This window comes from Bactrocera dorsalis, chromosome 5 (assembly GCF_023373825.1).
Source record: "Bactrocera dorsalis isolate Fly_Bdor chromosome 5, ASM2337382v1, whole genome shotgun sequence".
Taxonomy (NCBI): Eukaryota; Metazoa; Arthropoda; class Insecta; order Diptera; family Tephritidae; genus Bactrocera; species Bactrocera dorsalis.
The window spans coordinates 43285261-43426312 of NC_064307.1; the positions used below are offsets into that span (position 1 = coordinate 43285261).

The following is a 141052-nucleotide window of genomic DNA, read 5'->3' on the forward strand; positions in this document are numbered from 1 at the left end:
CCATTCAAGGTTTGTCGCTGGGTCCCAAGTATTTTGTGTCGCATTTTGGGTAAAGGTGGCCACACTCGCCGAGGAAGTAGACCACTGTTTCTGTATTTCTTACTTGCTGGTAGTTGCGGAAACTACTATTACAAAGCAGGCACAATTGCAGCGCAAAAGGCCAATGCCCTATAGCTGTAAGTACATATATGCTATTTCTAGACCTACTTACATAGCAGGTCTTTTATGCTATTCATATTTCGGTCATATTTGCTTTGTTAACGTGCAGATTGTTATTTCGTTCCATTAGCTCTGTGCGATTTGTTCAAAATGCTTATAAAGCTTTCTTTTTATCGTTCCTAGCGGTCATAGTATTGGCTCCGATACGGACTCGTTTAAAGAGGCTTCTAGCTTTGTCAACTCGGCTGCCTTTTTGATTTTTTTTATTTTTGGCCGGGAAGCCAAATTATAGACAAGTAGAGTTGACCTGCCAGTGAGCTTAAATCCTTCCTGCATTTGTTGACTACGTTGGAATTAATCTGTAATGTCGACAAAGCCATCAAAGCCGCATTTTGATTTGATTGATTGAATCCTCCCGCAGTTATTCAATAGAACTTCGCAGGCCTTCTCTACATATACCTTGTTGGCTATGTTTGGTAGGCGAAAAAAAGTAGAGGTTTCGATATCTTCGGAATATACTCCACCGTCTATTTGAGACCCATCAGTGTAGATAGATATCCTCCTGTCCTATTATACCTTTTTTCCATTCACGAAATAGAGGAAATTTTTTCCTGAAAGTGTCCACAGAAATCTACCCTTGGGATGTTATAGTCTGATTTACTGATTTAGAGACCCACATATACCCCCACGCCGCTTAATTTCGTGGTGCTGTTCTCCATACCAACAACAGCAAGAACCACACCTACGAACAGTACCGTCTTTATAATCATTTTTAACTGTCTTCTTTTCTATATTTGCATTATATTTCAGTTTTTAGTATGTAGATATATATATATATGTACATGCATACATAAGTACATAAATTTTATAAACCAAAGTTTATCTGTCGGTGCCCCGTACGTAAGCGCTTTCAACATCAGCAAACATTTTATGACGTTTTCTTAGGCTTCTGCTTATATGCAAAGATATATATGTACATACTACTTAACTTCGTGTGTTTTTCACGAATTCTGGCTATTCAGCAAATTCAATTGAGGATAAAATCGAATCTAAGAAAGCTCTGATGGCCATTACAACAGAGGATTTCGCCAAGTGCTATAATGACTGGAAAATTCGTTGGTATAAGTGTATTGCAGCGGCAGGGGATTACTTTGAAGGAAATGAAATGACCAAAATTCACCTTTCAATTTGATCACATGCATACATACAACTCAAGATGTGATCTATATAGTTATGAATTTACCAAATAAAATAAAAACCATATGTACCTACATACTATATATACTATATTTGTTTAACTATATTTTTTTACTCACATTTAAATTACTCATGTGGAGAAATTTTTGGCAACTTAATCTAATCTCACTTGAGTCTGTATGTCAATATAAAAATTTTCTAGACACTCTCAGTACGTGGGTAATGTTTAACTCTTCTGACATGCATCCGAATTATAGCTATATACATATATGTATATATGTATGTATGTATATAGTAATAATAAATACCATAGCTCAAATCTTAATACCAGCAACCAGTGGAAAATAATTTTTTTTTTTAAATTTTTGAATGAAAAAGGCTTACAGTGATTCTAAAACACCAAAACCATGCCGACTACTAAAATTAAAAAATGGCATATGTGAGAACTCTGGTAAGACTGCTAACTGGAACTCAAGTGGTGACTATGAAACATCTTCTATGCAATCGCAATTGTCAGTAGTGGATTTCTTCACGATGTTTCGTAGATTCCACAGATACAACTTTTTTTACTAGCGAACTTAAACAACATCATGAGTTTTACAAAGATAGACTAAAGAGTGGTGGATATTAGTACTGGTGGTTTCCCAATGGGCCTCCTAAAGACCTATGTGTGTTGTCAGACGGTCACTCTACCTATTCTACCTTTGAATAGTAATGGTATATTCGAAGTAAATTTGTGCGATTAGACGATTTCGTAATACTAAAAGAATGATTTAAGAATTTGTTATGTTCTGAGATTAACTCACGTTGTTATAACATGGAGTGACAGGCGCAGTTTGAAACACAAATTTTCTATCTGTTTTATCTACTAAGAATTTGCAATTCTATTTATACTAATATTTGGCATTTATTCATACGCCCTCGTACACTCAGTCGCTAGCAATTAGTAATTACACGAGCAGTTTAGTTGTGTGTCTAGAAGAGAGTAATTCGAACCATTTAGCATTCTGCGAAAAATCACAGTAATTAGCAATGATATTGCAGCAACAGTTTTGTGATGATAATAAAATGCAACCCTGTGTATAACATGCGAAAAAAACTATTACTCGGTAATTAGTTCATTATAAATTTTTATACTATTGTTACATGCTACTACAGAATATTTGTATACTCGTAAAAAAAATTACTTAGATGAGTGTAATCGAACCACTGCCACGCCCACAAAACGCCATTAACCGATAACCTATAAAGTGTCGTAACTAAGCACTAGATTAAGATATGAAACTGTAATTTGGCACAGGTTACTGTTGTAGCTAGGGGCACGTGTGGGCAAAAAAATTTTAAAAAGTGGGCGTGGCCCCGTCATCTAAAGCTTAAAAACCAAATTTGCCCAGCACAAATATTATAAGTTCTCCTACCGATAGTGTAATACTGGGGGAAGATAAACCCGCTCACTCTCCATATAACGGTACTAATAAAAACCACTAAAGCGCAATAAATCAAGAAATAAATACGCCAGAGACATTAAATTTTACCTCCGAGATCATATATGAGGATTTTATGGGAGCCGATGTGAAAATTGCACTAAGGGCGTGGCACCGCAAATCACACGCGTGGTAACTGCAAATGACACGCGTGATTTTTTGCTCCAAGGCTTAAATCGCAGCGGGATTTCCCGCATAGACTTTGGACTTTATCCTTACAGAAAAAAGTCTAGCGTTGTGGTATCACACGATCTTGGTGGCCAATCGACTGGCCCAAAATGTGAAATTATCTGTTCAACGAAGTGTTCTCTCAATAAATCCATTGATTGATGCGATGTGTAGGAAGTGGCACCGTCTTGTTGAAACCAAATGTCGCCGAAATCACGAGCTTCAATTTCAGGCATCAAATAGTCGGTTATCATGGCGCAATAACGGTCATTATTGACGGCTTCGTTCTCACCGGCACTATTTTTGAAGAAATGTAGACCGATAACACCAAACCGTTGTTTTTTTCCTGGATGAAGTGACAACTCTTGAATGTCTTCAGGTTGGTCTTCGTCTTAACTGCGACAATTTTGCTAGCTTACATAGACATTGAGCCAGAACTGAGCTTCATCGCTGAACAAAATTTGGCATGGCATTGACAGAGCGAGTTTTTCTTTTAACGGTGAGTATGGATTTAATCCTTGCAGGTTCCAAGAGTATAAAATGTTCGATTATACCCGAACTTAGCTTTTCCTTATTTATTTTTATTTATTAATATTTTTTTGGTTTCTGGTAAAATTTTAACGCATAATATTCCTCAAAATTCTTCAATTGTTAATCCGAAATTTTCAGTAATGTATTACTAAGTATGTATGTATATGTATATATTTCTCAGAACTTAAAATACGTTAATAATATGTTTGTATTTGTATTTATATTGCGAAAATAATCACGAACTCGGCGCACAATTTTCACATCACCCAAAGTGCGATCTGTCGCGATTCGGCAGCCACGCAAAGCACACAAACATACATACAGATGCATAGCTATGTGACTACATGCAAATAAACCGAGCGTGCGCGCAAATTTATGTCTGTTTTTTGATTAAAAGCGCAGAAATATTTATAAATTGACAAAATGGACCGACCCTAATACAGTTGTCAGTGCAAATTCACGAAAATTGCACCTTCGAAATATAACCACAAACGCACAAACATACAAATAAGTGCATTTTCATGCCACTACAGATGTATGCGGCGCTGATGTCAGTATGTATGACTGTTTATTGTGCTCATGAGTGATGCAAATTACAAAAGTACAAGTACAAAAGCTGTCAAAAGCATATGTACGTATGTACGCGTGTATATGTATGTATGTATGTACATCCACACAAACAAAACTACATACCGCAATACGCGCCGAGCACAAATATGAAATGTACACACGAGTATCAGCGCATATACGCACGAACAGGTGTGTGTATATAAGTATGTATGTTATGATTTCTTTCGTGTGTGTGTATGTGTGTTTGTGTCTGTGCGCGCACTTAACTACCCACTAAACCAAAGTAAAAGCGCAATGTAGCGCGTTGCGCCGTTGTGCGCCGATTCTTTGCGGCAGTTTTCAAGTCGTCACTTAAAACGCGGTGGCTCAATGTGAATTGGATTTAGTCGTTAACGAACGGCCAACAAGATCAGATCAAATTCGGAGATTCAGTTTTGGTTAACGCATACACACAACCACAAATACCGAACTAGGCATATATCAAAGCAACAATACTAACTAACAGTGTTTATATACATACAAGTGCAGGCGATCTACGCACACACATATATGTATGTGTTTATGTGCATATCTAAATAGTTAAAAAAAATTAATTTGAGCAGTTGAGATCAGTGTGTGATAATAACTAGAACAACCAAGTCACAGTAAAGCAAACAAAAAAATCAACAACAACAACAAAATACTGTTAATTTATAGAAAAAATTTGAGTTGAAAACGCGTGTGTTGAAAAACAAAGAAAAGTGTAAAAAAGTGAAAATTCGCAAAAACAACACGAAAATTTTTCCGCAAAAAGCAACAACAACAAAAACGCTATTTGTTAACAATTCGAAAGGTAATTGAATATATTTGAGCTTATAACGACTCGCGCAAAATATTTAGCGCTTTGATCGGAAAATGCATAAACTTGCGCTTACACACACAAAGCCATCTATACATACTATATACTATACTTTATATAAAGTACATTTAAGCACAAAGTAATTGGTAGAAATAGAAAAACTGCTGCAATCGCTGCAATAAAAATTCAAAGCTGCAACGCAAAACATCAGCTAATTATTGACTGCAATTAAAATTGGCATTTCAGCGCATTAATTCCGCGCCAATGCACAGCCCAGCTGCTGGCAACTCTAAGCATTGTTACCATACCCGCAGCAAGTAGTGCTTGCAGTCGCGTACTTTGTGAAGGCCTTCGAAGGTATTTCGGCACACTTGTTACTAGTGAGGTGTAAAGTTTACGATTGGAAGCGAGGCGAAGAAAGAATTTGCGGAATCTTATTGTTTTTATGTATGGCGTTAGCGAAACTTTTAAAACAGTGGATCTTTTTAAAGATTTTCTGCAGAATTTTTTCTTCGAATTTTTTTATTTTTTTGTTTTTTTTTTTTAATTTTTCTTGTAACATTTTAATTTGAATTTTTATTTGTAATTAGTTTTTTTATAATTTTTTTTTTTTTGAATATTTGAATTTTGGAGCTAGACAAAATTTTTAAAAGAAGTGAATTTTTATATACATATATACATATGTACATACATATATAGTTTTTTTTAATTTTTTGATTTTGCAATTTTAATATCTGTTTTTTTTATTTTTCTAAGAATTTTATTGTGATTTTAGTTAGAAAAAAGTTAGAAAAATTTTTAAATAGTTGATTTTTTAAATTTATTTTCATTTTTTTTTTACCTTTTAAGAATTGTATTGTTACTTTAGTTAGAAAATTTTTTAATTAATATTTCTTTAAGAATTCTATTTTAATTGTACTTTGTTAGTTAAACAAAATTTTAAAAGAAGTGGATTTTATGAATTTATTTTTATTTAAGAATTTTTTAATTCAGTTAGAAAAGTTATTTACAAAAATTTTAAAAGCAGTTAATTATTTAAATATACTAATTTTTATTTCTTTTTAATAATTTTTTCGTTTCAGTTATAAAAGCTTTTTACAAAAATTTAAATATAGTGAACCTTAAAATATATAAATTTTCTCAGTTATTTAAGAGTTTAAGAATAGTTTTGGTTAGAAAAATAATTTTAAAAATTTTAGAACAGCGGATTGCTTAAATCTACTTTTTTAAGAATGTCTTTTTTTATTTTAAAAGCAGTGGATTTTTCAAATATATGTATATATTTTTTTTGATTTTTTTTAAAGAATTTTATTTTATATTTAGTTAGAAAAGTTAGTTAAACAAAAATTGAAAACAGTCAATTTCATAAATATATACATCTGCACATACGTATATATGTACATACGTATATATTTTTTTTGATTTTTTTTAAGAATTTTATTTAAATTTTTATTTTTAATTTTAGTTATTTTTCTTAATTTTTTATGAATTATTATTTATATTTAATAGTTTATGAATAATTTTTAGCAATTTTTTTAAACACTGGAATTTTTTATTTTTGTTTTGTGACTTTTCATTTTTAGTTATAGTCAAATTTATAAATTTTGTATAAATATTTTATAAAATAAATTATTAATTTTTTTTAATTATTGGTTACTACTTTATCTTACAAAATTATTATTTATTATTAATTTATTTATAAAATTATTTTCCATTTTAGGTGTTTGATACTATTTTGTTTTAATTAATTTTTTTTTTTTGAAAATTTAAGTTAAGCTTTTTTTATTTTTTATTAATTTTTTGGTTTAGTTTTTTATTTTCATTTCTTCTTTTTTTAGAGTTTTCCTTAGTTATTCATTTATTTATTATTGGTTTCATTTTTTAATTTTTTATTAATGTTTTATTTTAGTTTTAGTTTTTTTTATTTCAAGGATTATTTTAAATTTATAGATTTTTTAAAATTTTATTTTTTTAGTTTTCTATTTAATAGATTTAACTTTTTAATTTAGCATTTATCTAATTTGATATTTTTTTCTAATGTACATTTTTTTATAAATTTTAATTATTTATTTAGTTTTTTTAATTAAATAATTTTTAAAATTTTTAATTGTACATTTTTTCCATTTTTATTCTGCCCATTTCGATTATCACACACAGCTCACAGCTTAGTTATACTGTGCAAAAACAAAAAAAAAACAATAACAACAAGTATGCCAGCATATTAAATTTGTATTAAATTTTAATGTTGTTCATTGCTGTAACTGTTAAATTTAACCGCATACAAAGCGTTGAGCACAAGTATGTATCTGTGTGTGCACGGGCCCGTCTGCAACGTGAATTGTAAGTTTTAGGTCAGAGCACGCGTGTTTATGTGCCAAATAAAGTGTAGTTTACATACATATATAAATCATAGTTGACACTAGTTGAAACTGCTGTGATTAACGGCCACAAATGTGGCGGTGGAAAGTAGTGCTAAGGGCAGAGACAGTGATCAGTTACACCGACCATAGATATTTTAAAAATTAAAAAAATGCTGGTTGTTCGAAATTTCTCCTTTCTACACAAAAAATACGCTGCTATACATTTTCATAGCATATATGTATGTAGATATGTCTTCTAATTTTTTTCAGTGAATTTAACTGTTCCGAACATCGGTTTTCATCGGTGATCCGGTTATTAAACACTACTCTCCGGGGTCAAATGACTAAAATACACATGAAATTCCTCTGACAGTCGCATTTTGGCCGAAGATGCCATTTGGCCGACTATTTCATAAATAACCCTATCCTTTAAATAAAATAAAAACGGTTTGGGATATCAATGAAATTCTTTATTCCTGTAAAAGTACATTCGATGTCATTATGTATGGAATGCGATTTCTTTTGCCTGGCCACCACGGGCACACTTACAGAAGGCCAGATTTCGACAGTTTTCAAACATAAATTGGCCGATACTGCTGCAATTTCAAGCTCGATATTGATTTTCAATGAATGGATTGTGACATTCGCTGTGTGGTTTGTGGAGCCGTCCAAGTCCATATCAATTCGGGCCAAAAATATTCGGTTATCATTGAGCGATAGCGATTCCCATTTACAGTAACGTACCGGTCTTGATCATCACAGAAGAGGAAGTGATTGGCTGCTTATTGACGAAGCCATTCAGTCAGAAATGAGCTGAAGATGATTTTCCGATCAAAATCGGGATACTTTTCAAGTTATTGCTCAGCCCAACTCACGAACATACGACGATTCTGGTGGTCAAGCGGCTTCAGTTCTTGTGTCAATATGAACTTGTAAGGTTGTAGGCCAAGATCTATTCGCGAAATTCGCCACGTAACAGAGTTGACCAACGCTTGAGAATGATGCGGTAGCGACAGCAATATTCTCGACACTACAGGCACTTCTTTGTCTCACTGGCACGAGAACATTTTGTGATGTGATTGTGGATTCAAATTTTTCCACTAGACACTGTTGAGCTGACAGGATGATTGTGACAACCATAAATTTTAATAATTTTCGTTGTTAGATCGTATATCTTTCTAAGATGTCGCAGACCTCAGTGATATGATTGCATGAAACATATTGCGAATTTATGAACAATTTCATGAATTTGGGACCACAGACCCTAATGATTTTGTTTTTTTATTTTTTGTTTTGTTGTAGAAACCTAACAATAATGCATTAGAGCAATTTTAGTGGGACAATTTTGTTATAACAACTTTTATCAAAAATTAAATTAAAAAATTCTCATATCTAGAAAGAAATAATATGTATCGTCACCTAAAATGCAAAACAACGTATCATCAAAAACATCGAAATTGAGTTTTTTATTGCTTACGATCATCATATTATATATGTAGCATCGTAAAATTTCAAGCTCCCGCACTCATGTAACCAATATATAACCATTTTATAATCAAAACTTCAATTTTGTTTCAATATGAATACTTTCTATTATATACATAGTTTTTCTTTCGCCTGTAAACTTATGAAAAGTATTTTACGTTATTTTGCATTTTAAGTGGCGATATATATCTTTGCTCCAATTTATTTATAAGTGAATAGATCAATAACATTGCCTCATTGAGCCACCGCTGCGTATACGCGACATTCCTGTTTCAATACATTTTCATTATATATAGTATTTATTTATTTATGTACATCCATATAATATATGGCTATATGTATTATAAATATATATGCGTCACGCTAGTTAGTCTAAGATTTATTAAGAATAATTGCAAATAAAGTTATCAACATATATGTATGTATGTATATATGTATATATAGTGCAAATATATAAACTCAACGCTTTTATTGCAAAGCCCATCGAACACAAAGTAAAAATATATTGCTCTTTGTTTTTCCTGGCTGCGAAGTGTGCGAATAACGACGGAAACGGAAATTGTGCGTAAATCATAAATGTAACAACAACAACAATTGCAATAAAAGCCACTGACTAAATATAGCTGTCAGATTTCGCGCTTCAAACAGCGATTTTTATCAATGTGCACATTAGTGACGCCATTAAATTAACCGCAATTCGAGATGAGCCGAGCTGATCGCCGGCATTAAGCTGCGCTCATAACATGGTTGACAACATGTAATACACATATGGTATATAATTACGAATGTGCTATACAATACCTATATACATACATATTTGCAGATGTTCTCATATCTCTCGCTCGCTTTTGTGTGGGTGGCGGTCAGTAACTCATACATACAAATACATATGTACATGCTTCGAGATATGTTTGCTCGTGCCATTTTAAAGCGCTAAATGTGACTTAATAGCACAAAATATAAACGCTTTGATTAGTAGCTGCGCGAAAAACGGGTTGTTTTGCTTAAATTCACGTTTTTACCCGTTCTTCGTTTGTAATTATGCAACAAGAAGAAAGAAGAAAAAGTGCAAACGCATGCAGAAACGATGATAAGCAAATAGACAAATACTTTCTTATATATGTATATGGAAACATACATATGTATATATGAGTATATAACACATTCTATCGACACTTTAATGTAGTTACTCGTTTATGGCTGCTATGCGCAGCTTACAACGTCCTAAACTTATAAGAACACTTCGCGTCTGTTTGTCTAAATCTTATCACTTTGTCAGAAAACGCCGTGTTATTCAAGTATTAACTTTTATCACTTTCGAAAACGCTAATCCGTTCACTTAAGTGCGGTGGTTAAGATTCACAAACGCAAAATTCTTTCAATGCTGCTGAGTAATGACTGCTGACGGTGCGGCCTTCCCCTTGACATTGCTATTTTCTTTTGTGTTTTTTTATTTTGTTTTTTTTTTTTAACTTGAAGGCACATTAAAAAACGCTAAATAAAGAAATTCCGAACATTTTATCTACAATTAAGCAAATTGTACTTTATATTCTTAAATATTATCTTTGCAAATAAACTACTTAAATAATTTATTCGTTATTCTTTTAACTGGCGAAAGTTAGGAAAGTGGGATTTGGAAAAATTTACAGTGAAAACAGTTTGAGAATATAATAGAGCAAAAGCATATCTCTAGTGCTGTCTTCGATCCGTCATTTCTCTACGCGCTATCTCTTGTCAAATATTTTACAAGTGAAAGCAACAACAAAGTTTTATTATACGGACCTTAGACAAGTTTTGCTAATGTATGTAGGTACTGGAATTATTTTTATTGTTTTTAGAAACTAATTCAATTATTATTATTTGGCGCGAAAACAGACATTCCAGTCGCAAAGAGAGAAGCGTAATATAATTGGGCAAATAACACTGAAGATCACTTGCTAATCAGAACAAAAATTAACACATGTTTCTTTGCTTGAAAATATTGAAAAAATCAGTTAACAAGCTCGCCTACTTCCAAAAATAATTTTTGGGATTATTGACGCTTATTTGGAAAAACTAAGAACATTTTATCTTCGGTTGTACCGAAGCTCAACATTCATAGAACTAATCCCGCTTGTTCAGTTTGTATGGAAGCATAATTGCCATCGATTTTCCAGGCATTTTCAGTACCAATGGTAGTGTGAAATGAACACACTAATCACCTACGAGACCTCCGGTCAGATCTCTTAGCCGAAACTACTACCAGTTGTTGGACCCCATACGCACATTACACGCACATACCATTCACACAAGAAACTAACCCTAATTCTCAGTTAAACGCCTTCGCCACCTAAACAATTCACGCGCAAACGGCCTTAACTTTTAAGCATTCCGACTAGTGGAGATCACACCGCTAACATTTAAACGTCCATCAGTCAGCTAAGCCCCATACCACCTAGATCCTTAATGTCCGAGTACATCGGGTATTCTGCCATTATATACACCCAGTCCTCTACTCCCAAACGGTCAGACAGAAGGAGATAGCTAAAACGACTCAGATCAACAATTCTGTTCTGTGTGTTCAATAGCCAATTTTTTGACAGATCACGCGTGAGTTATGTGAAGCTGTCATGTTATTTTTGTTCAGTATTGTTTGGTATTTCATCATGGAAAGACTTACGCCTGAACAACGTTTACAAATCGTTGAACTTTATTACGAAAATTCACATTCTGTAAAGAATATGTTTTGCGCGCTTCGTACAACGTATGGTCAACACAATCGGTCTACTGAGCGTTCTATACGCAACACCGTCACCCATCTTGAGACCCTGCATTCATTATTGGATAATATTCGGCTGAATATACCACGTCCACCACGCAGTGAAGAAAATATAGCAGCCATCGCTGAGAGTGTACAATATGGCAGCGCCGTCCGCGACACCTCGAGCTGGCATATGGAACGACTTGACGCACACCCAACTTGTGCAAGAACTGAAGCCAAGTGACATTGCTTCGCTTTCTGGGCTCTTGAAAAGTTCCAAGAAGATCTGACGTTTTCGAGCAAAAATTTTGTTCAGCGATGAGGCTCGATTCCGGCTCAATGGGTATGTAAACAAGCAAAATTGCCGCATTTGGGACAAAGAAACCTAAAGAGATTCAAGAGCTGCTATTTCATTCAGAACCGGTGGAATCATTTTCAATTCAAAATTAGACTCAACGGATGGACCAACATAAGTATTCCCCATTAAATTTGAAGTTTCTGTGATTTTTCTGTAAAAAAAGTAGGGAACCTCGAAATGAATCACCCTTTTTATAGTTCTTTGAGCTAGGCGGCTTAATCGAAACAGGTTATGGTCAGAATTATAATGTAAGGCGTTCAAATGGGTATACTACTAATCTAATCACTTTCCACTAAATGTTTCCGCCTTTTTAACGACTGGACTTTGGCTTGATTCACTGAATTCAACGGGGACTTAATTAAAAAAAGTATCAGAAATTATTTCTTTAAATAGCTTCATCATCATCCCACTTCTTTACCTACTTCTCTTCCTCTTCATTTCATTTGAGTGAAAATGTCGACAAGCACCAAGTGCTAAAAGCGGTTACGTCTGGAATGCGCCACTATGACATAGTCTCAAATATCTACATCAGATCTTTATAAATAGTATTTATAATATTCACAGTATTTATTCATATTCACAGTTCAAATATTTTATGCTATTTATAATTATAGAAAGGTAAAAAAACGTAGTAAAAATGTATATAAGCTCAGCGTAATCCACTTTAAACTACATACATATACCTTCACCCTAATGTATGTTTAATGATTCGAATCGTTCTTAACACCACACTTCCTTCTCTTCTTCTTTGTTTCCCAAATAGCTGGCTATTAATTATCGTTAAACTGGTAATATTTAAACATTTTTCTAACACATACATACATATGGTCTATATTGCTTTTCAATGCCATAATCACTAATTCGATTCTCCTTTGACCCAATTCATTAGCTTAAACCAATGTTACTTAATTGCTTGGCTTGAACAGGTTTTCAAACGCTTTTTCATTAGGTTTTCAGCTTGTTGCATTCACTTCCGTGTACAACACGCACGCGCTCACGTCATTACATATGGAAATGTGGGCATAAGAAATATATATATTCAATTACATACATACAAATGTACGCATATAATAAGGCTCTGACAATGAATTTTGTATTTTTATTTCTAGTTTAATTGTTCGATTGTAAAATTTAATTACTTTTTTGTGTTCTTACATATGGTTGCTTCTATTTTACTTAGTGTATTTTTAGTGGGCCTTTGTTTCTTCTTCCTATATAGTATTCACAAATTATTTTATTATAGTCCAACATTTAAATTAATTTTACAAGAAATTTCATGTGTTCTCAAATAAATACCACTGATATGATTTCGACAGAAAAGAAAATTACTCATAAACTTAGAGCTCATAAATTTCTTTGACACACTCGTTGATTAGTTCAGATTGTATCTAAAATTAAAAAACAGTTAATAAGTCTTAGTCGTAAGGGAACCGCATTTCAAATACAATTTCTTTTGAATAACACTGTCCCCGATGCGCTTATGGATGACTTGTCAATCTAATTAATTATAATTGAAAAAATATCATGACTAAGCGAAAACTTCTTTTATATGTTTTCATGAGCAAAAAATAATAAGAGATTGTTCATAATTCCATAATTTTTTAAATTCTTAATTTGTTCTTCAACCTCCATGTCGTCCCCCTCAAAGTAATATCCATTGGCCGCAGTACATACACTTATGCCAACGTTTTTGCCAATCCGCGACACAGTTGTTAAAGTTAATTTCCGGAGTAATCTTCAAAGCGTATTCACTCACGTTTAGTGTCTTCAATTGACTCAAAACGGTTTTCCCGAAGCAGTCGTTTGAGTTTGCTGAATAGACACCGAGCTAAATCAAGCGAATACGGTAAATAAGGCATGAATTTGGTATAAAATTCTGCGAACAACTCACGAAGAATCAATGCCATACGCGACAGCGCATTATCGTGGCCAAGAGTTGTTCAACCATAATTCCAGCATCTTTGTACGATTAGCTTCGCGCTACATAGCCTTGATTTTTGATCTGGTTTGACGTGGTTTTTTCGGCTTCGGCTCACCTCTGCCAAGATATTCGGCCGATTGGTCGTCTGTTTCCGGGCCGTGAGCATAGATCCAAGACTCATCGCCATTAATAATACATGTCATGACATCCTAATAGTCGAAAAACATTTTTTCAGCGATGTTAAGTTGACGCTGTTTTTCGCGAAAAAATTGATTTTGGAACAAATCGTGCTTTCACTTTTCTTAGTATAGGCCCAAATGATCTTTCAAAATTGTTTTCAGTGCTTTTTTTGATATTCGGGTAAGGTCTCTGACTGTTAATCGTCGCTCCCAGTAGTACTTTACAAAATTAGTTGAACAAAAACAGAAATATTCTAGAACCAAACCCTTTTCTGTCAAAGTCAAGGCATGTAGAGATAATTCGAAACATGTTGTCAGGAGATAGAGCCCATAACATACAAGTTATATAAGATTTTATATGATCCTATGTCTAACGAGTTATCAAAAAATTTTTTATATCATTTTCTATTAAATAGTTGAAAATAATTTATGTGAAATTATTGTTTTTTTTTTTCAATTTTCGTTTAAGTATTACTCAACAATGAGTCTGGCTTTGAGGGAATAAACAAATATTAATTAGTTCATACAATAGGTATGTCTAACAACTTCCCTGTTTTAATGGATATTTTATTAATTATTGTGAATATATTAAACCGGTTGCGATCATTCTCAGAACGTGAGCTTCAATTTACCAATTAATTGACGCTTTCGCTTTCTTTTATAATCGTGATATAAACTTTAATGCTGGCGGATTGATCAACGCATATTTATTTTACTTGTATAAAAATTGTTAGAGATGAAACGCAACTTGTTTGCAGCTGAGAGTAAAATTGATATTTATAACACCTCTACATACTCGATGATCATAAAATAATCACCAGACCAAAACGATATGAACCTTATTGTACTACCGGACTAACTTAACCTAACCTTTTAATTACTTCCGAACATTGAATACACGAGAGTCTTAAAACCTTACCTAATTAAAGCAATAATTTACCACTATTTATTATATTATGCCAGTTTATGTGGTTTGTTCGAGCTGCTCGTTCGATTCGATCCTCTTTGGTGCTTGGAAAATCAACATCATCGTATCCATTTTTAACTTGTTACGGTTTAAGACAAAATAGTCTGACAATTGATTTGAGTAAACCTGATTAATCCAAATACGAAAAGGTATAAGTATAAAAGTTTGGTGTTTGCTTATAAAAGGGTGATCCATTTCGTGGTTAGAGAAAAAACACAGAAAATTAAAATTAATGGGGAACATTCTTTGGCATTTATTTTTTGAAATTATCACTTTCAAATGATAACCGCTTTTACGTCCCAGATGGTGCACTGGTTGAGTCTAATTTGCGATGCCTCGTTCGAGTATTTCGGCTGGTAACTGGCGAATTACATGCGTATTGTATTGCTCTAAGGCTGGAATCGAAGTGAGATTGGAAAAAGTCTAATGGTGTGATATCACATATCTTGGCAACCAATCGGCCGGGCCAAAACGTGACATTATCTGCTCACCAAATGTCGCGGTTGCAACATGACGGCGCCACTTCCCACACAACGCATCAGTCAATGGGATCACTAGCTTATACTTTAGGCATCAAATAGTCGGTTATCTTGGCCGAAAACGCCCGCCATTGAGGGTTACGTTCTCACCGGCATCATTTTTGAAAAAAATGGACCGACGATTCCGCTGGCCCATAAACCACTCCAAACCTTTGTTTTTTCGAAATGAAGTGGCAGCTCTTGAATCTCTTCCCTTTGCTCTTCGTCCCAAATGCTGAAATTTTGCTTGTTTACATACCCATTGAGACAGAAAGCGATGAGGCCGTTGAACAAAATTTGGCTCGAAAACGTTGGATCTTCTAGAAACTTTTCAAGAGCCCATAGAATGAAGCGTTTTTGCTGGGAAGGTCGAGCGGATTTTGTTCACCTACAAGCTATATTTTGTACGCTTTCAATTTATGATTTCGACGTAAAATGCATCAAGGTGTTCCACACGTCAGTCTGAGTTTCTGAAAACGGCGCCGAATCGACTCCCCATGGTTTTCGTGTACATTTTCAGCGACGGCTGCTATATTTTCCTCACTGCGTTCTGGACGTGGTCTATTCGGTTGAATATTATCCAATAATGAATGCTGGGTCTCAAGCTAAGTGATGGTGTTTCGAGTAATATGCTCAGTAGGTTAACCATAAGTTGAGCGGAGCGCATGGAACACATTTTTTACAGAACGTGAATTTTCGTAATAAAACTGAAGCATTTGTAAACATCGTTCTGGCGTAAGGCTTTTCTTGATGAAATGCTAAACAGTACTAAACAAAAATAACATACCAGCGTGACACGACTCACACGTGATCTGTCAAAATAAGGCTATTGAAAAAAATACCCCTATTTGAATCACCCGTTATAAACATTCAATGGAATGCAAAAATGTGTGAATAATTCATATTACTAAATCTTATTATTAATATGCTATTAAAAATAAATGTTCTAGTACATCTAAAAACACACTTTATTATTATTATAAGTTTTTATGTCAATGTTTTTACTAGAAATTTGCAACAACTAATTTCAGTTTCAGTTTTTAATATTGACTAAAATACTGATTGCGCAAAAGGGTGACATTTTACAAAAACATTTGAGTCAACTTTTTGTTCCAGCAAAAGATGAATATTTTAGTGGTTATACAAACTAAACACATACATATGCATATATGTACATATGCAAACAGAAAAACGTAAAGTGTCAACAGCGGAAAAGTTTATAAGTTTACACGTAAATATTTTTCGCAATACGGAAATTAGCTAATAACGGAAAATTCAGAGGGCGTTTAAATTGAATGAGTAGGCCATAATGTTCGGTGCGAACATAATTTACACCTATTTACCTTATTTACATAATAAACAAAGCAATAAATGCGGCTAGTAAATATTCACATGTTTCTGAGTATTTAATTTATTCATTCGTACTACACTAAGTAATACCACACTAGGTGATAGAGCAATAAACGTGAATGACCCAGTCTACAAAAACTACAAAAAAAATGTGTAAGACGCAAATTAATTCGATAAAAAATAATATAAACAAACTATCAACGACTATTTAAACAGGTGATAAATAGTATTCATATATGTCTGTTTGTATGTATGACTGTATTTATGTATGTACATATGTATGTAACATATTAGAGTTATCAGCCAAGTGAAGCTTGACTCACTGAATTCCAACGAAAGTGTTGTCAAAAAAATCGAAAAGTCAAACAAAAAAAGTAAACAACCAAAAAAAGCAACAAAAAATTCGCAAAAAACATCAAACAACAACAACAACTTGAACTTATAGCAAAGCCGACAACATAACTCGCCAAACTAATGGTCACTTTGGCAATGAATTTGGTATTTACATACATACAAACATACAAGCATAAGCACGCTTGCGCATAAACTAAATGCTAGACTATTTTGACAAGATTAATGCCAACAAATGTATGCAAAAATTTAACCGGTTTTCACCGGTTTGTTTTTATTCTCTGTTTCTTACTTTGTATGTCTTTTTTTTGGCGCGACGAATGTTTATATAATATTTTCTAAGCACATGCACATATGGTCATACGTACGTATATTTGTAGATCCGCCTCAACTAGTCACAACCAACACCGCAATTAAAATTTTAATTTATACGAAATTAGCTACTTTGTGTCAAAATAGTTTGGAAAATCATTTATCAAAGTGCTAAGTGCGATCACCCTGATGTGTCTTCGCTAATCTACCGTGCAATTTAATGCAGTGATAACCTCAAACTTTGGGATGGCCAAGATATTTCGAATTTGTTGTTGCTTTCAGGGCCGTAACTAAATATTTAATTGTAGAAATACTAACATGGCATATTAGATACACCATTCGAGTAGGAATAATCTTCAATATTTGTACCTACAAGCCTGTCATGGATCTATATGGATCCACTTCATCGATCTTTGCGTACTCTGTTCCATTTCGACGCTCCCTACTTTTTTAAAGAAAAAACACACAAGCTTCAAATTTCATGAGGAATGTTTATTATCATTCGAAAGAAGATTATTTGAGAATTATTTTTTGAAGATTATCTCTTTTAAATATTGGCCGCAGTTGCGTCTCAGAAGATGCATCCGTTGAGTCCAATTTTCGATGCCTCGTTCAAGCATTTTGACTCTATTTCGACTCTTAACAGGCAAAAAACACGCGTGATATTTTACTCGAAGCCCTGAGTCTCCATAGGAAGAAGTCTTACAGTGTGATATCACACGGTGGCCAATCAACCAAAGTAAAATTATCTGCTCATCGAAGTGTTCTCTCAATAAATCCAATGATTGATGCGATGTGTACGAAGTGACGCCGTCTCGTTGAAACCAAATGTCGGCTATATCACGAGGGTCACTTTCAGGCATCAAATAGTCGGCTATCATGGCACGACAGCGATCGCCATTGAGGGTTTCGTTCTCAGCCTCATTATTTTATAAGAAAGAAAGATCGCTGATTCCACCGGCCCATCATCTGCTGGATGAAATAGCAGCTGTGGAATCTCTCCAAGCTAATATTCGTCCGATATGTGGCAATTTTTTTTGTTTACATACTCATTGAGCTGAACAATTTTTGACTCGAGATCATCAGATCTTCTTGGAACTTTTCAAGAGCTCATAGAGCAAAGTGATGTCGCTTGGGAAGGTCGGGCGGTTTCAGTTCTTGCACAAGCTATATTTTTACGCTTTCATTTTAAAATCTCGACGTATAGCAAACTGCGTCTAGTCGTTTCATGCGTCAGTCCAAGTTGCCGCGAACGGAGCCCAACGACTCACCACGGTCTTCGAGTACACTCTCAGCTACAGATGCTATAGTTTTGTCAATGCGTGCTGGACGTAGTGTTTTCGGTCGAATATTATCCAATAATGAATGCTATGTCTCAAGATGGGTAATGGTTGTTGCAAATAGTACGCTCAGTGAGCCGATTATGTTGGCCATAAGTTGATCGGAGCGCGCGAAAGGCATTCCTTACAGAACGTGAATTTTAGCAATAAAGTTGAAAGGTTTATAAACGTTGTTCAGGCGTATGTCTTTCTATGATGAAATCCTAAGCAAAGCTGAACAAAAATAACAAGACGCTTGTCACTACTCACGCGTCATCTGTCAAAAAAATGCTATTGAGAAAGGTACCGTCATTTGGATCACCCGTTATAATCTTTAAACTCAGTTAACGGATGTCATTTGTGCTTCAAAATGAATTCAGAAACCGTAATCAAGTAGCACAGAAAGCAACCTAACCTTGAAAAAAAAAATAAAATTTCAAAACCTTCTCAATGTTGTATATTGCAGTATATCTTTTTCCACTATGACTCGATTCAAGTGCACTATGACACCAGATAAGACTAAAATCAGCTTATAAATCGTACCATGACTCTAAAACCGCAAAAAACGCTACTGTCGCTGCAATAAATATTTGTTTGGGTATAAAAGTAATCATAGTTGACATTTATCGCCGCTACAACTGCCGTGCGCTTGAGCGTAAATACCAAAGTAATTACACATGCATGCGAGCATGTAACTCTGCTAGCTAATAGGCGGGTTCAAAAAACTAGTAAGCCGCTTTAGAGCGCCGCTTTTTCATTCATGAAATATGAGTTATTATAACTGAGCACAGATTTGCGGCCTTTGTACTTGTGTGTTTTGATCGGATTCAATTAATTCGAATTGATTAGACATCAACGAAGGTTGGCCAAGAACATTGAACTCTCTGTTGGCTGTGGGCTTGCCGCAAAGATTGTTTATTCGAGTGGATATTTAATGTATGAGTACATAAACTATTTGCAATATTCAAAGAGTTTATCTAACACACACATTAAAATAACTTTTTCGAAAAAAATTAATAATAATATGCAATTGCTAGTGGGTAGTAGATTTCAGACAATGTATTTAATAGAAACTTAATGCGACGCTAAAAACAGGCGTTGCAATCCAACAACGTGATTTTTGTGGTTTTTGGCGAATAAAATATTAGAATAAATAAAGCGATAAGACAATATATTTATTAAATTGGTTATATTGGAATATATATATATACATATTGGAAAGAGGAACTTCTGGACAAAAAATACAGATAAATAGATTTCCTTTTGGTAATATTCATAATCATCTTCGTATACAACTTGGAAACAAAAAAAACTGTATCTAGCGCCCGAAGGCTATAAAAGCTGACGAACGATGATGGGAACGGTTCAATGCTCCGCTGACTTCATGCGTTCAGCTACTACTTTTGCGCTGTCACAAGATCCTTTTGGTCCAAAGTGGATCGCAAGAAATTTTGCTGTCAGTTAGGAAGTATTTTCTTAGTTGTATGGGTTCTAATTACTCATTACGCTATCAGAGTTCACCAGGTTCCTGTTAATTAGCTTAGTATTTGATCGGACATTATTTCATCGGACGATTATTTATGCCAAATTTCGTTAAGGCGCCTGTGCCATAAAAAAGTTTTTCATACAAGAAACTCATTTCATTTTTTAACTTAAGATCGTTTTTCATGTGTTAAAATATGAATATGAGAAAGACATATTTTCGACTATAAGCAAAAATAGCTTTACTTTGAGATCAATAACTTAAAACCGATTGGAAGAAATGTCACGAAACTGAGACATTATTTTAGATAAGGTTGATAATGTAAGTCAAGGATAGCTTATGCAATATTTAATATCTCAGATAGAGGTTAAGAAGATATTGATGAGAAATTGAGGTATCGAGAAAAACTAATAAGGAGATGGTGTACATTCGTGATTGGAAAAAACCGTTTTTTCATATTTCCAATGTAGACATAACTAGTAAGATTACCTGTAAAAGATTTATTCGAAAACATGTTGTTTTATGATAATTTTTTTTTTTCTTTTCAAGGTACTCAAGCTGAATTTCATAACTAAGATATCAACTACGTCGCACAGAGAGTGGTGCATTCAAGAACGTGTCAATGGCTTAGTTTTGAATTTCTGTATTTATTCAATTTATTCTTGAAAAGTACGTGAATAGTTATCGTGAATGGTTATTGATTAATTGATTGAAAAATGTTGTTAAATAAAAAAGTAATTAACGTTTTTTTTTGTTTTTTAATTATTCCCATGTTTTTTTACATAAATTTTGCCACAACATTGTCAATAAATTAAATATAAAAAATATAGGAACGTTAGCCAGGCGTTCTGTAAACATTAAAAAAAATTAAGCAAGTCGGTTGAGTAGTTCGACCGGAATCATGCCCGGCAATTTAAAAAAGTGTATTTTGAGAAAAACGTGTTTAAAGTTTAATTATACACTCTAAGCGCTCCGAGCGTCAAGCGGTATTATTATTTTTGGGCCTTTTTCGAAACCTTCCAATGGTAAAGTGGGTTTCTACAATTCTAAGGGTAGAAGAGAACAGAAACTGCAAAAAAAAAAATAAATTTGTAAACCGATTACTCTACTCGCCCCTAAGTGGCCTATTATAGTAACACATATTTTTTGGCAAAATTCGTTTTTTTTTATTCAACATAGCTCCCTTCAAACGTGATACACTGTTTATAGTGACCCTTCAACTTTGATTTATGATTTGTCTTTCCCTACAAAATAGGCCTCATTTCCGGCGATCACCTGAGCATTCTTTTCAAATCTAAAACAGGAAAAAGTCGTTGGGAGCCAGATATAGAAAAACGGTAGATGCAGAAGCAATTCGGAGCCCAATTAATGGATTTGATCATCGTTTTCAATGACTTGTAACACGATGCATGTCTTGTCTTTGTGAAACAGCGCTTCCTTTTTTTTATGCGACCGTTTTTCGGCGATTTCATACTTAAAAAGGTCCAATAAAGCTAAGTTATAGTCGCTGTTGATGGCCCTTCCTTTTTCAAAGTGATCAATGAAAATAATTCCATGCCCAACCCCCATCGACGTTTGTGTTTCCACGGTTTGGAGCTGACTCTGGATGCTTTCTCATACCCAAGTATTCGTGAATGATAAGATGTGCACGTTCAGTTGATATCTTTAGAGTGTCTGCTATTTCGAACATACCAAAAGTTGGTTCACTCAAAATGATATAACTCACCAACTAATGTTCCGTCAGCTGTCAAATATATACACGCCCCTTTTGAAGATTAGGACTAACGAAAAGTCATATGGATTTAATTCTAGTGGCGCCATGTAGGTTTTACGCCGATGACTTCTTGATTTAGCTGTAATATACATCATAGCTGTTTTTATAGCATATACGTACGTAGTTATAGGTATATGTATGTTAGCATATATACAATTTCAACGAATTGAATATTTGCATTCCTTGCGCTTATGCCACACAACAACTGTTTGATCGATTTTCGAACTTATTGCCAATTTCCTTACGTTGATTAAGTTATTTCTCAAACATACATACATATGATAGATGTATGTATCTACAAATATCTTTTATAAAGCAGCTGCAGCAACAACAACTAAATTCAAAACAGTGGAAATTTTTAGAAAAATCCTATTCCTCAACATATCGGCAAAGCAATGTCTTGCAACTTGCACATTGCATTCCACTCTTAGCCAAGCACAAAATTTCCATTTTCATCAGTTCTTTTTGCTTTCGAAATAAATAAGCGACAAAGTCACGAAAATTTATTTCCATTGATTGGCGATGATAGATCACTTGGCGAACGCAAGCACGTTTCACAATTTTCGAGTCGAAGCAATGCATTAAAGGTGCAACAAATGTCATTAAATATGTACTACACGTACGTATGTATGTTTGCCTGCAAAGCTATATGGACGCTAAACAATTTCTGGCACTCGCTATTAGTCAAAAAAGAAACTGCTTTGGAGTTGAAGACCAAGTGATGTCGTGCTTTGGAACATTTTTTGGAACAAAGCAAATATTTCTAGTTTGATGTTTATATACATACATATGTACATACATACATATTTACCTAAAACATACATATACATATGTATATACCTATGTAAATGCATAATAGAGCCAAATGCCATTCCTTGCAAAATTTTTGCATGCCTCACAAACCGCGTCTGCACATACACACATGCACACCCACCCACACGCATGCATTTGTAGATAGATACTTTCTTATTTGAGGCAAATTATTGAACTTGACATTATTGTTGGCATTTATAAAAATACATGCTGGCATGCAAGACTACCCGAGTGCTATGCGAATGCACTATTTTTAACACAACAAGTAGCTTTACACATGCATAACGGTATACTATATATATATGTATATAAAACTCATGCCTTCTTAGGCATGCATAGACCTAACTGCATATACTACATCCGTACTTGTATGTATGTATGTATGTATGTATGTAAGTGCACAGATTTTGATCAGTGCTTCCTGTCTGCGACTAGCCATCGACGTCATCATGTCGAAATGTTTGTCTGATTGAATTTGAAATTAAATTTTATTATTTGTATTTCTAAATGCATTTTTGCAATATTACAAGCAGATGCCTATACTTGTGTGCATGCGTGCCAAGAATTAAGCAATCCTGCGTCTGTTGCCAGCTGATTAGTCGATTTGACCAAATTTATAATAATTTTAGTCACATTAGGTTGGTAATTAAAATTATTAGCAATATTAGGGTGTTAATTAAATAAACCAAATTAATCATTTTTGCAATTTTACTTTCTAAAACGGCAATGCTATGTTCAAGGATGTCACACAACAATTGTGGTATGAGAGAATTTCACCATACTTTGCACTTTTTGAAAAATCGTCCGCCAAAATACAATCTTTACTTTTTTTCTTCGTCCAATACCTAGTTTATGGTCTTAATTAAAACACATATGGTTTCTCCTGTTAGAAATTCTGCTGTCGACGTGGATGCACCTTTTTTACAAAGGCCAGCCGGAAATGATGTCGGAGTGACTGAGTTTTAAAAATTTTCACAAAATCTTTGCAATATGTCATTTTCCAAATTGGCTACAATTGTAACTCGAAAACAAGTAAGGAAGAGCTATGTTCGGGTGTCACCGAACATTTTATACTCTCGCATGATAAAGTGATAATCGACATTTCATTATTCGTCATTTACCTATCATCATTTGTTCCTAATGTATATATTATACAGAGAAGGCATCAGATGGAATTCAAAATAGCGTTATATTGGAAGAAGGCGTGGTTGTGAACCGATTTCGTACATGTCATCAGGGTGTTGGGAAAATATTATATACCGAATTTCATTGAAATCGGTCGAGTAGTTCCTGAGATATGGTTTTTGGTCCATAAGTGGGCGACGCCACGCCCATTTTCAATTTTTTTTAGTGATATGGAAATGCCTAAAGGAAACGACTCTATAGGGTTTGGTTGACATGGCTATAGTAGTTTCCGAGATATGTACAAAAAACTTAGTAGGGGGCGGGGCCACGCCCACTTTTCCAAAAAAAATTCCATCTTCGAACTTAACCTTCTTATGGAGCCAAGAAATACGTGTACCAAGTTTCATTATGATATCTCAATTTTTACTCAAGTTACAGCTTGCGCCTCTTTTAGTTTTAGGACTTACAAACAACCGTTATGTGAAGAAAACTATAATACTCTCCTTAGCAACTTTGCTGTCGCAGATGGGCGTAACTGGACCACTGCCACGGCCACAAAATGAACCTAATCAAAAACGGCACTGTAATGTGGCATAGGAAATCGCAGTTGCAAGAGGTATTCGTGGCAAAAATGTGAGCATGACTCCACTCTCTATTTGGCTTAATATATATATCTCCTAAACCACTTCAACTACATCAACCAAATTCGCTCAAGAGAAATGCCTTTAGCACCCCTATCGACATTGTAAAAATAGATGAAACCGAAACCGATAAACCCGTTCACTAGTCCCATAAATCCATTACTAAATATAGTATAGACATAAAATTTTGCACCCAAGATGGTATGAGAGTACTTTGTGGCAGCCGAGGTTTAAAATTGATGACGGGCGTAGCACCGCTAACCTTTAGGTGAAATTACATATCTCGGTACCCGCCCGACCGATTTCGAGTAAATTTAGTCCCTGGAATTCTTTTCACAATCGGACTACAACCAAGCCTACTTTCCATATAGCACAATTTTAAATCCCTTAAAGTATGCCAACTTATGACCAAAAATAGCCCAAATCCCCAAAAAAAATGTTCAAGCTCCTAAGTACCGAATATGTGGCTCCAGTATCTACAGTAGATTTTTGGCAAGAATATCGGTCAATGTATGGGATGTGCAATTGAAATTCAGAGATAATGTTTTCCTGATAATAATTTCTCCTTGTATTAAAATTGTTTTGAATCGTGTCAATACTGACACCCCTATACTTAATATCAAGATTTTCGAACTTCCGAGTTACTTTGTAACACATATATCGGCAGAGAAATCGTATTTTACTCATAGCTGAGTATTGTGCCTAAAATGAGTGAAATTGAGAGAAAACTGAACCTCACCCCCATATAACTAATATCAGGATTTTCGAACATGCAACTGACTTTACTTCATGTTATTGATGAGTGTATGTGAGGTACTTTATGAAAACATTTTTTTAGTGATATTATAAAATAGATAAAATCTGGTCGATACTACCCCCAACTCCCACAAACAGCATATGTATGGGATAATTATTTTAATTTTTCTAACAAATCTTATTTCGAATGTGTCGGTCTATACTTAAGAATAGATATTTTTGACTATATATTTTTTCAAGTGTCTTCATTCCTTAATATCAGTTATTAAATGTAAAATATTGTCCGACAGTTAATTTGAACATATTTGTAGTCTTAACTCGGTCTCCGAATCAGTCAGCAAACAAACTTAAATCTCAATGCAAAGATAATATTCAAAAAATCAATATTTGAAGTCATCTTAGTATAAAAGCCATTACCACAGTTATGTCTATATGACCGAGACCGGTTCAGTCATTTGAATTTGTTTTTTTCTGATTTGTTGTAAAAACAAGTTATATGGCAGGCTTGAGATTATTAGCAAGATCAAAGGTAAAGGTACTTCAAGGTATTTCGAAACAGTCGACCAGAGGTCTATCAAAAACCCCGATTAAATGATGGTAAACATACCAGAGGCATTTATTTGATTACATACAAATATTAGGCATGCCGCCGAGTTGACTTTATTTGGCCAGATAAATCATGCCTTGAATAACAAACATGTTTATTTGAGATCTTTACCAAATTTAGCATAGATCCAGATAGTCCAAGGCAAGGGTGCATTCTCCGAACAAATTGTTTAGATCGGACCTTGACTGAAAAGCTTTTATTTGACGAGATATCTTCATTAAATTCGGGACGGATTATTTTCTCGAAGACAATAAATATTAACTCCGAAAAAATTTTTCTTTATCGAATGTTTATAACATATGGCTGCCATACAAATTGGCCAATCAAAATCAAGATGTTGAAAGGGAAGTTTTTTTTGGTTTTTTTTATTTTTGAAGGTAATACCGTATTGCACTATTGATGCAACTGAAACGTTAACGTTTTAGCTTGTTTATTTATCTATTGTTATAAGACAGATTTTTGATCGAAAATCTTCTTTCTGTTATATACATGTACATATCTGTTGGGATGGGCTTTATACATGTACATACATATAATTAATAATCAGCAGATTTCCATTTGAAATAATGAAAAAAATAAACCTCAAAAATAATTAAGGAACCCGCCATCATTAAAAACTTTAAACTATTTGAATTGAGCTAAGATATTAATTTTTACATATGTAAATAGGTGTATAATTATTATCATTATCTTTTGATGTATTTTATGGCGTTTCTCCAACAATGAAAAAGTATTTTAATATTTTCCACTTTTAAAAATAAATTAATTCATATTTTCATACACTTTAGTATGGACTTTGTATCTGACGCCAGTTGCACACATACATAAGCGTCTACATATATACTTTTGCACATATGTACACACAAAATGGTTAAATGTTACTCATACCCAGCGTCGGACTTCGCTTTTATACTTGAGCGATCACTAAATTTCTTCATTCATTCTTCATTACATTTGTACATGCATCTACATATATACATATATATTTATAAAATACATATGTAAAAACACTCGTGCGAATTCGCAGATTTAATATAAGTATGTTCAGTTTAATTGCGATTATTTACATAAATATAAACACTAACAAATACAAACACAAAGAATACACGTCTCTTCAATGCTCTTCAACGCCACGCGTGTGTGACTATTTCATTTTTATACTCCCGCAACATATTGATCAGAGTATAGCAGTATAAATCGTATTAGATATAGAGTTATGTAAAGTATATTAGAAGAATCAGGATGTTCTTGGCTCTCAAAAGAGGTGGTTATTGAAGATGGGCGAAATCACATCATTGCCATGCTCACAAAATGCGATCAATAGAAAAACCAAATAAAGACACAAACATTAAATTGGGTATAAATAATTCCAGTAGAGGGTCATTTGTACTTCACAATATTTTTAAAGTGATGATGGATGATCCTGACCCTAAAAAGTTATATGTAAATTTCTTAATCTCATACCTCAACTACTGGACAAATATTAACCACATACTAGGTAGATAGGTAGAGTGACTATTAGAGACGTACCTGGGTATTTAGGAGGTCCATAGTAATACCACTGGCACCAAAATCCCGTCATTGTATCTGAGCCGCCGCCCCGTGTTCCTGATGAAATTCATTAAAAACAGTTTTATCTGTGGAACCTTCATCGAGAAATCCTCGACCGATAAGGGCGATTATTTTCCTATACCAAGCCAAGTAGGAGTACTCTTTTCAATAGCCATTTTATGACAGATCACGCATGAGTGCTGTCAAGCTGTCCATTCGAGTCCATTAGGCGTCGTTCGCAGCAACTCGGACTGACGTATGGAATGACTTAGTGCATTTTACGTCGAGATCTTGAATTGAAATTTTGTATGCTTTCAATTTCGAATTGACTCGAATGGACAGCCAAGTCGTTCCATATGTCAGTCCGAGTAACAGCTTGTGCAAGAACTGGAGCCGGTCGACATTTCCAAACGGCATCATTTCACTCTATGGGCTCTGGAAAAGTTCCAAGAAGATTCGACGAGTTCGAGCCAAAATTTGTTCAGCGATGAGGCCCATTTCTGACCCAACGGGTTTGTAAACAAGTAAAATTGCCGCAATTGGCATGAAGAGCAACCTGAGGAGAGCTACCATTCATCAATGGATTATTAGAGAAAACCTTCGGCGAGTAGATAATTTCTCGTTTTGGGCACGTTTAGCCACAATACACCCGATATATAAAGCTTTTACCATACCTGAAAATATTTCCCAATTTAAGTTCCAGCAAATTGCGCTAAAATGTACGGTCGCACACGAACTATGCTCTTCCTTTCCTTTCCTTAATAATTTTTTGTTTTCAACGTCTGCCTACACATACTATACTCGTATAAACACACACACATACACATCTATGTGAGTGCGAATATAATTGTCTGGTATATTTTAAGCTTTCACGACAGCAATTAAAAGAGTCACCGACGGGCAGACGTAAAATTTAAACAAAGTGTCTAAAGTCTCTTTTAAAGAGCAAGTAATAGTATTATTTTAGTTTATATTACACACGATTCGTAGTCAACATGCTCACACTTGATACATTTCTTTACTTGACTATTTTTAGCAACTAAACTGAGCTGAACTGGCGAAGGAAGTGTGCGTCTAGATTGATTCAGTAAACTGTGCTCGAGCATTGAACCAGCCGGCAATTTTAGAATGAGCAAAAATGGGCACAGCAATCCGACATTCATTGGCGACAGTGTTGTCAGCGACAAAGCGACCAAACGGTACTCACTAGAGTTAGCTGAAAAAGGTGGCACGACGGTGGGCGTAGCCTCGAAGGATGCCGGTTACGATTACAATCCCTATGAAAATCGCGAGGTGGAACATCCTACGACGTGAGTATTAAATTATAATATATTTTCGTCTCTTAGGCGAATATTTAGTTAACTCAGTATGTGTGTTTAGACATATGGAACAGTTGCTCGGCATGGGTATTGAGCAGAATTTCCAGCTCTTACAAACTGCATCAGAATTATTCCTTATAAAATGTTAAAACGTAAGACGTGGTCAATCGAGATTCTGACAATCTGAAGCTCTTCTTAAACCTAATTCAATGTTGTCAATCAATTGGAGGATTTGTTGGTACCGAAAAACTACGAGTATGATCCGTTCGCTTGAAGGAAATTTCTTCATATACATATAAGTGTGTAAAAAATCCGTCTCTACTATACAGGCAAAGTTTAGCTTCTTCACCTTTCATGTTAGCCTCCAAAAAAAAAGGAACAGGAAAAAGGAACGAATTTGACTCCGAATGGCTTATGGTCTTCATGAAACTCGTTTTTAATGACATAAGTACTTTCCAAGGTTTTCCACTGTCAACTGACTGCTATTAAAATAATTATCCAGGGAGTTGAGCCCAAGTCATAGTAACCACCTCGAAACCTTCTACCACGACTTCCGTCGGATTCCTACCAGTTCACAACTTTCTGCTTTCGCTTTATTCGGAGCAGGTTCACCACTAAAGCTTACGGTTTCGACTGTCCCTTGACCTCTGTTGTATATCGGTGGTTCCATGTTTCGTCGACAGTTTTGTAATCTCGTAGAAACTCCTTCGCATAACGCGTCAAGCACCGCTAAGAATAGGTCTCACGGTAGCGCTGGTTGACCAGAGTGAGCAAACGCGGCCCAAATCGTAAAGACTGCTGTCTCTGTTTAAGATTTCTTGCAGTGCAGGATCGAGATGGTATTTTCAGTTAGCTACCATCTCATCTATCGCAAGCACCTTTGAATCGGCAGTCTCTTCATACGAGATCGTTTGCTGTTGTCATGTTATCTTCTATTGTAACGCTGTTTTGTTACACCTGGGACTGGATCAGTAAACCGACCTGAGATCACAACTCGTTAAACAAATTTTGGATGGTTGCTGCCGAAAGAGTAGAGTCGCCAATAAGATCCTCCAAGCCTTCCTACTAAACTTATAAGGCTTTATCTGAGCGTATTTCTAGCATGAATGTGTTTGTCTTAAGAACCTCTCGATTCTGTCTCTAAAGAAAATCACGCCAATTAATGTAAAATACCTACGTTTAGTCTAAGGTTTACACAACATATCGGTATACGAGTACATACTTATATATAATACAATCAGAAATTCTGACCAATTAAAAGGAAGTACTAACCCAAAACTTTTCTTTTTTCACTTTAGCAATTCGGAGACACTCTTCCATTTGTTGAAGGGTTCTTTGGGCACAGGCATACTTGCTATGCCAAATGCCTTCCGGAATGCCGGCTATGTAACTGGCACCATAGGTACCGTTATCATTGGTTTCATCTGCACCTATTGCATACATCAGCTCGTGAAAGCCGAATATGAGCTATGTCGGCGGAAAAAGGTTCGTAACTAACTGAAATACCGTTATAAGAATATTATTGAAATTGTATAACCATTTCACTATCTATTTTCTAGGTGCCAAGCATGAATTATCCCAATGTGGCGGAAAATGCTTTGCTAGAAGGACCGCCATTCTTTCGCAAATTTGCACCCTATATAGGTCATGTAGTAAACACTTTTCTGCTGATCTATCAACTGGGCTGTTGTTGTGTTTATGTCGTATTCGTAGCCTCAAATATTAAATCCATAGCCGATTTTTACTTAGATGAACCCGTCGATGTGCGCCTGTGCATGGTAATAATACTGTTACCACTGATCTTCATCAATTGGGTGAGTGTGCGGCAAAGACTCAATATCAAGTCAAGTAGTTTTCACTTTCATTATTAATTCACAGGTTCGCAATCTAAAATACCTGGCGCCATTCTCCACAATTGCCAATGGCATCACAATGGTTTCGTTCGGCATTATCTGCTACTATATCTTCCGGGAACCCTTCACCACCGAGGACAAGGTAGCCGTAGCGCCTTTTGCCGGCTTTCCACTTTTCTTTGGCACAGTGCTTTTTGCCCTAGAAGCTATCGGCATCATACTGCCGTTGGAGAATGAAATGAAGACGCCGAAGAAGTTCGGTGGCAGCTGTGGTGTACTCAACGTTGCGATGGTACTCATTGTATTCCTGTACTCTGGCATGGGTCTGTTTGGCTATCTGAACTATGGTGGTGAAGTTGAGGGTTCCATCACATTGAATTTGCCTTCGAAAGACATGTAAGTGTAGTGGAAATAACTGTGAAATAACTTTTAAATTATTTGTATCGTTAACAGTTTGGCTCAGTGTGTGAAGGGCATGTTGGCCTTTGCCATTTATATTACACATGGCCTGGCATGCTATGTAGCCATAGACATTACGTGGAGCGATTATGTAGCAGAGAAATTGAGTCCGCAGCGAAGCAAACTTTTCTGGGAATACGTGGTGCGCACATCTATGGTGCTGGTGACATGTAAGTTACAGCTAGGTCAATTATTTATGATACCCAAAACTTTCAAGTTCACTGTAGTTTGTCTTAGACTTCAAAATTATTTTATTTCATGATTAAAATGTTTGCGGTTGTTTGAAGAAGCTTTCAAAGTTCGACTGTAATATCTCCAAAACTAGGACAAAAATCCAATCAGGGTTAGGCTACGTAAAACTAACAAAAAAATGAGAGAATTCGTGCGTAATTGCAGATGAAACACTTCCTTTTCCGAGCTTGGCCCCAGCATACTCAGCACTTACATGCGAACTCAAGCCTACTCACCTAAACCCCTTTTCCTATGGTTCAACCATGAACCACGTTGCTGTTACAGTAGCGAATACCTATGTAATGCCTGTTGAAGAAAATGATTTATTAACTGTTGTCGAAGTTACTTAACTTTAGATCCAGGAACGGGCTATAGCAAGGAAGGGTGTTAGATGAGTAGGTTTGAGGTAGTCAGTACCATGTGGGGTCTTTATAAGTTCATGGATAATTATTTCACCGATCCAAAAAGGGTTCGAACTTCACATGGCCGGATAAAGAACTGGTTGTAGTGGGAATTATCATAGAACATTTCAAAAAAGCTCGTTTCCTGAGCTGCCAGTTTGTGACTTTGATGACAATTAGCCTAACTTTCTTCCAAACAGGTTTGAGAAAACCGTTACAACAACAACTAATGCTCAAGGTCAGAAATACAAAATTTTAGTTCTATAACCTGTCGATGTATGTGATTGAAAATCAAGGATCCTACAACCATACGATTTTTTTTCTATTTTGTTCTGACCATTTCACTTATTTCTTTGTTTATAATTCTTTTTATTAATATTATCCAAGTAACTAAAGTAATTTCTTTTTACAGTCTTCCTAGCCGTGGCCATACCTAATTTGGAACTTTTCATTTCGCTCTTCGGTGCGCTCTGCCTTTCGGCGCTCGGCTTGGCTTTCCCAGCATTAATTCAGATCTGTACGCATTGGTATCAGAGAAAAGGTGTTGCTAAAGTTTGGCTACTAGCCAGCAATTTTGTGCTTATCATAGTCGGCATACTCGGTCTGATAATCGGCACATCTACATCGCTATCGGAAATCATCGCCACATTCTCCAAGTGAGCAGTGCCACTGCTACACTAATATTATTACATAAACATTCTAAATGAATTCGTGATATTTTAAGTTACTGCTCTAACAATAATTAATAAAAAAATAATTTATTGCAAAGACAAGTATTATTTAACAAAATTACCTATAAATACATACATATATTTGGCTTAATGTTAAATAAAATCCACTTATAGTAATGTATTTAGCCAATATACGAAATTTAGTTTTTGAAATTTAAATGGCGACTTTTTAACAGATCGCTAGAATATGATTTCCTGTTCTTGTTATTTTTCATTGTAACCGTTAGCAAATATGGATATATTTTAAGCAAAATTGTTGCCATTTTATATGAAAATAGCGTGTAAATAATTTAACATATTTTTATATACATTTGTAAGTAGGTAACTTGCAAAAAATTTAATATTTTAGTAGTACCGAAAATATTTCAAAACCACCATGTTTCCAATGAGCGTGCCTTCGACAGTCGTAATCATTATTTCATTATATAGAAAGTATTCTAGTTATATGTATATATACATACATATATGTATGTATAGTATATGTATTTATATATACGAGTAATTTTAATGTACAAACTAAAGTAAAAAGAAATCAAATTATAATTCAATACAAACACAAAATCATATTTACCTATTTTTGTTTTGAATGGGAGAAATATAGATTTTCTAATACAATTGGTCAACTGTGACCATAACGCCCATAACATGCTATTCGCAGAGAATAAGAACAATTTGATGGAAAGTTCTGGCCAGATCAAAAAGTATGTGAGTACGTACGTAAGTTCATATTAGACAGATGCAACTTTCGAACACTCTATTTATTGAGGAGTTGGGGGAAGGTTTTAGTCCTGCGCTGATATGACGGTGAATTTTGGAAATCACGTAGGTACTCCTTTAAATTACATTATCATTGATCTTGTCAACCCAATTTAAAATGCACTAAGTTTTCATTCATGTTGGCCCCGGAGCGACCGTTATCTGAAAACCATTTGTTTGATGTGGACAGAAATCGGTCACCAACAACCTGTGCAGTGGTAACGTATAACTTTAACAACAACAACACGATGAAAAGGTTTTTTCCGCAAATCGATTCATCAAAAATCACTACTCTTTGAAATTAACCACTATATAATTAAAGAATTTAAATTTTATTCACTTTGATATTTATTTGGCGGAAACTGTCACTGTTTGGCAAGTGCGAGCTTTGTTTCATAGGATACAATTCCAGCTGTGTTTCATAGGATACCACATAAATGCTTCAAATGTTAACTGACATCGTCACTAACTCATGCCGTGTTCAAGACTACGGACTAGTCGGTTTCAGGTAAAAAGGAACTAAAAAGGATAAAATTCACACGTTTGGAAACAATTGTTTGACCTATTGTCTGGCATAATGGTGCAAATTTTAATTCATTATCCGCAATTAAAAGTTATCGGCATTTCATAGCGCCCTGGCAGCCCTTGAAACAATTATTTTTATTACGTCGAAATCTAAACGCAGCCGTGTTTTTGTTAATTTGCACAATTAGAAAATATAAGTAATTCTTCACTACGAAAATAAAATAAAACTTATTATTTGAAATGGAATTTTTGCGAACAGACGCTATTTTTATGGAAATTCTACAAGAACGTAAAACCATTACGGGTTTCTTAGATGCAGTATTTGGATTCCTTCGAAGAAAGTTTGTGTTTTATAATCTCATATTAAAATAGTATGTTTAACAGTTAATTTTCCTTTAGTACCGACTTTTATCACGTTAAAAAACATCCGAATGAGAATGTTGGCTTTGCTAAAGGCGTGCGCGAACAGATTCTATTCGGAGCAATGCAACGTTACGATCCTGATTGCAAGTTGAATAATCTAGCTGCCGATAGCAACGAAAACGATGGTCTATATGCGCCTCCGGCTATAGAAGAAGTTGAAATAGAGACTGAGGAAGTAGATATGGAACAGAAAGCGGTAACAAACCTTTCAGAAACAACAAAAAGTTGTGAAATTATTACACCAAAAAATAATACTAGAAAAGTTGATTTCGCTGCCAATGACTACAAAAATGGTGCATGCTTCGCAGAATACTGTTGGTCGCAAACCTTGACCGAAGTGGAATTACATGTTAAATTACCCGCTGATTTGCAAACTGCCAAATCCATTTGTATAGATATTAAACCTGATAGAATTTCGGTACACAGTCGAAACGACCCAAAAAATACTGTCATCCATGGGCAAATTAGTACTCGATACAAACACAACGACGCGGTGTGGACAATTACGGAAGGAAAGCTGACAATAAGCATGGGTAATTATTCTAAAGATTGTTTATGGACTTTTTAAGCAATTAATATTTAATTTTATGATAAATCCACGACTACAGATAAAGGTAAAGAAATGTGGTGGGAAAGATTTTTCACTTCAGAAGATCCCATTGATACGAAAAAAATAGATTGTGAGCGGTATATTGATGATCTACCAGAAGATTCTCAGGCGGCTATACAAAAACTTCGTGTGCAACAAATGGAGCAAGACATTGTAAATAATGGGCAAGAGATAAATGACAGCGAAAAAAATACTATGGAACGATTACGAATGGCATGGGATGCAGAAGGCTCACCATTCAAAGGTCAACCATTTGATCCTTCTGTCGTTAAATTTAGCTAATGATGTATTAGTATAAAAATATTTATTAATTTTAAGAAAACGTTAAGATATAAATTATTGTTAATGAAATGATGTATATAAACCTTTGATTTTATACTAAGATTCGGTATTCAGAAAAGCTTTGAGCTTTTTATAACTAATTACTGATTTCTAAGTTCCTGCACTTTACGTTGTAATTGGTTACGTTGGTAAGCTACATCACTGCGATCTGTTGACCAAGCAAGATACATATACGATGTCATTAATGAAGCCAGCAAAAATCGATCAATCGTCATAAGATTTGTAACCCAAAAGATCGCACTTAAACCGACAAAAGATGGATGTCGTACATGAGTATAGAGATGCCGCAATCTAAACGATTTGTAAGCAATTGGCTGGGCGTAATCCTTCATATCATAATAAGCCTGGAAAGCAAAGAGCAAACATAATAACAATAAATAAATCTAGAATTGCATTAGTACCTGTTTCACTCCTAATATTTCGGGCAAATCCATAATTAGACTACCTCCATAGATTATCATCCAAGCAAATGCATGTACGAGTGCAAACGTCCACCATAAAACGTTACTAGAAGACACATCCACCTGCCAAAGCACTATAGACTGTGCTGGTAGCCAATTTCGTATGAGATACTGTATTACAAAAGTATAAACAAATGTATCTTAGCAACCAACAACAAAACAGTACATTAGCATTTGTATACATGTAAACTTAACGATGACGTAAGGCAATATATTGAACGTTCTGCTGCTGCCAATCCCAACTTTTCCAATAGCCCTTTAACAAGTGCGGATTTCATACAGCTATGTTGCAATATAAATCCAATAATGTATAGAGTATCATACACAATTGGACCAAAACTTGTCTCCAAACGGGACTTATTGTCCAACAAATTAAACACCCAAACATATATTTTGGGTACATTTCGCGGACGCGACATAAATAACATAAATGTTCCCACCACATAAAATGTATACACAAAAACGCCTATTGATAGTAGAAAGACCAGTATTTGTTTTAAAGATACCATGATCTTGAATTTATTTGAACTTTTTGCTTTTGTAATAAGAAATTAAGCAAGTACCAACTTTTCAAATACCTCAAAAAATGTAAACAATGTCAAGAAATACTATAGCTATTTTAAAATAGGGTTGCCAGGAGTTGGGGAAAGAATCCACTAACGTTTGTTATCGAAAAAAGATTAAGAAAATCGATAATTGTTGTACAGCGTACAGTTGGCAATCAAATATTTTCAAACAGGAAATTTATTGGCGGAAATGAAGTTCGAAGGGTAGGAAACTCTGTTTATTGGAAATCAATTATTTTTTTGCTTTTGCGAAGTATTTAATTTAAAAAACATACAACAGAGTTTTGGAAACCCTATTTTTTGGCTAAAATTAAGTTCGAAGGGAAGGAAACTCTGTGAATGGCGGAAATGAATTTCAAAGTGTAGTCAAATTAAAAGCTGATTACCAGCGATAGCAAAATTACAAATTTAAAATTGTCTCCATATACATATGTAAGTTAACGTAACGTGTAGCAGCGTGCTATAGAAGGTGCTGTTCCTCTTCCACCGACGCAATCGGTGCATCCATACCTGCATACATACATACATACCATATGGTACATACATTAGAAGATGAGCGCAAGCAAGAGTGAGGTCTTAGCAACAGCTTTCCATGCTCTCCGATGTTTTCTATTGCCAATTGCCGTTCTTCTAAAAATGCGCGGGAAAACGCATCTTTCGCATCCAAAGGAGTGGAATGCTCTCCAACAACAATCGATGCACCTAATTCATTTTACGTCAGCTTGAGATCAGAGTGAAGTGGCAGTAAGAATCAATAAAAAGGTGGACGTGGAATCGATTAATGAGGAATAAAAAATACTTAAACTAAAAAAGACTAAAACACTTAATTTGTATATTAACATATATTCTACCACCTAAGTTGCGGAGAACATTAGGCGTAGAGAAGACTCATTGTGTGCTAATTGGTAAATATTAAATGCCGTCTAGGTGAAATCATCGGCGATCAATTCCAGCAACTTCGAACCGGCTGCCCTATTATCTCTACAAGTCGTTCATAACAGGACGTCATACTATTTAAAAGGCTCATTTATCATATATGTATGTATGTATGCATTGTAAATTGTTTTGATCATTAAAGTAACGACTTTTTATAGCTTCTACACCCCAAGTGCGTTGAAATAAAAACAAAACAAAAAAACGAAAAATAAGTTAATGCCAAATTCTTTACAAATATTTATCTTTGCTTATATTTATAATTAAACTAAAAACGCTGGAATTTACATAATCAAATCTTCGTTTTATATAAACAACAAAAAAATGGCCGAAGTCGATGAACTAAATAAGGATTTCGAATGTGCAATGAAACAGTTCGAAATAGCTCATCAGCATTTGAATTACCGCGAGAAATCCATTGCTACCGAATGGATAAAAAAATTGAAGAAAGCCAACAACTCGATAGAAGATTTAAAACTACGTTTAGATTTCATCGATTATTTCATCAATTGTTCCAAATGCAGCATTTTCAGTACAGAACCATTCAATAAAGTGCCGCATCCAAATGCTCCTTTGCAGAAGTTACGCAATATGCTGGTAATTATATCATGAATAGAGTTTCAAACTTAATATATTGCATGTCCGTCTGTCTGTAAAAGCGCAAAATAGTCCCTCAGTTTTAGATATTACAAACTGAAATTTTGCACACCATTAGCTAATGGTTTTTCTTGTTTTTAAAATGAATGGAAACAATCGGTGTAAGACGGTCCAAGCTAAAACTGTATTCGGAAATTTCGATAATTAAAGGTAATTATATTCTCGCCTGCGTCTGCGTGTCGGGTGCCATGCGCACATGTCCGACGGTAGCACTTGAAGCCTTGCAGGAACTGATCCCGCTACACCTAGTAATCGGTCAAGTCGCCAAACACAATCTGCTCCAAATGACAGCAGCAAGATTTGGCAGAAGTAAGATAATCTCTTCTCAACGCATGAAGGACCTAAGTGGCGAAATACCACTGGTTCTTCTCTCTAGAGATAGCTTTACCAAAAAGGTTAACTTCACTGGGAAGTTTAAGGTTACCCTCAGCAGTAAGGACAAATGGAGCAATTTCGCTCTCTACCTACTGCTTGGGGAGAGTACAATCAAGCGGTACACCGATGGCTCGAGAACGTCGGAAGGACCACACACAAAACTCCCCATACCTTTAGGTAATTTCCGCGCATATTCCAAGCAGAGGTCTTTGGTGTATACAGTTAAGCCTCCAACGCAGCTGTCGCAATAAACGTATATCTATACTAAGCGATAGTCAAGCGGCACTCAAAACGATTTCTGCATACAAAATCCAATCGCTATTGGTGTAGGAGTGTATAGAACGATTGAATAGTCTATCAAAACGTTACCAAGTGCACCTTATTTGGGTGCCAGTTCACAAAGGTATAGCAGGGAATGAACTAGCTTATGAGCTCGCCCGCTCCGCAGCATCCACCTATATGACAGAGCCAGAGCCTTTCATTGCGGTTGGTCCTCATAGCAAAAAAGAGCTGCTTCGCAATGATAAAGCAGTGGGTAGGGACTGCAGTCTGTAGGCGTTTGATAAAGACCCTTGGATCCATATTTTTAAATAGAGATCACTTCGCCTCAAAACACCCAGTAGTATATTGGAATTCATCAATTTCCTGCAGCTCCTCCTCACTTACTTATATAATCTAGCATACAATTTTCTATTGATACATGCCTATATTGTACTCCTCAGCCAACCAGTCATAAAATTCGTAGTGTTGACGCAACTTCCGATGAACAGCGTAAACTTTATGTTGAGGAAATGTTCGATAATATGGCGGATAGAGGTGCCTTTCTCTCCGATCAGCCAGTGCCATTGGACGGTACATTCTTCTTGGTGATTATAAATCAAAAATAAATATTCCAAATCATATATGTTTTATGTTTTATTTATTTACAAATTTATTTCCGATTAAAATATATTGCATATGTATGTAAAATTTATAGTTGTAACATATAATATATACATCTTATGATTATAAAATCTCTGTTGAACATTTGAAAGAAATACAACTGACTATAGATTGCATTGTTGAAATAATTATAATTCCGTTTACTCTATTCTTAATTTAATTTAATATTATTTAATTTAATAATCTTAATTTTATCTAATAAAATGCTTACAACCATCAAAGTCTCTAAGACGTAGATATTTATACACGTTTTCACTTATGCCTAATAAAGTCTATATTTACAATTTAATAAAGTTAAAATTTTTCAATACAATAAATATATATATACACAATTATTTTGGATGCAATTAATAGTAAATGCCTTTTCAAGTTTTTTAAGCGCAAAGCAAATAAAATTTGAATAAAATCTTATAAATCAGCTATCCAAACAAAAACGAGTGGATCTTTAATTGAGCATTAAAATTATACTTACTCGTAAGTGTCTTGAGCTGAACACGATTTAATTAATTTTTAGTATTAAATAATTAAATAAATCAATGATATCTCAATCAAGCATTGTACCTGATGAAATGTTTAGAAACTAAAATATTTCAAAAATTTATTTAAAAAATATACGAAATAATATAAAACCAAATATAAAAGAAACTAGAAAAATAAATAAAAAATAATATTAAATTAAAAAAATTAAAAAAAAAAAATAAAAAATAAAAAGTGAAAGAAAAATAAAAAAATATAAATACAAAGAAAATGTTTTAAAAATAAAAATAAAATATTTCAAAAACTCAAACATATATGTACATATGTATATACAAAATAAAATACATCAAAATATGAAAGAAATAAGAAAACAATTTAAAATAAATAAAAAAAAATTAATAAAGAATACTACTCTCTAGCAACTGGTTGCAAGAGTGTAATAATAAAAAAAAAACATAAATAAAAAAATATAAAAAAAAAACATAAATAAAAAATATAAAAAAATAATAAAAAAGTTAAAAAAAACAAAGAAATATTTAAAAAACCAAAATAAAATTTAGAAAAATAAAAGAAAGTTCAAAAAAATATATAAAACTAAATAAAAAAATTTAAGAAGAAATAAAAAATTGAAAGAGATTGAAAAAACAAATTTAATTCTTAAAAAAAAAAATAATTAAATAATTAAAAGATATTAAATTTATTAATTTAATTAAAAAAAATAATACAAATAAAATTAATAAAATAAAACAAAATTCAACAAAATTTTAAAAATTATTTTAAAAAATATAAAATATTAAAAAATTTAAAAATATTAAAAAAGGAAAGCAATTTCAAATCTAAAAAAAACATACAAAATTAATTCAATAATTAAAAAAATATAAATTTTAAATATTAAATATTAATTTTATTAATTAAATATTTTTTTCAACACATTTTAATTTTTTATATTTTCTTAAATTTTTTTATATAATTTTTAAAATTAAAAAAAAAAACCCAAAATAAAATAAAAATAAAGTTAAAAAAGAATTGTAAAAACTATATAAACAAATTTATGAAAATATTTAAAAATTTAAAGAGATTAAAAAAACAATTTAAGAGCTAAAAAACAACAATAAAGAATTAATTCAATAATAAAAAATATTAAATATTAGTTGCTCAGTGATAAAATATTAATTTTGTTCTTAAGCTACATATATAAATTAACTTGATAAGCTTAAGCTATATAAACTAATTCTTAATATTGGACTCGTACGTATGTGTGTAGATAATTATAATGTTGGCTTAATGCCAAAGCGTAGTTTAAATGGTATTTTACAATAATAAAGCGTTCGTAATATTTACGAGTAAGAAATCAATTTGCGCGTTCAACCGATCATAATGAGTGTTCTGCTCCCGTAGAGAATTTATATGGACACTAGTTTCAAACTCGCTGTTATAAAAATAATGGCAGTAAAATGTCATAAAGTATTGTAACTGTTGGTAAAACACGAGAAAAATACTATAACAACCTAACAGAACCTTTCGGGACAATTGTTTTTATAATTTTGTTTTCTTTTCAAATAAAACATATGGTGTATAGAGCACAGTTATGCTCAAAGTATAATATTACTCGCCATATGCCATCATATGTTGATTTATTCTGTATTTTTTGTTGTCGTAACGGTGGAATAATTTTGAAGAATGTTGTGAGTTGAGAGTTCTTAATCGAGTAAAAATTCGGGTCCATTTCAGTTACATAGACCCGACTGCTTAGGTTAGTTACACTAAAGTGATATACTCTGCACCTAATTGGAGAATTCTTGCAATTAAGATGGTGGAAAATGTTAGCAGTAGTGTATACATAGTAGCGAAAAGGGATTGGGCTTATGAGTTATCGTTCACAATGATTGGCTGTCTTTTAATTTACTTGCAGAAAAATAAGATAGTTAGTTGCCTATAAAAAGAAGCTAGCAATTCTACATTTTAATCGGCGTTGCAACAAAAACTTCTAAAATCTATAAACAGCTTCAAATCGAAGTCAAAGAAGCTACTAAGGATAAAAAGGTTAACTTTGGTTGAACCAAAGCTGCAGTACCCCTTACAAATATAATATAAAAAACTTGATACAAGAATTTCTTTTTAAACGGTCATTTTCTATGACACTTATGTACATATGCATATACATATGAATATACATATATATAAACGGTAGTAATCCGATTTGAACAATATACATATATGTATAACCGGAGATTGTAGTGTTGTCCAAGTAAAATTTCGTAAAGATATCTTGACAAATAAAAAATTGTTCAGACAAGGACTTGCTGTTGGTCGATAATTTTGTATGGCCACCAATAGTGCTTCGATATAATTGACTCTGATAAATGAGTAACTGCTTGGGGAGAAAAGGATATGTGCACAATTTCAGATGGATATCTCAAACAGTGAGGGACTAATTCGCTTATATACGGAGAGACAGACGGACATTGTTAAATTAACCCAGCTCGACACGCTGATCATTTATATACTTATATGTATGTACATATGTATATATACTTTATAGGGATTCCGTCGTTTTCTTTTGGGTGTAACAAACTTCATGGACACCTAGGGTATATCAGGGTATGAATACAATATAATAGTACTAACTACTATGTACATAACCCTGAAAATATGTCTTTGTCTGCGGCTACTTATGTGAAAAATATTTTTGTGAGCTGAGTTCTGATAACTTTTATATAAATATTTTGTACATTTCGTGTTTACGCTCAATCTTTCTTTTCAATTTCTTGGTTTACTCATCGAAGCATTTACTTGGGACAAAAACAGCAACTTATGCATTTGAAAACCATTCTTATTTGATCTACGATTTCTTTGTTTTACTGAGGAGTTCAATTAATTCATGACCGGTTGGCATTTTGGGCTCCCAAGCCGTTGATGCCGTTAATGGAACGGAACATTTCGCTTCCGTATCTTCCGTTACCTTTTCTTTTTCGACTAATTTTTCGATTTCGCCAAATTTATTAACATATTGTGATTGCTGTTTAGATCTTTGCTGGCGATGACCATCACCATCACTTCTCTTATTACCGTTACTGCTATTCGTGGCATCTGGCTTTTCTCTATGCTCTGAGGATATCCTGCAACGCGCCTGATTCGATTCGGTTTGGAGTTTGCGTTTCAGACGTTGAGTGTTGCGTAATTGTTTGGCTTTGCGACGAATTGCACGCTCTGCATACTCCAAGCGCAATATTTCCGAATACAAATTTACTAAGCGTTGATTTTCTTTATGTGCGCCATAAGTTTTCGCTGGCGGTAAATTGGTGCGGTATTCCGTCAGTTTACGCGCTATATCCGCCTCCTCTTCGGCTGTTAGCTTAGCCGATGCTGGGTCGGTAATTATTGGTGGCGTACCGTAGGAGGACTGATACCTTGGTGAGGAGAGTCGTGGTTGCATTAATGATGATCGTGTTGTTGCATTGCGTTGCGGCGTAGTCTTATCAGCTGATTTGACAGTTTCCCTCTTTTTGTGTGAGTTATTTTCGGGTGTTGATAGCAGACTGTCTCGACGTTGTCGTTCAGGCGTCAGTTTACTTTTATGAGTGCTTCCCACATTTGGCGCTGTTTGAGAGTTATGATATGGATGAAAACGGTTCGCATTTTGAGGAAGTAATGTTGGTGCTACAGCTAACATTGGTTTGGGTGGTATTCGAGAGCGTGGTGATTTGGTGGGTGTTTGGCTTAGAGAATCCTTTTTAGTTTCACTTTTGCTTATTGCGTCTGCTATCGGAAGATCCTTTAAGTTGTTGCTGAGGTTTGATTTGACGGACAGCGTGTGGTGTTCGTCTTCTCCTTCCGTTCTCTCTGTCTGGCTGCTTGCTTTTGTATTCTCATTTGTTTTGTTGAAGTCCACCGTGGCATTGCTTTTCGCACTTGGCGGCGATTCATGCGCTAAGGCTGGGCTTGTAATACTGCCTTTGCGTTTTTTACTTTGCACTATACTGGTGCGGGCACAGGTGCTATGCTCATCGCTACTTGGTGTGACTGACATAGGACTGTTTTCGCATTTAGCCGTAGGCATTGTGGGCGAGGATGTACTTTTGGGTAGTTCAGTATTTGTGCCCAACTGCTGGCCATCATTTGACTGATTCGGTTGGAAAAGTAAATCTTTTGTCTCTTCTAATGTTTTTGGTACAATATTTTCCGCCTTGCAGTCTTCTATGAGTTGTCTTGCTGATATTTTCCGTCTTTTAGCTGATGGTTTTGTATCTTCAGCACCGCTGTCAGACGAGCTTTCCGCCGAAAGTGAATGAAAGTCTTCCATCATTGTAATCGGTGACCATACGCGCCCTCCTTCGTATTTAGGCGTAGGGATTGTGGGGGAGTGTATACTTTTGGGTCGCTCAGTTTTTGTGCCCAACTGCTGGCTGTCATTTGACTGATTCGGGTGGGAGAGTAAATCTTTTGAATTTTCTAATGCTTCTGGTACAATATTTTCTGCTTTGCAGTCTTCTATGAGTTGTCTTGCTGATATTTTCCGTTTTTTAGCTGGTGATTTTGTATCTGTATATGTTTCAGTACACCTTTCAGGCGTACTTTCTGCCGAAAGTGATCGAAAGTCCTCCATCATTGTAATCGGTGTCCATACGGTGCTTTCGTATTTACTCGTAGGAGTTGTGTTGGAGGATATACTTTTGGGTACAGTTTTAGTGCACAACTGCTGGCCATCATGTGACTGATTCGGTTGGGAGAATAACTCTTTTGGCTTTACTAATGTTTTTGGTACACCCTTTTCAACCACGCATTCTTCTGTGAGGTTTCTTGGTGATATTTTCCGTTTTTCAGCTGATGATTTTGCATCGATACATGTTTCAGTACACCTTTCAGGCGTGCTTCCCGCCGAAAGTGATTGAAAGTCTTCCATCATTACAATCGGTGACCATATGATGCTGTCGTATTTAGTCATAGACGTTGTGGTGGAGGATCTACTTTTGGGTAATTCAGTTTTAGTGGACAACTGCTGGACATCGTTTGACTGATTCGATTGGGAGAGCAAAATTTTTGACTTTTCAATTTTTTTTGGTACACTCTTTTCTACCTTACAGTCTTCTAAAAGTTGTCTTGGTGATATTCTCAGTTTTTCAGCTGATGATTTTGTATCTGTATATGTTTCAGCACACCTTTCAGGCGTGCTTCCCGGCGAAAGTGATTGAAAGTCTTCCATCATTCCAAGTGGTGAAAGCGGTTGAAACTCGTCAAACATTGTAATCGGTGCCCAATATCTGGCGGCACTTTCAAGTTTCTTCAACGCAATTAATGTCTCTTTACAGATTAGAATCGGTTCCTCACTGCTAGAAAATTTGTCATCCTTTTGCTTAGTTGGTTGTACTTCCAAAGATTTCTGTTTTTGTTTACTTGTAGGACTTTCTTCAGCTTTCTTTTCATTCTGACTGTCTGCGTTTTGTGTGTAATTCTCTGATGTCGTGTGTACATGTGCATTGTCCGAAACCGTCGTTGTAGTTAATTCAGTTTTCGTTGACTTCGGTACCGAATCAACGGTTGTAGAGCTAGTCAAATCCTTTGGCGTCGTGATGTTCGTTTGGTTAGTAGGTTGAACTTCCAAAGGTTTCTGTTGTTGTTGTTTACTGTGTTTGTAGTTCTCTGATGTCGTGTGTACATGTGCATTGTCCGAAATCGTCGTTGTCGTTATTTCAGTTTCTATTGGCTTTGTTACCGAACCAACGGTTTTAAAACTAGGCGAATCGGTTGTTTTTGAAACATTTTGCTTGCACTGCTCTTTCTTCTGCTGCTTTTCTTCCCTCTTCAACATGTCGAAATTTTCATTTGTTGTTCTTATTTTATTAACATTTTCCACAGACAAACGTTTAACCGGTGGTTCTCCAAGCGGCGCAGTTGTGTCCTGAGCTAAGAGCAAATTGTTCGATGAACTTAATTCGTATTCATCTTTGAAGAGTTCATCGAGTGTGGGCGTGGAATTACGTTCTGGACGACTGATATCATTTACTTCAATTTTACTAATATCCAGCGTATCAATTAAATTCGGCAGACTTTCCGGTATTGTAAACGGGAAAGCTTGCTGTGAAGTACTTGGCGAGGGGTCTATGCGCTCTAAACGGTTGGTTTGACTTTGTATACGTATTATCGGTTGTACAATTATGGGTGCGAGTATGGCATTCACTTCGGCTGTTTCATTGGGTGTTGAGACGCTTTTCGGTGGTTGTGGAACAGAGGTTAACTTCTGTGGCGTAACTTTTTCTAAAGCAGCTGCGTCCACAGTTGCTGCGGTAAGCGGTTTAGTTTCCGGACTGACGTCATCGACGGTTTTTGATATGTTTTCATTCTGATTTGTTAATATTTCCGTTGTCGTAGAGTCGACAATTGCTTCGGGTTCTACGTTATTAGACGACGCAGCAGTAATTTGTTCATCAGACATAGTCGGCTCAAAAACCCATTCGAGATCCGGCATGCTTAATACAGGTGGCTTCTGCTTCTCAGCATTTTTAACAGTAGTTGATGAGGATGTTATTGTAGGTTTCTCTGCCGGGACCGCTGGAGGTATTGTAGGCATGCTTAATAGGGGTTGCTTTTGCTTCTCGTCTTTTTTAACAGCAGTTGATGAGGATGTTATTGTAGGTTTCTCTGCAGTGACCGCTGGAGGTATTGTAGGCATGCTTAATACGGGTTGTTCTTGCTTCTTGTCATTTTTAACAGCAGTTGATGAGGATGTTATTGTAGGTTTCTCTGCCGGGACCGCTGGAGGTTTTGTAGGCATGCTTAATACGGGTTGCTTCTGCTTCTCAGCATTTTTAACAGCAGTTGATGAGGATGTTATTGTAGGTTTCTCTGCCGGGACCGCTGGAGGTATTGTAGGCATGCTTAATACGGGTTGTTCTTGCTTCTTGTCATTTTTAACAGCAGTTGATGAGGATGTTATTGTAGGTTTCTCTGCCGGGACCGCTGGAGGTATTGTAGGCATGCTTAATACGGGTTGCTTTTGCTTCTCGTCCTTTTTAACAGAATTTAATGAGGATGTGATTGTAGGTTTTTCTGCCGTGACCACTGGAGGTATTGTATGCATGCTTAATACGGGTTGCTCTTGCTTCTTGTCTTTTTTAACAGCAGTTGATGAGGATGTTATTGTTAGTTTCTCTGCAGTGACCGCTGGAGGTATTGTAGGCATGCTTAATACGGGTTGCTTTTGCTTCTCGTCATTTTTAACAGCAGTTGATGAGGATGTTATTTTAAGTTTCTCCGCAGTGACTGCTGAAGGTATTGTAGGTTGCTTCTGCTTCTCGACATTTTTAACAGAAATTGATGAGGATGTTATTGTAGGCTTCGCTTTAGGCATGCTTAATACGAGTTTCTTCAGCTTCTCGACATTTTTAACAGAAGTTGATGAGGTTGTTATTACAAGTTTCACTTTAGGCATGGTTAATACGTGTTTCTTCTGCTTCCCGGCATTTTTAAAAGTAGTTGAAGAGGATGCCATTGCAGGTTTCACTGTAGGCATGCTTAATACGGATTGCTTCTGCTCCTCGGCATTTTTAACAGAAGTTGATGAAGATGCTATTGCAGGTTTCTCTGCAGTGACTGCTGGAGGTATTGTAGGCATGCTTAATACGGATTCCTTCTGTTCCTCGGCATTTTTAACAGAAGTTGATGAAGATGTTATTGAAGGTTTCTCTGCAGTGACTGCTGTAGGTATTGTAGGCATGCTTAATACGGGTTGCTTCTGCTTCTCGGCATTTTTAACAGTAGTTGTTGAGGATGTTATTGAAGGTTTCTCTGCAGTGACTGCTGGAAGCATTGTAGGCATGCTTAATACGGTTTTTTTCTGTTCCTCGGCATTTTTAACAGAAGTTGATGAAGATGTTATTGAAGGTTTCTCTGCAGTGACTGCTGGAAGCATTGTAGGCATGCTTAACACGGGTTGTTTCTGCTCCTCGGCATTTTTAACAGCAGTTGATGAAGATATTATTGAAGGTTTCTCTGCAGTGACTGCTGTAGGTATTGTAGGCATGCTTAATACGGGTTGCTTCTGCTTCTCGGCATTTTTAACAGAAGTTGTTGAGGATGTTATTGAAGGTTTCTCTGCAGTGACTGCTGGAAGCATTGTAGGCATGCTTAATGCGGGTTGCTTCTGCTTCTCGGCATTTTTAACAGTAGTTGTTGAGGATGTTATTGAAGGTTTCTCTGCAGTGACTGCTGGAAGCATTGTAGGCATGCTTAATGCGGGTTGTTTCTGCTCTTCGGCATTTTTAACAGAAGTTGATGAGGATGTTATTGCAGGTTTCTCTGCATTGACTGCTGGAGGCATTGTAGGCTTGCTTAATGCGGATTGCTTCTGCTCTTCGGCATTTTTAACAGAAGTTGATGAGGATGTTATTGCAGGTTTCTCTGCAGTGACTGCTGGAGGTATTGTAGGCATGCTTAATACGAGTTGCTTCTGTTTCTCGGCATTTTTAACAGTAGTTGTTGAGGATGTTATTGCAGGTTTCTCTGCTGTGACTGGTGGCGGTATTGTAGGCATGCTTAATACGAGTTGCTTCTGCTCCTCGGCATTTTTAACAGAAGTTGATAAGGTAGTTATTGCAGGTTTCTCTACTGTGACTGGTGGAGGTATTGTAGGCATGCTTAATGCGGATTGCTTCTGCTCTTCGGCATTTTTAACAGAAGTTGATGAGGATGTTATTGCAGGTTTCTCTGCATTGACTGCTGGAGGTATTGTAGGCTTGCTTAATGCGGATTGCTTCTGCTCTTCGGCATTTTTAACAGAAGTTGATGAGGATGTTATTGCAGGTTTCTCTGCAGTGACTGCTAGAGGTATTGTGGGCATGCTTAATACGAGTTGCTTCTGTTTCTCGGCATTTTTAACAGTAGTTGTTGAGGATGTTATTGTAGGTTTCATTTTAGGCTTGCTCAATGCAGATCGCTTCTTCTCCTCGGCATTTTTAACAGAAGTTGATGAAGATGTTATTGCAGGTTTCTCTGCTGTGACTGGCGGAGGTATTGTAGGCATGCTTAATACGGGTTGCTTTTCCTCCTCGGCATTGTTAACAGAAGTTGATGAGGATGTTATTGCGGGTTTCACCTTAGGCATGTTTAATACGGGTTGCTTCTCGGCATTTTTAACAGCAGGTGATGAGAATGTTTTTGCAGGTTTCTCTGCTGCGACCGCTGTAGGTACTTGAGTATTTTGGCTATTTTTTGTGCGTCTTTCCCTTCTCCTTGTTGAAGTTTGTTGGAATATCTTTCTTCCTCGCTTTCAAAAATAATATTATACAAAACTACGTTTTAATATTCATAGCTACATTTATTCTTACATTTTATTCTATTCAATTGCATCATTCGAGCGTGGCTTTGTGTTGCAAGAGCACAATAATAAAGAAATTAAAAATCAAATTATAATGTTGTTATTGTTTAGAAATTTTAGTTAAATATTAAAGGTGTGTTTTTTAATAGTATACGCCTTCACCAACAGTAGAAGTAAAATTGTAACAATTAATAGTTATTGTTTAAGCATTTAAAAGGTAAAGCGAAATATTATTATTATATTATTTCTGCGGCGAAAAACACGATACAAGGAAATTTCGTAAAATAACACCACAAATTTTTAAAAATAAATTAAGCACAAGTATTTCAAAAATCTATACGTACATATATACATATGTATATACATAAATGAAACCCGTTTTCCGTTGTCACGGCATCACGCGTGAATGGCTGGACCGATTTCACTAATTCTTTTTTCGTTGTATTTGTTATTAGGAGAACGTTCTTATGTAAAAAACAAGAAAAAACGTTAACTTCGGTTGCACCGAAGCTAAATACCCTTCACAGGTGCATTTCTGTTAGTAACTATGTGTTCAGTTTGGAAGCTATATGCTATAGTAATCCGTTCTGAACAATTCCTTCGGAGATTACATTGTTGCTTTAGAAAATAATATATACCAAATTTCGTGAATATATCATGTCAAATGTGAAAGTTGTCCATACAAGAACTTGATTCCGATCGTTCAGTTTGTATGGCAGCTATATGCTATAGTAATCCGTTCTGAAAAATTCCTTCGGAGATTACATTGTTGCTTTAGAAAATAATATATACCAAATTTCGTGAATATATCTTGTCAAATGGGAAAGTTTTCCATACAAGAACTTGATTCCGATCGTTCAGTTTGTATGGCAGCTATATGCTATAGTTAACCGATCTGAAAAATTTCTTAGGCGATTACATTGTTGCCTTAGAAAATCATATATACCAAATTTCGTGAATATATCTTGTCAAATGTGAAAGTTTTCCATACAAGCATTTGATTCCGATCGTTCAGTTTGTATGGCAGCTATATGTTATAGTGGTCCGATATCGGCCGTTCCGACAAATGAGCAACTTCTTGAAGAGAAAATGACGTTTGCAAAATTTCAAAACGTTATCTTAAAAACTGAGGGACTAGTTCGTATATATACAGACAGACAGACGGACAGACGGACATGGCTAAATCGACTCATCTCGACGTACTGATCATTTATATATATACTTTATAGGGTCTCCGACGATTCCTTCTGGGTGTTACAAACTTCGTGACAAACTTAATATACCCTGTTCAGGGTATAAAAATTACGAAAGTTGTTGGAAAACGCCTAAGAACAGTCCTTTTCTTTTTCCCATACAAGCGTTTTATTTTGTATACATACATATGTATATAAGTACATATGTAAGTAAAAATGAATGTTTATTTGTTAGTAACGCTAAGGCTCGAGAACGGCGAAATCAATCTTCATGAAATTTTCAGAAGTTGTTCGCTGTGGACCTGGAAAGGTTCAGAAATAAAAAAAAATTTCATAAGAAAAAGTCGAAAAATTGGAAATTTCCAAAAATTGACCTTTTTCATACAATTATTTTTTCTTTTGTTTTTCAATATTTTGATTTGTAAATTATTTGAATCGTTCAATTTCGGTAGCTTGCTCTTTTATTCTGGCTATTTAAAAAAAAAAAAAAATTGAAAATTATTCAGTGAAAACTTTATGTGTGTTTCAAAAGAAGTGACCAATTACAGATTGAAATTTGTTACGAAGCCACGAAGAGGTCCCGCTAATATCGGTTGGCCATCAATGCCAAGGCACATGAACGAGTACTCCCAGGATGCGATGACATACTTGTGGAATTATGGATCGGGGTCAATCAGCAAGCGATCGTCACGTTGTCACAGCAGTACTTTTCAAACAGTTACGATGTTCTTCCTTGGATGCTGGATAGTGGTTCCACCAGATCAAATTGATGAAATCATTTCTGCGGAAATTCCTGATGCAGAAAAAGATCCAGTATTAAATGAAGTGATGAAAACCAATATGGTTCATGGACCTTGCGGACACCACAATCCCACTTCGGTTTGTATGTCTAACAATAAATACACGAAACACTATCCACTTGCTTTTCTTTCGGAATCGCAAACTGGAAATGATGGATATCTACTCTATCGTCGTAGCTCATCAGACGACCATACAACTTAGAGTAGTGAATATCGAAGTTGACAACATATGGATCGTACTATATTCTCCACTGTTGTCTAATTCACATTCAAAACTCATATCAATGTTTAGTATTGCAGTTTGGTGTAATCTATAAAATACGTTTGTAAGTACGTCATCAAAGGAACCAATATGGCGGTTATTGGTCTTGAACGATACGGTCGATACGTGAACTGCAATAAAGCGCTTTGTAGGGTATTTACTTTTGCAATTCATGAACGTTTTTCGACTGTTGTGCGTCTCGCAGTTCATTTGAAGAATGGCTAAAGAGTGTTTTTCAACCCATTTTTTCCTCAAAAATAATACAATTGCTAAGTATTTGGAATAGAAGAAAAGAACTGCAACCAAATACGCAGTGAAATAGATTATAAATGGTTCAGTAATCAGTCGTTGAGTATGTATTATACCACGTGCATCCCTAAAGACTGATGTCACAACCTTTCCAGCCGCCTTTTTCGTTTTTCCATGCCTGAGAACCAGTTCATCATGTGCAGTTCACTAGAATGACTGTCGATTGGACTCCAGTGGGAAATGATGGAGCTATGTATATTTCTATCTTCTTCTTAATTGGCGTAGACACCGCTTATGCGATTATAGCCGAGTCAACAACAGCGCGCCAGTCGTTTCTTCTTTTCGCTACGTGGCGCCAATTGGATATTCCAAGCGAGGCCAGGTCCTTCTCCACTTGGTCCTTCCAACGGAGTGGAGGTCTTCCTCTTCCTCTGCTTCCCGCGGCGGGTACTGCGTCGAATACTTTCAGAGCTGGAGTGTTTTCGTCCATTCGGACAACATGACCTAGCCAGCGTAGCCGCTGTCTTTTAATTCGCTGAACTATGTCAATGTCGTCATATATCTCATCGTTCCATCGAATGCGATATTCGCCGTGGCCAACGCGCAAAGGACATAAATCTTTCGCAGAACTTTTCTCTCGAAAACTCGCAACGTCGACTCATCTGTTGTTGACATCGTCCAGGCCTCTGCACCATATAGCAGGACGGGAATTATGAGTGACTTATAGAGTTTGTTTTTTGTTTGTCGAGAGAGGACTTTGCTTCTCAATTGCCTACTCAGTCCGAAGTAGCGTATATTGGAGGATGGAGTCATGTGTAGAAGTTCACGCAAGTGAGGAAAGTTCTCTGATTGCCATTCACTTGGGAGTGGCCAGAAACGATTCTTTTACATGTGACTCAAGCAGCTCACGACTTCCGGTCTTTGATCAAGTATCCTCTGGGTAGCCTAAGAACATCCGTTTGAAGGCGAGCTAACGTGAGAAGGCGAAACATCCCCTGCATATGGTTGTGCGCTGGGTTTGGGACCCGCCACGTAAAAAAACACCCCCAGTGAATAGTATATTTCTATCACTGACGCAAAAATTCGGCTTTATTGCATTAGAGAGTACTTAAACACTTCTCAGAATTAGTTGTTTTTGTTGGATTATGAACTTGCGAAACCCCTACTTAGCAACTCAACGGTGGATTTCCCTGAGCCTAAATTCAACAGTATTTTCTCCAAAAAAAGCAATGCTTTATTGACACACGAAATGCTTTATGATCCATTTTTTTTAAACTAACACAAGTTGCTTCACAAAAATGCTATATCTCATTAACTAATTGTTATAATCCAACTAATAGAAATCATATAAATGGTAGTAGTAGTATTATCTATGTATCAGCCACAATGAAGCGTGGACTGGTCCTCTAGTAATTAAAGTAAAAATAATAATAATAAAGTGTCATCATTATGAAAAAATAGGTCATATATAAATAGAAGGGTGTAGCAAAACGTATAAAATTTACAAAATTTGATTACTCTAGAAAATGTTTTGTCTTGCCTTGATATTCCGGAAAACTTGTTCTCTCCTAGAAAAATGCAAAATCTGGAATGACAATTGTATTTCATACGGAAGGTGTCAAAGTCTCTAAACATGGCGAAGTAGTACAAGGAAACAAAAGTAAATATAGCACACCATATATTGACTTAGAAGAATGGAGTCATGTGTAGAAGTTCACGCAACTGAGAAAAATTCTCTGAGAGCCATTTACTTGGGAGTGGCCAGCAACGATTCATTTACATATGGCTCCATCAGCTCATTTCGACTTCCGGTCTTAGATGAAGTATCCTCTGGGTAGCCAAAGAATATCCGTTTGAAGGCGAGCTAAAGTGAGAATGCCATTCCTCCTAAAGGTTGTACGCGGTGGTTGGGGCCCGTCACGAAAAAAACGATCGCTATGAAAAATTACCTATGTATAACCTAGGAAGAGAAACCCCCTTTTGATGACGAACACGGCAAACGTAGTAAGTATAACGATTTAAGGGTATGCACTTGGAATGTCCGATCCCTTAATTGGAAAGGTGCCACTGCCCATCTGGTTAATGTCCTCGTTAGAGTAAAGGCTAACATCACCGCCGTCCAAGAAATGCGATGGACGGTACAAGCTAAGAGACTCCATTGCCGAGTACTGTCATTCACCCCATTCACAATCCGCATCAGAACGAAGTTCTTCAACATTTGCTGATATGGATATGGTTATCTGATGTACTAGATTCCAGCATTAAAAAGTCACCAAGCTATCTGGCTGTCTCCGGTTCGAAAACCACCAACCAAATCAATCATGTTGTGATAGACGGAAGACACGTCCCCAGTGTTTTAGGCGTTCGTACACCTCGAGACCCTAACATCGACTCGGACCACTATCTTTTTGCAGCCAAGATACGCACCCGCCTCTGTGCAGCAAAAAACGCACGTGAACAAACACAAGGAAGGTCTGAGAAGCTGCAATCACAACAGACAGCCGAACGATTTTCTACTCGACTTGCATTCCTGCTCTCTAAGAGCATCAGCAACTCGGTATAAGGGAACTGTGGAATGGCATTTCAAGCCCTTTACGTACAGATGCAAACGAAACCATTGGTTTTCCCAAAAGGCAATCGAACAGCTGATACCATGAGGAGTGTCGTGTCGCAGTGGAGAAAAAACGTTGCAATCGACCATAACACGTGCGGTATAGGATAGATGCCGATAATTGAAAAGGGAAGCGAGACGCATTTGCAGAAAAAAGAGAAGATTGACAGCTTGTTGGCCGACATGGGTAATATTCGAAAATTCTACGAAAATATGCGGCGACTAACAAAAGGTTTTAAGACCGGAGTTTACTCTTGTAGAAACCCCAGAGGTGACTGATGCCTAGAACAAACTGAAATTATGGAGAGAACACTACTACACCAGGAGATGGTGAACCCGATTCCTCAATCGATGAAGATGGGGCAGACGTTCCATTACCCAACCATGAAGAAGTTCGAATAGCAATTACCCGGCCGATGGGGTGCCGGTTAAGCTATTCAAACACGGCAGCGAAGAACTGACAAGATGCATGCATCAGCTTTTTTACAAGATATAGTCGGAAGCCGATTGAAACTTAAGTCTGTCCAATCCACAAAAAAGGAGACCACACAACATTGCATATAAGGTTCTATCGAGCGTACAGTGTGTATGATTAAAGCCCACCGACAACAAACTGATTGGACCTTATCAATGTGGTTTTAGCCCTGGAAAATCAACAACTGACCAGCTATTCATCATATGCCAAATCTTGGATAAAAACCGTAAAAAAATAATCGACACGCACCACATCTTCGTCTATTTCAAAGCTGTTTTTGAGAGCACGAAAAGGAGCTGACTTTATGCCGCGATGTCTGAGTTTGATATCCCCGCAAAACTAATACGGCTTTGTAAACTGACGTTGAATAATACCAAAAGCTCCGACAGGATCGGGAAGGACCTCTCCGAACCGTTCGACACCAAACGAGGATTCAGACAAGATGTCTCCCTATAGTGCGACTTCTTCAATCTACTACTGGAGAAAATAATTCGAGCTGGAGAGTTGAATAGAGAAGATACAATCTCCTATAAGAGTGTACAACTGCTGACGCATGCAGATGACATCTTGCCAACAGGTGCTACTTCGGACTAGGTAGCAATTGAGAAGTAAAGTCCTCTCTCGACGAACAAAAACAAAATATCTATATAAAAATCTATATCTATAAGTCACTCATTATTCTCGTCCTGCTGTATGATGCAGAGGCATGGACGATGACAACATCTGATGTGTCGACGTTACGAGTTTTCGAGAGAAAGCTTCTGCACAAGATTTATGGTCCTTTGCACATTGGCCACGGCGAATATCGCATTCGAAGGAAAGATGAGCTGTTCGAGATATACGACGACATTGACATAGTTAGGCGAGTTAAAAGACAGCGGCTACGCTGATTAGAAGAACCCGACTTCGATTGGAATCTCCAATTGGCGCCACCTTGCGAAAAAAAGAACAACTGGCTTATAAGAATGCAATAATGTTGCCATACACTTTGTTTATATTGTAACATTCTGCTGGCGCATGAGTTCATTGCCCAGCCACTGCGGCCAGCAGCGGTAGATATAAAGTTTGAAAATAATTGAGGTTTTGCACTGTGACCCTCCTATATCACATATGGTAACAAAAGTCCACCACTCCTTTAAAGATTTCAAGACCTTCCTGAGCGCGACTGAGGTGATGTGATCCCTGTTCATGTAAAAGGATTCTAGGACCTTGAGCCTGCTTCTACAAATTACTGAGCAATTTAGAATCAGATTTTCTGGAGTTTCTTGTTTCAAGTCGCAATACCGGCAGTTTGCAGAAAAGACTATGCCCATGTTTGACAAGTGTTTATTGAGCGTGCAGTGCCCTGTATAGAGAGCGACAAGGAGACGGAATTTGTCTCCGGGGATGTTGGTCATATCTCAAAACCTTGCTAGGTTGTAACTTCCCAGTAACTCGGCGTCCTGTTGCATACTGCCAGTGCTCCCCACTCTCTCCTCCCCGCGGAGCAACTCCTTTACGGTGTGGAACCCCACCGCAACACATGGTTCTGGTCCCATCATCCTGAAAGCCCCCGCAGAGCGGTCTAATTTGTCGCTGAGCTCATTGGCGACTACCCCTTTATGCTGCGACACCCAGATCAACTGTACACGATTGCAAACTGATAGGCAGTTCAGTCCTCTTACACACTTCTCCAGTAATAGCAATTTGTCTTCATAAGCTGAGATCGCTTTTAGTGCCGCTTGGCTATAGCGATACGCTAGTTGCGATGGAGATTGATTTCTGCATACTGTAATAGTTTTGTATGCGGTACTGCAAAGCCAGCTCCAATGCCTTTCAGTGTTTTCGAGTCGTCAATGAACCACTGGATAGTGCTGCCCCTCAGTAGTAAGTCGAGCGTGGAATCACTCTACTCCGCCTTATTGCAGAGAGTAACTCTAAATTTCTTTTTGAAGTTTATCCTCTTCGTAACGCCATCTCTTGGAAGAAGGGTCAGTGGTATGTCTTCCCTAAGGCTTTCACTTGTTGAGACGACGTTATCTTCCCTTTGCCAAAACCCTCTGCTATCATGAGTAGCATGACATGTTTCGCTGCCTTTTTCATCACTAGATCCAGCATGACATGGTTGGGCAAGTGCACATTGCCCCTGAAACGCAACCACTCCATAAGTGCCATTATGACAATGTCATCAGTGTCCCCTGCACCGAACGTGAGCAACTCAAAGTGATCATCTACTATTAGGCTCAGTGGTAGGGGGGTAGAACTCCACCCTGTGGGAATCTGAATTTTACTCTCCCTCACAGTGATTGCAGCTATCCTAGTACGTAGTACAGCCGATAAAAGTTTCTACAAGTATATGAATTGCAAAAAACTCTTCCCAGAAGAATAAAAACATATTGATATAAAGTATCATTTTTCTAGAAAGCAAATTGAAAATAGTTAATTAGACCTTAGTATATTCATACAGGAAGATGAAGACATGGGTAGAAGTTCAGAAGGCGAAACATCCTTTGCCCAGGGTTGTGCGCTTGATTTGAGATCCGCCACGTAAAAAAGACCCAAATGAAATGAAGAAAACAGTCTCGAATGAGAGATCCCCTCTTTGTTGACGGCCACTGCAACGATTTAAGGGCATACACCTGGAATGTCCGGTCCCTTAATTGGGAAAATGCAGCTGCCCAGTTGGTTGATGTCCTCGCAAAAGCAATGGCTGACATCTCCGCCGTCCAAGAAGTGCGATCGACGGGACAAGGATTGAGACTGAGTAGGTCTTTGTGGCATTTATTACAGTGGCCATATGAAGGAGGCAAATTCGGTGTGAGAGAGACTCCGTCGCCGAGTTCTGGCATTCACCTAGGTGGATAAACATCTAGCGCATCAAAGCGAAGTTCTTCAACAAATCACTGATTTACGCTTCGACGGAAGAGATGGACGATATGGCCACAGATGCCTTCTATGACTGTTTGGAGCGCACCTATGAGAGCTGCCTCCGCCAAGATGCCAAAATTGTGCTTGGCGACACTTGACGCCAGGGTGAGCAAATAATGTATCTTTAGCACTACGGTCGGTAAATTCAACCTCCACGATGAAACATCCCCAAATGGGTTGAGGCTGATCGACTTCGCTGGGGCCCAAAGTATGGTTATCTGTAGTACTATATTCCAGCATAGGAAAATTCTTTAAACTACCTGACTGTCTCCGGTTCGAACCAGCTCTAGCATATTATGATAGACGATGCGTACGCTCCGAGGTTCTAACATCGGTAGCTGGTACGATGAGGAGTGACGTGTAGCAGTGAAAAGCTGGCCGACAGCGGTAATGCTCGATATTTTTACGAAAAGATGCGGCGACTAACAGTAGGTTTCAAGGAGCATACTCTTGTAGAAGTCTAGTAACTGATGCCGAGACCATACTGAAATTATGGAGGGAATACTTCTCCAACCTGTTGAATGGCAGTGAAAGCGTAAAACCAGGAAATGGTGAACCCGATTCCCCAGGGATCCAACCAGCTAGGTCATGTCATCCGAATGATTGAAAACAATCCTGCTCTGAGAGTATTCGACGCAGTACCCGCCGGGGGAAGCAAAGGAAGAGGAAGGCCTCCACTCCATTGTAAAGTACAGGTGAAGAAGGACCTGGCTACACTTGGAATCACCAATCGGCGCCAAACAGCGAAAATAAAGAATCACTAACGCGCTGTTGTAAACTTGGCTATAACCACGTAAGCGATTTCTACGGCAATAAAGAAGAAGAAAATATTCATACAGATAAACAGTTGGCCGATATTCTGACGAAACGATTATCTGAAGATCGATTCAAAAATTTTAGATATCAAATGGGAGTCTTGTACAGAATATATTGATACAATACAAATCTGAGTAATCGAATGAATGTTTTAAAATTTAAGTCGTATTAATATTATTGGTTTTTTTAAACCTAATCAAAAATTGATGGACTTTTTAAATGTAATTTTCCAGTATGCACGACGCACGTTATATAAGTATTGTTATTTATATTAGTATTTGTTTTTGATCAACGTAAATTTTGAAGGGGCGTGTTAGATTATCCCGATTCCTCGCTTTTAAAAATTGTATTAGTAAAATATATTATTCTTAAGTATCCATATTTCCAACTTCTAAGTTACCCTTATCTATTCTTTTAGTGAGTGTCTCCCCTTTCTCTCGATCCATAATCATTTCAGCCGTTATCCTTCCCTTCCTTCAGCCGTTATCCTTTTCTTGTAATTATAATTTATTACCGTTATCCACATCTTACACTGGTTTCAGTAAACTTTCCATATCCTTTGTGTGCTCTTCTGCTATTACATTCGATATCTTCACCTATGTCCCTTTCTTCTTCATTTAAGTCAGAATTCGATCTTTCCACTATTGGTAGCAGCAGTGTCTTTGTCTCGAGAATCCATAATTGACAGAACATCCGTTTTCGAAACACATAGACTTGAAATTGATCATCTTTAGGTTCATTGCATCCTTCAAATATGTTTGTTCGTGCGTTTTCTTTACCGACCTCTTATATCTTAACTTCATCAAAACCCGAGACATCTTTCAAAATATTTTGATTTTTGCGGTTTTAGTTGAGCTCCCAGCATCAAGTTCGGAACTAATTTTTTTTCAGATAAATTGTCAGCAGATTCGCTTTGAGCACGAACTTCTTCAGTCTTCTCCGAATTAGTATTATTTTGTGCTTTTTACACCGTTTGCTGTTGTTGTTGTAGCGGCAATATTCTGCCGATTAAAATTTGGGTCCGTTCCGGTTACGTAGACTCGACTGTCGTGCAACGTTTGCTCTCTCAATGCAGTAACTTCTTCCTTAGCTTCGCCACAAACGTAAAACTTCGTCCGAGAACTGATCAGGTGAAAGGTCTTCTTTAATTTTAGCTGATTTAGTTTCCACAACCGTTCTGCTTGCTTCTTTTTCGTCTTTGTTATAGTCCACATCCGAACTATTCGTGAGTTCAGGAACTGGCTGACGCGCATCCATCAATAAGTCCCCAACGATGTCCGACCTTTTCATGGGTTCAGAAACTGGCTAACACACTTCCATCATTAAATCCTGATTGATGTCCGAACTTTTCGTAAGTTTAGGAATTGGCTCACACACATCTCTCAGCAATTCCGCATCCTTTGTATGCGTCAAAGCTGATTTCGTAGATGCAGCCTCCTCATATACTTCGCAGTCACTAGCGATAGTCCAGCCAGCTCATCTGGCGTCGCCTCGATAATTATCAAAGCTTTTGCTGCAATTCCTTTCTCAAGCCACTGTATGCGTTGAAAGACTGCTGTAGATGAGATGGTCTCTTTTACCACTTTTAATAGCCACCAATCATCGGTATAATGATACCGTTGTAGATATGATGAGCACCAGTATCACTGCCAACAACGAAATTCCCACGCAACATTCATTCTCATCGTCGCTATAATCGATGCCGAGCAGCAGTTTTCCCGGCTGGAAGCCACGTTCACCCATAACAACCGGCTGATCTAGTTCGCGACGCTCCAAAATCTCCACTGTGCCGACATCGAGCGCATTTTGGTAAGCACTTGCATTGCACTGCACGAGATCTCTGCTAGCACTTGGTGGAGTCTCTCCATTTCGCTGTTTCTCGCTTCATCAGTGTCCACAGGTGCCGTACTGGTTTCATCTTCAGAGTCCGGAGTCCAATACAATTGTGTCGACTTTTTTAGATGGTATTTTCCTATGAATTAACGTATGTTCGAGTACATCATTTTATTGTAGTGTGGGTTTGACGGTTGTCTGTCGGTTGCGTTTGTAACGTTGATCTTGTTTTTCGTGCTATTCGCGCTTAAATAATTTGGTTTCGTTTTTTAATGATTCTACTTGACTTTTCGATGTTTAAACTTTCACTTTAATCCTTATCAGCTTCATCATCGGTTGAATCGTGCGAAAAATATCTTTAGAACTTAAGGATTTACAACTTAAACTAATATCACATTAGGACTTAGCAACTAAAGACCTACATATATTAAATCTACAGGGCCTCTTAATCTACTTTTCCGTATATCACATCCGACTGGAAAATGCGTTGCTCAGCTCGACGTTGCTTGCTTGTTTTTATGGTTGTGTGTTTAATGCATTCGTCGATGATTACATTGGCGCACATACGTCCTCAATGTAATCGCCTTCGGGCTGTACCTGCGCATGCATTGCTTTCTCCCTGGAGGCGAGATGAGGTACGCCCGGCGTTTGTCTCTAAATAAAAGAGATATTAAATATATTTATAATTCTTATAAATAAATATTTTTTTTGTTTTTACTTCCTCAGCTTTCAGTGCATCGTTCCTATTCGTTGAATGATGGAATTTAGAAATTGAAAATATTATTTCAGGAAAATATCGTGAAAATATTTTCAATTAAATTACTTAAGTTTTGTTGTTGTACTTTGTAATAAATTATAACAAAAATTAGTAATTTTGTACTTTGCTTGGAAATTAGATTTCGAAGTTATTTTTTGGCTTTCTTTTTATGTCGTTTCGTTTTGCTTTCTTAACGATTGTTAATTGGAGACTACAAGTAATGGAAAATGGGTGTTTGAAAATATTGATTTTGCTGGAAAAAGGTATTGAAGTTCTTAACTGTAGCGCTATATGTTTAGCAGATTGCCCTAAAGAATTTATGTTACTTGTATTCGAAGTTGTTGTTATAGTTGTAGCGGTAGAAAACATTTCCTTAATAATAATATCTTTGGTCAGATAAAAATCAGAGTCTTTTTTGGTAACGTAGACCGTGTGGTCGTGGGAACTTCATGGTTGATCGTTAAAGGTTAATTGTAGTTTTTAAAATTGTGGAATTTTCAATTGAATTGTTGATTGAAGATATTTTCATGTTGATTGTTGATATTTTCATGTTGATTGCAGATTTAAATGTTGACAGCTGATTACAAAAAAAAATGTTGATTGTAGACCTTTTAGGGTTGCATGTTGATTGCTGATATTCCTTAGTGGATTGTTGATTGTAGACAAGTGTGTTAAATATTGTTTGTTGATTGTAGATTTTTTGAATTGTTGATTGTACATTTTTTTTTTTTTAATGTTGATTGTAGAATTCTTTGGTTTGTTGATTGTAGAGTTTTTTGGATTGTTGATTGTAGATTTTTTTTTTAATTGTTGATTGTAGACATTAAATGTTGATTGTTGTTGGGATTGTAAACGATTTAAAAGTAGGACTTCAGTGTTGATTGAAGACAATTTAGAGTTGGATCTTCAGTGTTTATTGTAGATACAGCCGAATTTCTCTATAGCGAACAGTTTTCAAAACAACCTGACTATTTTTGAGGTAACACGAACTATTGAAGATAATAAACTCTAGATATGTTATGAGTCAGGTGTTAAGAAATAAACGAACTAGTAAAATTTTTAATTAAAAAAAAATAATAATTAAAGTTTTATAATTGAATTGAATTATGAATTTAAATTCAATTTTTTTTAATTAAATTCAATTTATTTCTACATATGTATATAAAAAAATATTATTTTAAAATTAAAATTATAAACATTGAATTTAATTTTTTTTAATTGTTTTTTTTTTTAATTCAATTCTTTTATCTTCAAACATTTGCTATAGAGAACTTCGGCTGTTGGCGGCTCACGACTAACGACGACGAACTAATTTTTCAATTCAATTTACGATAGATAGTAAAAAATATTTTTTCAAACATGTAAACTTAAAGCTTTAGTAACCATATATCATTGAATATGATAACCGTTTCCATACAAATAATATTTACTTTTTGTACAACAAAAACTTTTCATGAATATCTAAATGGCTACTTAGATATTTGAGGTAAAGCAAAATATGTAAAACAATAGTTGTTAATTTTTACATTGTTTCAATACGAAACGACGTTCAACTTAGATAAAAAAAAATTAAGATTTTTGAAATACTTTATGCTTAATTAATTCGTGTATGATAACTGGTATCGTGTTAGCAACTGGAATAGAACGTAAGTTATTGCTCAACACAATATTATTTTTGCAACTTATGCTCATCACGAAGATGCTGCTGCTCAACTTGCAATTAAATCGAACATATTTCGGACTACTTACGTGCTCCAAACATTGACGACGCGATAATCTGTAAACGACATCATCAAATAGTTGCCTTTCGTACACCAGCAGATAATTATTAATTGTATTTTTTAGCACATCAATGCTAACGTTCTCCGCCAATAGTTTTCTAAAATTTAAATATCATTTTTTTTAACTCTATTGTCACAATTAAAAAATAATATTCACCTTGTGCCTTGCTTATCGTAATCATCAATTAGCTGAACATTGTAATCAACTCTATAGAATGGATCCTCTGTATTTTTTGGTACCAGTCTTGGTAGATAAGCAGAACCCTCCTTAATCGCAATATCCACTATATCTTCCTTTTTTCTATTTGAATAGTGCATCCATTTTTGAAAAGCTAACACTTTCAGCCGATAAATACCGTAGTCATTATTTTCCAAACGCACTTGCGGGTGGGTTAAGAATTTCCTGTAATGTATTTAGTTTAGCAGAATTGTAAAAATTACTTATAGTGTGAATTACTTGAAGAGATCATCCAGAAAGTTGCTGGGCCTTTCGGGGAAATTTGTGCGCAGCAAAGTTAAAATTTTCAAATTAACATCATCATTCAGCAAGGAGGATACGGTATGCATCAACGCCTCCATTTTCAATTTATAGTAGTTTTCGTTTTGTATGCTGTGCTCTATTTCGAATTTGATATATTGTGCCATTAACTCAGATAAGTACCAATTTAACTTTTTGTGATATTTCGTCTAAAAGGAAAAGCAATCAAAACATAGATTTCTATGGTTCTAACAATTTTTGATATTGAACTTACGTAATTTGTAGTGGTACCATATGCTGGCTTCATGGCGCTTAACCAACTTTTAATCTGCGTCCATAAGTGTCTCACATCATCTACGGACTCTGTCTCTTGGTAATTTTTGACTATTTTTACAAACTCTCTCATATCAAGATCTGGAAAGTCCAACTCTATAGGTTCACCAGGCACTGCACCTATAGCTGATAGGGCCGCCTTTTCAATGTCGAAGATTTGTAAAATTTGATGAAATGTCAATTTATACGTTCTACGTTTAATGTCATGGTACTTTTTGTTGATTCCTTAAAAATTTAAAACACATACACATTAATTGTAAAATCAAACAATCATCGAGTTGAAGTTGAATAATTACCAGACAACCCTTTATGTTTGCTCAGACTAGGGGCCTTGCTCCGCAAAGACTCTGATAATGTTATATTATCTGTGCAGGCAGTACTGCTATTTGATTCAGTCATGACATTGTGCTGCATTGGGTTTTGCGCATCTGCCGCAAGCAGCGTTAAGTTTGAAATTGGCTCAGTACTTTGTTGAGTTGTTTCATTATTTATTCTTTCGGGTGCTGCTGTTGCACTATGCTCAATTAACTGACCACTGTCCAATTTATTTTCTTCTTCTAAACTCTTAATACCTTCATTCACTACTGATTTTAACAACTCGCACTGCGACGGAGAGTTGCAGCTCTTAGTAGCCGCTGGTACTTGTATCGTTGACGAGAAATCCGTACTCGAAGAATGTGTATGCTCTGTAAATAACAAATTTATTTAAATACATATATATGGGAGGTATGTTAAAGAATGCAATTTAGTTTTACCTGTAGGTAGAACTGTACTAGATTGTTCATCTTCGTCGCTACTGATACTGATCACATTATCATCTGTAGTTGCGGCATAACCTCGTTGTGCTCGTGATAGATTACGAGCAGAAATATGGAATTTTCTTTTTGCTTTAGTGGTCTGAGGTACGGAAGTTGATTGAAGCGCGTCATATTCGTATTTTTTTGTTAATTCATCCACGAAATCGCTCCAGCTCTCATTACTTAGTTGTGGTAAACTTAAAGCATCATCATCTTCAACTAATATTACTTCTTCAAGTTCATCCATTTTATTAGACAACTCCTTTAAAACCAGCACATCATCGTCATCGTAGATTTCAATAACTTCCTTTTCTTTATACGCATTTAATCCGTCCACTTTTTGGGAAGTGGGCTTAGAAGACCAATTCGACGATCTTCGTAACTGAATGTGTTGATACATTTCGAACTGTTTTTTACATGCAGAACAATTTAACTGATTTCCAATGCAATAAAATGCGTTTAATTTTTCATAGAACTTTTAGTTAATTGCTCCTGTCTGAAAATTACAACATTACAGGTATTGTATTCTAAACGATTCGAGCGATCAAAACATAACGCGATAAATTTTATTTTCAGGAACCTAAGCTAGAGCGAGATGGACGGGCTTCTAACTCGCTGAAGTACAATTACACCAATTTACCAGCGCAATTTTTATATGTAGTATACATATATGCACTGATTGCACTTATCTTTCTTATATTTAAACACATAAAACGGCAAACTATGGTATTTTCCGAAATAACTATTAAACACCACGCGATTTATTATATTATAAATATTATCATAAACACTATAAGTTAAATGTTTATTTTTAACCAAATTTTTCTCTACCGCATAAAATAATGAACAATCGCAATTATGTATGTGTACGTAATAATTTTTTCGTTTTACAGCGTTGCCAGAATATTCCAGTAACGGCTTCATTTGTTTACGAATTTGTGTGCCACACAAGTTTTTATCACGGGAAACCTGCCGTATGCCTATTTCGCTCTCACATTCAATATTTACAAATCGCTTACATTGAATGTAACCAGAGAAAAAGACACCGCTATTTGATTAGTACTTTCTGTATATTAAAATATGGTCCACACAACGATGCTGCCACGCATCTATAATATGTCATATATTAGACGCAAATGGAGAAAATTTTTTAACTGAATGACAAGATAATTGAAAGATCAGGTAGCCTAATTTTTGGAAGAATTTGAGAGCCGGAATATTGTGGATTTTTGTAGATCGTCGTCATCGTTTTCTAAAAATATTTGATTATCAAAATGTTTACCTTATGGACACTTGTGGAGGCCTCTTTACTATGCCTAAATGCAGTATGTGTATTACACGAGGAACGCTTTTTGGCCAAGTGTGAGTAAAAGATAAGGTAGATAAACATGCTAATATTGATAAAGTTTTTTTGTAGTTGGTTGGGGTGCACAAGGCTCTAATATGCAGGAATTCGGACAGCCCACAGCGAAAGCTCAAATCTTAAATTTGGTTAGGTCCATTCGCACTGTCGCAAAGAGTAAGTGTGACGATAACATAGATTGTTACATGTACCAATTTATATTTTCTTTTTAGTACCACTTATATTCCTTAATGTGCTTGCGATATTAATAAAGCTGATACTTGGATAATAAAGCGACTTTTATTTTGCATATAGTTTAACTAATCTAAATAATAATAGTATATAAACTGATATTTCAATTCATAGTAACCCTTCGTTGAAGTACTGACTTTACTCTGTTTTCAAGTGCTATGCTGTAAGCATCCAATTTATATGCAGCAGCTTCCAACTTGTCGACGGTGTCAGATATTTCGTCGATTTGCTTCATTAATGGAACCTATAGCAATAAACAATTTTGTAACGCATTTAGCAATGAAACAATAAAAACTATAATACCAATTGTTGGAATTTTATGCTTAGTTCATTTGTTGATACGCTCAGGTTTTCAGCAATTTGTTGCATATCTGAGTATTTAGCCACAGTGGCTTTATTCATTTCCTCCAAAAGCTTGTAGTCTTCAAGTGGAGCATTTAGTTCATTACTAATATAGTCCTCCGTCTTGCGAAACATTTTCGTGGCTAATTTGCTCAAATTAGGATCATGAGGATCCAAAGCTTCGAAACTTGAAGTACTTGTGGACAAAGTGGGACCACGTATAGGCGAATCAAGTAATGCATTATGATCTTGTAAGGTTTGAGGCTCTGATGGCTCTGCAAAATATTCCGCTTTGTTTTCCATTGAACAAATTTTATTAATTACACCCGGTTATTTATAATATAGTAAATTACACTTTTAATGTACTTTTATAAGAACAACTAATTTTCCAAAAACAACAAATTAATTCTTATCATTGACAAATAGGTATTCGTAAACAAAATACAGCTGTTATAACTTTATGAGCGATGCCACTTTGTACCAACTTTATTTGGAGAGATGAAAAACAATTTCGACCGACAATTTACGTACCACTTCTTTCATATTCAGAATTTCATCAGATTTATAGATCAAGACACTGAAAAAAGATCTATCCTTTATTCTATATTTGAAGTAAATAGGATACGATTTATTTAAACTTCTTAAAGCGCAATATTTAATGCAATCAATTATTGTCTTAAAAAAATGGTGCATGATTGCAAGAGCTATATTTAAATCAAAGGGGTTTTTTAATTATATAGTATGTGCTCTAGATTTTTGTGCACAACTCTTCTTCGGTTAAGACTAAACGTTAAAAATAGAAATATAAAGTCAGCAAAATATTTTGCCACTGGGCTTGGGAAACATTCATATAATCAAGCAACTAATCCGCTATGCGCGATAAAGTAAGATTGTTAAACGACAAGTATATACATATGTATGTACGCATGTATTTATAATAACATCTATTAACGACAGAGGATGTACTCTAATGAACACTACTATAGATCTCTTTTAGTTCAAACCACTGTAGAGGTTCATGGTTCAAACTGATAAGTACCAATGGCTGGGCTTACTTTGTGTTTTATTTATAAATGTAATACTCCTGTTAGGAGCCGAACATGCACACATACGAAAATTTAAAAACCAAGAATGAAAGAAGTATACATATATACTTACATTTGTATATAGAATCTCTATCATTTAAATAAGTGGGACTTAAAGTAGGGTACTTAAATATTATCAAACCATGCATAATTATCATATCTCATTATATCACTTTTAGCAAAACGCAAACACCAAAAGTAATAGTCAGTGATTCTCCTTCATTTGATGTAATTAGAGGTGAAATGGCGCTTGTCAATGTCGATCGCAAGCTAAAACATTTGTTTGATGGTAGCGACTGGAATGTTTATGACGAAAACGTCCTTAATTTGGGCGTAGGTGCTCCAGGTCCAGATTTATTGCAGAACTGCTGTGATATTTTTGAAGCAGCTACAAAGCATAGACTAGTAAGTTAACTGCTATATTAGAGTTATATTTAATAACAGTTAATTCTTTTGCAATTTAGAAACATGAAAAACAAAGCAATTTATCTTATCTTTTCCAATACGGGCCCACTAGTGGATCAGTAGAAATACGAAATGCTATCGCAGAATACTTCAGTTCTCTATATGTTGATGATCCCGTAAAAAGGTATGTATGTGTGTGTTTGAATATCTCAAGATATAATATTATTTAACACAATTTCTACAAAGTGAGGATCTTATTATAACAACTGGTGCATCTCAAGGACTACATTTTGTCTTATCAACTCTGCTTGATTTAAATGGTGTAATTTTTGTTGACGAAGTTACTTATATGATTGCATTGGATACTATGAAACAATTCACAACTCTTACCATCGTACCGTGTATGTAAAAATATCTCCAAATATGTACATACATATGTATATTTAGGCTTTTTATATAATTAAGTCGATATATCACTCATTCTTTTTATATTATGAACAGGATATATTAAGTTTGCCACGAAGTTAGCTGCGATCGAGGTCCATCTATCTGTCCGTCTGTTGGTATATACGACAGCCAATTCCTCAGCTTTTGAGATATGAATCAGCAATTTTGCACAGGTCCTTTTCTTCCCATAAGCAAAGTCGGAATCGCCGATATCGAACTACAAACATATACATACATGTTATACGAACTGATCGATCAAAATTAAATTTTTACATATGTATATGGAAAACTTTATTTAACAAGTTATCATCACAAAATTTGGCATGAAAAACTTGTTCACATCGGACCACTATAGCGTATTGCTGCCATACAAACTGAGCTATCAAAATCAAGTTCTTGCAAGAAATCCGAAGAATATTATTGTTTCGGTGCAGCCGAAATTAACGTTTTTTATTGTTTTATCTTATAAAACAAAAAAAGTACCATATTATTTTTTATTTCAGTAAAACTTAATGACGATGGAGTTGATGTGAAAGAACTTGAAAAAATAGTACAGGAAAAACGGTTTCAATCAAAATCTAAAACATTCTGGGCAATGTACTACACCATTCCAACTTATCACAATCCAACTGGTATACTTTTTTCTGAAGGTATTAACCAAAATATAGAATACTACTTTAAAGGTAAATTTAACACTTTCGCTTTCTCGTTCCAAATAAAATAATAGCTGTTTGCCAAGAGCTTGCGAATTTAGCTAGACAATATGACTTCTTAATACTATGTGACGACGTTTATAATATCCTAAATTACACAAGTTCGAAGCCAACGAAGCGCTTATTTGCCTACGATAATGGCCCAGGGAATATAATTTCAAATGGAAGCTTCGCAAAACTAATTGGACCAGGCGTTCGAGTAGGTTGGTTGGAGGTACCTGCCCGATTAAAACCAATTTTAGAAAATTCGTAAGTAAACGAAATTTTTCAAAATTAATATATTTCTTAAACATGATTGAATTCCATTATTGCAGTGGTATCTTGAATAGTGGAGGCTGCTTTAATAATTATACATCAGGCATATTAGTCAGTCTTTTTGAATTAAAATTGGCGCAAGAACATATTGCCATTGTGAAGCGTGCTTATAAAGAACGCATGTTGGCAGCTTGTGAAATACTTGAAAAAAATTTGCCTGTCAGTTGCAAATGGATTAAACCTTCGGGAGGATATTTCATTTGGATTTCTCTACCAACGAATACAGATGCTGGGAAACTTTTACAAACATGCTTGCAAGATGAGAAAATATTTTTTATTATCGGTTCTCGTTTTGCTTACAAACCTATGGTAGCAAATAATTGTTTGCGTTTATCTATTTCATTTCACAAGAAGGATAAATTAGTTGACGGTGTCACACGCTTCTGTGCAGTGGTCAAACGTTTTTTGGAAGAACCCAAAAAATGAAAAAAAACAGCAATTTAATTTTATATACATATGTACATATGTATATATCACAATCCAATCATATATTAGAGAGTTTTTTAGAAATGCTTTGCCAAATAAAAAAATAAATGAAATTAAGATTATCTTGTAAGTCATTATTTTAGTTATGTGTGCTTTTTTAGCATGTGGCGCTGAACGTCGATCTTCCGCCAAAACTTCTCTTCGCACTTCAAACATTGATGCGTCTTCCCAGTGGTGTGGATGGCCAGATGCTGTTTCAGATGACACAGTTGTGTAAAGGATTTCGCACAAATGTGACAAATATGCTTACGTTCGTTTTGATGTTGACTCAGCACATGTTTCTTCAAATGATCGAGTGTCGCGAATGGCTTATCACAGAGTTCACAGGTGTGTCGTTTTATTTGCGAATGTACTACACGTATGTGTTGTTTCAAATTAGTATCAGTGTAAAAAGTTTTTCTACAATATGGACATTCGTGTGGAGCATCTAAAAAGATGCGTAAATGAGTTTTTACGTGATAGTTTAATGCTGCATTGCTACGAAATATTTTATCACATATTTCACATTTCAGCAATTTTCCCGTTACGGTTCGTTCAATACCGCTTTGAACATGGTGTATACTCTTATGATGGATCAGTTGTGTATAATCCTTGAAGCTAGCGTCACATTTATTGCATATTAATACCGGCAGTTCATGTTTGTGGGCAATATGTTGTAACAGAGTTTTCTGATTTAAGAACCCTTCAAAACATTTTGGACATTTAAAACACAATTGAGAATTTAAAACCGTACTATCCTTAGTATCAGTACATTTTTCATCCGTATTCGTTAAATGTAACATATCTGGCAAATTTAGGTCTAAAGCATCCCAACATTCGGAAAAATTAAATGAATTCTCATTGACATTGCTCAAGAGAAATTCATCAAGAAATTCCTCATTCATTTCAATTTTCACATCATCTTCATCCTGATTCACTGGCATGAGCAAATGTGTTTCTTGATAGTGTTGTTGTAAGGAAGCTCGTGAGACAAATTCTGTAGGCACTTTTTCGGAACGGGGACATAGGCTACAGTAATATAATAATGCACTGGCAGTGTGCACATTGGAAAGTACGTGCTTTAGCAATAGCCCACGACTTTTGTATAATTTTGCACATGGTACACAAACATATCGGCCATCCATATGAGATTCATTAATATGCTTCTCCAAAGTCTCTGCATTAGCATATAAGCTACAACAGTATTTACAAATGCTTATTCCTAAATCAGTTTGGTTTATATGGAGATTTTCGTGCGCTTTTAGCTGACGAAACGCAGTAAATTTGTCCGAGCATTCTCCGCAATTATACACACGCTTGGAACGGTTTTTTAATTTCGCAGAATTAAGTATTTGAATACTTGCCGAAGTGTTAGTGTCAACTTCTTTCTCCGTTTTTGGAAGAATTGTGCGAAACTTCTTGGTATGTTGTTCGGAACATTGCTCTTCAGGCCTGGAAATGTTAAACTGTGTGCTATCGGATTCTTCCGAGTTATTGAAAGAATTATTTCCTTTACGATATAAATTGTCGGAAACGATACCACTTTTGAAATTTGTTTTTGGGACAACATCTTCATTCCTTTCGTCTCTCACCACTGTTAAGCCCTCTGTAGCCACATTTTCTACACTCGGATTTGTTTCTATTACAGGATCATAAGCCGAGAATGTTTTGAATATATATTCTTGTAAGCGTGTCCTGTCCGGAATTGGTATTAAGCCAAAACTAGTACTAATAAACGAATTTAATTTTGAATAAAGATTATGACAATTTGTAATACTCAAGAAAACTTACTTGCGAATCAGGAAACCAATAATGCTGTCAAAAAAATTTACAAATGTTTTTCGCTCCTTGTATATTTCCATTAAAATTTTATCTGTATGTAGCTCCGCCATCGTTGATGTAAACAAACTACAGCTGCTAAATATTTATTTCTACCATCTACTGCATTCGTGATACTTATTTCTTGAGGAAGTATGGCCACACTAATTTGGCGCGCTTTTTTAATAAGTGAATTTAGCTGTCAGAATGACAATTCCACAGCCCCGCCATCGAGTTGCTTTTCTCATCATATTTTGGTGCTTTGCGTGCTTTTTCGTTTTCCAAAACAAAACCGTGCTCGAAAATTTGTGTGTGTCTAAATAAAGTGCAGATTAAAAATACGAAAAATATCAAAATATTGTTATAAATTATTAGAACTTTTTATATTTCCATGACGACGTTAAAGTTCAGTGACCCTGTCACGCTGACCCAATAAAGCCAATAGCTTTAGCTAGAACATAATCAAGCGTTTCAGTGTTCTTTCAGATATTAAATAGTAAAATTTATACACATGCAATATTTTACAAGCGCGAGAATAACTCAGGAATATTTCGATACGCCAAATACGCTAGTTATTGGGCCATTCTCTATGTTTGTAATATTCTTTTACATCAAACTATTTTACGTATTGGTTGCTCTATACATATCATTGCATTACATCAACACAATCGGAGACTAATATCCATATATAGGGGGCATACGCAACAACAGAGAAAGACAAGTGAATCGCGGCGGGGGTTTGTAATATAGAAATGTATCATTTTATGGCCACATGTGCGCCTGAGCCATTGGAGTTATCGGAAAAAGTTCAAATACCAGGCCACGTACGACAATATCTTAAGGACTTCCAATTAGAGACGATTCGTTTTTTACATAAACATTTAGCTAATCGAGATTTTTGTATATTGAACGATGAGAGTGGCTTGGGCAAATGTGTGTCAACTGCTGTGTATTTAGGTGCAATAGCCAAAAATAAAACATGTCTTATTGTTGTTCAAAATGATGATGAACTTGTGGCTAGTTGGCAATTTCACTTCGATGTACTTACAAATCTAACCGTTGGAGTTTTGGGTTCGAATACGGGTGAGTTTAATGTTCTAAAAATATTTTAATTAACATTTATAAATACTTTGGTGAAGTATATAAATGAAAATGCCCACATAGCTCCCGCTTAGCATTGACCTCGTTATTCTCGTTGCATCGTGCATATGTATATTTACATACTATATGTACATATGTCGGTACGCATGCACTCTTATCAGTTACTAATACATATTTATATCCACATGCACTTCTATTTGCTCGAATTTCTATATATTCTGTAAAATCTGTTCACAGAGTTAAAATAGTTGAAATCAAAATTAAAGAAGCACATATAAAGGCAAAATTAAAATTGATAAGCATGATATGATACATATAAACAAATTTTAAGTTATTGCAAAATATACCAACTCATATTTTCGATAAAATCTTCTAAAACATCACCGGTAAAGTATCTTAATAGTTTTCTGCATTTGTAACCGTCTGTGGATGGATATGTATTCGGCTCAGGTCCGACTGTCTTGTGAACGGAATAAATTAGCGAATATCATATCAACGTTATCATTGCTTTAATACTTCGTTAATGTATATTGATAGTTAAAAACCATTAAAATTAAATGAAAAGTTTAGGATTTTAATAAAATCAACAAGAAAAATAGTCAACTATTTAATGAAGCTATGATATCCTTCTTCAAAAATTCAAATTTTCCAATACAAAAATTGGTTTCGAGGCATGATACCGAGTTGACCGGGTCCGGGTCTGTTACGATGCCGCCGTTCGTGGGCACGGTAATTTGGAACGACCAGTTCCTACGGCAGCTATGTATGTTTATAATGTAGTGATCCGATTTCTTCGTAGTGTGCACCGTTGTCTTAAACAATATCCGGTGCTAAATTTTATGAAAATTTCCCGTCAAAGATTCCATTTGGTCTCCGACGTTTCCTTTTGTGTGTAACATACTCTTTGTGTATATACGCTGCTCAGAGTATAAAAATAGAGTAAAGTATGTAATCGTCATCTCAAAAATACGTTTTTAAACAAATATACATATATACATACATACCCTGTCACCCTTTGGAGGGCACAATAGACAATAGATCGCAGTGCAATCCACAGTATTATTTCTGATATAATATATTTGTACTTATCTGCTCTCTCCATACAGGCATCTTGGAATCACCGCCAAATGTAGTCATAGCGAAATGGGCTACTCTGCGTTCAACAATTGATGGAAACAAATGTAATTATGATTATATTATTATCGATAATCGAGGCCAAATGATGAGTAATAACTTCTGCATGTCTATGCTCTTGAGTAACTATGAACATAAAGTCAACTTAATAATATCTAGTAACGATGTAACGGTAGGTATCATAAATTATTGTGCAGATAATATGTTTATTGAGTATTAATTGTGTTTAATTATTCAATTTCAGTCTGATTTAAAATTGTTACATAACTCGCTGCGTCTGGGTGGGCGTTTGGAGCATCAGTATGAACAGTTTAAAGTTTTTGAGGCGAAATACAAATTGCCCGACTCGAAGGATGTACTTAATAAAATTGCAGATTTGGAACAATATTTCTTAAAACGTGAAATGATAAGTGATTTTTGCAAGTAAGAATCTAGTAAATAATTTTATGATACAAACTTATTATTCTCTCATTATACTCTGACAGAGTATATTAAGTCTGTCACGAAGTTTTCAACGCCCAAAGGTAACGTTGGAGATCCTATAAAAATTTATCTTAAAATGATCAGTTATGTCCGTCTGCGTGAATATACGTAAGCTAGTCCCTTAGTTTTTGAGATATCGCCTTGAAAGTTCGCACACGTTAGCTGCTCTTATTGGAAATGCCGATATCGGATCATTATAAAGTGTAGCTGCCGTACAAACTGAACTATCAAAATCAACTCCTTGTATGTCTGCGAAAGTGTTTTTATTTGACAAAATATCTTTTCAAAACTTACCATAACTTATTGGCCATGGACCGTTATAATATCCGAATAAATTTCTTTCATCTATACATAACAAAACCGATAAAATTAAGTTTTTGTATGGAGCTTTTTTATTGTGAATGGTGTTCTACTAACTTCGGTGCAGTCGAAGTTACGGTTTTTTCCAATTTGAATCTAAAAAAGTGTATATGCAAAGTGAAATTGACAATTAATAAATTTTTGTATTTACATTCAAAGAGATTTCCGGTTACGGCGTTATCGACATCAGTATGAAGACGAGCTGCCGCTTGTGGATGCAGAACGATATAAGATAAATTTGGATTTGTGGCGTTCCAATAGCTCACAAAAATCGAATGATAATGTCAACAATTTAAATGCGAATTCTGAAACGCCGACTGAAGAACTGTTCAATCAAGCATTAGCGCTAGATCGGGAAATAACGCACATTATAGATGGACAAAAGGCTGAAGCGTTGGTAATGGCAAATAATGAGGCTTCGGACGATGCGCTTAGTATGTCACCGCTTTTAATCGACTCTGACTCATGCAATAGCGATGACGCCGAAGCAGTTGTCGACATAACAAACCAAGAAATCAGTTTGCCCCCTCAAAATAAATCAGCAGCTCCCGACATTTATGAATTTGTTGACTTATCAACTGAGAAATGTTCGGAGGAATATGTGAGTAGTGTTAGCAGAGCTAAACCGAACACTGCAAAAAAAACGACTGAAACTCGATCGAATTCTCGATCGCCTGTGCAGAAAAGCAACAACATAAAGACAATTGTAATAAAAGACACAGAAGAAATCGACAGTGGCAAAGAATTGACTAAAAGCCAACTCAACCGAAAAAAGACAAAATTACAAGCTTCCAAAAAGGTTTTGGAAAAAAAGACAAATGGAAAACCAGCAGATAAAAATGACAATCAAAATGAAGGTTTGAACACCCGCGTTGAAGAGAAAGCCACCAAGGTGAATGATAGCAATAAAAATGCAACAGTTGCAAAACGTCAAATGAGAAATAAAAACGTAATGAAGCAAAATGTTGTTACGGAAAGTCAAACGTCACAGGTTAAAGCTAATAATACAGATACAATTACCACAACTAAACGCAGAACTTTGAAACAACCGGAAAAATATGTAAAACAAACCGCAAATAAAATAATATCCACTGATAAAACGAAACTTGCCACTACAGCGAAGCAAAAGAATTTGGATCAGTCACATAAAAATGAAGAAACACTAAAAACAACTGATAAAGCGGTGGAGCGTACTAGCCCTAGCAAATTAAATCAAGCTAAGCTGAATACTGATAAGTCAGTAAGAGGAAAAGACCAAACACTCGATGAAAAAACCGCTGTGTCGAAGGAAAAAGAAGTAAAACCCAAGCAGAATGTTAGTGAATTAATAGAGACCCCTAGACGTTTAAGGCAGACAAGAGGCGACAAAACTGATGTTCGAAAAGACAAGGAGGCTGTGACAACTGAAAAAGTTACTCCAGCTATAGTCGAGTCTAGAAATACTACAAAAAAGGCACCGGAAAGTGATAAGGTCAATGAAAATAAATCTGCAAAAAATTCACCGAAAGATTCACCAAAAGATGTTGTCGTAAAACAAAATGTCAAACCGAAATCAAAAAATAACACACGCGTAGATGTGCCAACGACACCAACCGTGCGAAATACCAGAAGTATGCAACGCCAAACGCGATCCACGGACGCCGGAAGAAGTAAATACATGAAATCGCCACTGATACTAGATGATAATAGAAAACCGAAAAGAAAACGAGCTAGACTAGAAGATTGTGCCAAGGCTGGAACTAAGGCTCAGCAAGAAGATGAAAGCTCATCGGTTGAAGCAGAAACAACAAGCAAACGCAAGAAAAACGAGAAGGAAAAAATAGCAACTGAGAATAATAGTAATGCAAGCGGGAAAACCGCGCAGGGTAAGAGTAAAAAGAGGCAAACAAATAATAAAATTATTGATACCACCGATTCGGCCATACTGCCATGCTCCGGCAACACAGAAGACATGCAATGTGGTCAAAAAATAATTGCCGATACGCACTCAGATGACGGCTTTTTGCGACCACCAACACCGGTGCGCAACATACGTAATTCTGAACCAAAAAACCTTTTACCCACACCTATTAGCATAAACGATTCCGAAGTAGTATTTGTGCCATGCACAGACGCGCCGCATAAAAATCAATCGATTGTTGTCCTATCCAGTTCAACGGATGAGGGCTCACTTTCGTCTCAGCACTCTGCACAGAGCCGGCGAACACGTGCGCTGAAACAGAAAACGGCGCTCAAGCGTCCAGCAACGGATATTACCAATACCAGTCCATTGCCCACAACGCCCACTTTCGGCGAACTATTAGCCAAACAACGAATGCAACGCAAGTCACCGGACTTGTTCAGTGCGAGCACTGAACTTGGTTTAACTTGCACACAACAAACGGCATGCGATCGACACGATGGCGTAGAAACTTTTCAAGGCTTCAAAATATTCGGTTCGGAAGTGAAACAAATACAACAACAAAATGCGCACACTGCTGGTGGCAAGAAATCAAAGCAAATGTTAAGTCGTGGACGCTCATGTTTAAATATACTCGAGAAAATGTTTGATACGCCCGCTGCGGAGGCCACAGTTGCTGCGTCGACTGCTCAAGCGCAAACGCAAACGCAAACGCAACCTAAAACAAAAACAACAAACACACAGAAATCAACAAAGAAAGCACCAGACAGCAAATTGGTGAAACGAGCGACCAGGGGTAGCCAACCGGTAATGCCAACACTGCCAAATGCAGTCTCCGCCACACAACAGCAGCACGAGAAAAGTAAACAAACCCAAAATAATGACACTGCTACAAATCAGGTGATTAGCGGTGCTCTGGTGGACGAAGAGATTTTCGAAATAACGAATAATGATGCTTTCGGCAGTGTGATGCGCATCAATTCAAATGGTGAAATATCGCCAGTACAGACAACCGCACGCGGCCTACAGCCAACACAACACAATAAGATCACGAACTATCTAATCGGTACAACGCAACTAACACCAACGGAAGCCACCATGGATGAGCGTACGCCAAGCAAGCGCACACAAACGCCACTGTCCGGCACAGTGACGCGCCGATCGCCGAAAAATAAATCAACACAATCAACCAAACTGACCAAGTGGTTTCAGAAAAATGGCGCGCTCAATGATCTCCAAGCGAATGCAACACAGAATGACCCCAACAGAAACACAATGGCTAAGCGTCTTAAGCGGCGTTGCCTAGAGTTATCCTTCAGGAATTGAATGAAATTGACCATGTTGATGATAATGATGATGAGGACGTTAGACGCGACAATATGCATGTACATATGTATGTATGCACATTAATTAAATTAAAAATGCATGTATTTAATTATAGAATTATAGACAGTATATTTTAGACAGTTTTAATGTATCTGTATTCAATTTTAACACAATTACACATACACAGTTGTTTTTTAAATTACTTACATATTTAGTAAACTAATTAAATATTGTACGTACGCACAAAAAACAACACAAGAATTAGTTCAAAGTATAGACATTTTTAGTGTAAGCTATGCGAAATGTCTGTACCCCACACATAAAACTGCTGAGTACAACTTTATCGCATCGGCCATTGAACGCCAATGAATGTATCCCTCGTATTCTATTACATATGAAAGCAATTGGAAATTTTACATACATATTTACATATACAAAAAGAAAAAAACTAAATACGTTTACATTAGTTTTGTTCTAGTGTTAAATAATATTATACAAACACATACATATATATTTACACACGACAGTGTAAAATAACATCAATGTTAAAAAATTAAAACATTAGGCCAAAAAAAAGAGAAGAAATAATTAAATTGATTGAAATAAATGAAGTACATAAATGAATTGAAATGCGTTGGTATGAATATTATCCTGAATTACTGAAGATCGCAGTTAAATTTTCCATAACTGTTTTGCGCTGATTTTCCAACTCACGACGGCAGATGATGCCCAAGAATGGCGGGCACTGATATACTATGTCTTCCTCGCAGTAGGTGTCACGGCCCTTAGCACGACACTTAAATTCGCTTGTGGATATCACTGTGAGATAAACAAATACATATGTAAGTAGTATATAAAAATAGTATATGGAATGTTAGTTAAAAATGCGTAACGTTTACTTAAATTAATTCATAATCGATTTGACGTAGCGATATTAGTAGCTTTTGAAATGTACGAGTAGTTTAACATATTTTATTCTAATACTAAATTGTTACAAAGACAACAAAACTGCCTTCAATATTTTCTTAAACATGCGCTTTGAATGAAGTTTTGTCGATACCGTTAAATTTTATATGAATTTCGAAAAATTCGAACATTATTTAATATCTTTTATTTGTGGATTCTGAGTTGCTTTTTGTAAACATGAAATTTCGAAAAATTCGAACATTCTTAAATACCTTAATTTTTTTAAATATTGAGTTGCTCTTTTTTATACATGCCAGCCCAAATAAAATCCGTCAAAATTGTTGCAACGGAACAGATATTTCGACGACTTCGAATTGAAATTATGTTCTATTAATTTGTTACTCGAACTTGCTTACGTTAAGCATGTATTTTCAGAACAGTTTTGTCGAAATTGCTAAAATTTAGTATGTATTTCGAAAAATTCGAAAAAGTTTTGTCGATATCGCTAACTTTAATGTGAATTTCGAGAAATTCGAACATTATCAAATATCTTAATTTTTTATATATTGAGTTGCTCTTTTTAGACATGCCAGTTGTAATAAAATACGGCGGTATTGTTATGACGAAACAGAAAATTTGACGAATTCGAATGAAATTCTCTTCTACTTATTGGCTACTCGAAATTGCTTACTTTACGCATGTATTTTCAGAGGAGTTTTTTCGAAATTGCTTAAATTTAGTATGGATTTCGAAAAATTCGAACATCGCGTATTCAAAAACTAATTTCAATATTTCTTTATGCATGCTTTTTCAGCAAAGTTTCGTCGAAATCGCTAATATTAATATAAATTTCGAACACCAACTATGTTATTTATTTTTTTTTTTTGCGTTGCTATTTTTAAACATGCAATTTTAGGAGAGTAATAGCGAAATTATTACAACGGAATACAAATTTCGAAAAATGTGAACTTTGTGAAATAAAAAATTGTCTTCGAAATTTATTATTCGAAGTTTTTTATTTGGAATTTTGCCGAAATTGTTAAAATTTAATTTGAATTTAAAAAAAATCGAAGATTGTGTAATCAAAAACAACCTCCAAAATTTTATTGGGTTTGAAATATCTACTTTAAACATGCATTCTGAGAGAAATTTTCTCGAAATTGCTAAAAATTAAGGGTAATTTGGAAAAAAAACCGAAAAATTCGAACATTGTGAAATTAAAAACAAACTTCAAAATATGTTTGGATTTGAATTTTATACTTTATGCAATGCGTTCTGAGAGAAGTTTTCTCGGAATTGCTAAATTTAAGGAGAATTTCGAAAAATTCTAACTTCAATATTACTTTGATGTTTGTTTATTGTTTTGAAAAATGCGTTTTCAGCTTAAATTTAAATGAAACGTTTTTGTCTTGAAATTTTAAAATAAAACTAGAAAGAATGAAACTGATATTCAACTGACATTTTTAAATTTGGAAATATGTATATACAATAAAAACACACGCACGCACATATATACATTTAAATTTAATAGTTCTTCGAACATACCACAATAGATGCCTTTGAAGAAGCATGTTGTATGCCTTGACTCAATCGTATACGTTGGGTCTTTCTCTCCCGGCATAGTCTTCTTAACAATATAATCTGCTGTCGCTTTACTAAAAAAATGCGGCCAATGCGATGTACGCTCATAGTATTCAACGGTATAACGCCAATCATGAGCGTGTCCACTATCGCCGATAATTTTGAAGCTTAAACTAAAATAGAAGGAAATATACCATTTCTTTAGAAAATATTAAAATATTATTTTAGATACAAATGCTTACATGAATACTTATCAAAAGTAACGGTATGTATATATGTATATGGTACACATGAAACAATGATTTCAAATATGTGCATACATATATCAGTGAATGTAAGAGCAAAAATGTAAATGATGAATGTGAATTAAGTTGCGATCGCCTGTCGGCGTATAAAAAGTATAAGGTTACTAATTATACATACATACATACAATTCCATGTTGATATGTTTGTAGATCTACATACATATGTACCAATAACTTTATCAAATGAATTTACATATACATATACATACATACGACTTCATTTAAGCTGAATGTTAGAGGGAAGAAAATATCACCACTTTTGCTGTTTTTGTTGTTGTTATAAAAACAAACAGCTTTGAAGAATACCTTTGAGACCGGATATAAATCCATGCATTTCCGGTTTAAAGTTCAGTCGAATGCAGTAAATATACTAGTTTCCATGACAGTCGGGTCTACGAACCCGAATTTTTATGCAACCAACATTATCTAAGCTTCAGCACTCTCAAAAAATTTTTATAGACATTTTTCTAATGCTACGACAACAAAAAATAATAAATATATTTTATGTTTGTAACACTTAGTTCTTCTGGGAACTTCGATATTCCACTTCAAAAAACATATGCTCAATGCATTTGTATGCCAAATCACCAGGTTTCAAGTTCTTGAATTGAAAGTTATCGAAATCGGATAGGTAGTTCTTTAACTAATAGTGGGTAAATAAGTCAAACGTGCAGAAAGAAGTAAAATATTCAGAACAAAAAGTACCAAGTCATTGTAAATTTTCAAAACAAGTCAGAAATTGTTTGTATCGCACAGCACAAGGAAAGGTAAAATCGATCTTAGACAGCATAGGTAGGCTGCGGAGAGGTATACCATAATATCATCTATAAACAATAGGGACTGCAAACTGCTTGTTTGAAAACAAGTGAACAAAAGTACAACATTTAATATCGAAGGTAAAAGGTTTTGGAAAAAGATATGTATAGTTGCAACAGGTAAAGTACTATATATGGTATTTTGTCGCGTGGAGATGTTTATGTTTATGTGTTAATTTGCATTATGAATTTTCAGAATTCTGACAATTCGCTAAAGTGAACATGCGTTTCGAATAATTCGAACATTATATAATCAACCACTACATTCAATATTACTTTGATGTTAGAGTTCTTTAAGCATGCATTTTCAGCGGAGTTTTGTCCAAATTGATAAATTTTATATATGTATGTAGTTTTCGAGAAATTCGAAAATTGTAAAATTCAAAACTACTTTCAATATTTGTTAAATTATCATATGTTATGCATGCGTTCTCTGGTAAGTTTTGTCGAAAATGATAAAAATTTTAAGTTAATTTCGAAAAATTCGAACATTGTAAAATCTAAAACCACCTGTAATATTTGTATGGGTTTGAATTATTATAAAAAATGCAAAAATTTCAAGTGAGTTTCAAAAATTCGAACATTGTGATATCCGAATCCACTTTTAAAATTTATTTGGTTTTGAATTATTATTAAATTTTATGCATGCGCTCTGAGGGAAGTTTTGTCGAAATTGCTAAATACTAAGGAGAAATTCGAACATTGTGAAAAAAACTACCTTTATAAGAAATATTTATTTTCTGCTAGGTTTTGTTGAAATTGCTAAAATTTTATATGGATTTCGAAAAAATCGAATATTAGGAAATCAAAAACTACCTATCAAACTCGTTTGATTTTCAGTTATTTACTTTAAGTGTGTATTTTTCTCAAATTTTTGCCGGTAATTAAATTTAATATCGATTTAGAGAAATTCGAAAATAACGGAAACAAAGCCACCTTCATGTTTTTTTATTTTAGGTTTATCTTTGTAAACATGCGATTTAAGGGAAACTCCGGCAAAATTGTTACAGTGGAGTAATAATTTCGAAAAATTCGAACATTACGGAAACAAAAGCTACCTTTAAATTTTTGTATTTTGAGTTTACCTCGTTAAACATGCAATTTCCAGGAAATTTCGACAAAAATGCTACAACAGAATACCAATTTCGAAAAATTCGAACATTATGAAATCAAAAATTACTTTAAATTTATTTTCTACTCTTATTATATATAATTTTATATACATATATGATTTTATATAGTATACGTTTGTTGAGAAATTTTGGCTCAAATTATAATTTCGAAAAATTATTATTTTTTATTCAAGACGAGTTCAAATAGTAATTTTGATTGAGTACATTTACAGTTAATATTACTATAAAACAACTCTGCAAAAATGTACATACATATGTATAAACTTATATTCGAACTATATAGAGTTCGAAAGCTACCTGCATTGTTTTTTATTTTTGAATTTTGCCGTAATTGCAATTGCAAATTTATGCCGGTTTCAACATATGGTTAACATTTGTTATTTTGATTTATCAGTGCACGTATACATATGTATGTATGTATTTATCTATATATATTTTATAAACTGTATCACTCTGTATATCTATGGAATGTGTTTTTGTTTTGACAACAAAAATTGTTTCTATGCGTATGATTTCCTAGAAGCACTCTTAGCTCATCTATGATGGCATCTTACTGATCGAAATAAGTATGTATGTACATATATAATGTAAAAATATGTAAACAATAATTTGTCTGCTCTTTGTACTTACACTGACGGGTTCAACGTGCGTATTTTGCTGAAATCTGACATATATTCCCACACCTCCACCGGCTTAACATTATAGATCATCGTATCAATTTCGAATTTCCTCGGCCGATTCGCGCACAAAACATACAACACCAATAGCACTGCGCTGCCGATGACCAAGCTTTTTGTATTCCTTCGTCCGAAATACATTTTTATATTTTAACTATTTATCGTCAATGCACAACTCGAATGAAACAAAATCACATAAAAACGCCGCGTCCGCTTTTCGTCGATGCAACAAATTGACGAGTGTACTCTTCGAACAACACTTTCAAACTGTCGGGCATATATCACACAGCATATGTACATATGTATGTATATCGCATGGAAACTGGGATAAGCGCAATGAGAAACTATCCACATGTGTGCCCTTGCTGGACTCTGTCGTGGGTGATACGTGTGCGGTGTGTATGTATGCGTAGGAAAATGTATAGTATACCTACATATCCGATTATATTGAGACTTACATTTGACCATAAAAGTATACCTATATGTACATATGTATATGTGTTTACATTTCAGTATTTTGTATACAGACATAAATTAATGTACATACATACATACATATTTATATACACCATACATATATAGGTATACCTGATCGTTGCTCCCAAGGGAAGTGTGGTGAATTTCTGCAAAATTTTGCCTAAACAAATTCCAATGCTATTGCTTTAAAACTTGCATATATGCATACATATACGAGTGTTAAACTGCGAACATCCCCGTCCGGTTGTCGGCTCTGACCTAGTGAAACTCAAAATATATTGAGAGAAAACGAACAGGCGCAAACTTCCGTTTGACTGCTGCAGAGCGGATCGTATGACACGTGACACGGAGAGCAGGCAACTCAATATTGATAGAGTGGCGCGAAAATGCTTTGGAAAATAATTACAAATATGTATATTCGCAAACTTTGCACATACGAAGGTACATTAAAGAGCTTATCGGCTGAAATGGGAAATAAATACGCTCTCTTTATTTGGGTTCAATATTTTTTCTCTCTCACAAAATCTCTGCAAAACCAGCATCTTTCTAGTCTTTGTGGTATAAATTGAGATACCTCGATGAAACTTCGTACATACTTATGTTCCCTGACGCTCTGATGAGGCTGGTATTGCAAATAGCTTTTGACTCACGATGACATATGGAGGGAAGATTTTTGGTGTTAAACTTTTTTTTTTTAAAGTAGGCATGACTTAATAGGTTTTTATACTTGCTTAGTCCTGACATATGGTGTGAAAATGGGTGCATACGACCACTATGTGGATATAATTTCTTCTTCTTTACTGGCATAGAAACCGCTTACGCGTTTATAGCCGAGTTAACAACAGCGCACTAGTCGTTCGTTCTTTTAGCAAGGTGGCGCCAATTGGAGATTTCAAGCGTTGCTGTCATCGTCCATGCCTCTGCACCATATAGCAAGACGGGAATAATGAATGACTTATAGAGTTTTGTTTTTGTTCGTCGAGAGAGGTCTTCACTTCTCAATTGCTTACTTAGTCCGCAGTAGCACCTGTTGGCAAGATATATCCTGCGTTGGATTTCGAGGCTGACGTTGTTGTTGGTGTTGATGCTGGTTCCAAGACAGACGAAATTATCTACAACTTTGAAGTTATGACTGTCATCAGTGACGTGGGTGAATCGCGAGTGCGACGACTGGTTTTTGATGACAGGAGATACTTCGTCTTGCCCTTATTCGCCACCAGACCCATTTGCTTCACTGCCTTATCCATTCTGGAGAAAGCAAAACTAACGGCGCGATCAATATCAATATCATCGGCATACGCCAGCAGCTGTACATTCTTAAAGAAGAATGTATCTGCTCTATTCAGATCTGCAGGTCGAATTATTTTTTCCAGAAGAAGGATGAAGAAGTGACACGAAAGATAGTCTGAGAGCCTTGTCTGAAACCTCGTTTGGTATCGAACGGCTCGCAGAGGTCCTTCCCGATCCTGGCGGAGCTTTTGGTGTTGTTCAACGTCAGCTGACACAGCCGTATTAGTTTTGCGGGGATACCAAATTCAGACATCGCGGCATAAATGCAGCTCTTTTTCATGCTATCAAAGGCAGCTTTGAAATCGACGGACGTCTGCTCCATCGTCATCGATTGGGAAATCGGGTTCGCCTTCTTCTGGCGTTATGCTTTCACTGCCATTCAACAGGCTGAAGAAATGTGTTCCCTCCATAACTTTATATCGGGATTCTGCTTGTAACGATTGTCTCATGTCTCTAATTGTCAAAATCGTAATTTAGTGACTCTGTTAGTCAGGAGTCTCATTTTAATATTCTGCAGATACAGTATAGTATAGTAGTATACTGTATCTGTCAGAATACCAAAATGAGGCATTGAGACAATCATGACAAGCAGAATACCGATATTAGTATGCTCTGGGAACGCCTTTTTTCGTAGAATTTCCGAGCATTACCCTTGTCGGCCAGCTTGTCAAGCTTTTCATATTCAAGCATTACGGCCTCTCTCTTTTTCTGTCTGCAAATGTGTCTGATCTGGTTGATGGTGTTTCGATCCGAAGAGCATCTTTGGTCACATTGTCCTTCTCTTCCGCCGGGGCGTGGGCGCAAGTCAGCAATATGTTGAAACACTTCACCTTGATGAGGATGGTGGCTAGACGTTTATCCACCGGTGTGAATGATAGTACTCGGCGACGATGTCTCTCTTCCACCACGAATCCCACACCCCTGTGCTGGATGATTCGCCCTCTCACCTTAGCTCGCCTTCAAACGGATATTTCTTGGGTACTCTGAGGATACTTGGTCTAAGGCCAGAAGTCGTGAGCTGTTTGAGCCATATGTAAAGGAAACGTTTATGGCCACACCCAAGTGAATGGCGATCAGAGAACTTTCCTTACTTGCATGCACTCCTACTACATCCTCCATGGATCCATGGATATAACGGTTATGTTAAAAGATTGCTTGGTGTTACTTGTCATTCCTCACTTACTTTCCTCTTTGCTTAAAAAACCCCTCAAATCCATAACTAGGAGAGACTTTTTGGGAACTCACTATAACTTTCGCAATGAACTAAAAATGTCTACCCGGCAAGTGTGTTTTTCAAGTTTGAAAACAAAGAGGTCACATCGGATCAAATCTGTAAAATACGGTCGATAGGGCAGCAGTTCGTAGTCTAATTCGCCTATGGCGACTACGGAGGTGTGGGTCGAGCTAATATAGGTTTCGCCACCTAAGAGTTATAGTTTTATTCATTGTTTCTGCAATAAGAATTCCATATATGATGATCATCTTAATGACTTTAACATCGGAAAAGTTAAAGAAACAGCTCTTAAAAATCATCGGGTTGAGCAGAATATTTCAACATTTGTTGTGGATCGACTCAACACATTTTGGTTAATGTTTTGGGTGAAAAGCGTATAAACGCCAGATTCATGCCAAAAGATCTGAACCTTTTACAAAAACAACGTCGAGTAGAGGTCGCAAAAGATCTGCTTGACAAGGTAACTGTCCTAAATTCATCGAACTGGCATAAGCCTATGACGTCAAAACTGTTCAACAATCGAATGGCGTTCTAAAAATGAGCCGAAAACCCAAACTTCGCTGAAGGCAATAAAGGGCATCCCAGCCGAGGCCCTTCGTCTTCTAATAAATATACGGGAAATTGGTTTAGAGCGTTGACATGCTCGTATTTTCAAGGCGATAATAAAGATTTATATTATAAAATTTATATTACACAAAGATACACTGTTATTAGTAAAACATGCTCTCTCATTTTCATAGAGATAACTAACATATTGGCTGATATATGCGGTATAAAGTCGCCCGAAAGTTCGAAAATCTTTATATTGGGGCTCAAGGTAGATTGACACGATTCATTCCATCTTTGATACACAGTGATAATATTATTAAGAGAGGATCTTCTCTGAATTTTAATTGTATACCCCATACATTGACCGATATTTTCGGTCAAAAGCCAACTATAGATGCTGGGGTCCATTGGCTTGAACAGTTTTGGTTGGATTTGGACAACTTTTTTGCTACATGGTGACATAGAATTAGTTTGCGTACTGTGAATTGAAAAAATCAACTGGAATTTATAATTGTGCTATATGAGAAGTAGACGTGGTTGTAGTTCGCTCTGTGACAAAGGAATGTGAGAAGAATGCCACTGAATAAACTTAGTCGAAATCGGTCGGGAGGGTCCCGAGATATGTGATTTCACCAAAAAGTGGGCGGAACCACGCCCATCTTTAAATTTTTACTCTGGCTCCCATAAAGCTTTCTCATATTATCTCTCGTCTATTTAGTCATTAATTTATCGCACTTTTAATAGTTTTAACCAGTACCGTTATAAGGGGTGTGGATGGGGTTATCTTCCGATTTCATCAGTTTTTACAATATCGATAGTGGTGCTAAAATAATTTATCGCGACCGAATTTGGTTATTGTAGCTTAAGTAGGTTAGGAGATATGTACATTTAACCGATTAGAAGGCATTATCCCACAAGTGTGTCTTCGAAGCTGAGATTGCAGCCATCAAGGTAGCAGTAGTTTTACTGCTCCGGAGTGCGGCCTCCTTTAGAGAAGAGAAAAAAGCCTTTTGGCCCAAGATTCAACGCAGGGGATCCGATCTCTTTGCCCTCAGTAAGGCTAACCTCTCCCTAGCTGTGGTGATTTTAGCAGGCCATTGCCCTATTGGTGTCCATGCTGTGAGGTTGGGAATCGTACTAGACAACGTTTGCAGAAGCTGTTTGGAAGAAGATGAGGTAGAAACAGCACAACACTTCCTTCTTGACTGTACCGCGTTTGGGAGGTCAATACTTAAAGATTTGGAAGCGCATACCTTCAGACATTCCACCGAACTAGTGGGAGTTGAAATTAAGCGACTTTGCAAATTTATATTGGCTACTAAACCTGTAGCAATATTGCAAGAAATGCAGAAATGTTCATGAAAGTAAAATGTTTAGCCTAACCTTAGGCGTGCATGGTTATACTATATATCTAATTATAAATATATGTTACAACTATAATACAATTTTATTTCTATATATTTTTGTCACCTTAACCACTTCCTTGAATCATTTTGTGCCTTAATTTCGTCTTACAAAACTAACCTCAATACTTTTTTTTAATTTAAGGTTGCCGGAAGTCGCAATCAATGTTTGGGTGTTTCTCAAAGCAAAGTGATTAAACTCACAACCAAACTTTTTTATTTTTATTTTATTAAATTATTAATTAATCTTTTCAACAACATTTTCATCTCTCATTTTTTTTCTTTATTAATAAATTATTAGTGTGTTTTGGCATTCATTCGAACAAGCGAGTTACAAAAATATATAAACAGTTGTGTGCTAAAAAGTTGCATACTTTTAGGCAACGCATCAATTCAGTTGGTTTACGAATAGCAGCACACTTTGGTAATGTCACAGTGGATCGAAAGACATTTTACTAAAACATTTAGTCATATCAGCTACTTTGTTGAGAGAAATGGCTGACTTTCCACCAAACGTGCACTCGGATGATAACCTTATATACATTTCCGTTTGTTGATTAAACAAATCGTGAAGACTGCCTTGTGTGTGGCAAGTATTTGTATAGCTATGTATTTTCGCAGCTGATTTTTGAAGCGTGCATGACAATTCCTCTCGCGCTGTCTCTCTCAATTGACTTTCTCCAACAGAATCAATTGTTTTCATCTGTAAATGAGCGCTGCATGGTGTCATCTGAGTAACAAATAATTTGATCCAGAGGCAAACACGCCAAATACTGATCTAGTTACTACTAAACAATCGGCATCTCTATGATAAAAGTAGCACTAAGATTTATATACACAAACAATATATTATATCTTAACAAACTAACAACTAGTAATAAGTAAACATATTAGTTAGTATAAATAGAAGTAAGAACCATGTAATAAGTTAGTCTTAAGAGTAAGAGGACACATCGGTGCAGTTCAAACAAATTTTTTTGACTTGCATATTTTTATTTCAAGTGAAAATTAGCTCGCGAGTGGTGACTTGTATATGCTTGCTTATAAATAAAAGCTTTTATTTACTACACTCACACCTGCAGCGACGACACGACACCTTTTTAGTGAGTTATCACACATACATACAAATAAATAAAGTATTGGCTTTTTGTTTATTAACAAATTGACAGAGATTTTGCGCGCTTTTGACGAACATTTTGTATGCTCAGTGTTTATTTGGTGCTCCACACCGCCGGTTGCTGACAACGAGCACGAAAACAGAAGCGAACAAACCGAAACAAAACGTGGCGGAGCGAAAATAACTGAAAAGTCGAAAAACACTTGAATGCCTGCGATTTGGTGGCTATCGTCATCAAATTGATTGCTGCTATTGTTGTTTCTAATAAAGTGCCTTTTCGAACGCTATACTATCGAGCTTGAGGTTATGTGTTTACAATTAATTACATTTTATTTATTATGAAATCGCTGTTATGCCAAAAAAGTGCCGCAATTGAGGAATTGTGAAAAATTAACAAAATTTTCTTACTTAAAAAAGCAAACAAAAAACAACAGCAAAATAATTACAATTAAAACATAAACAAGTGAGCAGTGCCCGTGCTTTTGCCATGAATTCAGTGTGGAGAGTGGGCATTTTCGCTAAGAATGCAGCCGCAGCCATAACAACACCATGCAATGTTGGCACTCGTTTCAGGTACGCGAGCATTGCAACAGGTGTCGCAGAGCCCAAAACACAACTGCCGGACGCCAAGCCAGCGTCAGCATCAAAAACAGTCGCCGCGCCGGAACCAGCTCCGAGCTTTGACCAACAGCGCATTTTAAATAAGGTTAGTAGAAGACAATGTTGTTATTATTATTGTTGTTGATGAATTAGTGGCTTTTTAGTGTTGTCTATAAACACTGGTAGTTAAAATGCTTAGATTGATATATAGTTATTTATATAATTTTTATTTTCATTTAGTGGCATAGTTTGAGACGGAACAATGTTCCCTATATTTAATATTAAAACTTTAATATAAAATTGTATCAGAATGGATTGGATCAATGTAATATATTAGGTTTGTAATGCTTAGATCAACTCCATTCATAATATATGGTAGTCGAAAAAGTCTTTTCGTATTTTGTCAATAGATGTCGTTGCATTCGTATATCTCCAGTTACTACCAATCACATTGTGTATGTGTGTTGAAAAGGTGAGACTTTAAGCTTCTTTTAATCTAAAAAAAAATTAAATTCGGCGAAGTTGAAAAAAAGTTACAACTGTTCAAAAATAAGTGAAAGTAATGAAGAAATTCGCTAAGTTTTGAAATTTTTGTGTAAAAAAGGGAAGAATGCCATGCAAGCCGCAAATGAAATTTGTGAAGTTTACGGAGACAGTGCTGTATCAGTTCGTGTAGCACAACAATAGTTCGCTCGCTTCCGTTCTGGAAATTTCGAAATTTCGATTTACACTGAAGGAATAATGTCTCTAGCAGAAAAATGGCAAAAAGTGGTCGACCAAAAAAGTACATATTTCCTTCTTTATTTATTAGTGTAAATATAAAAAAAATTAATTGGAAGAGACTTTTTTGACTACCCGATATAATTTATGATAATAATATCTTTATCACACATTTTGACCAACCTGAACGGTTTAAGTTCAGCTGGATGGTCGAAAATCACTCGACAGGGTATATTGGAGGCAGTGAAAAGTCTGGACCGATTGCATTAACTTTTTTCTTCACTAAAGTACACTCAAGGACATGTTCATATGTAATTTTGTGAAGATAATTCACACACTGACCGACATATCGGACACTAAATCTGCTGCAGTAACGAAAATCATTAGGGGTAATGTAATAATTGGAAAAATATGTAGATTAATTTCACATACATATTTTCGACATTGAAACTATTTTCACTTAATTTTCCTAGCAACCGGAAGTTTAAAATTCTTATATTAGGTATAAGGGCGCTAAGCGAAGTATTGATTCGATTTTATCCTATATTTGCCTACAACTTATCATGGACAGAAAAAAATGCGCTCGGAGTTTCATTAAAATACGCCACATATTGACCAATACATGAGCTGTAAAGTCAGCCAGATCTTAGAAAATCCTGATATTAGTTATTCGCCCGATTTTTTTTTTATCTGTTTTAAACAAAAATAATATTAGTAAAAAACGTCCACTCATTTTATTAAGCTAACTCGCATATTGGTCGATATATGCGGTATAAAGTCACCCGGAAGTTCGAAAATCTTTCTATTAAGTTTATGAGACTGAGAGGGGTATTGACCCGTTTGAACTCATTTTTGATATACAGATATACTATTATCAAGAAAGAACTCTCTTCGGTTCCAATTATATGTATGCATATGTATTTCACGCATTGACTGATATTGTTCATAAGCGTTGGGGTCCACTTCTTCTGTATATGGGGGCTTGAACAGTTATGGTCCGAGTTTGACAAGTTTTCACAAAGTCGTCATATGGGTAACGGATGAGGTTATCGTCCGATTTCACTTATTTTTTCACACTATCGCAACAGCTGTCGAAATTATTTATTTTGTGCAAATTTGTTTGATATAGCTTGAATGGTTCAAGAAATATAAGTATATTAAACATATTAGGGGTGATCGGATTTAAAACCGATGAACTCAAAAACTGAGAAACTAGTTCGCTTATATACAGAAAGACGGACATGACTTCAAAGAAAAGTCATTTCGTATTTTTAACTAAACAAGTTTGCATACATTTTACTATTTTTTTAGCTTACCTCACATTAAAAATTTTTCGGAAAACTCATATTAAGCTAAACCCTTACAAAAATCGGTGTTGTTGTCTATTGATTTTTTTCTTTATATAAAATTTTGATTTATATATTTTTTATATTAAAGTTAACCAAATTTTATAAATAAACACTAGCAATAACTGAACCAATTTTTAGATATGAAAAGAACAGCACTCAAACAGCTTTATTACCACTACTGATACTACCTCTGTGTGAAAATTAAACCCCCACACACACACACATAAAAACCGCGCTCAGAGATAGCTTTCAATTCTATAAAGCTCTCGCTATGTAGCATAAAAGCCAAACATTACAACGGCATATTTGATTCGTTGATTATTTAAAAAAGTATTCGTATCTTGTATTTTTAGGCACAGGTTAAGCCGATAAGCAGTCAACCGTTGACAGACACTTTTGGACGTCACCACACATATCTGAGGATCTCATTGACCGAGCGTTGCAATTTGCGCTGTGAGTAAGAGAATGCAATAAACAATAATATTTAGCTATAGACAAATGAAATCGTGTCTAAAACATTGACATGCATATTTCAATATAATTTACATATCATCACCTAAACTGAAAAATAACGTAACATCATTTTTCATAAGTTTATAGGTGAAGGAAAAATATTATAATAGAAACCACTCATACTAAAAAAAATTTTGGTTTTATAAAATGCTAATATTTTGAGTATATATTATTGCGGAAGCTGAAAGTTTTACGGTCTCTGAAAGCAGCATTTCGAGAGAAATGTTTTGTGGCCGATTGGTTACACTAAGTCAAAAAAACCTTGCAAATACGTTCATATTCCGAAATTATTCGCCGGAACACTTTAAATTATCGAACAATATTTTCTAATACCCAAACTAGTCGATACGTGGCTCATGAGCCTATCAGAGTTAATATATGTATATGTATAAAGGGGTTTTCAATAAGAGCGCTACAAAAGTTAAAAAAAAATGAAATTCTTTATTCCTGCGAAAGTACGGTCACGCTTGCAGAATTCCAAACGCTGAACCCAATTTTCGACGGTTTTCAAGCATAAATCCGCCGATACGCTGCAATTTCATTTTCGATATTCTTACAAAGTTCATCAATAAATAATCTAATGGCGGCAAATCGCACGACCGAAGCGGTCAATTGACTAAGCCATTTCATGAGATAACACCTTCACCAAACTTAGTTTTCAGTAAATCGATAGAACCACATATTATCCAAGCCCATATCTCCCAATTAGGACCAAAAATATTCGGTTATCATTGAGCGGTAGCGATTCTTATTCACAGTAACGTGCCGGTCTTGATCATCACGGAAGAAGTACGGCACCAAACCGTAATTTTTCGGAATGCAATGGAGACTCATGGAGTTCGTGCAGATTGCTGCCTGACTAATAACGCATATTTTACCCATTGACAAAGTAATTCAGCCAGAAATGAGTCTCATCGTTGAAGATGATTTTTCGATGAAAATCCGGATCATTTTCAAGTTATTGCTCAGCCCAATTCACGAACATACGACGATTCTGGTGGTCAAGCGGTTTCAGTTCTTGCGTCAATTTGATCTTGTAAGGATGTAGGTCAAAATCTTTTCACAAAATTCGCCACAACGACGGCTCAGATATGCCTAGCGCTTGAGAACGACATGTGAGAGATTGAATTGGGTCTTCTTTAATTGTTGTGCTAGCTAGGGTTCCTGGGGTAAAAAACAGCCTTTCGTTCAACAATTCTTTGTCATATAAAAAGTAAAATATTTTATTTGTAGATTTTATTGTTACAAACATACTACACTATTAACAAAAAAAATTGTGAACTTTTTTGAAAAAAATATTTTAAACTCAACCATTGTGACGCCATTTCCGGGAACCCTTCGGAAAAAGAATGCGTCCGCGTTTTCAGGATAACTCATTACAGGATCGCCTAAAGTGAAAAATACGTGTTTTAGTTAAAACCTTAACTTACACGGAAAAAAAACTAAAAATTGGATTTTTGGCAGATATTTTTACCAAAAATTTAAAATTTCGGTGAAAATTATGGAATTTTTTTCAATTAGGTGTAATCGAAAGAAAACCCTTCGTCCAAGTCTTTAATATCTCAAAGACCTGTGTAAAATATCATAAAGTTTGGTTGAGTAGTTCTCAAGAAATTTTGCTAACCGACTTCAAAAACAAAGATTCGTAAAATTTAAAAAGGCAATAAAAAGTTCCATTTTTTTGCAACCCGTAAACCCATGTAAGCCCTTATAATGACATTCAAAATGTTTTCTGCTGTAAAATTTTCTTTCAGGTCCAACAATTATTCTGTGATATTGAACTCAATACCTGTGCCGCGAATAAACACAGTATACTGTGCAATATCATTTATATCCGTACTCTCGTCTAGGGAAAATAATACAGAAGTAATGTGAAAATTCATGCCGTTCACTATCACTTATCATACCGGTATTATTCGTGCAATGGGAAGTCGCAATAAGCATATTTTTTTGATATTTCGGAAGATGATAGCTTAAGAGCTTCCAAGATATTTTCTTTAATGAAATCTCTATTGAAAATGGGTGATTACATAAAACCATTTTATGTGCAATCTCATCGCTAACATGGATTGCATCTTCACTATCAATGGAACACTCCTAAAAGTACAATATTTAAGACAATAACATATTTGGAACAACTTAATAATATCCGACCGAATACACCACGTACAGCAGGCAGTCAGGAAACTATAGCAGCCGTATTTGAGAGTGTACACGAAGACCGAGGAAAGTCGATTCGGCGCCTAGGAGGATTTTATGTCAAGATTGAAAGCGTACAAAATACAGCTTGTGCAAGAACTGAAGTCGCTCAACCTTCCCAAGCGACATCGCTTCGCTCTACAGGCTCTTGAAAAGTTCCAAGAAGATCAAACGCTTTCGCGACAAATTTTGTTCAGCGATGGGGCCCATTTCTGGCTCAATGAAACAACAAGCGCCGCATTACCGCATTTGGCACGAAGAGCAAGCTGAAGAGATTCAAAAGCTGTCATTTCATCCGGAAAAACCAACAGCTTGAACGATATCGTACCACGATAATCTTCTATTTGTTGCCTATAATTGAAGCTCGTGATCTCGGCGTCATTTTATTTTCAATAAGACAGCGTCATATCCCACATATCGCATCAATCACATCGGTGAGCAGATAATTTCACATTTTGGGCCGGTCGATTGGCCACCAAGATCGTGTGATACCACATCGCTAGACTTTTTCCTGTGCGGATATCTAAAGCCTTTGCGGACAATCTCGCTTCGATTCAGGCCCTGGAGCCATCATCGTCATCAAATTGGACTCAATGGATTGACCATCTGAGACATAGCCGTTGCCAACAGTTGAAAGAGTTAATCTTCAAAGAATAACTGACAGAGAATGGTCTTTCGAATGATAATAAAAAATTTCCCATTAGATTTGAATTTTCTTAAAAAAAAAAGAGGGAACCACGAAATGGATCACACTTTACATCTTAAATATAGCCTGAAAGGCAGCTATTTGTTCCTTACTCCCAGAAAAAGCCATTGCCAATGTTAGGTATTTTTAAAGGCTCTAACGCCTTAAGTTCTTCCTTAGATTCAGAAATTTCAAATGACGATAAAATACAGTTAACCCAGTTAAATGTTATGTTCGGATATTTTTCGTACAAAATAAAATACAAAACTTAACTAAAGTCGACTTAATCTATTTTAACATAGATTCTCCGATACATAATTTTGTGTACACACATACATACATACATATGTATGTAGTTTAATAATGTGGTCTAAAGCAATGACATATGTATTTATAAAGTCAGATGTTTAAATTTGAAAACCATCAATAATTACATATACATATTTGTATATTGTTGTTGTTGCTGGATACAACTGGTAGTCAAAGCTTATAATTTATCACATACATATAACATGATGGATGACAACGTAATAAAAACACAATTTCGAATTTTTCGTATAAAACGTTGCTTAGGTTTTAATTGGCAATATACTACATACAATATGAGCTTGCATATCCCCACGTACATATGCATGTATTTGTTGCAAATTGTAGAATTACATTGTATTGCAATTATATAAGTAGCTGTCTCTAATTGATTATTATAACGCATACATATGTAAATATATTTAGAACTATTTCTCTCTACTACATTCTAATAAATAATTAAAATGTGCTTCTAGAAATCGTATTTCCTATTGATTACTAATTGAAATAGTTGTAAGATAAGATAAGCATACAAAAATAATATACATTTACTATATAGCATATGTACATATGTATGTATGTATGTACATATTTCAATTCAAGTAGTGTGTTTTGACAGCATTTCAACTCGGAAAGATAAATCTTAACTTTTGCTATTATTTCTAGGTCAATACTGTATGCCAGCCGAAGGTGTACAACTGCAACCGAAATCAAATCTACTAACCACCGAAGAAATTCTCTACTTAGCGCGAATTTTCGTTGAGCAAGGGGTGCGTAAAATTCGTCTAACCGGCGGTGAGCCAACGGTACGACGCGACATAGTCGATATCATAGGTAAGTGCTTACATACATACATATATACATATGTACACAGAATATAAGTAAAAACATTGGTATCCTTGCTTGCAGCACAAATAAAGTCCATACCCAAACTGGAGAGCGTCGGTATTACTACAAATGGCTTAGTATTAACACGTCTCTTGCTGCCGATGCAGCGTGCCGGCCTGGATGCGGTGAACATTAGTTTGGATACGTTGCGCCCGAAACGTTTCGAGGAAATCACACGTCGCAAGGGTTGGGGGCGCGTTATAGCCGGCATTGATTTGGCGATACAGCTGGGCTACAAGCCGAAGTTGAACTGTGTGCTTATGCGCAATTTCAACGAAGACGAAATTTGCGACTTTGTTGAATTCACCAAAGATCGTGCAGTTGATGTGCGTTTCATAGAGTATATGCCATTCACGGGCAACAAATGGCAAACCGATCGGTTGATTTCTTTCAAGTAGGTGTAAATTATTATGTACATATACAGCATCTGTTCTATCTTTATGTATTCGATTTTTTTCATATTACTTAATCCCTCTGAAATGCTTGAAAAATATTTCTAAAAAACTCGCTAGCCCTGATATTTTTATTAATTAGTGTATTTAAAATGATCATATTCGAAGTATGCGTCGATAGGCACAAGGAAAGAAGAAAAAATACCTCTTAAAATAGTTAAACATATCAAGTTAGAGTCTTTCAATTATATAACATATACATAGTTCCGAAACGAACGGATCTATCAAAATTTATTTAACGAGAAATCCTCACCAAATTTGACCTAGAATATTGTCAAGGAGAGCACTACGATCTCCAAACATATTGTTCAGATCGGAACACTTTGGCGTATGGCTGCCATACAAACTGTCTGATAAAAAACAAGATTGTATACTCTTTCATATTATAAAATATGCATAAACTTAATATACTCGTATAATGCATTTCATGAAGCTAATTTGTTTAGTTCTTCTCACTTGTACATAATTTGTGTTAAATATATAAAAAGTCATAGAAGATGCTGTGCAAATATATACTATTATTTACATATTTACTTCTTTTTTAACATACATATATATATTTTATTCATAGGGAATCATTGGACATTATACAGAACAGATGGCCTGACTTCGCGGCGCTGCCCAATGGCCCAAATGACACATCGAAAGCGTATGGTGTACCTGGCTATAAAGGGCAAGTGGGCTTCATAACATCTATGACGGAGCATTTTTGCGGTTCGTGTAATCGTTTGCGGCTCACCGCAGACGGAAATATTAAAGTGTGTCTATTTGGCAATAAGGAATTTTCGCTACGTGACGCTATACGCAATAATTACTCCGAAGACGATCTGATAACGTTGATTGGAACGGCCGTGAGTCGAAAGAAGAAGAAGCACGCTGGTTAGTAAATATATACATATAAATTTGGATATCGTGGTTTCTCAGATAACATTCGAAAATATTTTCGAATATGTGTACATACATATACATATGTAAATATCGTATATAGTGCGCAAATTATTACCGTTTGGGTAGTAAAAAATTGTTGGTAGATATATTATATTTTTTTTTTATAATTTCAAAAATCTATTTTAAAAGTTTGGTAATAATTTGCACACAATTAATTATCATTGGGTGATTGATCCATTTTATTTGCATTATTGCAGGCATGTTGAATTTGTCACGAATGGAAAATCGTCCAATGATACTAATCGGTGGATAGTTTTATGTACGCTTTAGAATATGCAAACATAAATAACTGCGAGCGCTGCTTAAAAATACGATAAAGGTTTGTGCAAAATAAAATTTACCACCACAAGCTAAGAAAAAATATAAAAAAACACATACATATTTTCCAAAATAAAAAACTTTATTACACACATATCTTTCATACTACATTGCTCTTTCCTTCCAGATAATTTCATTCATGATAATATCACAGCAGAAATGCATCACAACTCTCGCGAAACTTTTGACATTCGAAAGCAACAAAGGATTCATTCTCAACGATATCGCAACTACATTTCATCGCCAGACACATTACCTGTTTTTACTAATCTAATGGGCGCACAGTTAACCACTAAATATCTGACACAAGCACGCCTTTACTCTAAAACGAGCTCCAATAGAAATTCACACAATAAGAGCGCAAATTTAACGCATGTTGACTATGCTGGCAAAGCTCAAATGGTGGACGTCACCGCGAAGCAAAGCAGTGAACGCGTAGCCGAAGCACGTGCCACCGTGATAGTGGGGCCGACTATTGCTCAACTCATACACGTAAACAACATGAGCAAAGGTGATGTGCTTAGTGTGGCCCAATTGGCTGGCATAATGGGCGCCAAAAGAACTTCGGAACTAATACCGCTATGTCACAACATATCATTATCCTCCGTAAAGGTTGAGGCGAAGTTAAATCTTGTAAGCAATAGCGTGGAACTGTTTGGTCGTGTGAAGTGTACAGGTCAAACGGGTGTGGAAATGGAGGCACTGACGGCTGTTACATTGGCCGCGCTTACCGTTTACGATATGTGTAAAGCCGTCTCACACGACATAACAATTACAGATATAAAACTTTGGGCCAAAAGTGGGGGTAAAAGGAATTTTGAACGTAGTAAAAATTAGATAAATTAAATTTATAATATAAATTATAAAATAATGATTACATGTACCGTAGTAATGAAATTAACAGATCATGAAAAATTGTTGAAAACTAATTTTGTTATTTAAAAAGGTAAAGTCTGATATGAACAAAATATCCATTAATTTTGTGGGGTTCCATCCATACAATTATATATACATATATAATTTTTACCAAAGATATGATATAAGGTGTTAGGTATGTTATTTATTAGACCCATAGGCAATTTAAATAAGAGGTGAGGGAAAGTATCCATTCTATTTTTTGATATTATTACAAAACATTTTTTTGTTTTTAAAAAAATATTTTAATTAAATATACATATACAATTTTAATCAATGAAAGTGTTTATTTCTTCGCAAACAACCTTCAATTTATTATGGAAACTAGATTAATCTTCAATTCCATGCAACAGAATTGAAACACTTTTCGATTTAATGAAAGTTAAGCTTATTACAGATATTAAGTGTAATTGTTATCTTTGATTATTGAGAATTCCCACACTCATTTCAGAATTATTAACGCGAGTTAAATGAGCATTACAACTTTACTTAGTTCATGCTCACATCACACATCATATTCATTTCCACTAAAATTTGTATTTAGTTCGACACCAAAACATTTCGATTTTCCGATGTTTTTTCTTCCTCTTCACTTCTTGGTTGCTCATTGGACATTTGTTCACCACGTATCTTTATATTGTGTTCTTCTTTGAATTTATTAATCTGTTGTCCTTTTGCGGTGAGGTCTTCATTTACGCGTGTGATCGTCTTCTCAATGAAGTCTTTATTTTCAATGAGTTGCGGTAGCACATCTTTGACGGTTCGTTCTGCCAGCACACCGCCAATCAGTCGGAAGCATTTACGTTCTGGATCCACTGTTTTGAGGGTTTCTATCACAGTTCTAAAATGGAATGTGTCTAATTTAGAATTTTGAAAATATCTTTGATATACGATATATTAATTGAGGTTAGGTCCTCAGACATACTTGTGTTCTTTCAGATCCATTTCCAGCGTATTTAAATTGTTCACAAGATTTCGTTGTTCATTTCTTAGCTGTTGGAACTCGCCAATAATCTTCTCGTTCAATTTGGCTTCTTTAGCTTGTTCACTGGCCATTGTTTTCTGTGATTTTGTTAACAGATGCACGGAAAACAGTAAACTTTTTCGGCAGATTTGCGTCTGGTAGTGATTACTAATTTCAATCTGATATTTGACAGCAACCAATTTGCCGTAAACAGGGTAACAACACCACTTTTTAAATATTATATTTTAATTACATTTATTTTATTTCTGGCTGAAATTAATTAATTAATAAATATCGATAAATTGTGATATTAAGGAAAATAATAAATTACAAAATATAAATTTATTAAAATAATTTCATGTGCAAGATGCGCAACAATTTTTTTTTTTCGATTTTTACAAAATTTCACTCTGGTAGCACTGAATTCCTTCGCCACAAGAAAAAGGCAGCAAATTTGTCATAAGTGTCTATCTTATCACTGTACAATTTTTAATTGAAGTAATTGGTACTCCTCGAGAGTTTTGTGTGATTCACATTAACTATTAAAATTAAAATATTAAAATGCTACAAAATATAATTGATTTCTGCAACTATTGGTGGTTTCGATACCTTATGGTCACTGAGCTGTACATGGTCGAAAAGTGGGAACGTGTGACAATTCGTAAGCTATCATTCAGTAGCTATATATTAATAAATTTATTTTTGATAAAAATTTTATTGCCTTAATTTCAGATGTAATATTTGCAGTACTCTTTTGCCTCTTTTGGTACTTTAACTATTCGGTGCTTTTATCGTTCACGGGAAATATACTTGGTATTACACCCATTTCCACAATTATTGATCAGCAGGGTAGCAAAATCGCATAACTATAGTGATAAAGTTATTACATTGTCTGGTAGCCGGTAGAAACACTGGAACAATCACATATGGCGAGGTGAAAATTCCAACATATAAATAGTCATTATAAGTGTATTAAAGTGAAAATAAAGATTTCTACACAAACTTACTGTAAGCTACACATCGTAAAAAATATTCAAATGTTATCGAGACCCAGCAAGTAAGAAAATGTTCCAACACCAGTATATGAAAACAAAGGACATTATTTATTTAATAGTGTAATAATACATCGATAGTGCACTAATTTCAGTAATGCCTTGCAACAAGTACTCTTAAAAGTATTTAAAAGTGAACAAATATTTTGTTACATTTATTTTTAAATAATAAACATTTAACACATTAAAAGGTGCAAGGTTAAAAAAACACTATGCAAATGCTAATTGTTAAGTATGTAATTAAAAATAAAAGAAATTTTAATATTTTTGTCCACATCTAAACTTTACACGTACATACATTGCATATGTAATATAGTTTAAGCAAACAATTTCCACATTTATCAAGAACAAGTATTAAAAGCTAATTTGTGAAAAATTAAAAATCTGTATATTTTCGCGGTAAATAAGGGTTTCTTCTGCAAATAGTATAGAAAGAAACATAAAACACTCACTGGACTCTTTTATATGTACTTGTATATGAATTTATCATAATTTTCATTTATTTCTTAATACAATCTAAACATCTCCACATATAAACCACATTCGTAAATTTATTTACGTATGTTATACACGTTTTAAGAGTAGAACTTCTGGTAGATAAATTTTTGTAAGCTTCTTCTCAACAAAACTTTCGTGTGTCTCCTTCAAAGTAACTGCATTTATATTAAATTCCGATTTCTGGAACTGTAAACTTGACTTGTCTTCGCTTAATTTTATATGATAATATTTGCAGTCTTCCAATAAATTCCTGACGTCTTCATATAAAAACAACTTGCATAAAAAGGTAGCCGGCACAAATAATTGCTTACTTGTATATGCATGTGCGAATACCATATACACCTTTCTGTAAAAAGTAAAATTATTATATTAAAGTCACATATTAATATATTTAATTCATACCGTCTTAATGTCTGCAATTTCAAAGCAGCTATTGCACTTAAAATATGTGGCAGTTTTTGTATACCCACTAGCGCGCGGTAGAAATTTCCTTGATAGTAGTTTATAGCTATTCGATATGCTAAATCGAATGTTTCGTTCTTGCTGAAATAAGAAGTTTAAACTCAAATTATTACCATGCAATTTAGATTTTCCTAATTTACATTTTTTATATAAGATTTACCTTACTTCCGTTGGCAAACTTAGTGCACGATTAAGCGCTTCTGTCGTTCCCAAATTGAAGAGAAGGTAAATTGCTTCAACAAAGCTGCGTCTATTTAACTCACTTAAATTCAGACTGTTTACATCAATATCATCGTAGCAACAGAGAACACGTTTCAGACATTCTTGCAAATGTTGATTGCAAATTTTCGCATCGAAATTATCTATTTGCTCTTCACAAAGTCTGCAATTTTAAACAACATTTTATTCTACCATACAATGTAAAATGGTATAAAAATAAGTTTACCTATAACGACTGTAACCCAAAAAAATTATCATTGGTTCTAGTAACTTTAAAGTTTGCCGCTCATTATACTGTTGCATGACTACTTCCTGACGAACTGCGCGTAATCGATCAAATATAAAATCATAAATGAAATTGTACGATCTCCGCTTGTCTAAAATTATACTAGAAATGACATTGTTTTTAATTTTTTTGGTATTGTATTTATATAAATCATACTCTTTTAATAAGTATTCCACAGTCCTTTGTAAACATATCTCGGTACGTAAATCCTTTGCTCGGGGTGCTTTAACTCCTGCAGCTGAACGGGCAAATGCCTTCACTAACTGCCCTGGCACATTCTTTTCGCCATTTTTCAGTTCATAATAATGTAGTAGTCTTTCTTTTATACGTCTGCAATTTCGTAAATAATTTAGGTGCTTTAAGTTTATTGAAATTGTAATATTTTACTTGTGCAACTTACAGTTTGGCCTCCGCATCTGGACAAAATAATTCACAAGTGCCTAGGAGATAGAACAGAAAAACATTTACATTGTATAATATTACTAATAAAAATCGCTCTCTAAATTACCTTTAATTTGGTTCGTCATTAGTGCTTAGTTATAAAATTTAAGGGGAGGTGTTTAATAAAGAAAAATGCTATCAGCAGAAATTACCAAAACATGGCGAAAATTAATGGCAACAAACAAACTACTGAACAGCTGATGTCAAAATTGCGGCGAAAAAATAACCCTTGAAAAACATAAACTAATAAAAAATGCTTTATTACTTCGTCTATATTTTCACAAGAATATAGTTTCCGAACCAAAGAAGTGTACTGAAATAAATTATGTTTCGTTTTATGGTAATAAATGATTTTTAAACGAAATGCGTAAATTCTTCGAATTTCATTTAGAAATTTCAAATTATTTTTCAAAAAAGGAATGGTAATCCTAATCTACCACACAAATTTTGTATATCAGCTGTTGTCTGTTTTGTTCTGTGTATTCTTTCTGGTTATGGTTGATTTTTTGCACAAATCTAGGCTTCCAACAACATAAATCTTTTAGATAGTGTTAAAATTATCCATCTGCAAATAACTCGGTTTAAATTTAATTATATATGTTTGTTTAGATAAAATAAAGTGTACCACCAAACCTTGTTCTTCGTCCACATGCTTATATAATTTGTAGTTGAAATAAGTATGCTGTTTCGTTTGAATTCTGTTGGAATTAAGAGCCAACACCAACTACTACAATCAACTTGCTCAAATGCCCTTTGGAGACATATAAGCACCGAACTGACGAACGCTTTGCGTCCGTTTTACTTTGCTGTACATCCAGATTTGTTTGGACAACATCCGGAACAGCGTAATGTTAATGAGAATTCATTGAAGCTATTGAGTGCACACATGGAGTCGTTGTATGAGCGAAAATATCAAGCTTTACACGAAACTAAAACGTTGCAGTTTTATATACGCGATGGTAAAGCGACAAAGCGTGATACCTTCAAGTTGATCAAAGTTACATTGGATCGCAATGCAAAGGATCCGAAAATGTTGGTACAGCGTTTGTTGGAATTATGCAATCTTCCAACGGATTATGTTAAAAAAATTAAATCAATGCCAACAACGGCGCCTACAAGTGCAACAGCAACTGCGTCAGGTTTTTCATATGCTACAAATCCGTTTAAAGGTGGTGGCGACTTTAACTACGGATCACAATTCTCAGGCTTTGAAAACGCTTTCTATACTGTAAGTTTTTAAAGTATCCGTTAGTAGTAATATTAAATAAATTTATGGCTTTCGTTAAATATTGGATATTTCGAATAAAAACGTATCTGTAAATCTTTCAGACAAAAGAAGAAGAAAAGAAAACATTGGATTCATGGCTAAAGAAAAATGCGCCTTTGGCAAAGGTACGTTCAGCTGAGTTGGATGACTTAAAAGAGGAGGTAAAAAAGTTACAGCAAGCTGTAACAAAGCGTTTGCAACTGAAAGATATACGCTACGATTGTGGTTGGAATTACGAACATTTTCGTGGTTGTTTGAAGTCCCTGGAACGCATGACTGATCTGCACGCCGATGCAATGGGCACGTTGAAAAATCGTATTTTAGTTTTTGCCCCATTCACTGGTGTTAGCCTGGAAGGACACGTTATGCTCTTTACCGGCGACGTGCTGACAAGTTGGATCGATTTCGTAAAGAACATTCCACAACACGATGAGTTTCTGAAGCGTATACCACTCTATGAGAATACACTTTCACAAGTTTTGCGTAATATAAAAATCGGCCGTAGGAAATTTATGCCTAAGCAACAAGCTCGAGAATATGCGACGCATTTGAATAAAGTAACTACAACAATCGGCGATTATCTGACTGTAAACAAATATCCAAAGTCATGGCCTGACACATTGGCAGCCTATGAAATCGTCATCGAATCAGAGGCTGGCCCTTTAATGGTAAATCCTACAGGTCAACTGATAGCGCCAGCAACCTGTCCGGGCTTCATGCTAATCGACTTTATCACCACCAACTTGGATGTGGCTAAAGAACGCACCGAGAAATATCAAACACAAAAAACAGTGGAGCTACAAATGACAGCACAATGTATACAACAATTACGTTTAAACACTTTGACCAAGGACGATTCTGTTACACCAGATAAAATGATAGAAACAATGCAGAAACTATTAAAGTACGACGATCGACAATTTCGGGAACTAAATTTGCACATAACAAATTATTACTCAGTATTAACGGACGGTATAGTTTGCATACCCTGGGATTTTACGCCGAGTTAGCGTACGATTTAATATTTATGTGTTGGAATTTAAACGAAATTAATACTAACGATATATGTGTTATATTCAAATATGTATATGCATATGTATTTATGTAACTGCATGCGTTTTCTCAATAGTTAATGATTTTATGATAGCAAATGACGGATGTGCCTAAATAAAAACGTAAATATTTCTACTATATGGAACCATAAGTCCAAAAATGTTATTTTGTCATTTTTTATACCCTGCACAGGGTAATATTTACTTTGTCAAGAAGCTTGTAACACACAGCAGAAAAATTCATAGACCCTGTAAAATTATCAACGTTACGAACTGAGCCTATTTAGCCATAACTGTCTGTCTGTTTCTACAGATATCGATCTGAGATATGGTATGTTCTTTTTTTTACTCAGTAAACTACTCATTTGTCGGAATCGCTTATATCGGACCATTATTGCATAAAGCGGCCATATAAACTGACTAATCAAAATCAAGCGCTTTAATGAAAAATTTTTGTATTTCCCAAGGGCCTTTACGAAATTTTTTATATACATACATATTAATGCCTAAGGCAACGTTAAAACCTGTGATTAGATTGTTCAGATCGAAACACTATAGCTGTCATTCAAATTTATCGATCAAAGCATAGATTAAGATCTTTGATAGATTTTGATATGCTATATAAAATGTACTTGTGAAGGTTATTATATCTTCGGTGCAACTGAAGTTAACGTTAACTCAGCCGTAGCGAACTAATTTTTTTGTGTGTTTTATATTTTTTTTTTAATTTTTAAAAAATTTTTTATTTCTTTTTAATATTTTTTAAATATTTTTTATTGCTTTTTAATTTTTATTTTGTTTTATTTATTTTTGTATTATTTTTTTAAATTTTTTTTTTTTATATTTTTTTTGTTTTTTTTTTTAATTTTTTTTAATTTTTTTTTTATTTTTCTTTTTATTTTTATATATATTTTTTAATATTTTTTTTTTTATTTTTTTTAAATTTTTTTTATATTTTTTTTTTTTATTTTTTTTTTATTTTATTTTATTTTTTTTTTATTTTTTTTAATACTTTTTTATATTTTTTTTAATACTTTTTATATTTTTTTTTATTTCTTTATATTTTTGTTTTTATCCCGTTTTCATCACAATCGGGTCTAATAACCCTAACGGACCCGGATTTTTATACGCCTAAGGACTGTCAACTCGTCAACTATCTGTCCAGGGACTGTGAAGTTGGCAGCATTCCTCGTGTTCTTTTGGCCTTCAACAACAACTTAAATATACATCTTACAGGAAAAATCTCTATAGTGAAAACAGCAAAAGTATTCGTTCGATAATATCGATTATATAAAAAATGAATTCATTATATTTCAATTTGACAACATTCAATAACATTAATTAATTTATGTGTTTCAGCGCCACCAACTAGATCATATCACTGCAGTCTTCTACCAACCAAAGACACTCGTGCTGATACAACTGAAAGTCCTCGGCACGTCGGCTATAAACATATTGCTCTGCATTGCTCCACATGCTCTGATTGCCACCACACAAGTACTGACGCATGCTGGGGTCCACTAATGCAACGTTGTTGCCCACGAACACCGCTTGCCACACACTCGGCGTTGCCGAGCCATAAATGTTTTTTATGAATGCCGGCGGCACGGTACTGTTGCCATTAAAGCCACTATTCTCTAATTTTATATAATTTTGCCAAAAAATGCTCTGGAAAATGTACCTGTTGCCCAAGAGGCGCTCAAATCGAAAGGCTGAACGGTATTTGTACCCATTTTGAAAAGTGCACATCAAAGAGGTTTGCGAACACTCGCTCAGGTAACCGAAACTACCGGTCACATTGTGAATGCACACGGCGCTGGAATTATGCAGCACCTCCATAGATGTCGGCAGGAAAGCGCCAATACGTTCCCAGTACTTTGGCGCCAAGCTATTCAGATCACAACTGCCCACAAGTTGTTGTATGTTGTTGTATAGCAGCTCATGCAAATCGTTGTTGCGCTGCAAGAACATCAAGTGGGCTATCAAGCGTTGATTGGCATTCAAACCCAAACAGTTGAGCGCTTTAACGGTGTCCACTTTGCTCTCCAACTGCTCGACAGCGTCGAAGGTCACATTCAAAATTTCTTCAAAAATATGTTCACCCATTTTAGTTGCGTCCAATTGTGTGAGTATGCGTCGCGCAACCTCATAATTTGACGTATTCATACAAATTGCGTTTATGTTATTGTAATTAGCGGGATGCAGTGTCACCTCAAGCAGTTGCGCACTACGCTCCACGAGTTGTGCGCGCACTTCGGTCTCGAGCGCAATTAACGGTCCTGTGCGGGTGCCTAAATCGCGCGTTACATTCTTGAGTATCGAATAGAAATCGATTACGTAAGCGGGATCATATTGTAGCTTATCCGTTATTAGCTTGCGCCACAAAACTTTATAGCCTATGTAATGTACAGTGGCGTTTTGTGTGTTATTGACGACCTCTTTAATGAGATAAGTTGCGCTCCACCAGTCGTAATCTTGCACAGCTGTCGTTAAAACATCTTCCAATTCGTCTATGCAATCGTGTGTTTTGACGGTAATTGGCTCACCAATATTTTTATCCTTCACCGCCGCATCCTTGGCGAGCAAGTCGTTGAAGAGCCTAACATGCACTTCCAAGAGCGTCGAATTATTGACGGTTTCACGTTTGTTAGCCTCCAAGACATTTTGGTTTCGTGCCAACACCGCGTTCAGAAACAAGAATTTGAGTAATAAAATGTACTGAAGCGCCATTATTATTTTTTTTTAATCCCGCAATTGCTACTTGCTCGACCGGAAGTAGAATACTTGCAAAATTTTGGTTGTGGGTCGGCCTTAAATACTTTGGGACATCGCTAATAATTGGCGCTCTTATCTTGCAAAACTATCTAGTGTATATAGTGCAAAATTATATACCAGTATATATTTTTTATATATAAAGGGTGATCCATTTTGAGGTATTTTTTTTTAAGAAAAAAAAACAGAAATGTTTATTATAATTCGAAAAAACATTCATTATAATTTTTTGAAGATTATATATTTCAGATGTTGGCCACGGCTACGTCTCAGATGGTCCATCCGTTGAGTCCAATTTTCAATGATTCGTTCCAGCAATTCGACTGTTAGCATTTTGAAGAAATATGGACCGATGATTGCACCGACCCACAAACCACTAAATTCTTGTTTTTTCTACATGAAATGGCAGCTTTGAATCTCTTCAGGTTGCGCATTGTCCCAAATGCGGCAAATTTGAGAAAAGAGCTCATAGAGCGAAGTGATGTCGATTGGGGAGGTTGAGTTACTTCAGTTCTTGCACAAGCTGTATTTGTACCTGTACGCTTTCAATTTAAGATCTCGACGTAAAATGCGCCAAGTCGTTCAGTAGGGCGATTATGTTGACCACAAGTTGACCGAAGTCCGCAAAACACATTTTTAACAGAATTTTCGTAATAAAGTTGAATGATTTGTAAACGTTGTTCAGGATGAAATGCCAAACAAAACTGAACAAAAATAACATGAGCTTGACACGACTCAGGCGTGATCTGTCAAAAAATGCGATTGAAAAAATTACTACTTGCATCACCCGTTATAAACTCTTTATATGTTCTATATAAATACATATAGTAGTCTATGGGTACGATATTCGAGTTTCGTTGTAATTTTCTAAAGTTTGAGCAAATATTTATTCTTCATCTGCATTGTTGCTAATTAAATTTGTAGTTAAGGCTAGACAGTTCAGTAAGGTACGAGACACCGGAAGTCATAGACTATATTACATGTAACACTTATATTTGCGTATGGATCTAAGAACATGAGCCCAACGCAAATACCAAAGCAAATACCAATATTTATGGTAAAAGTTCACGTTGAAATGATCGTGGAGGAGATATTTGGAGTTCCGAAAAGAAAATTCCTTTCCATGCTTCGAAATTCCTAGGTTTGCCTAGAAGCCCGACGTTTAGACTCAGTTGAAAATAAGGCATTGACCAAAACTTCAATGAGAATTCTGAAATTCCATGCCTATAACTTCCAGCTTGAGGTTTCACCACTTCAGTGTGCCATTCTACGCCTTCTAATGGCGGAGTATGCTTTGACTGCAACGATACTACATTTCCTGCGTTCCATATTCAAGAAGGTATATTTCTTATAAATTTTCCTTTATTTAAACAATGATTTTTTGTTTTTGATTTCGCTTCCAATATTGCATACGTTTTATTAAGATTTTGTTTACCAAAAAGAATATAATATACTTACATATATCGATATCTACAAAAGTAAGAAGTACTGCCTTACCGCACAAACCTTCAAACAACCTTGTTTTTCGACGTGTTTTTTTTTACGAAGTTATGTAATAGACCAGCTTTATCAACTCTTTTCATAGGTATCATTACCAATCTATATTGATTAAAGTCGGTTTAGGAGATATCTGCATTAAACCTATTAGGGGGCAGGGCCAGCCCCACTTTTTAAAAAAATTTAGCTCACAAGTTCAGTGGTTAGTTATGGTTATAGGCTTTCGTTTAATGGGGTTTTGTGGACGTGGCAGTGGTCTGATAACGCTTATCTACGAACACTTTCTCCGCTTTATACCGAAAAGCACAGAAATACGTATAGCAAGTTTCATTACATCTCAATTTACAAAGACGGGCGGACGGGCGAACAGACAGTCACCCGGATTTCAACTCGTCACGTCATCTTGATCATATATGTATATAACCCCTATATCTATCTCGATTCGTTTTCGTTGATGCAAACAACCGTTAGGTGAACAAACCTATTATACTCCGTATCAACATGTTGCAAGAGTTTAATAAATGGCATACACCTGAAAGATTTTTGAAAAATTTTGGCAATGGACAACAATAACATTCACCATATTTATGAGCAGCAGTTTGACATACTTGAAAAGTATTGGATATGAGGTATTTTTATACATTAGATATCACTTTTTATAGAATTGTTATGCAGAGGTGATCAATCTAGGTTCCCTACTTTTTTAAAGAAAAAAACACAGAAATTTCATATTTAATGGGGAATGTTTATTATCTTTCGAAACATTCTTTGGCGTTTAGTTCTTGAAGATTAAATCTTAAAAATGTTGGGCACGGCTACGTCTCAGATGATCTATCCGTTGAGTCCAATTTTCGGTTTGTTCCAAGGCTTGTAGATTTAAGACTTTACATATCCCCACAGGAAAAAAATCTAACGGTGTGATATCACACGATCTTGGTAGCCAATCGACCGGCCTAAAACGTGAAATTATCTGCTCTCCATTGATTGATGCGATATGTGGGACGTGACGTCGTCTTGGTGAAACCAAATGTCGCCGAAATGGGCCTCATCGCGGAACAAAATATGGCTCGAAAACGTCGGATATTCTTGGAACTTTTCTAGAGCCCATAGAGCGAAGCAATGTCGCTTGGGAAGGTTGAACGTCTTCAGTTCAAGCTGTATTTTGTACGCTTCCAACTTAAGATCTCGGCGTAAAATGCGCCAAGTCGTTCTATACGTCAGTCCCAGTGATTGCGAATCGACTCTCCACGGTCTTCGTGTACACTCTCTGCTAGGGCTGCTATATATTATTCACTGTGTGCTAAACCTGGTCCATTCGGTCAAGTAATATCCAATAGTAAATGCTGGGTCTCAAGATGGGTGATGGCGTTGTGAGTAGTGCGCTCAGTAGGCCGATTATGTTGATCATGAGTTGAGCGAAGCGCGCAAAACATATTCTGTACAGAATGTGAATTTTCGTAATAAAGTTAAACTATTTGTAAACGTTGCTCAGGCGTAAGTCTTTCTATGAAAAAATGTCAAAAAATACTGAACAAAAGTAACATGCCAGCTTGGCACGATTCACGTATGATCCGTCAAAAAAGGCTATTGAATTGGTCATCCGTTAGTTGCTTCCTCGTACTTATTTGTACCGTTATGCCAAAGAATTGTAGGAATCGCACATTTAACCGTTTACTAAAAAGTGGAATTCACGCTTTACGGCTTTGCTTTGATGAACAAATAATAATTAATGCTGGTGATTTAAATTACAATACGTTTTCAAATGTGTGTATATTTCTCTCAAACATAAATAATCGACATTTAAGTGGCTTATATGAAATATTTAAACTTTTACAAGCAATACATGTAAATGTAATGTACTTTATACTAAACACGTTTCATAGAATTCTTAGATTTTTTTTTTGTTTTCTTGCGGAAATTACGCTTTTTACTAAGTGGATAGCCAAAGTGCGAAACAAGTGTACAATACGACAACGTATTTATGTATGTATTTTCAACTAAATTAGAAATTTTTTAGACATTTTTGTTTTTGCATACTTTTAATAATAGAATAATAGAAAACTTGCTGACTTAAAAGGGTTTATTAATTAGAAAATATATATATATATGTAGTATGTAAGTGGTATGTATGTATATATATATAAAATAACAACGTTAATATTTTTTCATAAAAGTTAAAGTTATAAAATAAATAAATTTTCTCTTCTTCCACCGGCAAAACTGGTTAACTCGGCCATATCATCAAATACAAATACAAACATACACACACACACAAGTATGTTTGCACGGAGTTTCCATTTACTATTGTATATTGCATATTAATGCCGGTTGGAGCTGCGCATGCGCACATAAATCTGTATGTATGCAATTGCTACCAATTTATAATTATTCATAATTTTTCTTTCGCTCGTTACTGTTGTCTGTATATATGCATAGATGGGTGTGTGTGTGTGTGTAGTTAATGTAACGCTCGTTCGTTTCATGCATTTTGCATATAATTTACAATTGTTTTACTTTTGTGAAATTATTCGTTTAATTCCATGGCGCCTGATTGGAGCGACGTTTATCCTTTTCTTTTTCCTTGTCGCCACCTTTGCGGCCGAATATGCGGAACATACCGCTGCGTCGTTCCTCTTTGCTTTTGCTGCCCTTAACGCCGGATACGGAGGAGATTGATTGCGCTTCGCTCTCGCTGGAACTTTCCGCCGAAACACGCGAGAAGCTTATGGAGTCCGGTTGCAATGAAACTGGCCGATTACCTTCGAAGCGTGATGTGCCCCAACCTGAGAAAATAAACAAAAAGAAAAAAAACACAAATACAACATTAGTACATTGAAAGTGTGGTAGTTGTATAAAAAGAAAAGCAGAAAGTTCAAGCAAAATCCATGCATTAATATAAAGAAAGCGTAGAAACGATAAGAGAAGCGCACACAGCTTACTAAAGACTCTAGCAAACGATTTTAAAAGTGTTTAAATCAAGAGCTAAGCTTTACCAAAACCATAGTTACTCTGCAGACTAGTGCGCAAATAAGAACGGCTGAGTTTAACCGACTTAAACGCTGGTCCTGAAGTAAAAGACATGCAAGAAATAATATACACACATACATAAATACAAAGAGTACATATAGTATGTACATGATTTGCTTAAAAATTAAATAAATTCACTTTGCATACATACATACACATGCGTATTATACATACATTGGAAAAACGTATAATTTAGGAAAATATGTATTAGAATTCTGCAGGAGGTAGATACTTCTTCAAAAGTGCCTGTGACTTTGTTTATTTTTATTAAATAATCTGAAGCAGGCTATAAATATGGTACTTTTTATTTCGCAAGATAATATTTATATCGTGTAGACAGTAAGCCGTAGACATCTACTATATAATTTCAAAATTTTATGTTGAACAGAACTCGTTGTTTTGTTTTGACTGTAACGCTCCACGGATTTTAGACAAATTATTAAATTTTTGTTGTTGTAAGGGAAATCAAAGAGCGATTACTCAGTTATGTAATGAGTCAAAATAGTCTCGCGACGAGTTTTGTTTAGCCACGCCCAAGTGCTCCGAAAACGGCTACCTCACATAGATAACATGATAAACTACCAGCTTTTGGAATTTCATAAATAAAAAAAGGCATTAAAGAACGGAAATAGAAATCAGTTATAAGCTCCTTAACTTCTTAAGACTTCTCGAGATCGATTTCCAGAGATTTCAGCGACTCAACGTAAGCTTTCACTGAATCAGGAAAATATTTTTAACTTGCTAAAAGATGTTTATTTTAGATACGATATATACGATATTCGCCAATGCTATATTATTATTTTTTTGGAACTTAGAACTTGAATACCCATATATTTTTTGGCAAAATTCGGGCATATTACTTTTGCGTCGACTTAACTGTCATAACTAGACTAGGGTTTGAGCTGTCCTCACGACCGAGGTTTCACTTGGTCAACGTCCGGTGTGTTTAACGTGGGTACCTTCTGACGACAGCCTTACCCCACGGCGCTCTACAGCACAGTGGATCAAATCAATTCGTTGTTTAGCGCTTTGAAATTGGCAGTGTGGAATAGACGCACGAACCATCTTGGTAGGGTTCGAAGCCCATCGAAAACTTCTGCCATAATTTGGGTTCGGCACTCGGTTGCAATCCAAATCCAAATCCACATTCAACTGACAAGTGTCAGTTCTTCCCGCGTTTGGATATTTAGTCCGCATGAGCAAGTTGGAGCGAAGTTCAAGGGTTATTGCTTCCCGTGGTACCAGAATTAAGTCTCCGGCCAGCCGAGTAGTTGAGATACCAGTCTTGAGCAGGCTAAAACTCCTATGTTAAGTATGGATCTAAAATTTTCCAAGCACTTCAATCAGTTGCTATTCAATAATGTAAACTTTTCAAGCTTTTTTTCAATTTCCACTATTTTACTTACAATTTATTAATTTAATTGTCATAAATTATTTGTAAGTTAATAAGTAAGCTATCATGCTAGAATATAGAATACTACTATGGGCAAAAAATATTAAGACTTTTTAATTTAAATTTCGCTAGAAAACCAATTCGTCGAAATATTTTTTTCTAGAGTGGCATGACTGTCAGTGACATATGTACATATGTGCGTAAAGTATTAGGGTCAAGTGGGATTACTTTGAGGGGGACAACGTAGATTTTCAAGAATAAACTAAGAATTTTAAAATCATGAACAAAGTCTTACTATTTTTTGCTCATAGTAGGAAAAAAATCAAGTAAGAGCAAGAAAGCACCTACATATCTCCTTCAACAAATTTGTGCCTACACCTCGAACACCATTCAAACCAAATACATGAGTGCCTATGCAACATAAATTAATGAAAAAAAACTAAAATTAAAAATCATTCTTATAAAACACGAACGAAAGCAAATAGGAATACGAATTTGAGATGCGGTTAAGTTGTGTTAGCGGTCAAAGAGAGTGTATGTATATGAGTGCTAGTGTGTAAATAATGGATGAGAGTGAGTAACTGCTAACCGGTTCCATCGTTATTGTTCAAGCCCATGTAACTCGGGTTATTTATGGAGTTGTTATCGGTTGTGAAATGCCACACAGTGCGACTAGACGTCGTTGTAGTAGTAGTTGTTGTTGTTGTTGTCGATAATACATTCGAACCCGTATGGTTCGTATGCAACATATGTTTACCGTTGTTGTTGTTATTATTGTTGACACTCGCGTTGGTGTTGCTGCTGCTGCCGCCACTTGAATTCGAGCTGGTCGAAATTGTTGTGTGCACTGTGCGCTTGGCTGCGGTGACCGTTGGCGAGCTACCAATACCGCTAGACTCGACCTCAATGAATTTGCGTGAGGCATCTGTGCGGCCGCCGGCCACGGGCGTGCGCGACATGAGCTGCTGTTGACTGCGCATATAATTGCTCGGTGAATGGTGCAGCTCCGACTGTTGTTGGTGATGGTGGTGTTGATGATGCTGTTGCTGTTGTTGTGGTTGCTGCATAGCGGCTGCATTCAAGGCGTTTATGCGTTGTTGTATTTGCGGATGGTGAGCATGGGCGCTTCCTACAGGTGGCATGGTTGTAGGCAAAGGTGGAGGATTTTCTAATATTCGTATTTATTGTTGTTGTTGTTGTTTTTTGGTTTTGGGGTGAATCGTTTAAGAATGAACGCATGAATGAATTGATTTACATATATTGTACATAAATTAATTATAGGATAATTTTTCTCATATATAAACGGTACTATTCATAATACTGGAGACAAGGGACAATTAAGTTTTCATTAAAAAACATAATGTATATATTAAAAAAAATTGGATGAGGACATGTACGGGTTGTGGAAATAATTTATAATAGTTTACGCTTAGGTACCTGATTGTCTAGCCTCACTGTTGCGCTTGAGCACAACGCTGTCGTCATTTGAGCCGTTTTGTATGCCCGTAAAGCCTGCGGGTAGCGTGGCGGATTGCAAACGTGAAGAGCTGCTGCCGAGGCTGGATTCGCTTAAATCTATTAAAGAAGAAAATAGACACCATTACATACCACATTCTGTTAAAAATTACAACAACAACTCACCGTTACTGGAGTTGTTGCGATTTCGCAGCACCACCAGATTCTCGGTGCTCTGACGGTTCGGTACTGGTGGTGGCGCACCGCGTGGTGGTATTGGTGGCTTCTGCTCGAAACCGAATGGTGCCGTTGGTGAGGATGGTGACGTCTGCGGGGCATATGATCAAAGTTAAAATTTAAAATTTCATCCCGTGTATTTCTGGTACATACCCTTTGCTGTAGTTGCTGTTGCAGCTGCTGTTGTTGCATTTGTTTTTGCAGGAAATTCATTTGCGGCGTCGCCGAACTGGTGGACACACCGCTATTAATCGAATCATTGCGCGAGATGGCACGTCGTTGGGAGTCGGGCGATGAAGTGCGCGAACTGACCGGCGACTCGATCTGAGCGCTAGCGATTTTGATGTCTGGGAAACTGTTAGACTGTTGCTGTGGAAATGAAAGTATAAAAAATAGCAAATTATTGTTAATAAATATCGCTGTAAAAAGGTGCTTGCACATACCTTCATGGATTCGTCGTAACTCAGCAGTTGTAGATTTGGTGGCAGACTAGCATGGAAGGATATCTTACGCACCCAGTCGTTCATGATTTCCAATGATGGCGCCTCGAAGAGGAATTCAGAACCATCGGGCAGTTTTAGCCTGAACACATACTTCTTCTTCGTGTAGTCTTCGGCACGTTCACACTTGGCGCCGAGTATGTTGACGGGCGCATTAGCGGTCTTCTGTTGCAGAAAGTCGTTTTCATCTTTGAAGAAGCACAGCAGTTGGCCACACAGCACTGTATGGAATTGTTTCCACGAGCGTACGGGCGCCTTCTTACCACCGGATTGTAGGCCATGCTTGCGTTCCAGCATGCCTTGTATTTCGACTGGTGGTAGATCGAAACCTTCGCCCTTCTGATTCTTGCGGAACGATTGTGCACGTCGACGTGTGGTGAACGATGGTGTACGCTTCGGTGGCTTCTGTTGCACTTTCATGCTTTCGGCGCGTTTAACATTTGTGTCGGAGCCGCGACGTAAGCGATCGCCGAACATGCTGCTGGAGCTGCTCTTCTGCAGTGAGTACTGATCCTCGTCGAAGGGTGAACGCAAAGGTGTTGTAACAGCAACGGCTGGTGATTGCGGCGCATTGTTAGTGTTCACGGTGACCATGGGCGATGAGAAGATGGGTGTCTTCTCTTGTGCCGCGGCATTTTGACGATTCTCCAATTGCTTTTCGGCGCGTCGGCGCTCATCGTTTAGTCGTTGCAATTCCTTTTGTTTCAACATCTCTAGACGTTCCTTCTCTAAGCGTTCTTTCTCTTTCTGTTTGGCTAGTTTCTCGCTTTCGACTTGTTTGCGGAAACGTTGCTCTAGCAATGTAATACGCTTGATGGCTTGGAATTTCTCTTCCTGTGCGGCTACCGTCTTCTCGAAGTCCTGATGACGACGCAACAAATCTTCAACCTGCGGTATGGAGTCGCCCAGTTTGGCATCCTTCAGCAATGGTTCGCGACTGATTATCCAGTTCTCGAGTATCTCAGCGTCTTTGAGGAAGATCTGTGTGTCCAAATTGAGTTCGTAAATTTCCTTGCGTTGCTGCAGCGTATTCTTCAGAAGTTCATGGCGCTGTTGCAGCACTTGTATCTTCTCCTCGATCTCATGCGCAAGGAAATGTTTCTCATTAATTAATTTCTGTCCGTTAGCTGTGAAGTTGGCGAAAGTCTCATCGCGTGCATGTATCTCGGCATGATGCTCTTTCACGCTGGCCAACAACGACTCGGCGCCCGCCACTGTCGTCGCCAAATCTGGCGCTGTGATCTTCGCCAACATTTCATTGATCCAGGCAATCAAATCGCGATACTCATCAAAGTATGACTGCAAGTGTTCGGCTTGTTGTAATTTTTCTTTGCGTGCATTTGTCTTCTCCTTTAGATCGGACCAAGCTTCGACAGTCTCGTCGCGCTTGACTTCGATATGTTCCTTGGCGTCGGGATAGATTTCGCCCAACTTCGTTGCTTCGATTAGCACGGCATCGACCTGTTCCTTAATGGCGATAAGTTCTCCTTCGAAAACAGAGTGTTTGCGACTCAAAGCTTGTATGCTCTCCAAATCTTGGCCGTAATCTTCGGAGATAAGTGAAGCCTCTTTCTCGTTAATAAGTGAAATCGTTTCATCGGCAACCCGATCGTAGACATGCACTTGCTTCGCACCGGCCAGCGCATCTTGACGTGCATTGACTAGATCCTTCAATTCTTCCCACAGTTGTTTGGTCTCATCTCGCTTGGTTTTGATCGAAGCACGGTATGGATTATTTTCTTTAATAAGTTCATCGGCGTGATCAAGACATGCTTGTACACGTGCACCGTTTGCATTCAAATTGGACACGAAGGACTCAAAGACCAGTATCAACTGTTCCACGTGCTCCACATCCTCGCCATAATCCTCAGAAGCCGTAACTGCCATTTGATCGGCAATCCATTCGTGCAAATCTTCAGCCTCGCGTATGTACTCGAACAACTTCTTGCTTTCGCTTAAACGGACTTCACGATCTTTAGCCAGACGCAGTAATTCCTCGTATTGTTTATTCACTGTGTCATTCTTTGTGGTTATATTGGCGCTATCGAAGTGATTACGTTCGACTAAACCATGCGCCAGCTTGCTGACCTTCTCAATCGAAGCCTTAAATGCGATCAGCTCGCGTTGCAGAACTTCGAGCTTCTTCTGATGTGACTGCACGGAAGTTTCATCGCGTCCGTAATCGCTAGAAGCAAGTATGGGGCGCTTTTCACGAATCCAAGCTTCCGCCTCGTTTGCTTCGACATAAAACATTTGACTTTCCACGGCGTCTAATAGACGCAAACGGCGTATACTGGCCATGTCTCGTAGATTGACGAGTTTCTTCTGCAACAAGTCGCATTTGTACTGCACCTGCTCGCTAGCGAAATGATCATCGCGTATCATTTGCTGACCCCGTTGTAGTAACGCCTTAATTAGTGGTTCTTGTGAAAGTATTTCTGCCTCAAGTCCTTGATGCTTCTTCTGTAGCACTTGCACCGCTATCAGACTGCTACCCAAATCTTGTGAATTGGCGATAGCCTCCTTCTCAGTAAGCCATTGCAGTTCGTCTTCAGCATCACGCAAGAATTGTTGCAGACTCAAGGAATCTTCGAGATTTTCACGACGTATGGCTATGGGTTCGTGTAATGTACGATAACGTTTGATGGCTGTCATTGCGCGATCATGTATTTCGTCCTTAAGGAAGTGATCGGCTTGGAAGAATTTCTCATCGGTTTCTTTGATTTGATCGGCCAACTCGTTGTGGTGTGTGACATCGGCTTCGAGACGTTCGTGTTTCTTAATCAAATGATTAACAGTGGCCAAATCCTTGCCGTAATCTTCACTCGACAAATGTGACTCAACTTCGTCCATCCAGTTATTGAATTCGTCGAGACTGCGATTGAAGGCTTGCGCCTCGTAGGCTTGATTAAGTTTCTCTCTCTTCTCCTTGGATGCGGCCTTCAATTTATTCCAATCACTTTCCAGCATTTTGAGTTGTTGGGCGATTTCCTCCTTGGCAAAATGTTCATCTCGGATGAGACGCTCACCCTCGTTAATTACCTCCTGTACACGTGATGTATTCGTTAACAGCTCACTATCGAATGTGGTGTGCTTTTGTATTTTACTCTGCAAGTTGTTCGGCTCGCGATAGTTCTCGTCCAAAGCCACTTGCATCTTTTGCACCAACCAACGATCGATTTCGTAGAGACTGCGTAGGAATTCGTGTAATTGTAGCGACTGCAACAACTTCTGTTTACGTTCCAGTGACAAGGCATTAAGCTTCTCCTTACGACGCAAGATATAGTTCAACTTTTCTCTAATCACATCACCGTCTTTCGGATCACCCTCCAAAATGCTTTGTGCAAAGTTTTGCAATTCCGATACGTTATCTGAGTCCAATAGCTTTTCAAATGCATCATGCTTCTTGATCAGACGCTCTACTGCGGGATATGAATCACCCAAATCGTCATTGTTGAGGAAGGCTTCTTTGTTGGCCAACCAGATCTCGACTTGCTCCACCTGTGCTTTGAACAAGTGCAGTTGATGTGCCTCCGTTAAATCTCTGGCGCGTTCATTCCATGCTTCGTGCAATGTCTTATGTAGCTCCTCCAGAGTCGTTAAGTATTGCTTGACATTAGCAGGTTTCTCCATACCGCTGAGTGTTTCACCATGCGCCTTCAAATCTTTGAAGGCCTTGTCACGTCCATCGATCTCTACTTTGCGTTCTTGATGTAACTCCAGCTGTGTCTCACAATCACTTATAGTCATCGGCGCTTGAGCGGCGTTCATCTTTTTGATCATGTCGTTAACCCAAAGCTCCAACTCTTTTACGTCGGATACGAATTTGTGCACCAGATAGGCGTCATTGAGTATGGAGCGTCGTTTGACAGATAAATCTTCAAGGTTTTGCCAAGATGCGCGCAATTCATCGATTTTATGTTCAATAACCTTCGAGCGATCAGGATATCGTTTGAGCAGCGTCTTCGCAACAAGCTCGTGTTCACCTATCTTTTGTTTAACCGCCGACATGTCACGCTCTAATGCATCTTCTCGACGTATCAACGTCTCGACGGCTGCCAAATCGCGTCCAGTGTCATCAGAGCTCATGGCCAATGCTTTTTCGGCAATACGATCGGCTGTATCGTCGACATCGCGGTTGAAGACGTGAATTTCATTTGCTTCGCCAAGTAGCGCGCGGTAAGCGCTGAGTGCACCTTGTAGGTCACGCCACTTGCTATTGAAATCGCGACGACGTTTATCAATATTCTTCGTTTCGGCTGGTACTTCGCCTTGGTTGATAAGCTTATCAGCCAAGTTGTTGATGTGCTTGACACGTTGATCGTCGACGCGCATATCGGAATCAACATCGTCCAATTTGCGTGTGAGCGCATTACAGTGCTCCAAATCGCGACCAGTGTCACTGGCTTGTATCATCATTTCCTTATCACGTATCCAAGCAGAAATCTTGTCTAACTGATTGTTGAACTCGAGTATGTCCTGTGCTTCATCGAGACCGCGTCCGCGGTTGTCCAACTCTTCGAGTAGACTCTTCCAAGCGGCAACTACACGTTCCACGGCTAGTTTTATCTCCTTCGAAGATTCGTGTTGCTTCGTCAAGAGGATTAAACCAGTTTCTTGTATCTCTTGTATGCGTCCCTGGTTGGCCGCAACTTCGGCTTGGAATGCTTGGTGTTTTTGCAATTTCTTTATCTTCTCATCCAAGTTGGACACTTCTGCGTAACCGGCGCCATCCGCCTCCAGTTTCTTTTTCTTCTCGTTTATCCACGATTCAGCCTCGGCACAATCGCGCACGAACTGTGCATACAGAAGTGCATCTTCCAGTTTGTAACGACGCACTGCGCAGAGATCTTTCACCTTCTGTCTACGCGCCAACACACCTTGTAAGATGGTTTGGATGTTTGCGCTGTCGTAATGACGTTGCTCGATCAATTTACGTCCATGTTCCTGCAATAAGGCCACCTTATCCTCTTGGGTCTGTATAAGTCGCTCGAATTCGTCGTGTTTCTTTATCTGGTTCTGCACATCCTCGACGGTTTGACCGAAATCGGAACTACTGAGTGCGGCTTGTTGTGAACTCGAAAGATTGTCGATTTGTTTGGCATCGCGCAGGAAGCAGAACAAATCGATTTTCTGTTCCAACATAATCTTTTTCTTATTCCAAGCGGCATGCAATTTTTGACGTTCGTCCAACATGGCTGAACATTTCTCCTCAACTTCGGCGGCAGCATAATGCCCTGTCTGCACCATTGAATCGCTCAATTCATTCAAGTAACGGAATTTATCTTCACGCGCCTCAATTTCACCATAAATAGCATCATGTTGGATCTTCAATGCTGTGGCGCCAGCGGCGTCGCTGACATGCTCTTCAGCTTGTAGCGCCGCGCGCAAATTCGACGACCATGACATTATATCGCGCACATCGGTTAGGAAGGATTGCAAATCCGAGCTCGCGGCTAAACGATCGCTGCGCGCACCGGAACGTTCTTTCAAGTCATTCCAAGCCGCGACAACTTTATCCTGTTTCTGTGCAATAGCTGCCGCGTTCGAAGGATATTTCGCTTGTAGACGTACCGAGTCTTCAACTAATACCTGCAATTGTGCTTCCAATGCGACGAGGTCATTCTCGAAACCTTCATGTTTGCGCAGCAGCGCCAAAGCTGAGTTCAAATCTTTGCCAAGCTCTGAGGAGAGCGCAGCATTTTTGTCCTGTATGCGGAAGAGCGCTTCGGCAACATCACGATGGAAACGATGTATTTCACCGGCGGCGTGCAACTTTTGCTCGCGTTGATTTAATAATTGCAAAAGGTTCTCCCAGGAATCTCTGTAAAGGAGCAACAAAAAATGTTACAAATTTGAAAAATTATTCGTGTTTCAATTTTACTACTTTTACTCACCTCAATTGTTCCTGGCGTTTCTCCACATCGTTGGCGTAGGAGCTCTCGGTATCGATAAGTTTCTTCGCCAATACTTCGCATTGATTCACACGATCGGAACCCACTTCAACACGATGCTTTAAGTCATCAAACTTATTTTGCAGCAACTGCAGATGTTCGTAATCTTGTCCGTAGTCTTCGGATGATGCTGCTTGTTCTTGTTCCCTTATCCATTGCTCCACTTCATCCGATTCCAAGAAATATTCGTGCATGTACAGACTCTCCATCAGACGCATTTGCCGTTGTGAAGCCAATTTGTGTAGGGATTTCAACATTTTCTCGATTAGTTGTTGTTTCGCAGCAAGAATTTTACTGTCCGGATGTCCGGCGGCTACCATGGCGGCACAATTATGCCCCATTTCGGTAACAATGCCAGAGTACGTGTCCAGCTCCAGTTCGATTGTCTTGTGTTTGGTCAGCAATTTAGCTGCGGAATCGCGATCACGCCCATACTCGGTGGAGCGCAATGCATTGCTTCTCTCACCCAACCATGACTCAATCTCACCGGCGTCGGACAAGTACTGCTGCGCCTTCAATGACATCTCCAGCTTCTTACTGCGATCATTCGAATTGCTCTCCAAATCGGCCCAAGCATCTTCCAACTTGCCGCACAATGCGCTCACCTTCTCTTTTTCGGGATGTTTTTGTGCAATAAGCGCTTGTCCCGCTTGCAAAGCTTTGTTGATCATCGGCTGATGTCCCTTAATTTCGGCTTCGAGTTTTTTATGTTTCTTCGATAGCGTCTGTGCTTGATGCAGATTTTGTCCCAACTCCTTTGATTTAGCCGCTGGCATATGATCATTGATCCATTGGAATTCAGTATCCAATTCAAAGACGAACTTATGATAGTTTAAGCTCTCTTCGAGTTCTTCACGCCGCTTTTGTACTGGTCCGCGTAATAATTTGAAACGATTTTGTATATCCTTTGTTTCGTCCTTGATGTGCACGGCATTAAAGTGACCCTCATGCGCCATTTCATCGCCGGTACTGACAAGTTCGACGATCTTTTGCTCCCACACCGTTATCTCAGATTCGAGTAGCTGATGCTTGTTGATCAAATCCTTGCAGCTACGCAAATCGTTACCAACATCTTTACTCTTGAGGGCGGCATCCAATTCGTCGACCTTCTGTTTGGCATCATCGATGGCGCGATTGTGTTCGCGCTGTGACACTGCTTGCTCCAGCTTGCGTCCCTTATCTTCGGAGAGCAGCAGTAGATCTTTCCATTTCTGATTCAAGTCCACCATTCTATTTTCCACAGCAGGCGTACGATTATTTGCCGCAATCAAGGCCTGTCCAGCCTTATTCACATTACGCAATTGACCCTCGTTGGCGCGTAGCTCACGCTCGAAAGCTTTATGTTTCTGCAGTTTACGCGGTAAATTGCTAAGATCGCGATAACTCTCATCGCCGGCGATTTTGGTTTTATCACTCAGCCAAGCGGCGAGATCGTCAGCCTCTGCGGCGAATTTGTGGTAATCCTTCGAAGCTTGTAGCGAACGTTTGCGTTCGAAAGCGCGATCCTCGACCGCCTTCCTCTTGCCCAAAACTTGATTGCGTCTATCGTCAATGCTGTAAGAAAGAAATAATATTTCATTTCCATAATTGTTGTTGTTATTTCGTTAATTTACTATTTTTTATCATAGTGATCGTTGACAATTAGTTTATCGGCATTGTCGGAGAAACCTTTAAGAATTTTATCCTGTGCCATTAAGCTCTTCTCAAAGTCAAGATGTCGCTTCAGTATAGCTTCCACTTCATCGAGCGAATTCTGGAAACGAAAACCATTAATAAATGTACTGGAGTACTTTAAAAAATTATGTATTCTGTATCTCCAACTTACACCCAAATTGTTATATTCGAGGAAAGCTTCGTGACTCTTTGTGGTGGCATCGATCTTATCTGCTTCGCGATTGAATATTTGTAGTTCAACGCATTGCTGCAACCACTTCTGCTTCTCCACCCAACCGCGATGTATAGCGTCTTGTTCTGCCCTCAAACGCTCAATAATCTTAACGGTTTCTTCCATATGCGGTTTTCCATCGGATAGTTGTTTGCCTAAATTAATGACCTCGACAAATTCGTTGTCGTGTGCTTTAATATCATCGCCAAGATCGTTGTGCTTTTTCAAGAGATTGTTAGCTGTTTCAACATCACGCGCTGACTCGTCGGCGTTCAATTGATCCTTAACCGAATCGATCCAAGCAAGCAAGGTTTTGGCACTGGATGGAAAAAGGAAGAAAAATTCGGATCAGAAATCATAAAAATTAAAATATAATTAATATGCACAGAATAATCGAATCGAATCGAATTTTTAGGTCATAAACTGTTGAAGAAGAGAAAACAGTATTGTCGAGAATTCCGCAAAAATTTGGAGGTTATGCGCATAAGAAACAAATACATATTTCTTTTTGAGCTGGAAATGTCAAAGACTTCTATACCTGTTATTGAATATTTGCTGTCCGACAGCGCTCTCAATGCGCGCACGCAGTTCACTGCCTTTGCCATGAACCTGTTTCCACATATCCAACACCTCTTGTTGTCGTGCTGTCACATTATTTCGTTCGGCTGGGTAGGCATTCTTTACACTAAAATAAAAAAAACACAATTATAGAAGAAATTTTTACAATATTTCCTGCAAAGAACTTACGAATTGCCCAAATAGTTGACGCGGTTCACCTTCTCCTCGACGGGCGCCAATTCGCGCTCCAAATTCTGATGACGTCGCTGCAGTGCCTGTACCGTTTTGAGGTCAGGACTGATTACCGCCGTATCCAGCTGCAACATCTTTTCGTTCATCCAAATCTTAGCCTCATCACATGTGCGATTGAACAAGTCCACACTGGAGGCGCCTTCGAGACTCTTCTCACGTTGCGCCTTCGCGTTGTTAAGACGCTGCCAGATTTGATGTATCTGACGTTGACGTGCAATGATTTTGTCCAACTGTGAGTGACCTTGACGGCGGAAGTTGTCAACAGCGCCATCGATCTCTTCAATACGCTTCGAGGCCGCTGACAGATCAGTAAGGAATTTTTCGAATTTACGTTTTGCATTCTCCACACCTTCGCCATCATCGGAGTTGATGATGCGCTCCTTCTCTTTCATCCATTTCTCGAAATCATCACATTCACGATAGAAACCGAAGAGATGTATTGAGTCTTCGAGTAATGCATGCCGCTTCTGCGCTGTATCTTGTAGTTCGTCGTATGTGCTGTTAATGCGTTTTTGACGTTTCTCCACACTGTCGGCATTTTCATTAATACTGTTGGAGGAGATGCGTCGCTTCACGAGTGGTTTGGGCGGCACGGCAGCTGGTTTGATGCGTTTCACGGGCACCACTTGACGCACTAAGATCGTCTTCTTCACTTTTTGTAGTGTTTTGACTTTCTCTGCTTTCGGCACAATGCACGGTACGGCACGTGGTTCGATTTCACGCACATAGTTGGCCGGCACGAAACCTTCCAAACCGTTCTCTTTGCGCACGCACCACCAATCATCGTTCGTTTTCGACTTGAGCAACATCACCTCACCCTTGTCCATTTTCATACCTTGACCCTCGAAGGGGAACATTGAACGCACATGTGGCAGCATTTTCATTTCGGTAACTTTTTTGTGTTCCAACTTCTCCACCCATTCGTCTTCCCACACTTCTTTGGGCACGAGTCGTGTCTCGTTAACCCATTCCTCCTGCTCGATTTCGGGCATTTCAGGCTCGGCTGCTGAGAGCTATACATATAAGAATAGTTGTTGTTATTTTTGTAATCTCCAAATACTAAACTATTACTTACCTCAAGCGTGCAGATGCCAGCTTTGATAAGCTTCTCGGCCTGTTGGTTCAAGTTAAGTATATCGCCGGAGTAAGCATTCAATTCGCCTTGCAAATCACGGTGTCGCTGTAACAGCGCCTGTGCAGAAGGTTCGTCATTACCGTAGTCGTTTGACTTCACTAGCGCCATTTTCTCATTTAACCACGACTCAGCCTCGTTGGCGTCTGTGTAGAATTGGTATGCTTCAGCCGCATCTTCCAGCTGACGTCGCCGCAATTCCACTAACTCTTCCAAAGCCTTCCAGTGTTCGGCCAAGGACTCAATGCGACTCTTGATGTCGGACGAACGTGGATGTTTCTCGGCAATGAGCTTCTTGGCTGCGTCCAACATTTGTGTGGACTTCGGTTTGCGCACTTTGATTTCATCCTCAAGCGCTTTGTGTTTCTGCTGTAGCGAAAGTACGGCACGCAAATCCTTTGCTGTAATACCGGTCTTGCAGATGCGTTGCTTGTCTACCAACCAACCTTCTTCGTTGTCGTAATCTTCCATGAAATGATAAAAGTTTCTCGCCTCTTCCAGGTAAGCGCGACGCTTAGCGCACAACTTCAGCAAGCTGTAAGTGGACAATGTAAAGTCAGTTAAGGAATCATTAATATAATTTGGATACTCACATAGCATAGGCCTCCTCGAGCTCCGCAAGTCTCTGCACGAGTAACGCGGCATCCTTTTGTTCGGATGTCTTATACGGTTGTGCTTGACGATTGAAACGTTTCAGCGTTTCACCATAAGTGTTCACTTGCAGCTCTTGCAACGAATGCGCTTGCAATAACTCTTCTACGCCCAGCAAATGCGGACCGACATCTTCGGATGCGAATTGTGTTTGCAACTCTTTTATCGCTTCGGTCGTACTGGCGATTTCACGCAACAAATTCATCAGCGTACTCATTTGTGACAAGTTCAAACGTTGATTTTCAAGCAATTCCAATAGTTTGCGCCATTTATCCATAACCTCAGCCTCGCGTCGCTTCACACGCTCTTTGCCATGATAGTTTTCACGCTCCAACTCATTGGCCATGGCGGTCAGATCGTTAAAACGCTCGACACGCGCCAATATATCCGCCGAAATGGCTTCGTGTTTCTTCAGTGTCGCATCGACTTGTCGCAGGTAGCGCGGATCGGAGAGCACTTGTATCATCTCTTTGAGATAACCTTCGCGCAACACCGATTTCTTTTCAAATTTATAATTGAGTTGCTCGAGTTTCTCTTGACGCAACAGCTCCTCGCGTAGTGCCACCTCACGATTGTGTTCGGCATATTCGAGCTGTTGCCACGCCTTCTCGATATCGTTCACCAATTGACCTTCTTGTGGATTGTAGGGCGGTTGATTGAGAGCTTTCAGCAGTGTGTTGATGGTGAAGTAAAGCGCTTCGATTTCACTGCGTTCCTTATATCTAAAAGGTGTGCAAATTGAGAGAAATTGAAAAAATATATAATAACGAAATTTAAACTAGAGAGCTTGTTATAAATTTAGTTGAATGAAAAAATAAATATGAATTGAACATTTCCAATGCAATTTTGTTTGATATATTTTACCACTGCGCCGAAATGTAGGCAACATTTTTCATTCTTTGCGGCACAGGAACAAAGTTCAAAATGAGCTCAGTAATAATAAGGAAAAGAAACAAAATATGTAAAAAAAAAACTGCTCCTAACCCATTCATACTACCTTGTATTCACTTGAATTCGCTCAGCTAGGAATTTCCAATTTGGGGTTTTCGACTTGTGCCTGATTGATTTTCAGTAGAAATATGTCTTTACATTCACTAGTTTTTTCCTTTTGAATAACAAGTTTGTTGTAAGACTTGTTGAGGTTTTTGTATAGAGGTAAAAATGTGGTTGGAAGTTACTGTTTAACGGAACAGTTTTAAAATCCAAAAATTTCGCGATCGGAAATTAGTTATCATGCAACTATGCGGCTCTTGGCGATAAATCTAGCAGCAACTGACTATATAACCAGTCGAAATTACATACTGCGACCATTCTATTTGAGACCTTGTGCCAAAAGGGTCACTTTGATTCCTAAAATTTTAAAATTTTCTATGGAAGCGCAAAACAGTTTAAATATAATCTCAATATAACTGTTAAAGCGATAATGTTCTTTTTTTATATTTTGAACAGAGTGTATTTGGATTGCCATGAAGTTTGTAAGAACCAGAAGGAAACTTTGGAGGCTTTATAAAGTATAAATATAAATTATCAGCGTTATAAGCTGTGCCGATTTAGAGATATTCGCCTGCCTGCCCGTCTATATACAATATATACGAAAGCAATTCCCGGTCTTGATTATCACGGAAGAAGTACGGCTCAACGACGCCGCCAGCCCATAAACCGCACCAAACCGTAATTTTTTCGAGATACAATGGTGACTCATGGAGTACGAGAGGATTGCTGCCTGACTAATAACGCATATTTTGCTTATTGACAAAGCTACTCAGCCAGAAGTGAGCCTCATCACTGAAGATGATTTTTCGTTGAAAATCCGGATCATTTTCAAGTTGTTGCTCCACTCAATTCACGAAGGTACGACGATTCTGGTGATCAAGCGGCTTCAGTTCTTGCGTCAATGTGATTTTTAAAGGACGTAGGCTAAGATCTTTTCACTAAATTCGCCACAAAGACGTCACAGAGATGAACAAAGCTTGAGAACGACGTGTAGTCTCTCATTTGGGTATTCCTCTATTGATGCGCTAGCGGAAATATTCTTCACACTTTTTGGTATCACCGACACGGGAACATTTTGTACTGTGCTTGTGGATTCAAATTTTTTCCACTAGACGCTCAATTGTTGATCTGACAGGACGATAAATTGGTAGCACTTTTATAGTTGAGGATACTGACTCAGAATTTTGGTAGTAAATTTTAATAATTTCGACTTGTTATTGTATCGTATATCTTTCCACGATGAAATGGCAAAATTTACTGAAGAGAAATGACAAAAGAGTGGAAAAATATGACGTCCTTATCGGTCTACTTTTCTAGCGTCCCTTGCAATAGGGGAGGATATAGGAGTCTTAAGCTGACTCCGATTGACTCATTCTTGAAATATTATAGCATTATTTGTCATTGAGTACTAAGAGACAACGGCTAAAAAAGCAAAATTTTCTTATACCTCAAAAGCAGGATTTCGCCTTGGTTTTGTCTAGTAGTATTAAACTTGCATTATTGCGGTCGCTTTTGAAAAATTATTACTTATAATTCTGAATAAACAATTGAACCCAAACTACGCAGCGATTAGTTGGGAAATTCTTGATCAATGAACAATGAATCAGTGGGATTCTCATTTGGAAAATATATACAATATATGGCACAACATATATTCCTACATATGTATTATATGTATATACATAAGTAATACCGTAATATAAAATCTATGTATATTAGGCTTTAAACAAAACTTCGAGGATTTTTCTACTTTTTTTTTTCTTTTTGCTATAAAATGGTATTTTCTGAAAATTATTCAACTTACTTAGGCGGTTTCTCGATCGTGCGATATTCCTTGAATGCCAGCAATTCACGTTGTATGCCCTCCAATGAGTTGGGGAAATCTCGCTGCTGCAGTTCCAACGTTTTTTGTCTAATCCAACTCAGCAAATTTGTAGTGAGACGTTCATAGTAGATTTTCTTGCGGTCAGCATCCATCAACTGTCCCACAATCTTAACAAAAAATTGAAAAAAAAAATCAAAATTATAGACTCATAAATTATTTATTATACATAAAGCAGTCTGCAAACAACTGGTTCCAATCTCATTGAAGAAATATGCGCTAACAACTGTTTGTTTGAACAAAAGTGCTGTGACGTCTCACAAATGTCAATAAAATGCGTAAAAATCAAAGTCGCTTACATGTATACATATGTATATGTATATATGTATGTAAGTATGATGCACACACTGTGGGCTAGTCATTGAACCTCACAGCGGCAGCAAGTAGAGCGTAAAACCTTTTAATTATTACATTTGTTGCATTGGTATTGGGTTGCGCCCAGAGAACTGTTGTGCAGCAAAACAATGCACACAGGAAAGGATTGAGTTTCAATATGTATGTATTGCTTATGAGCTGAGTCAGTCGCTGAGCTATGAATGGATGCTTTCAACTTACATTGGCAATGCGTTTACCGCTCTTTTGTTCGTTCTTCATGCGAGCAAATGTGTGATAGTAGGAAGCCACGTAGGTCAAGATGGACTTTTCGTCGGGACGCGCCGAGTCAACATCTTCGGCATCCAATAAACTGTAAAATAAAATAAATAAAATCAAAAATTAAAAGTTCCCATCTCTTTGAACGTACACCTACCTTGGTATACCCAGCTCCGACGCGGCCATATCGAAGGCATGATTTAGATTGTCAATATTTGAGTTCTTCGAATTGACAATTGTGCTGTACTCGAACAGATCGGGTCGATGTGAATGTATGAGCGCATTGAAGCCCAGACCTGAACGCCAGGACGATGTGAAATCTTGTATGTTGACACCAGGGTAGCCATGTGTTTTACGCTGACACCAGAGCAGCAGCGCATCCTTGGCCGAACGCTTCTCGGATGATTCATTCTCTTCATCCTATTGTGGGGAATATTAATGAGATATAATTAAGATTTAGAAATAAAAAGTAAAAAAAAATAAAATTTGGACACAAGTGTCCACTCACCACATCAATTTCAATTTCTTGTATTTGAAACCGCAAAATGATGGTCCAGATCAAACCTAAAATCAATCTGGGATTGCCGTCGACAATGTCCTCAGCACCGATCGATTCTAAACGAACCTGGAAAAAACGAAATGTATGTACAAATTAGTACAGATAAATAATAATAACTATAGACATATGATGGAACAGCTTATTTAAACGAAATTATATTGTGAAATTTATTAAAAAATATATTATCAATATTGCATTGAAAATTTTATTGATTGATGTATTTTCTTCTTCACTTTTGAATATTGAATAATATTAAAAAATGGGACTGCCACCAACCCCGATAGCCTTTTCGGTGGTCTACTTCTATTCAATGGTCTAAACGCATAAACGAAAGCTAAGAATTTGGATACTAACACTAGGCGATTGATTGAAGGGAAAAAGGGATATACATAGATCCAAATGTTTTTTTTTTGACGCAATGCAATTTTTCAAGATGTTATTTACCCAAATTTCAGACCTTACTTTTATCGAATGCCGAAAACTTTGTTTTGTTATAAACCTAAACGGCCTTTGGGCTGACATATAACGACATTTCACAATTTTTAGCCTTGATTATCAAATCATATTCTAAGCCACTTCGGAGCTGCGATTGACATGAATCTTTTGCAAAAACAATGTTAAGAATTGTGCTTCAAAAATCAGCTGAAGCCGAAAACACCAAAATTCACTGAAGAAATTTTCCACCGAGGCTTATAAAAAGAGTTGAGGTAATAATTTATTATTTATTAAACCCTGAACAGGGTATGTTAAGTTTGCCCCGAAGTTAGTAACATCGAGAGGGAAACGTCGGAGACGTTCGTCATGATGTGATGAATCGATTTAGCCACGTTCTTGTCTGATTACACCTCTACGCGTACGAGTACTAGTTTCTTAGTTTATGAGATATCGAACTGAAATTTTACAGACGTCATTTTCTTCCGAAAAAGCTGCCTATTTGTCGAGGTCGCCGCTATCGGATCACTACAGCATAAAGCTGCCATACAAAGTAAACGATCATCAAGTGCTTGATAAAAAACTTTTCCATTTGACGATATATCTATACGAAATTTAGCATGAATTACTGTCTAAGACAATAACACAATCTCCAAAAAAATTTCACAGATCGAATATGTGAAGGGTATTATAGCTTCGATACAACCGTAGTCGTTGTTTACAATAAAAAACTTTTTTCGAAAAATCTAAATTTTTAGTAGTCCTTCTATCGTTACCTGAATTCATACAGGTATAAGCATATAAAATAATAACTTTTTTTTTTGGTCAATAATTTTAAGCAAAGTTTCTCAAAATGAACAGCTTATTGTTGATGTTGACGGCCGAATTATTATATACATAGGCTGCTATATATATTTCTGGACTAGGCAACACTAAGTGTTGCCAGGTGGAATCTCACATTTCCATTGGAAAGGGTGACATTTTTTAGCATAACATCACTCAGAACGTTTTGTCATTTAATCGTGAATTGTTTTATTTACAGGGAATTAAAAAATTCATCTCGGCCAAAAAATGGAATTAACTCGTGAACATTTTCGTGCGATCATTTTTCACAACTTTCGACGTGGATTATCACGACAAGAGTGCATCGATGAACTAAAATCTTTGTATGGCTATGAAGCACCATCCTATAGCAATGTGAAAAACTGGTACAACGAATTCAATCGTGTCCGACGCTCGCTCAAAGACGAATTCCGTGAAGGTCGTCCAAAAACAGCCGTTGTGCCAGAAAACATCGATGCCGTACGTGAACTGATAATGCAAGACCGTCATGTAACATACTTTCAGATAGAGGCATGCCTATGCATTTCTCCCACCAGCATACATTCGATATTGCATGAACACCTGGCCGTAAAAAAGGTTTGTTCTCGTTGGATCCCGCACAATTTGACAATCGCTCAAAAAAAGGCTCGAGTGGATTGGTGTAAAGAAATACTGAAAAAATACGATCGCGGTTCTTCAAAAGACGTTTATAAGATCGTCACAGGTGACGAATCATGGATCTATGCGTATGAGCCCGAAACAAAACAGCAATCGACCGTGTGGGTCTTCCAAGACGAGCCAAATCCAACGAAAAAAAAGCCATTTTCGTTGATAAATATTCACATTTTCATTATTAGGCCAGAAATATATATAGCAGCCCTCGTAGTACATGAGTAATCTAATTCCATACAATATGAAAAGACTTAATATTTCGTTGAAATCAACAATATGTATACCGAAAAAATTGCCTTTGTGTTTGAAAAGACATCACTATATGGATCTACAAGTATGTTGAACTATTTATGTGTAATTTTTACAAAAAAAAGTAGTGAAACAATAATTGAGCACATAATGATTACTTAACAGTGGATTTAATTAGGTATTTTCTAACGATTTTGTTGCTGATTGTCTAAATTAACTTTGGATTCGGAAAATTGAGAAACTGATCATAAATAAACATATTCATTAGGTAACATTTCAATTAAACTCTAAGCCCTACAATTCATTACAATTGGCTAGCTTGTAGTTCCCACAAAAATTATCGCGCTTGCTTTGGATGTACATACAATTCATTCATTTTTGAAAGTAAAACTTTATGGTAATACTTTCTTGATAATATACGGTATTTGTAGATATCTCTATACATATTTACCATGTATGTATATGCATGCATGCAATGCACACATTTGATGAATACAAATATGAGCGGCAAATGATGCAAAGTGAAAACTGACGTGACAGCGGTGTGGTGCACCTTGCTGTTGACAGCTAGAAGACAGCCGAAAAGACATAAAGGCAAGCGTGATACACAGCGGATACATGCACGAACCGTTAGGTGAAAAAACTTTCACTACATGCAATATTGTGAGTATATACTCATACATATACATATGTGTGTGAACAATTGCATGCAAGTTGAGGCATGAACACACATACAAACTTTTACTATCAGCTTTGATAACAAATTGCGACAGGTAATAATCGGAAAAAATATATGTACATATAGTATGTATATACATATTTATTCATGTATATCGTCATACCTATTTTTGCACGTACCTACTCTCACCCTCTGCATTGCACTGCTAACCGGCGAAATGTCTCAGCACACGGCAATAAACGCGAATCGAATCGAAACACTGTTTTAATTAGATTAAGTTAAGTAAAAAATCCGTTGCAAGACAGCGCAGCACAAATTGGGGCCACACACTCATACACACCCAATTGGGAAGCAACAATTGCTGTGTGCAGCAGCAAAAAAAAAATAAAGCTATGTGCATACATATGTATGTATGTGTGTGTGTGTCGATTAAGTGGGGGAGACCGGCTTGGCAAGAAGTGTGTCGCATGCTACGCGCCACTGCCTCAAGCCAACTTTAATGGGGCAACCGTGAATATGCAAGCATGCATGTACCACAAATACTATAAAGCGCGCTGCCTTCGAATTAGTGTGCAACTAGTTCTTTCGATGCAGTTCTATGCTTAAATAGATAATGCTATGTAGAAGCTTAAGATAAAAGCTAGCTCTTTACAAGCACTTACTTGAAAAACTGAACTTATTTTAAGTTTACGTCATGAAAGGATTAATAATAGAACTATTTATCAATATATATTAGAGCGGGTCGATTTACAGACAGCCTAAAAACCGGCAATATCGCCTATGCGAGAAATGTTCTACGGATCATTGTGAACATCTATGCCTAAGAGATTATGTGTCTAAAACCGGTTTCGGACAGCGAACTTTAAGGCGAAGTATTTTAGGGATTCTGAAAATTTGTTCGTAATTTTTTGCGATATCCGAAAGAAATTTAACACGTAGCGGAATTTTTATTCTATTAATCATTCGGAGTTGAAAAACTATATAACTATCTCGCTGGCAACCGATTATTCAGATTTCTAAAACTTTGCCTTAAAAACCGCTAATTCGAAACCGGATTTAGAGCTATAGTTGATCAGAACCCGAACGCGGTTTTATAGAAAAAAATTTACTATATCAATGCAAGGACTTGATTCAAGAAAAGTTAAAGACATGTCTGCTACAAAATAATTCAACAATTGGCTGATAACATTTGCAGTTTAAATACTCTTTACTGACAAACCGTTAAACCGTTTTAATTAGAAAATTTTTCTATCACTCAAACGCATAGGAAATATAAATAGAACGGAGAGCTAGAAAAGCGATAAACGAGTTAGTTAGGTTAAGTTAGTCAAAACTAAGTTAGGTTAGATCAGTCCACGGTATCCAAACATAATAATAATGATAGCTAAATGAGCCACATCCAACTAATCGATTATACTTGTATCTTACTAGACCTGAGTTAATTTATTAAAAACTATCTTTAATTGTCTCGTGGTTTATGTTTTGAAAAAAATCCCTTGTCGCAAATTATTTTTGGTAGTCTACTTCTATGAGACCGTAAGCAATTGGATGGAAATTGAAAGCTATCCTCAAGCATGTCGTTCAACCACTTAGCAGAAACCGTTTCGGTAATGAGTGTTTGTAATGAATTTATTTTTTTTGTTTGGATTTATTTATTTACAATCTATCCTTTAGACAATAAGTAAATTGGTTACAAAAATATTATATTATAACATAAATAGTTGAACTCCAGTGAGAACAGCTATTACTATTCTATTCAAAATTCCATAATTAAGAGTTTATTTACAATATTTACCAAGCTTAATCCCTAAAAGGTAAATCTAAAACGTGATTTCTTTTAAGTCTTCGACTTATACCGCTATTATCAGGTAGAGTTATTTTTAGAAAATTTGGCTGTAAATTTAATTTTTGAATGATTTTTAATGAGGCTATACTTTTTTCGGAGTTGATCTGTTTCATAGCTGTCACGTAGATTGCCTTTTATATTTCGGGATTCGAAAACAGAAACAAATTTTAATTATCGAAAAACGCTTTATAATTTTTTAAAACATTCTTCATTAAAAGCTATATACCTTTGTACGTGTCTGAACCAATTGCCGAAGCACTTTTGCCACTCTGATTAAGGTGTCTCCAAAAAATGCATTCTGAACGAATCAACCGCTTCTTCAGGGGTCAAAAATGTTGGTCTCTTTGATTTGTTTTTTACGAAAGGGAATAAAAAGAAGTCATTCGATGCCAAGTAAAGACTATACGGAGGATGACTCATCAAATCGATGTTTTGAGTGCTCAAAGTTACAGTTGTTTCTGGCGTAGTTTGAGAGCTAATATTGTCTTCGGCAAACAAATTGTTGCATACCACTCAAAATTTACTGTTCTGTTTGTATGTTTCAGTGGTATGATTGCGACATGTCCAGTTTTTCCAAAAAAGCAAACCATTAGCTTGAAGGTGTTTCGTTTGCGAACAACTTTTGTTGGATACGGCTCATCTTGAAACACGCATACAGTCGACTGCTGTTTACTTTCGGGCTCATACGTGTAAATACACGATTCATTAGCTGTCATGCTACTATTTCCACTAATGTCCATAGTTGTGCCAATTTCACTATAGGTCACATGAGATCTAGCAGTTTCAATTCACGCACAGCATCAATAGTTTCGGAACAACCACTGATTGTAAACGAACTTCTCGAAACTCATCCTGGATTGATCTATGACCTAGTTTGATCACGTGACGATCTTGCAATATCAGTTTGCGAACAGCTTCAATTCAACTTTGGACGATTTCCCGACCTCAATTGAATTCGTGATACCATCAATAAACACTGATCTTTGATTGGATTGGATTTGATGGTGCTTCATCGTCAAAAATTGAATTAAGTTCATCTATGAACTCTTGAAGCTTCCTGCATTTCAGTTAAAATTTCATACGAAGCATAATGGCGAACCCTTATCTTTCTAATAAAGCTAAGTTCTTGGCCACAACATAAAATGATTTATATCCCTTATATTTCTTCTTGAAAACACCAAGCCTAAAAAACATCTTTCTTCTCGATTTTAAAGATGCGGCTTTTCTACCGTAGGCAACCATGAAAGAAACGAAATCTTGCATGCGAGATCGACACCGTGGCATGTGGCATACAAGTTCATTGCTCAGGCCAATTGATATACCAAAGTTAAACATTTGAAGACTTAACAGCATTTGGGAGAAGTGCTATGCGCACGCGCAGCTGTCACGCCAAAGCTAACACCAGAGATTGCGCTTGCATTCAATGTGCGTTGCTTGTTTTGTAGGCTTTAAAGCGCGCTGTTTGTTGCCTTTCCCCGAACAACAAAGCACAGAGCGCGTACACACGTATATATGTATGTATATTTATAGACTTGTATACATATATATAACATATATCTCGATGTATTGACTATATGCAGCTAGTTCGTACGTGAGCGCCACTTACACATAATTTGCCATTTCTTTAATTTACTTTTATTTGTTGATTTGGCCACAATGTGTCTCTGGCATTGTCTCAGCTATTTATTTATTTGCCTTTCTTTCGAAAGTTCACATTCGATTCAATCTTTCGTCGCATTGAACTACACAATGTTTCAGCAATTTGTGCTGCACTCGCGCACTCCCAGAAAATATTTAATTACCACGGCATTTGACTGCGACACCGCGCCGCATTTTTATGAGTTTAGTATACTGAGCCTATGTACAAGATTTGTTAACGAAAGTAAGCCTAAAATTTAATTTACAATTCACCATGCTTACACATTTCTAATTACTGTCACTGGAACTAATGTTGGCTTTGAAAAAGAAATTTCTCAACCGCTGTAGTGCCACCACAAATCTTTCATGCTAATTCTGCAGAAACTAAGCAACTGAATTTGAACTTTTTGTTGGTTGAAAAGAGAGGCGCATGAGCGCCAGACCGCAGGCGGCCGCATTTAGGCCAGCATTAGGCCCATTGTACTCCATTGGTGGTAACAATTTAAATCTTCTCCAGCAAATCAGTGGATAACCTGATTCTTTTCCATAGCAGCTATCCAATGTCTTTTAAGTTAAAGCTTTGGGAGCCATGGTATATGTCTCGTCGTCTGCTGTAGGCAGGGCATTCGCATAGAAAAAGTTCTAACGTCGAATCCACTTTTCCTGATTTTTTTAAGGTGTAAGTATAGGTGATGAACCTCACAACGTTACTAAGCTCCCTTCTGCCTAGAAGTAGAAGCTTTTAGATTTGTCCATTATCCACACTATCCCAAAGTAACTTTATGGTATGCTCTGTGTTATAAAACCTGAGATGTTCCTCTAGAGTCCATTGCTTCAAACAACACTTAATGGTATTGAATGCCCTAGGGTGGCCATATGTAAATCGCTATCCCCATCATACATATATGACTGGGTTCCCAGATGATGTTAACCGAGTTGCCTACTAAAAGTGTTATAGCCTGCTTGCATAAACTACCGCAATGAAACTTTGTATTGGCCCTCGGATAGCCTTAATTGCCCTTTGGATGTTCACTAGAATGCTTATGGACTTGCTGGTTAGAGCAAAAGTTCACTGACACCGTCTGTTATGCCTACAATTTCGGCCTAAAAGACTAAATTGTAGTCATTTAATTTGAAGCGGGATTCCGTGCGTGGAAAAGAAGCCCGCTCATATTCTTGTTTTACCCTTTTATGTTCAGCAGTTGGAGCTAACAAACACAGAACCCTTAATCGCATCTTCTCTACTGTGGAATGAAAACGATTCCTTGTAGGTCTCCTTTTCTCAGTGGTATTGCCAGCTTAGCAGCGGTTCATTAACAAAGTAGAGTATGATATCATGCCTGGAGCACGGCGAGTCTGGCCTTAATGGTCTAAACTCTTACCTTTTTAAAATAATGAAACATTTTTATTTAAGAAGCAGCTGGCTAAATAAATGGGTCTGGTCTGAACGAGGGCAAGACGAAATATCTCCTGTCATCTATTTTGGAATCAGTATTAACAGTAATAACAATATCAACCTCGAAATCCAACGCTGAGTAACTCTTACCAACAGGAACTACTTCGGACTGAGTAGGCAATTGAGAAGTAAAGTCTTTCCCGTCCCGTCCTGCTATATGGTGCAGAGTCGTGGACGATGACAACATCTGATAAGTCGACGTTACGAGTTTTCGGGAGAAAGGCTCTGCGGAAGGTTGTTGGTCCTTTGCGCATTGGCCATAGCCGTATTCGGTGGAACGATGAACTGTATGAGATATGCGACGACATTGACATATAGTTCAGCGAATTAAAAGACAGTTTATACGCTGGCTATGTCATGTCGTCCGAAAACACCACAACACTGAGAGTATTTAATGCAGTACCCGCCGGAGGAAACGGAGGAAAAGGAAGACCTCCACTCCGTTGGAAAGACCACGTGGGGAAGGATCTGGTTTCGTTTGGAATCTCTAATTGGTGCCACATTGCGAAAATTTTAAAAATTAAAATCTCCATCCAGTAATTATGGTCGTTATTATATCCGAATTGGCCCGGTATGAAAGTGATATATTTCTGACTGATATCTGGCAATCCTTGAATAAAATATAGCAGTAGCTAATATGAAGAAAACAGTCTAGTCTAGTCACTTGTCAGTTTGGCTTGAGATTTATACTAATTGTTAGTTAATGAGTTGCTGATTTCACTGCAAAGTTTGTTTGTATAAATATGTTTCTTCATATATTATGTGGTATGTATCTTTAAGTATATTTATGCTACACACTGTATATGCGTACATACATACATATGTATGTATATGGATATATAATTGTACAGTTGCTTACCTTGGTGTGCAAGAATGCCAGACTCTTGTTGACATTTTCGATTTTATGTACACGCATCCGACCGTTATTCGGCTTTCCCAGTTTCTCCGACGATATGATCTCCAGCAGCTTAAGTAATTTGATGCCATCGGCTAGATCTGTGAATAGGTCTTCGACCTCCATTTTTGCCTGCAACAAACAAATGCACACAAACGCAAACGCACATTATTAGATATTGTGAATAAAGGCGACAAACAAAAATATGAAAAACCTGGTTGTTAGTTAATCATTTGTAAGTAAGTTTTTCGTAATTATCTTATTTGTTTTGGGTATTTAGGTAGCTCTTTAAGATTCTTTAATGCCGGGTGGGGCATTTACATATTTTTAGACATTTGCCTTAGTATGTTAGGGTGGGTAAAAAACGCATATTCAAAAATACTATTACTTTTTTCGAATAATTGGAAACGAGATTTGAAATTTTCTATCTGATATGAAAAAAATAGAAAATTGTAAGATAGAGGAGATTCCCGTTACATTTAAGAGCTCATACTTGGAGAGACTTTCTTAGCGATGTCCATAGCATATTTGTCATAGTAGTAAGCGAAACAACATTTGGTTTTTTGACCCACCCTAATGTATGTATGCATTTATTTATGATTTATGCAACAACAAGCAGCTTATGTTGTAAGTATTTACTTATGTTTATATTTGTTAATATGTATATACATACATACATACATATGCATGAATTTCGCTAGATTCGAGTAAAAAGCAGCGAGTGGTGAGAAAAAGAAACTTTCTAAACATCAAACCTGAAAGAGGTTAGAATTTGTGGCGTTTATGTTTATAAGAAACTTATAAAATATGTCTATGATATCTTAAAAAGTAATAAAACATAAAAAAATAATAAGTATAATAAGTAAGAAAGAAAAAGGAGCTGAAACACTTTCTTCCAGCACCACAGGTCCATAGTATCCAATGTTGTTGTTGTTACGGTAACTTAATCCCCGTTAGGATGGTAAGGACTAGATAAGTTGTCGTCGACATCATTCAACGGTAACCCAAGAAACGTGCTGTTTCGACATGGTCGGACCATTGGAGGAAGGGTGTCAGATAAGTAGGGTTAGCAGGGTATGTAAAGAGGTGGTTAAAGTCATAGGGGACTCGTTGCATGTTGGACATACTTATGTATGGATGTGGTATGTCGGTGTAGATTCAGGATAAGTAAGAGCTTAACCGGCTACCGTATCTAGAACGAAGCTGCGTTAGGATTACTCTCGATTCTCGTAGCAACTCGAGCTCGTCGTCTGCAATGGGTGGTGGTTTGGCTCCTAGGAGGCGGTTCCGCTCCAAGCAGGTGACGCAGGGATGATTTCTGCGCAAGTACCCCAGCAGGAACTACTTTGAGAGGAGTTCATTATGCCTTACTATACTGGTGTTCAATGGGAGACATAAAGAAGCATCCTATCGTAGTTTGGAGTGCGGTGTTCTGACAAGTTTGCAGCATCCTCGTCGGTGTATCACTGCATCCAGGCGATCATACTGGTGCGGCGTAGTTAAGGACCGACCGGATGATTGCCTTTAATGTTGTCAACAACGTTTTTTTGTCTTTCCTCATGTGCTGCCGGCTGGCGACTTGACTTGCGGCTCTGTACTATTAAGGTCAAGTCTATACTCTTTCGTCCACTTTGTGAATGGTCGCTGTAGATTTAGTGCGAGAGAGTGTAAAGTTCAATGCAGCGAGGAAGCG

The 141052-nt window shown here is 36.5% G+C and overlaps 17 protein-coding genes and 1 non-coding gene across 24 annotated transcripts in view; 9 read left to right on the forward strand and 9 right to left on the reverse strand.

Annotated features, from left to right (window-relative positions):
• The first annotated feature begins 4480 nt into the window (after positions 1-4480).
• On the forward strand, positions 4481-33117 carry LOC105229065 (proton-coupled amino acid transporter-like protein CG1139). The gene is made up of 7 exons (XM_049457024.1): positions 4481-4941; positions 28594-28867; positions 30175-30361; positions 30436-30690; positions 30755-31125; positions 31183-31358; positions 32233-33117. The coding sequence occupies exons 2-7, from the start codon at positions 28686-28688 to the stop codon at positions 32478-32480; spliced, it is 1419 nt and encodes a 472-aa protein (XP_049312981.1). The 5' UTR covers positions 4481-4941; positions 28594-28685; the 3' UTR covers positions 32481-33117.
• Positions 33118-33955: 838 nt separating this feature from the next.
• Positions 33956-35263, forward strand: LOC105229067 (nudC domain-containing protein 3). Its single transcript, XM_011209141.4, has 3 exons — positions 33956-34173; positions 34232-34788; positions 34864-35263. The coding sequence occupies exons 1-3, from the start codon at positions 34073-34075 to the stop codon at positions 35145-35147; spliced, it is 942 nt and encodes a 313-aa protein (XP_011207443.2). The 5' UTR covers positions 33956-34072; the 3' UTR covers positions 35148-35263.
• LOC105229066 (nurim homolog) lies at positions 35151-36285 on the reverse strand. Its single transcript, XM_011209140.4, has 3 exons — positions 35851-36285; positions 35609-35779; positions 35151-35551 (listed from the first exon to the last, which is right to left on the reverse strand). Exons 1-3 carry the CDS (start codon positions 36175-36177, stop codon positions 35288-35290), a joined length of 762 nt encoding a protein of 253 aa, XP_011207442.2. The 5' UTR covers positions 36178-36285; the 3' UTR covers positions 35151-35287.
• Positions 36286-36411: 126 nt separating this feature from the next.
• LOC105229068 (uncharacterized) lies at positions 36412-39815 on the forward strand. The gene is made up of 3 exons (XM_049457026.1): positions 36412-37272; positions 37329-37764; positions 38922-39815. Exons 2-3 carry the CDS (start codon positions 37492-37494, stop codon positions 39084-39086), a joined length of 438 nt encoding a protein of 145 aa, XP_049312983.1. The 5' UTR covers positions 36412-37272; positions 37329-37491; the 3' UTR covers positions 39087-39815.
• A 1346-nt stretch (positions 39816-41161) lies between these two features.
• On the reverse strand, positions 41162-65220 carry LOC105229070 (mucin-5AC). Its single transcript, XR_007422887.1, has 13 exons — positions 64182-65220; positions 63723-64112; positions 63368-63651; positions 63073-63302; positions 62773-63018; positions 62584-62713; positions 62452-62468; positions 60796-60820; positions 60645-60731; positions 60403-60598; positions 59559-60122; positions 58726-58840; positions 41162-48795 (listed from the first exon to the last, which is right to left on the reverse strand). It is a non-coding gene; the product is annotated as a mucin-5AC (transcript).
• A 149-nt stretch (positions 65221-65369) lies between these two features.
• LOC105229072 (immediate early response 3-interacting protein 1) lies at positions 65370-66132 on the forward strand. Its single transcript, XM_011209145.3, has 3 exons — positions 65370-65585; positions 65641-65742; positions 65799-66132. The coding sequence occupies exons 1-3, from the start codon at positions 65498-65500 to the stop codon at positions 65852-65854; spliced, it is 246 nt and encodes an 81-aa protein (XP_011207447.1). The 5' UTR covers positions 65370-65497; the 3' UTR covers positions 65855-66132.
• On the reverse strand, positions 65847-66606 carry LOC105229071 (biogenesis of lysosome-related organelles complex 1 subunit 2). Its single transcript, XM_011209144.4, has 2 exons — positions 66121-66606; positions 65847-66061 (listed from the first exon to the last, which is right to left on the reverse strand). The coding sequence occupies exons 1-2, from the start codon at positions 66460-66462 to the stop codon at positions 65921-65923; spliced, it is 483 nt and encodes a 160-aa protein (XP_011207446.1). The 5' UTR covers positions 66463-66606; the 3' UTR covers positions 65847-65920.
• Positions 66607-66865: 259 nt separating this feature from the next.
• LOC105229075 (2-aminoadipate transaminase) lies at positions 66866-69669 on the forward strand. Of its 3 annotated transcripts, none has more exons than XM_011209147.4 (7): positions 66866-67043; positions 67424-67649; positions 67709-67833; positions 67896-68050; positions 68600-68746; positions 68824-69058; positions 69124-69669. In XM_011209147.4, exons 1-7 carry the CDS (start codon positions 66901-66903, stop codon positions 69548-69550), a joined length of 1458 nt encoding a protein of 485 aa, XP_011207449.3. In that variant the 5' UTR covers positions 66866-66900; the 3' UTR covers positions 69551-69669. The 3 variants fall into 3 exon arrangements, with proteins under 3 accessions (XP_011207449.3, XP_049314663.1, XP_011207450.2); XM_049458706.1 differs by having other exon boundaries at positions 66938-67075; XM_011209148.4 differs by lacking the exon at positions 66866-67043 and adding an exon at positions 67247-67361.
• On the reverse strand, positions 69580-71632 carry LOC105229073 (zinc finger protein 883). The gene is made up of 2 exons (XM_011209146.4): positions 71381-71632; positions 69580-71317 (listed from the first exon to the last, which is right to left on the reverse strand). Exons 1-2 carry the CDS (start codon positions 71479-71481, stop codon positions 69694-69696), a joined length of 1725 nt encoding a protein of 574 aa, XP_011207448.2. The 5' UTR covers positions 71482-71632; the 3' UTR covers positions 69580-69693.
• On the forward strand, positions 71611-78341 carry LOC105229077 (protein suppressor of underreplication). Its single transcript, XM_011209151.4, has 4 exons — positions 71611-72490; positions 73615-73814; positions 73887-74065; positions 74645-78341. The coding sequence occupies exons 1-4, from the start codon at positions 72160-72162 to the stop codon at positions 77709-77711; spliced, it is 3777 nt and encodes a 1258-aa protein (XP_011207453.2). The 5' UTR covers positions 71611-72159; the 3' UTR covers positions 77712-78341.
• Positions 77816-83390, reverse strand: LOC105229076 (uncharacterized). The gene is made up of 3 exons (XM_011209149.4): positions 83082-83390; positions 80163-80371; positions 77816-78530 (listed from the first exon to the last, which is right to left on the reverse strand). The coding sequence occupies exons 1-3, from the start codon at positions 83267-83269 to the stop codon at positions 78358-78360; spliced, it is 570 nt and encodes a 189-aa protein (XP_011207451.2). The 5' UTR covers positions 83270-83390; the 3' UTR covers positions 77816-78357.
• Positions 83391-89257: 5867 nt separating this feature from the next.
• Positions 89258-99364, forward strand: LOC105229079 (molybdenum cofactor biosynthesis protein 1). Of its 2 annotated transcripts, XR_002183962.3 has the most exons (7): positions 89263-89904; positions 92221-92320; positions 96237-96404; positions 96480-96852; positions 97482-97789; positions 98056-98177; positions 98304-98547. XR_002183962.3 is itself a non-coding variant. In XM_011209153.4 (6 exons), the coding sequence occupies exons 1-6, from the start codon at positions 89686-89688 to the stop codon at positions 99011-99013; spliced, it is 1878 nt and encodes a 625-aa protein (XP_011207455.2). In that variant the 5' UTR covers positions 89258-89685; the 3' UTR covers positions 99014-99364. The 2 variants fall into 2 exon arrangements, 1 of the variants encoding a protein (XP_011207455.2); XM_011209153.4 differs by lacking the exon at positions 98056-98177 and having other exon boundaries at positions 89258-89904; positions 98304-99364.
• Positions 99359-100232, reverse strand: LOC105229078 (probable prefoldin subunit 2). Its single transcript, XM_011209152.3, has 2 exons — positions 100017-100232; positions 99359-99932 (listed from the first exon to the last, which is right to left on the reverse strand). The coding sequence occupies exons 1-2, from the start codon at positions 100145-100147 to the stop codon at positions 99632-99634; spliced, it is 432 nt and encodes a 143-aa protein (XP_011207454.1). The 5' UTR covers positions 100148-100232; the 3' UTR covers positions 99359-99631.
• Positions 100233-100476: 244 nt separating this feature from the next.
• On the forward strand, positions 100477-101299 carry LOC105229081 (uncharacterized). Its single transcript, XM_011209155.4, has 2 exons — positions 100477-100716; positions 100788-101299. The coding sequence occupies exons 1-2, from the start codon at positions 100617-100619 to the stop codon at positions 100919-100921; spliced, it is 234 nt and encodes a 77-aa protein (XP_011207457.1). The 5' UTR covers positions 100477-100616; the 3' UTR covers positions 100922-101299.
• Positions 101300-101308: 9 nt separating this feature from the next.
• On the reverse strand, positions 101309-103314 carry LOC105229080 (germinal-center associated nuclear protein). Its single transcript, XM_011209154.4, has 7 exons — positions 103081-103314; positions 102973-103012; positions 102729-102902; positions 102513-102674; positions 102228-102449; positions 102008-102148; positions 101309-101951 (listed from the first exon to the last, which is right to left on the reverse strand). The coding sequence occupies exons 1-7, from the start codon at positions 103097-103099 to the stop codon at positions 101672-101674; spliced, it is 1038 nt and encodes a 345-aa protein (XP_011207456.2). The 5' UTR covers positions 103100-103314; the 3' UTR covers positions 101309-101671.
• A 137-nt stretch (positions 103315-103451) lies between these two features.
• Positions 103452-105484, forward strand: LOC105229082 (T-cell activation inhibitor, mitochondrial). Its single transcript, XM_011209156.4, has 2 exons — positions 103452-104241; positions 104343-105484. The coding sequence occupies exons 1-2, from the start codon at positions 103693-103695 to the stop codon at positions 105288-105290; spliced, it is 1497 nt and encodes a 498-aa protein (XP_011207458.2). The 5' UTR covers positions 103452-103692; the 3' UTR covers positions 105291-105484.
• Positions 105485-106598: 1114 nt separating this feature from the next.
• On the reverse strand, positions 106599-109532 carry LOC105229083 (uncharacterized). Its single transcript, XM_011209157.4, has one exon. It carries the CDS (start codon positions 108060-108062, stop codon positions 106701-106703), a length of 1362 nt encoding a protein of 453 aa, XP_011207459.2. The 5' UTR covers positions 108063-109532; the 3' UTR covers positions 106599-106700.
• Positions 109533-111340: 1808 nt separating this feature from the next.
• Positions 111341-141052, reverse strand: part of LOC105229098 (spectrin beta chain, non-erythrocytic 1) — a 41845-nt gene continuing 12133 nt past the window's right edge. The window contains exons 3-20 of one of the 4 annotated variants that reach the window (XM_049458711.1): positions 139324-139491; positions 130620-130736; positions 130269-130531; positions 130076-130205; positions 129443-129630; positions 126588-127367; positions 125938-126529; positions 124800-125875; positions 124591-124737; positions 123993-124371; positions 123781-123920; positions 122111-123721; positions 116157-122037; positions 115867-116082; positions 115663-115804; positions 115459-115596; positions 112595-112666; positions 111341-112384 (exon numbers count right to left, since the gene is read on the reverse strand). In XM_049458711.1, the coding sequence (XP_049314668.1) occupies positions 112134-112384; positions 112595-112666; positions 115459-115596; positions 115663-115804; positions 115867-116082; positions 116157-122037; positions 122111-123721; positions 123781-123920; positions 123993-124371; positions 124591-124737; positions 124800-125875; positions 125938-126529; positions 126588-127367; positions 129443-129630; positions 130076-130205; positions 130269-130531; positions 130620-130736; positions 139324-139491 (12291 nt within the window). In that variant the 3' untranslated portion in view covers positions 111341-112133. Of the gene's footprint in view, positions 112385-112594; positions 112667-114778; positions 115190-115458; positions 115597-115662; positions 115805-115866; positions 116083-116156; positions 122038-122110; positions 123722-123780; positions 123921-123992; positions 124372-124590; positions 124738-124799; positions 125876-125937; positions 126530-126587; positions 127368-129442; positions 129631-130075; positions 130206-130268; positions 130532-130619; positions 130737-139323; positions 139492-141052 lie in introns of all 4 variants that reach the window. The other 3 variants (XM_049458710.1, XM_049458709.1, XM_049458712.1) reach the window with 3 other exon arrangements.

Excerpts from the sequence above, each read along its gene's own strand:
- LOC105229065 (XM_049457024.1), top strand. The coding sequence starts at position 28,686 with ATGAGCAAAAATGGGCACAGCAATCCGACATTCATTGGCGACAGTGTT. Across the intron at positions 28,868-30,174 it reads GAGGTGGAACATCCTACGAC|CAATTCGGAGACACTCTTCC; the intron begins GTGAGTATTAAA and ends TTTTCACTTTAG. Across the intron at positions 31,126-31,182 it reads AATTTGCCTTCGAAAGACAT|TTTGGCTCAGTGTGTGAAGG; the intron begins GTAAGTGTAGTG and ends TATCGTTAACAG.
- LOC105229067 (XM_011209141.4), top strand. The coding sequence starts at position 34,073 with ATGGAATTTTTGCGAACAGACGCTATTTTTATGGAAATTCTACAAGAA. Across the intron at positions 34,174-34,231 it reads TTTGGATTCCTTCGAAGAAA|TACCGACTTTTATCACGTTA; the intron begins GTTTGTGTTTTA and ends ATTTTCCTTTAG. Across the intron at positions 34,789-34,863 it reads AAAGCTGACAATAAGCATGG|ATAAAGGTAAAGAAATGTGG; the intron begins GTAATTATTCTA and ends CCACGACTACAG.
- LOC105229066 (XM_011209140.4), bottom strand. The coding sequence starts at position 36,177 with ATGGTATCTTTAAAACAAATACTGGTCTTTCTACTATCAATAGGCGTT. Across the intron at positions 35,780-35,850 it reads CGTCATCGTTAAGTTTACAT|TATCTCATACGAAATTGGCT; the intron begins GTATACAAATGC and ends TTTGTAATACAG. Across the intron at positions 35,552-35,608 it reads AAATATTAGGAGTGAAACAG|GCTTATTATGATATGAAGGA; the intron begins GTACTAATGCAA and ends TTTGCTTTCCAG.
- LOC105229068 (XM_049457026.1), top strand. The coding sequence starts at position 37,492 with ATGGCCGAAGTCGATGAACTAAATAAGGATTTCGAATGTGCAATGAAA. Across the intron at positions 37,765-38,921 it reads AGAAGTTACGCAATATGCTG|CCAACCAGTCATAAAATTCG; the intron begins GTAATTATATCA and ends TGTACTCCTCAG.
- LOC105229072 (XM_011209145.3), top strand. The coding sequence starts at position 65,498 with ATGTTTACCTTATGGACACTTGTGGAGGCCTCTTTACTATGCCTAAAT. Across the intron at positions 65,586-65,640 it reads GGAACGCTTTTTGGCCAAGT|TTGGTTGGGGTGCACAAGGC; the intron begins GTGAGTAAAAGA and ends GTTTTTTTGTAG. Across the intron at positions 65,743-65,798 it reads CATTCGCACTGTCGCAAAGA|TACCACTTATATTCCTTAAT; the intron begins GTAAGTGTGACG and ends TTTTCTTTTTAG.
- LOC105229071 (XM_011209144.4), bottom strand. The coding sequence starts at position 66,462 with ATGGAAAACAAAGCGGAATATTTTGCAGAGCCATCAGAGCCTCAAACC. Across the intron at positions 66,062-66,120 it reads GCATAAAATTCCAACAATTG|GTTCCATTAATGAAGCAAAT; the intron begins GTATTATAGTTT and ends TTATTGCTATAG.
- LOC105229075 (XM_011209147.4), top strand. The coding sequence starts at position 66,901 with ATGTGCTCTAGATTTTTGTGCACAACTCTTCTTCGGTTAAGACTAAAC. Across the intron at positions 68,051-68,599 it reads AACTCTTACCATCGTACCGT|TAAAACTTAATGACGATGGA; the intron begins GTATGTAAAAAT and ends TTTTTATTTCAG. Across the intron at positions 69,059-69,123 it reads AAACCAATTTTAGAAAATTC|TGGTATCTTGAATAGTGGAG; the intron begins GTAAGTAAACGA and ends CCATTATTGCAG.
- LOC105229073 (XM_011209146.4), bottom strand. The coding sequence starts at position 71,481 with ATGGCGGAGCTACATACAGATAAAATTTTAATGGAAATATACAAGGAG. Across the intron at positions 71,318-71,380 it reads ATTGGTTTCCTGATTCGCAA|TACTAGTTTTGGCTTAATAC; the intron begins GTAAGTTTTCTT and ends TTCGTTTATTAG.
- LOC105229077 (XM_011209151.4), top strand. The coding sequence starts at position 72,160 with ATGTATCATTTTATGGCCACATGTGCGCCTGAGCCATTGGAGTTATCG. Across the intron at positions 73,815-73,886 it reads TATCTAGTAACGATGTAACG|TCTGATTTAAAATTGTTACA; the intron begins GTAGGTATCATA and ends ATTCAATTTCAG. Across the intron at positions 74,066-74,644 it reads ATGATAAGTGATTTTTGCAA|AGATTTCCGGTTACGGCGTT; the intron begins GTAAGAATCTAG and ends TTACATTCAAAG.
- LOC105229076 (XM_011209149.4), bottom strand. The coding sequence starts at position 83,269 with ATGTATTTCGGACGAAGGAATACAAAAAGCTTGGTCATCGGCAGCGCA. Across the intron at positions 80,372-83,081 it reads CGCACGTTGAACCCGTCAGT|TTTAAGCTTCAAAATTATCG; the intron begins GTAAGTACAAAG and ends CTTCTATTTTAG. Across the intron at positions 78,531-80,162 it reads CTTCAAAGGCATCTATTGTG|TGATATCCACAAGCGAATTT; the intron begins GTATGTTCGAAG and ends TTTATCTCACAG.
- LOC105229079 (XM_011209153.4), top strand. The coding sequence starts at position 89,686 with ATGAATTCAGTGTGGAGAGTGGGCATTTTCGCTAAGAATGCAGCCGCA. Across the intron at positions 96,405-96,479 it reads CGACATAGTCGATATCATAG|CACAAATAAAGTCCATACCC; the intron begins GTAAGTGCTTAC and ends CCTTGCTTGCAG. Across the intron at positions 96,853-97,481 it reads GATCGGTTGATTTCTTTCAA|GGAATCATTGGACATTATAC; the intron begins GTAGGTGTAAAT and ends TTTTATTCATAG.
- LOC105229078 (XM_011209152.3), bottom strand. The coding sequence starts at position 100,147 with ATGGCCAGTGAACAAGCTAAAGAAGCCAAATTGAACGAGAAGATTATT. Across the intron at positions 99,933-100,016 it reads ATGGATCTGAAAGAACACAA|AACTGTGATAGAAACCCTCA; the intron begins GTATGTCTGAGG and ends ATTCCATTTTAG.
- LOC105229081 (XM_011209155.4), top strand. The coding sequence starts at position 100,617 with ATGCTACAAAATATAATTGATTTCTGCAACTATTGGTGGTTTCGATAC. Across the intron at positions 100,717-100,787 it reads GTGGGAACGTGTGACAATTC|ATGTAATATTTGCAGTACTC; the intron begins GTAAGCTATCAT and ends CCTTAATTTCAG.
- LOC105229080 (XM_011209154.4), bottom strand. Across the intron at positions 102,675-102,728 it reads GTGGAATACTTATTAAAAGA|TATAATTTTAGACAAGCGGA; the intron begins GTATGATTTATA and ends TGTCATTTCTAG. Across the intron at positions 101,952-102,007 it reads AAATTGCAGACATTAAGACG|AAAGGTGTATATGGTATTCG; the intron begins GTATGAATTAAA and ends TACTTTTTACAG.
- LOC105229082 (XM_011209156.4), top strand. The coding sequence starts at position 103,693 with ATGCTGTTTCGTTTGAATTCTGTTGGAATTAAGAGCCAACACCAACTA. Across the intron at positions 104,242-104,342 it reads TTGAAAACGCTTTCTATACT|ACAAAAGAAGAAGAAAAGAA; the intron begins GTAAGTTTTTAA and ends TAAATCTTTCAG.
- LOC105229083 (XM_011209157.4), bottom strand. The coding sequence starts at position 108,062 with ATGGCGCTTCAGTACATTTTATTACTCAAATTCTTGTTTCTGAACGCG.